Source organism: Anabrus simplex, chromosome X, assembly GCF_040414725.1.
Source record: "Anabrus simplex isolate iqAnaSimp1 chromosome X, ASM4041472v1, whole genome shotgun sequence".
NCBI classification, from domain to species: domain Eukaryota; kingdom Metazoa; phylum Arthropoda; class Insecta; order Orthoptera; family Tettigoniidae; genus Anabrus; species Anabrus simplex.
In genome coordinates, this window is record NC_090279.1 from 12,628,870 (window position 1) to 12,773,048 (window position 144,179).

At 39.0% G+C, this 144,179-nt stretch overlaps 3 protein-coding genes across 3 annotated transcripts; 1 reads left to right on the top strand and 2 right to left on the bottom strand.

Annotated features, from left to right (window-relative positions):
- Positions 1 to 1,562: 1,562 nt before the first annotated feature.
- Positions 1,563 to 77,059, bottom strand: LOC137503222 (uncharacterized). The gene is made up of 5 exons (XM_068230761.1): positions 76,954 to 77,059; positions 75,803 to 75,932; positions 68,071 to 68,166; positions 19,766 to 19,848; positions 1,563 to 1,650 (listed from the first exon to the last, which is right to left on the bottom strand). Exons 2-5 carry the CDS (start codon positions 75,866 to 75,868, stop codon positions 1,563 to 1,565), a joined length of 333 nt encoding a protein of 110 aa, XP_068086862.1. The 5' UTR covers positions 75,869 to 75,932; positions 76,954 to 77,059.
- Positions 77,060 to 81,146: 4,087 nt separating this feature from the next.
- On the bottom strand, positions 81,147 to 82,577 carry LOC137503135 (zinc finger protein ZFP2-like). The gene has a single exon (XM_068230609.1). The coding sequence runs from the start codon at positions 82,524 to 82,526 to the stop codon at positions 81,489 to 81,491; it is 1,038 nt and encodes a 345-aa protein (XP_068086710.1). The 5' UTR covers positions 82,527 to 82,577; the 3' UTR covers positions 81,147 to 81,488.
- Positions 82,578 to 121,998: 39,421 nt separating this feature from the next.
- LOC137503382 (DNA ligase 1-like) lies at positions 121,999 to 124,387 on the top strand. The gene is made up of 3 exons (XM_068230974.1): positions 121,999 to 122,021; positions 122,311 to 122,572; positions 124,086 to 124,387. The coding sequence occupies exons 2-3, from the start codon at positions 122,341 to 122,343 to the stop codon at positions 124,322 to 124,324; spliced, it is 471 nt and encodes a 156-aa protein (XP_068087075.1). The 5' UTR covers positions 121,999 to 122,021; positions 122,311 to 122,340; the 3' UTR covers positions 124,325 to 124,387.
- The last annotated feature ends 19,792 nt before the right edge of the window (positions 124,388 to 144,179 follow it).

The following is a 144,179-nucleotide window of genomic DNA, read 5'->3' on the forward strand; positions in this document are numbered from 1 at the left end:
ATCTCACTGAACGATATAGAGCTTCTATTGCGTCTCCAGAAAATCACCTAGTGAGAAAAAAATTACTTTCTTTGTAACAGATAAGACACTAATTCCACTATAGATTTCACAGTTAGCGACACAGCATCAGCCGTCTCATAAGTCAGGCACTTCAGTTTTCCACGTTTTGAATACAAACGAATTATTTTAACGTACTCGATGAAATCATCATTCAACCTTTGTAAGTATTTTATCTACTGGTCATTAGAAATGCACTCAATCTGGATTGTTTTGCCGAAAGGCATTACAGTAATCATTTCTGAACTAAAAGGGTAGATCGAAGACTTCTAAGCCTTTAACGAGGAAGTAGGGAGCAGGACTAGAGAACTTCATGAAAAGTCGGATTACAAGAAAACACAACAGTTTATTTGCGAGAGCAGGAGATTTTACTATATTTGTGCCGCATACACCTTCAACATTGACCACGCAAACGAACATGTCACTGGTTTGGTCATAGAGGAGCCGTACCTAATCAGCCATTTAATCGGCGATCACTGTTACACTCCTCTCTGTTGGTCTGAAAGTTTTACATTCAGCTCTCTTTCCTTCACTAACTGGGAAATTCCGACAAACACTATCAACATTTTCCATTTAGGCTACCTGTCCAGAGTACTTTGTGACGGAGCCGACACTAGACCAGGGGTCCTGCCATATTCGTGACTGTTTGGGATACTATTCACCATGGCACATAGTACCGCATGATTTGTTCTGACTGCCCGGATTTTGTCTTGCGAAAATTATGAATTTCATTTTAAAAACCGGAAGATTTTCCTTTATATTTGGCTGCTTCCTTTACTTTATTCAGACGATCAATTTCATGGATGTCTTCGAATTGCCTCCGCAGTCTTTCAACTTCATTATGGATACCGGTAGTCATCAGCTGTTATCGCAGTCTTAGAATTCTTGATCGGAGCCTCTAATGTCTGATTTTCTAATCACTGCTGGCATTCTTACTCGTTGGAATATTGACTTGGATTGATACATCGTTGTTCAAATGAATTTCGTACTCGTCATCCAATGCAGTTCCTTCAGTTGAAGAGCTTGTTTTATCACAGATTTCTTCCGAAGAAATATCTTGTCGCTGTCTGGTCTTTCGTCGAGCAATTTTTCTGGTTTGAAGGTAATGGGGATAATTCGAAGACCGACTAGGTACGCTGTCTGGCTTCAATATAGTTTTCTTTTAGTTTTACCTTTTATCTCCATCTCTAAAATTCAGGTTGCAAACACGAAAAGAATCGAATGGAATCCATTGATTACCCTTGGTTGATCTTTGCACTGATATAGCGTTAAGCCAATTTTCCGAAAGTTCTTTACTGGGGGGGGGGGTAAGAGAAATCCTCACACCTGAAGAATTAGGATATCCTGCTTTGATATACAGAGAGGAACACAACAATTAATCATTTTATAACCAGAGACACACACAAATGCTCGATACAAAAGCCCTAGAACACTACATCGTGGGTACGGAGATAAGTTGGGTGCGTTAGCTGGCGCCCCTAGCGGAGGTTCGTGACACTCAGAGCTCACACTGAGAAGCATGTTAACTGGATGGCATAGAGCAAGTAGTATATAGGTTTGAGACGGCGGTGGTTTAACCACTTGAAACATACTCTGGAAGAACAAATTTGATTTGTAACAGTCAGTAGAACTGGTTGAATTTAGGAAAGGATGCATTACCAGTCACAACTACAGATTATGCGACACTTACTGAAAAGAGCACTGGCTGCACTGGGTGCAATGTCCCGCTATGTCTGGCTCAAATAGGATTTTTGAGAGGTGAAGATGCAAAACTCTCATTCTCCAATTTTTTAAGGTATTGAGTTATGCATATCACCATGATCATCTTGTAAAAGCGCATCGAACTGTGATGGTAGTTTGAACCAAAACGCACATTATAAGACTGAAAAATATACTGTAAATGGAGTTTTGAAACATAAGTCACATTATCCAAGAGATGTTTTGCAGCAAAATTCACTCTCTCCATTCCAACCAATCTGAGAGCATGTGGTGCGCCCAGGGCATCTTGGGATTGTCTTCACTTTGTTGATGTTTTGTTCACCTCATTCTTAGCCTCTCAGTTTACACTGCAAGTTTTTAATTAATTAATCTTTTATTATTACGGCTGGGGGCCTGCACGAGGATTGTTCTGACAAGAACTAAAGCGAAGGACGTACTTGTTCGGGGAGAGTACACATACAAGTCAGACCCTGGAGCGTCCAAATCTCTAAACAAGCCAAGGAAACGGCTTTCTAACATGAGTCCTAACGTTATTCCTGCGTCAAACACAACAAAAGAAACCAAGAAGTTTGATGTCAACAACTTGTTAAGGAAACATCACGGGGACCACTGGAGAGATAACGAGGAGTTGCTACTTTTCAAAAACATTATTGATGGGGCTGATGACACTGAAGAAGAGGAACCAGTTTGTGAGCCGATTGAAGAAGTCATTGTCATTAACGTGTAAAACCTGTAGACTACTATAAAGTTTCTAACATTTTAGATATTAAAATTTGTTATTTTCTTAACGCTTTTTGTTTCCTTTTTGCTAACCTAACCTATAACAGCATACCAACCCACGATATTTTCCTTGGTCCGTTTTCAAAGTTAAACCGTTTTGCTTCATAACTAACATTATCCATGAAAGTTTGTTGCAAACTCACAGTTGACCACAGTTTTGTTCAAAACTCACATTGTCTGAATTTTTATTTAAAATTACAAAAGAGCCCTCTTTACACAAAGCTTTGCAGTGTGGGCAAACAGTTCATGTTGAAACAAACTTGTAACAAAAAAAGTACGATACCATGGCCTTCAACATTAAACAGTTTTTCACCTTTTTACGAAAGTTTGGGAAAGTGGAGAATATGAGTTTTGCATCTACACCCCTCATATATGAGGCGGTCCGTTCCAAAACTCGTCTTATCCATCATAAGTGATTTTTCAGGAGATGCGAAAAACCTGTCATTTTTGTAATATAAGTCTCACTTATTGAAATGTATTACGACGCGTTCAAGTCCAATGTCATAGCGTCGTCTTACTGAAGAATTATAAATATAATTAATAGAATGTCCATAAATTACATTTGTATTTTGGATAAGACGAGTTTTGGAGCACCCAAAAAATTCAAAATATATTAGCTCACATAACTTATTTTTAAACAAGAAAAATGAAAGGATTGATAACATAATGTTGTAATAAAACTCACTAGTACACTCATGCACCTTTTTGCTATCAGTATTATGATATTCACAAATAAATTAAACACAGCAGTGTGATTTATCATATTTACATCCTATCCATAGTATTTGGAGAGAATCCTTCCTTTATAGGCTACACTGTACTCACAATAGAAGTAACTTGAACAATAAAACATCACTTTGTTGTTAATCAAACTCTCAAATCTGTTCCCTCCTCTTGAGATCCATCACAAAGAACTTCTGTTTCTTCAACAAGATTGTTTTCGTCTACAGAAATTGTGGTGAACAGATTCTTATAAAAAGAAAGCAACTCATTCCTATCCTAATCCATTCCAAAATGCTTTTCAAGCAAACTTTTTACGTCCTTTACTTTGGCGGGATTCAAGTTTACTCCTGGCAATAATTCAGGTGGCTTTAGCATATCTCGTAGGCGTTTTCCCTTTTTCATTACGGATTTTCCTAAACCGATGTCTGAGTTGTAATGAGGTTCTCCCCATAAGGGTGACATTTCCCAGTGAGTCTTTGCTAATATCAAATCGTTTCACTGAAGAAAATTTAAAGTGCCAAGATGCAGACATTTTCATCATATTTTCAGAAACCACTATCCAATTGGTCACCGAGCAGTCTCTGCCAAACTTGAAGACTTCAGCATGTTTGCTAAAGATGTCTTCATATTCTGCTGGATTACAGATTATAGGGCATTTCCGTATCTCTCTCTCTCTCTCTCTCTCTCGACTTGAGCAAATACCCTGTCAGAGGGCAGAAATGAGTGGCCTGTCATAGAAAAGACCAATTTAACACTTTCTATACTAGGCGGAGCTGTGTGTGCCAAGAAATATGAGCACATTGCAATCATTGTAGATTTGCGGTTCTGTCCTCCGTAGCCATCCGCACGAATTCGTATATTAGTTAAGTTTGACAAATCAGTTTGTGATAATCGATGGTAAACTGCAGATGACGTTTCACTAGACCCCTTGTTGAATTCATGATCCATCCATGTGTATGTAAAAACATTCTCCTTTGTCAACTTGGCATGTGAGATACCCCTCACAATGGTAAAATTATAGGTGTACAATTGGTGACTGTAATAGGCAATTTGATCTGGAACTTTTGGATTCACAAGATTCTTTTGGCAGTCAAATGAAAATATTGCCATGCTGTCCCTTTCTTCTTGGAGCTTTTTGAAAAAAGCTGCAGCCCTTAGTTTGTGTACTCTAAGTTCCAAGATTAAATAATTCTTCAGTGATACGTTCGAACTTTCAAGTTTAATTTTCTCCTTGAGATCTATGCACTTTGAGCAAGCGTCAGTAACTGGTGTTCCGAAACCTATGTTGTAGCAACGCGTAAAAATTTCGCGGAAGAACCACCGCTTCACCCTGAGTTCTTCATGCGATTTCTTGTTATACATTTGGTAAAGCTTAGCGATGCTTAAATATCCTGGTAGATACTGTCTGACCGGTGACTTTCCGCGGCAATAGTGACTTTCACAACACTGCACACTTTCAATGAAACGTTTCACGGAGTGCCTCTTTTCAGTGTACTCTGGTTTGATCCTAGCTCCTCCCCTCTTTTCTGTTGGAAGTTTCCCTGTCGTGAAGTGATTTCTGGCAATCCTCTGAACCCGATCTTTGCTGACATGCAATACATTCAAGAATGTCTTTTGGCAGAACTGAATGTGAAACTGTTCTGTATTAGCAAGTTTTATATACATTCCACAACAAAGGCAATATTTTCGGTCATCTTAATACAATCTATTCACAGCACAAAACTGCATGAAAGACTAACACAGTTCAAGAGCAACTCAAAGAGTGGAAAGACTGGCATAAAACGCGGGTATATTGTAGCGTGTGTCACGTGCTAAAATTATCCATTCCTATTGGTTGATTGTATATGGCGAGTTTTGGAACGACAAGCGCCGTGGATGAGGCGAGTTATGGAACAAAAGCCTAAGTTTGGTGACAGATTTATATGGGAAAAGGCGCGTTTTGGTGCTTAATTTTGTGTTAGAACTATCACAAACATCACCAAGAAGGTAATGCTACCTCTAACTCATTTTTTTAAATGGATAAGATGAGTTTTGGAACGGACCGCCTCATATAAGGGAGAAGGAACCTCTCCGGGTGGAAAAAATACATTTCATCCCTGCCTTCCCAATATACTTCAACATTTCAGGTCCATGTTCATCTATTTCTGCTGCTTTATAACAATGGAGTTTATTAACCATCCTTTCCACTTCCTCAAGCGTAATTTCACCAATATCATTTCCTGCCTGCCCATTAACTTGGTTGTTCGCGAAACCACCAGGAAGATTTCCTTTTACATTGAGAAGATTTTCAAAATATTCCCTCCACCTCTCCAATGATTCCCAGGGATCTATTATGAGTTCACCTGAATTACCCAAAACACTGTTCATTTCTTTTTTTCCTTTACTTCCTAGGAATTTTTATTACTGCCCAGAGAGGTTTCGCTGCTGCTTGGCATAGCCTTTCCAGGTTATTACCGGTAAGACAATCTTCCCAAGATTAATTTTTGGATTCAACAACTATTTGTTTCGCTCTGTTTCATTCATCTACGTACAATTCCTTGTTTGCATCAGTCCTTCTTTGAAGCCATTTCTGATAGGCCTTCTTTTTACGTTTACAAGCTGCTGTCACTTCGACAGTCCACCAAGATGTTCGTTTTTCCCCACCTGTACACGTAGTCGTTCCTAGGAATTCCCTTCCTGTTTCTACTACAGCAGCCCTGTATATCACATATTCTCTTTCTATATCCTGAACCAGCTTACTGTCTACTATTCAAAACTTCTCACTAATCATATCCATGTACTTCTAATTTCCTCGTCCTGGAGATTTTCTACTCTTATTCGTTTACAGACAGATTTCACTTTCCATATCCTAGGCCTAGAGATACTTAGTCCACTACAGATCAGATAGTGGTCTGTACCACCGAAAAATCCCCGAAAACTCACACATTCCTAACAGACTTCCTGAATTTAAAGTCAGTTAAGATATAGTCTACTTTATGGATCTGGTAACCCTAGCCTTCCATATGTAGCGGTGTGAATAGCCTTATGCTTGAAGAATGCATTCGTAACGGCTAAACACAAACTAGCACAGAAGTCCAGAAAACGCTTCCGATTCCCATCAGCTTCCATAAATATTCCACACATTTACCAATCACCCTTTCGTATCCTTCAGTTCTATTCCAAACTCCCGCATTGAAATCGTCCATTAGCACTATTCTATCCTTATTGTTGACCCTGACTACGATGTCACACGATGTTTCATAAAACTTGTCAACTTGATTATCATCTGCACCCTCAAATGGTGAGTACACTGAGATAATTCTCGTCCTTATTCCTCCATCTGACAAATGTACCCACATCGTTCGCTCATTTACGTGCCTGAAAGAAACTGTGCTGCGTACAGTAGTATTTCTCATAAACAGTCCTGCCACATACTCTGCCAGTCCCTTCTTAACACCCAACAAGTACCCTTTATAATCTCCTGTCTCTCCCTCGTTATCACTTCTTACCCGAATATCACTTACCCCTAGTACATCTGGGTGCGTCACCTCTAAGCTGACTCAGCCAGTTCTACTTTATTTTTTACAAAAGCCCCATTAATACTGATAGCTCCCCATCAAATTCCATTTCTTTCGCCAAGTTGTTTCCAAGGATTCCCTTACCTGTCAAATGAGAGTGGGGCTCCATTACTCCCATAGGTCCGAGGATTGCTTAAAACGTTCTGAACTCTGCAAATTCATGAAGCAGGATGCTACCTTACTTACACATAGTCCAAGTGAGGTTCTCTCCTGTAACGGGTTAGGGACCATCGGTGGAGTGTGTAGTTCTAGCCGTCTGAGCACGCGAAGGGCTATTACACAGAACCATTCGCGTTCCGTAGCAACTGCTATCGCGACCCTCAGGACCACTTACTAGGCCTTTCAGCCACTGCTCATGGTTCACGAACTAGAACGTGACTACAGTAACCCACACCAGGGACCATCAGTTATTATTATTATTATTATTATTATTATTATTATTATTATTATTATTATTATTATTATTATTATTATTATTATTAGGTTCGTTACGACCCCTGAGGATCACGAGTGACTTGTTCGGTAAGTTTTCTTTCTTCCCAATACCTCTTCTTTCTCTCGGATTCCGTGATCTGAATCTGTATCATGGTGTCTCTCCATCTGTGACCTTCCACGAGCTTTTTGTATTTGGACCTATCCTGTACTGTCATCAGTAGATATTTTTCCTTTATGCCAATAGTCTCCCAATCTCTCTGACATCCTACATCCACTTATTTCCGTTTAAGCAGGTTGCGTTCCATATCTTCTTCGTCAACCTACTGTCATCCATCCTCATGAGATGTCCAACAAATCCTAACCTTCTCTTTCCTATCACACTCGAGATTGGTTCTATACTCGCATATAGTTCCTGCCTTGATCTGTGTACCCAGATTTCACTTTGCTTTTTGGTGCCCCATATATGTCTCAAGATTCTTCTTTCCTCCTTCTCCAATTGCATGCATGCTCTCTTGCCCAATGTCAGCGTCTCAGTTGCATATAATGCAGCATTCCTGATGGTTATCATGTAGTGTCGCAGATCGACGTTCCTCCATACGTAGTCATGGTTGCATATCGTAGTTTCAGCAGCAGTTGAGCTCTGTCTGTGGTACTTTTGTTGCTTTGTACTTTACCCGTGATGTTCTCACCTAGGTACCGGAAGCTGTCGACTCTCTCTACCACTTGGTCTTTTACATTCCAATCGGTCTTTGCATTCAGTATCTTCGTCCTGTTGTAGGCTATTTTTAGACCAACCTTTGCTGCAGTCTCAGCTAGATTTGCTAGTGCCAACTTCGCGTCTTCTTCCTTCTCATGTAACAACACCATATCATCTGCGAAGGCAAGGCAATCCTCTATGACATTGTTTTTGATCTTATATCCAATCTGTACACCTTCAATTCCCATGGTTCTATTCAACTGTCTCCACTGCTTCACCACTTCATCCAAAATTAGGTTAAATAATATTGGCGACAGACCATCCCCTTGTCAGACTCCCGTCTTAATTTCAAAGCTGTCTGACAACATACTCCGGTATTTAACTCTAGCGGTTGTAGCCTTCAGTGATTCCCCCACCAATGCGTGTGTCGTAGAATCCAATCCTCTGTCGCGTAGGATGTTCAGAAGTGTGTTTCTGTCTATCGAGTCGTAGGCTTTTGCGAAGTCTACAAATGTAACTATTGTGTCCTTTCCTTTCCTGTGTCTGTGTTCGATGATTCTCTTCAGTCCAAAGATCTGTTCTACGCAGTTCCTCCCTTTCCGGAAACCACCCTGGTATTCTCCTATGGTCGATTCAAGCTGTTCTTCCACTCTGTTCAGCAATAATCTCGAGAGTATCTTGTATCCACTGTTTAGCAGTGAGATACCTCTATAGTTATCCAGTATTCTTAAGTCTCCTTTCTTAAGTACCGGTATAATTATGGCTCCTTTCCAGTCGCTAGGTATCTTCTTATTTATCCAGATGTCCATTATTATTCTGTACATGCTTTCTTCCATTGCAGGACCACCCCATTTGATCTCCTCGGCGCATATACCATCATTAAATGCCGCTTTGTTGTTCTTGTGATCCTTGATTGCCTTCACAACTTCTGTTCTGGTGGGTGCTCACCCTTGGTTGATGTATCTGCTGTACTGTAGACCATACTCCTTGTGGGTGCTTCTGTGTTCAGTAGATTTTTGAAATATCTTGCCATTTCCTCGCATACGTCTTTTTCACCTATTTTCAACTCGCCATCTTGTTCTTTCACAAAAGGTTCTCTCGCCTCATAACCCTTTATCCTGCTTTTCATCTCCTTAAAGAAGGATCGCGACTTGTTTTTCTTAAACGCATGATCAGCTTCTTCCGGCCTTTCATTCCACCTTTCCCTTCTGGCATTCGTGATCATCTTGGCAGCCATCATTCTCGCTCTCTCGAATGTTGACAGGTCCTCTTCCTCCTTGGTAGTCTGCCACATTACCCACATCTTCCTCCTGTACTCTACCACCTCTACACATTCTTCTGTCCACCACTCATGCTTCCTTCTCTTGTTATTAGTGGCCAATTGTTTGGATTCTTCTCTAACCTTGTCATTTAAGTTTTCCCATTAACTCTCCACTGTCAGGTTCTTCATGTACTGATCTCGGTTTTTGTTCAGCAGTTCTCTGTCGATCTGGTGTGTGTTTGTGTTTCTCCTAGTTCTGTTTGGTATCCATCTACATTTGATTTCAGTAAGATAGTGATCAGACTCCATTCTGCTGTTTTTCCTGACTTTGGTGTTCATGATCTCTGCATGGTTTTTGTCTCAGATCGCTACGTGGTCTGTCTGCCTTTCACCAATTCTATTGCCCGGACTTACCCAGGTTGTCTTTTTACTCGCCTTGGCTTTATAGTGTGTGGTCATGATTCTCATCTTGTGTCTTTTGCACAAGTTCGCAAGCCTTTCTCCATTCTTATTGGTTCTCTTGTGCGCAGGGTAATCCCCTACTGGGCCTTTGAATCTCCTTTCAGTGCCTAGCTGTGCATTGAAATTATTATTATTATTATTATTATTATTATTATTATTATTATTATTATTATTATTATTATTATTATTAGGGAGCGATAAGGTTCCTAATCCACCTCATCAGCACTTCTATTGCTGCGTCAGCGAGCGAGGTCATTGACCCCTAGTAGTGTACCGAGGCGGGTTCTGACTCCGAGGTCATTGACCCCTAGTACCCTAGCGCCCCCACGCTGCCTCATATGGAGCTGCGTATAGCCGTCATCTTGTGCAATTAGAAAGCCACCATCCGCGCAAGCGTCCCTACGCCGTCTCATAAGAGCCTATGTATAGTAGCCATTTTGTGCAAGTGGCCCTAGGCCATCCCATAAGGAGCTGTGTACAGCCGATATCTTGTGGAATTGGCGTCGGTAAAGACAATTGCCCCAAAACTAAGGATAGCCCCCTTCAAGGTTGCGGATGTGGGGTTAGGCTCGCTCTCTTAAGCGTCGGGAAGGGCAATTAGCCATTAAAGTGAGGTTACGCCCCTGAAAATTGCGAATGTGAGGTCACGCTCGCTCTCTTAAGTAAAATCAGCAAATCGGCCTAGTTCTTTTACTATTCTAGGGGTCAATGACCTCGGAGTCAGTACCCGCCTAGGTACACTACTAGGGGTCAATAACTTCTGGTGCTTACGCAACAAAGAAAGTGCTGACGAGGTGGTGTGGGAACCCTATTGCTCCTCTACTATTATTATTATTATTATTTCGGACATATCGTGGATCACAGAGGTGTAAGAAGGTGCTGGGCTGAATGGATTGACAAGGAATTGAGAAGAGCATAATTTAATGAACTAAATTTTGAAATTTTGTTCCTTCCTTCTTGTTTTTCTTATTTAAAATTTGGTAAATATGAGATGTGAATAAACAATAGCAATATAATAATGAACTCGTTAGCTTCAACAACAACGACTTAAAGTTCAAAATCAGATACAAAAGTAGAGAGAATTTTCAGCATGATAATATACGAGGGATGAGTATTTTAGCTCTGAAACAGGTACACAATAGTATAAGAGCAGGTTTGCTCCATTAACTTCCATAGCCTAAAAGTCTAAGCTCCAAACTCTAATAAAGTCCAGTTTCTAAGAGGCATAAATTTCTTACAGCACACAAGGTTATACAATTGCAACCTTCAAATGAGGTATTTACAGTCACTTCTGCGCAATTATTTTCTTATTATTTTCCGGAAACATGAAGAGGGGCAATGAGTGCCCATACCAAATGACCACAATGTAAGAATGATAACGATCGGCCAGAAAAAATGCAGGGAGGCGAAAAACCAGCACTCCTTCTAGAAAACTCTTCAAACCATAAGTGGGCTCATAGCCCCAAGATACAGAGGCTAAGGCTATTGTGCGCCAGGGCGACTAAATAATTAAATTGTATACAAAAAACTTTAGTCACCCCATACCGAGTTGAATGGTAGGCAACAGAGGGTAATCACTCTTGTCCCCTAACATTACATATATCCCAGTTGGGAATAAAACAGAGCCCTTAGACTGGCGAAAATGTTATATTTAATCCAACAGGTTTAGAAATGTACTTCCCTCAAGCTATCTCCGGGAGCTATCACATGTTAAGAAAATTCTGTCATTACCTTGTATTGCTGGGCCTTCCGAACGCAGATCTGCGACCTCTGCCACTTTAGTATACGCCGCACACAAAAAAGTGGAGCCATGACAATGACAACACGGTCTTAATCCGCCCAGCGTTTTTAGTATCTCGAGCGGAAGTTAGTGAACTCTTTACAGATAGGCATTCGCAAATTCGAATTGTTTGATAGGTACGGGAGATTGAGGGGGGAGGCAGATGTGATGACAACCTTGACACAAGAACAAAAAAAAACTTCAAAACTATGCTAAACCACTTCTGAAAATTAGCATCATTTTAAGAATTAATTGCCGTTAATCTCGCCAGAGAGGATACTTACGCCGATGGTGGAGGCATCTAACAGTTGAAAATCCAAGTGTCTTGCATAACATTATTTCAAGTTCAATTACATAGATGGCCTTATAGAATGCACGCCGTTCGACCGGACGGAGAAAGTGCACACTCGGTACAGACCACCACCCCCGAAGCTCTTACCACGGTATGAACAGCTTTGAAATCTTGAATCTTGCCATGCATAATTTTTTAGAAAACTTATATAAGTTGGAGTATCACTTGATAGAGAGTCCCTTCTTGTATATTTTCTGAAGTAAAGTAGTTCAGATAGTGTTTGCGAAGTAGCAGAAATTCGGGCTGTTGCTCCCAGAGTCTGTAGCAAGAGTGGCTGCTGCTGACGATGACTGGATGGGGAACACTGAGATACCATCCACAAAGTACCAAATATAATTGTTCGGGCCTAGGAAGGAGTGGGCGGTTGGAGTCCAGCTTCCAAGCCTATCCCAAGGTTGATAGTCCCAAAGGCCGCAGTTTAGACAGATTCTCGGCCGGAAAGAGGCGGGCCCATACCCCGCGCCGGCATCACTCGCAGGTTGACACTATGTGATCTCAGGTGAAAGTAGGGCACTGTAACATTGAACTTTGGGGCAAGAGTATGTGACTCACAGACAGTGCAGAGGACGATATATTGGGAAATCGAGCGTATACACAGAAAGTAGGGGAAAAGAGGCGCAAGGAACAAACAAGACAGCATAAGACGAATGACCTGAAAGCTGTTAGACTACATAGAAACATGGCCCGTGACCGAACTAACTGGAGAAAATGAATCACAACACCAGGCAGGATTAATTTTAAAAGAGCAGAATAACAAGAAGCAAGTTGATGAATAATCTGTTATAGAAAAGGGATACAATGGATATTTTGCACATCCTAACATTTAACTTACTATGTTCAAATTTTCTCCCTTAAAGCCTATGTCTAATATCTATTTCAACTAAATAGTGTTCGAATGACAGAGCACCTCTGGATTACGTGTTTAAGGTATTCATAAACGTTTGAAATGGCGTATTTAGACAGAATTTTCACTTTTTCATTTTTGTTTCCTGATGAAAGATTTATTCTTCTACTTTAAGAAAATGTATAGTACTTACATATTTCGTGCATAAATATGCTCAGAAAATTGATATAAAGGGAACAGTGCACCCGTGTCTCGGTCTAAGATGGGCGTGGCTTCGCTTAACGGAGAATTTCATGGTTCCTTTCGATTTAATTCAAGTTTGGCGCTCGTTGTTATACAATAGCTCTCCATAGATGGCTCCAAATGCGTATTCTTTGTATGCAACAGTAATACTATTTGGTATTGAGAGCTTCCATGGTTTCCATAACTGCGTGTTTTTAGTGAAAAATATTGTCATGTAGCCTGTTTGCCTGTGTGCCTTTGGATGTATATTCGTTGTTGAGATAATGTCCAGAAACTGTATTGGATGTAAGAAACATTCAAATGATTATAAGCATTCCCCATTCTATTTAGGTTGGAAAGCTGGATCATGCTGCAGTCTTTGCCAAAAATTACAGTGGGTCTTCGCCTAATATGGAACAGTAAAAATATTTTCTCGCTCGGGTGAGAGTAGAGGTCTGGAGTATGTAGATTTCTATGGGGATGGGGATTCCGAAAGTTACAAGGTAGTGTGTGATTCCAATCCATACAATGGTAAAGAAGTCAATAAACTGGAATGTGTGGGCCACTATAAAAAGCATATAGGAACAGCTCTTAGAAAAATTGTACAACGTAACAAACCATGGGCGGTAGAGGCAAATTAACTGGAACACTGATAGACAAGTGTCAGAATTATTTTGGAATTGCTTTGCTTTCCAACTACAGTTTCATGAAAGATATGACAAATGCTGTATGGGCAACATTGTATCATTTGACTGCCCATAAAGCGCCTCCCCACCACAGATGCCCTATAGGAACAGACAGCTGGTGTTTATACCAACGAGCCACAGCTGGCAATCTACTTGAAAATTATAACCATAAAGCAGGAATACCACTGGAAGTCCTAATGCAATGGTAAGGTAAGGGTTATTCAGCCCGAAGGCAAGTCCGAACCTCCGCAGAGGTGTTCCTGAGCCGGAGTTTACATGCAGAAGGGTGGCCAGTTCCTTTCTGCTCCTCCATTCTCTTACCCCCACCAACAGCGTGTGGCACCCCATCCAACTCCTGACCACGCCCAATGTTGCTTAACTTCGGAGATCTCACGGGATCCGGTGTTTCAACACGGCTACGGCCGTTGGCACATGCAATGGAGCCTGGGTATGAAAGGCTCTGTAATCCAAAAATGTTATTCAAATGTCTTCATGGTTTGACTCAAAATACCAATGTGTCATGCAATGGTACGGTATGGATGAGGTGTAAAAAAATACATATGTGGGGCTATCCACTCTCAAACTGGGTGTCATGGATGCAGTTTTACACTTTAATTGTGGAAACAAGGTTGAAATAGAGGTTTTAGGAAGAATTAAGGTTGTGCCTGATATGTACTCAGCATCAGGAGTGTCACAAGCTGATGAGACATGTGTACGCATAAGTCAGCCTCAGAACACTTCTGAACAAAGACAGCGAAGGAGGTACCTCAGGGGAAGAAGAAAGCTGAAATAGGACAAGAAACTTGAAGGGGAAGGTCGCACCTATGCAGCGAGAGAATTCTAATACTTTCAGGTAAAACAAACAGGTCTAATCATAATACAACCCTTTAAATATACTCAAAACTAAAAACTATGTTTTCTTTTCAGGTTCAAACAACAATGTGTCGAGTTCTAAATCGGATATCTACCTCGAAAAGGTCTCAAATTGATGATAATTAATTTAGGAATATCTTGTACTAGAACTGAGAAAAAATATATCCCCGTTCAAAAACTGAGAACGAAGAAATTAAAAAATTATTTTTGAAATTTCGAATTTTTGAAATAAGGTGTTATAATTCTTTGTGAAATCGTGATAAACTAATACATTTAGTAGGAGGCATCAAGAACACTAACGATGATAGTTCGGCGAAAGAAACATTAAAATAAATGCATTTTGTAGTTGCTAGATAGTCTCAAAAAAGTGAAATTTTGTTAACAAAAAATTCTTGGACAGCCCTTAAATGATAAAGTGGGCAATCCCATAGTATAACAGTCTTCATTTACCTTCCTGTTAACTACTAACACAATTTTAAAATTTTTGTATAAAATTATGGATTTTGTAATGAAGCGAACATGAATACCGGGGACAAACAAGACAGCATAGAACAAATGACCTGAAAGCAGTGAGACTACATAGAAACATGGCCCTTGACCGAACTAACTGGAGACAATGAATCACAACACCAGGCAGGACTAATATTAAAAGAGCAGAATAACAAGAAGCAGGTTGATGAATAATCTGTTATAGAAATGGGATACAATGGATATTTTGCACATCCTAACATTTAACTTACTATGTTCCAATTTTCTCCCTTAAAGCATATGTCTAATATCTATGCCACAAAATAGTGTTTTTGCAATTCATATTTCTGCTGACATCCGTCATAGATAGCAGACGATCAAAATAATTAATTTATTTTCACCCTAATCACATCTATAAATATGAAGACTGTGGAGGAATGACAAAAAGAGGTCGGCTCAGGGCCTTGTGACACTGGACATCTACAAGTGAAAGGACACCGCATCACTACATGTTTAGTTCAAGACTATGTGTCTACACAAACTTAAGTTAGCCTCATCACTAATTATTTATTTCAGGGCGATGTGTTGTTCCAACAATGGAAGGAAATCTCATCAGTAAGTGGTAAGCTCATAAACATGTGCCTTTCCACATGTCAGCAATTAGGAAATTTTATGAACCTTAAAACCTGTTCATATGTAATTCAGTACCAAACTGACAAGGCAAATATCTTACACATTTTAAAAGAACTCATTAAAGTTGCTGCCTGATATTTGTAGACTGCTGAAATGAAAGTCAGGATAACATAGCACATGAGGTGAGATATAAAACAAAGTGGTATGCAGTAGATAAGATCCGGTCAACTGAATCATTCAGAAGCGTATAAAAATCTATGATTTACAATGGCCTAAGCTACATAGACCATGGACTCTGCCTTATATACCAAGGAAAAAGCATACACACAAAATGCTTGTCGCTTTGCTGGTTCGAGACTGCATCTGCACAAGATATGTTTAGGAAGAAGAAAGCTATTTAAACTCCATCCAAAAACAGAAATGGGCATTTTGCATGTGAAAAGTATTCATAAGGAACATTTCTATTGGTGGCCATAATATATGATTGTTCTCTAACAGCCTATTGTGTCCAGTCACACACAAATTACAAAGAAACAGCAGAATTTCCTCCTCGAAGAGTTGTATTTGGGCGATCTTCAGTTGTGTGCATGGTTCTACTTTGACTAATGAAAGCATGTAAGCTGGTACTGGGTAGTTCTGAGGACTGAAATGAATATTTTTTGCTACTGGTTGCAAATGTACAGTAAGAAGAAATTAATGCATCATATAACAGTCAAGAAGACTCTAACCACCCACAAAATCAAATAAACCTTTCAGAATTCATAGTTTCCATCACTAATCTGGTCTGAAGTCAAATAATAGGCTATGACTAGCCATTGCAGGACATGCTGATAAAGGGGCTCAGTTAAGATTACCAATCCGAGATTATACCATCATCTCCCAGGTATTATCAAGGATCGTTGTGCACAGTAATGAACAGAGGTGTGACAGCACAAAATTAATTAGCATATAGTCCAAAGGCACACCTACAGTTCAAACAAACTACTGCATTAAATGTTTGAAAACAGGATGTACACTTGTGCTACTTTTTAACCTCAGTGATAAAAATTACAATTTTGAAATAATATTATATCATTGCATTATTATTTACCTCCTTTTACGAAATAATAAATTCACTTACTTGAAGTATTCTGAATTTTTAGGCAACCTGCACAAATTTATAGTTCACTTGTAGCTGTCCATTTTATTAGTTTATACTAATTGTGTAAATGTGTTTGCAATCAACAAGCTACAAGCAATTGACTGACAATGAGCAATAAAATGAAAAGTGGGAATTCGCGACAATCAGCACGTGTGACCACAACACTGGAACAAACATAAATTAAATGCCACAAATTTCCTTTGCTTACAAAAATGTGGACGTTTTATTTGAAAACTATATCTAAGATGTAGCACAACTGACCTGAACGTTTCATTTCTACTACAACTTATCTGCTTTGGGATCTACAAATGGAGGAATCTTACTTAACACACAAGAGAAGAGAAAAGATCATTAGAAAGGAATCTATCCAAATAAATACTTCAAAATGACATTCTTTGCGTTATCACACTAATGAACTCAGGCATCGTTATATTGATTAATGAACCTAATTATGTTGGTTTAAAATTATTGTACTGTTTACAATGTACATAAAACGTAACAGCTTCGAATTTGTATATTTAGTTTATAATCTACAAAAATGGCTATTTCTGTGTGTCACTTTTGGTACTGTACCAGGCAAAATTAAGGATATGGGCATGAGAATCTTGTGAAGGGGGAACGGTCCTTAGGGAGCAGATACAGAGAGATTTAGATGCAGAGCGGAATAATGGATAGATTTTAAAACTTAATTTATTCACCTGGAGAATTTGATGAATAAGTTCCCTATTATTTGTGACTCGTAGCATTAAACCAAATTAAAATACTGTCTGAGCAAGTTCATTTCGCCTGGTTAATTGAAACAAAATAAATATTTATGAATGTCCATCTTTTAACATGAAACGATTATCTTTCGTTGAAAATCAATAAGTTGTTTCCTAATAAAGTTCATAAAGTTCTTCAAGTATTGGTTCAAATGACGAAAACTGAAAATGAATGTAACACCCTTTCACTTGAAAAATTAATTTCCCTACACCACTTTCAAAATTTTAACACTTCAAAATTTGGCAAATTTTATCTTCATCTAAAGTTCGGTGATATAGTCTATTTTAGAACTGTCACTCAACATTTATAAAATTTAATGTGAAATCCAATGAGCGAAATAGTTCGTTGAATTATGAATGAAACCACTGATTCTACAGTTCAACTTGTAATATAGTCTGTTTAAATCTCAAGTTTGTTTACAGTGGCACTCATATCACCAGAAACATCCAAATATCAAACTGAAAATGTACAGAAATGCGGTTCAACGAACATCATATGAAGTCCTCGACAGCTGGTGTTGTGATGCTATCCCCACGGTACCACATCTGATTCCCGCGTAGTAACCACGTTCCGAATCCAACCTCAAACCGCGTTCCATGTCCCGCGTAGTAACCACGTTTAAATTCTATGAAGTCCCCACGTTCCAACTCCCACGTAGTCGAAATGACAGCAGCTTTATATGACAAAATAGGCACTCGGTCAGGGTTTCAGTTTGTCACTTATAAAATTTATAAACAAGAAAACGTTCAACTGACAAGATTAACTTGTGAGTGTTCTATGCTTGTAAGTCGTACAATTGGCACTGTATTTTACTACGTGAATTTCCTCTAATATTTAATCACTGGTAGATGATTGTTATTGCTCATTAGATTGGATTCACTGTTTATGTTGAAGCACAGTTATAACATATTTACACACGAAAATCAGTCTTATCCACCATAACGAAATACTTAATTCGCGGATATTTACAAGTTCCTATGACGGCAATGTCATACAATGTCAAATACTGTTCACTTGTGATGAAGGTTTAACCGTATTAAAACTTCAACAAGTAATTATTACACACGTACTTAAGGTAACTTTATGACATAGATTAGTTTGACAGATTAAATGTTTAATTATTTCACTTGAAAATCGCCTTAATGTTCATACGCTTATTTCTCATGAATATTTAAAGTCAGTTTCATTTGAATATGAATACAAGTTTAAATCAATTAAATTTGTTCGATTTGCAGTGGAAAGTACTAAGTCTGTAAAGTGATTAAATATCATAAATCTTTGACAACACTTTGAAATTATTAAGTTAGTATCATATCACTAGAAAAGTTTCTAAGTTCCAACACGAGTTATTGTTTTATAAGTCTTGGCGAAAACTTTACCGTAGAGTTCGTACGATGTGATGTTTTAAGTTCGAACCTCGCGAACCCGTTCATGTGAGACAGCATGACTACACAACGGCAGCGATTTGAGAACTGAACTGACTTGACATAGCAAAACCCCGTTCTTTTATACCAATCTGCCGAGCTCAGCTTCCTCCTCTCGTAGAAAATCAAGTTTCTTTATACCTGAATTACTCTTTAAGTCCGTAGAACGACATTAATGAAATTGCACTATGTTTGCCTTTAAATAATGGGCTATACGATGGCGTATCTCATTAATTGATATATCAGTGGGTTCCAAAGTTATAACAATTTCTTGTAGTATGTTCGACAATATCAGGAGGCGTTCACGTGATAGCTGCATCACGCGCTGCGTGACGTATCTTGCTTGCTGTATGCATGCTCGAACCGTTCTGTTGCGCTACATCGCATGCTAGGGTCCCCCCGCTGCGCTGACTTCCATTAAATAAAATTATGTTCCAGGCCACACATGGTTCCTGGCAGAGTACGAACGTACAAAATTACTGAGACTATCTGGAGGTAATAGTTGCAGACGGCATTTCAGATAATAAGAATGTGATGAACAAATGATGCATTGACAGTGAAGGAAAGAACACATTTTACATGGTTGCTTAAAGGTATTGTAAACAAAAACACTTCAAAAATATCTAGCTTTACCAGAGATTATGTTTGTATACATATATATTCAGTATAACTACATCACGGAACAAAAATTTGATCTTAAAATTCCTGAATATTTTAGATAAATATAACCAACAGAATTTTAAGATATTAGCGTTTAAATGAAACTTTGTAAAGAAACGATTAAACTGATGAAAATGGCCAGCTTTTGGACATAAACCAACCACTACTGAACACAACTGTGAATAGGTACAATATATTCCATATTGTATAGGATTCGTAGTGTAAGTACTTTGTTTCTTCTTTGATGTACGGCAACAGCTGATCATCAGTGTGTTCTTCTATGTATATTTTCTCCTTAATATCTTCAGAAGGCTGTAAGTAAGAAATAAGAAAAGTAGAATAATGAAGTAAGGGAATTAAATATATAGGCCTAAACAAGAAACAGCTGAGAAAATAAATTTCACAGTGGCACAAGGAGAGTATAATTAATTTATCTCCCATTTAAAAAAAATATAAGATTGGAAAGGAACAATCAAATCAAAATCACTTCAAATGCAATGGAGGTGTCTACCTTGGTGGCAAATGGTACACAAAAATACCTTACTATCAAGCATTAAATTTTCAATGAACAGACAGGAAGACAATTTCCTAAAATACAGTATTATAAAATTTACACTAAATTTTCTTATATTAAACACACAGCTCATCATTAATAAATTTACATTACTTACAAAATTTAGCTCATGATGATGATTATGCTTGTTTCTAATGGGGCCTAACATCGAGGTCATCGGCCCCTAATGGTACGAAATGAGACGAAATGGTATGACAAATTAAAAGTCCAAAATTCTCCACTGACCAGAATTCAATACGTGAGGACGAAGAATGAATGGATGGACATGAATTTAAAACAATCAGTGGATGCGACGCACAATGCCTTACATTCACAGAAACTGACGTAAAACAATAGGATTACTGATGATGCTTGTTGTTTTAAGGGGCCTAACATCGAAGGTCACCGGCCCAATATGATTACTGACCAAGGGACTGTTGCTATAGCATAACACTGAATGGATGATGCTTGCAGTCTAAAGAGGGTCGAAAATCCAAGTTATCGGCCCCGCATAACGCTACTTACCTCTAGGAAGGTAGAACATGGTATTTGTCATGTTGCGGTACTAATCAAAAGTAGCAGAGACTCGCGATATTCCACATATTATGGTACTACACACAGGTTATGAAATTCGACATGTAATACAGACCTATGGGTTTTCTCACCTTGCGGCGCCATTTACAGGCAACGCAAACCTATGGTGTTCATCACATAAGAGTACTAGCCACAGGGACCTGCACTATCCCGCGGTGTTCCTCATAGAGTGGGTACTAATCACAGACAAGGCAGGACCATGGTAGGTATCATCTCATGGTCCCGCTCATATGGTGTACTAATCACAGGTACTGCAAAAGCCGACCGCACGGTGCTCCTATGATACTAATCACAAACATATGTGATACCTAGTATAGTGGTACTACGCGCAAGTAAAAGCGAACCATGATGTTCTTCGCATGGTGGTAATAATCACAAGTAGTTTCGTGGTTCCTTGGTCGCCCCTTACGACAGGCAGGGAATACCGTGGGTGTATTCTTCGTCTGCGTCCCCCTCCCACAGGGGGGTTGTGTGTTTGGTGCGCGAGAGGTATTTAATTTCCCTCAAGTCCGCCAGCAAGCCGCTTAAGACACCATATCCGCCACCTGGGACGGGCCACGTGGGATTACCACTTCTCCCACTGCTAAGCCAGCGTAGTAGGTTCGTGGAAATTTCACTCATAACATCTTCTGTATTTAAAAACATTATCAACTCATATACAACATGTGGAGTTATTTCAAACAATAATATACAACTGATATTAGAATAAAATTTACATTGCATTTATATATTTTATTTTCTTACACTTTTTGGAACCTAACTTGCATAGCGACCTGCTGCGTCTTAACCCAAGTCCTTTCGGCACTGCTTTTTAGACAACTGATAAGAGATAGCAATGTGAAAAGGGACACATTGTAGGATAGCAGTAGACAACTTAGCGTAGAAAAAGCGGAACATTTGTAAATATGTACATTTAAAATTACCTATGCATTTCTGAATATTCAGCAGAGAATATGCACACATACATACGGGGATGGAGGCACTTCCGTGTATTTGTACATGTAGAATTTTAGGAAAATAAATAAATAATAGTATTAATAATAAATACTATCTCCAAAATATTACCCAATACTATTCCTCGCTTCCTTTTTCCTTTCTGCTGATCCCTATTTCAACAATGACTAGCTATTTTATTTATCCTCTTATTACCGGAGTAATAATGTATATCCTCTTTGTGAATACTTTAGTGCTGGCGGCATGGCCATTGAAATTCGTGTCTTTAATGTGGTTTGCCGCTGCGTTCATTCATCAAGTGATTCATGGTCACTGATACTATGGTTTTCAATATTTATAAACATTAACTTCCACCGGTTTTAAAGTTATTAATGAGCCCATCTGTGGTGTATGGCCAGACAGTGCCTTTTCCAGTATTCTTCTGCATTCTAGTGTCGTCGGTATGAACCATCTCGCCACTCTCCCCCTCCACCGAGCGGGTATGCGCACGTAAACATTGCGACTGTGGCCTGATTTCTGGGTTGTCGCCATTAAGGTTCTGCTGTGATGGAAGGATGGCGTGCTTCTCGCTTGACGGGGTGGATAGACCCAGGGTGAAGTTGGTTTGATAGGGCTTACGCCCTCGTCAACTTTGCAATTTAATTTCCAATTTGGTTATCATTTAATGCACCTCGCCTGGAATTTTTGAGTGCACTCTAAGGGTTACCTTTACCATACGTAAGTAAGGATATTATGCTGAAGCGTACTGACGACTACGGCAAGATACTACACTGTAAGTGTTTTTAACTCATCTTTAACTTGTTCCAACTGGTGAACTGAATATTTCTAAATGCCTCGTTCCCCCATTGTGAGGGAGTCCTGAAACGTGAAATTTCTGAAGCTATTTCGAAGAATATAAGGATTACGGAATTTCATGAGCTTGTACTATCAAAATTTATCCCTTCTTTAGCACTGCAATATTTGTTTCCTCAATATTGTTTTAGGACTCAACTATATCTTAGACTCGAGGTTTTATTGCAAGGTATTTCGAATTTCGGTGCCAGAAGAAGAAATGGTGGCACATATTCTGAAAGGTTTTCCTCCCTCCAACCGATCCTACCTCTTCCTCAGGAACAGCCCGACTAATTTTGTGGAATTAAAGGCTGCTTGTACCTTTGCTGAATATGTCAAGCACGGGGACGCGGCCAGACCCATCTGCCACCTTCCTCCTTTTAGCCCGGCCTCGCCTCAATCTAGGGATAGTGGAAATCTTAAAAATGGTATAATTGTGGATTACGTGACCACCTTCGGAATGCTCGCCCGTCAATAAAGCGTAGTACTTGTCCTTGTTCTTATTTGTGTGGGTCGAGGCAGCATATTAAGAATAATTGCCCAACTTCTTTCAAAAAACGCAAAACAAGACTAAAGGTTAATAGTAATACTTGTGAATCTTGCCCCTGAATTTTCTGTGGATTCAGAGAGAGTTATTTGTCGGCAGGAATGTAATAAAATCTCCGATTTGGTTGAGTCTAAAAGTACCTTCGCGAAGGCAGAGCTGAATAATGAACCGATTGTTGCTTTAAAGGACTCGGGTAACGTTGTCACTTTAATATATGATGATGCTTGTTGTTTTTTATCTTTGCTTAACGTCGCACCGATAGAGATATGTCTTATGGCGACGATGGGCTAGGAAATGTCTAGGAAGTGGAAGTGGCCTTAATTATGGTACAGCTCCAGCATTTGCCTGGTGTGAAAATGGGAAACCACGGAAAACAATCTTCAGGGCTGGCGACAGTGGGGCTCGAACCCACTATCTCCAGATTACTGGATACTGGCCGCACTTAAGCGAAAGCAGCTATCGAGCTCGGTGCTTACCGTCTTTCACCTCCTCACATCGAAGGTCAACGGCCCACATAAATTGATGCCAGTTGGTATGATGAAATAAGGTCCTCTTGTAAACTGCCTCAGTTGCAAAAAGGCAAAATTGCATGTGTCACGGCTAATAAGGATAATATGGAAATTTTTGGATCTCTTGACGTGATATTGCGTATTGGTAATTTTACTTGGAAGGTTCATTGCTTGGTATCTCCGAAGCTAGCTTGTAGTATTATTTTAGGCACTGACTTCTTGTCAAGGACCGGATTCGTTTTAGACCTCCAGGCTAGACAATTCTACTTTAAATTTTCCTCAAATTGTAACGTCGATATTATTGATGCTCCTTTGGGTACCTTCAGAATTTCTTATGTAGGTAGGCCGCTACCAGGGAAGAACAATGAAATCGATCAGTTGGATCTTGATCATTTGGATTATCAACAAGCTAATAAAGTCCGTAACTTGTGCCATCAATTTTCTGAGGTATTTACCAACAAGTTAGGACTGACGGATGTATTGGAGTACGATACTGAACTGTCTGACAACCAACTTGTTAGAACTCCTCCTTACCTCTTTCACCTCCTCGCATGCTAGAACTCTAAAGGATTATCGACCAAATGCTTGCCAATGGTGTCATCAGACCGTCCATTTCTCCTTATGCCTCTCTGGTTTACCTGGTACCTAAACCCTCTGGAGGATACCGTGCCGTTATCGATTACAGAGTCCTTAATCGCACAATCATCCTGCAATCTATTCCTTTGCCAGATTTACATGTTCTTTACCGTGTTAGATCTAAATCAATCCTATTATCAGATTCCGCTCTCTAAAACTTATATTTCCCTGAACCGCCTTCATCACGAGTAGTATAATAAGCGGGTTCTGGCGCCTCCTCCCGCGGGAAATTTGAATTCTGGCGGGAAATTTGAATTTTGGCGGGAAATTTGAATTTTGGCGCGATATTTGAATTTGTAAACAAAGCCACGTGCTTTTTGACAGCTGTCATCGACAACAACGCATCGCTAACCTCACTGCTGCCATCTTGACGGGCCTAAACCTCAGTAGTGCCAACTTAACCTAACTAGCGCGAGGTAAACAAAGCCACGTGTTTTTTGACAGCCACGTGCTTTTTGACAAACAACAACGCATCGCTAACCTCATTACTGCCATCATGACGGACCTAAACCTCAGTAGTGCCAACTTAACCTAACTAGCGCGAGATAAACAAAGCCACGTGTTTTTTGACAGCCACGTGCTTTTTGACAGACAACAACGCATCGCTAACCTCAGTACTGCCATCTTGACGGGCCTAAACCTCAGTAGTGCCAACTTAACCTAACTAGCGCGAGATAAACAAATCCACGTGTATTTTGACAGCTACGTGCTTTTTTGACATCTGTCATCCGCCATCTTTAAACCACAGAGCACTGTGCTGCCCTCTTTATCGTAGTAGATGTAAAATTCGTCACCTGTCATCCGCAGTGCTGCTATCTTGGCGGGCCTAAACCTTAGTGCTACCAACTTAACCTCACTAGCGCGAGATAAACAAATCCACGTGCTTTTTTGACAGCTGTCATCCGCCATCTTTAATCTATAGAGCACAGTGCTGCCCTCTTTAGCTACTTACCATTGAAATGTGGTGGCGGATAATTTGAAAAATGCTATTTGACAGCAGCCATCTTTGAGCACAGTGCTGCCCTCTTTGTGGTGGCGGGAAATTCCACGTGCTCTTGTTTGGAAACAAACTCACGTGCTTTTTTCTGACAGCTGTCATCCGCCATCTTGCATCACAAACCTCAGTGCTGCACTCTTTAGCTAGATGCCTTTGAAATGTGGTGGCGGCAATTTGAAAAATTCTATGTGCTCTTGTTTGGAAACAAAGCCACGTGCTTTTTCACAGCTGTCATCCACCATCTTTAATCAATAGAGCACTGTGCTGCTATCATGCGGGCAATTTCGTCACCTGTCATCCGCCATCTTTTATCCACAGAGCACCGTGCTGCCCTCTTTATGACATGTAGTAGCGGGTAATTTGAAAAGTTCTGTTAGCTATCATCCGCCATCTTTAATCAAGAGAGCACCGTGCTGCCATCTTTAGCTAGATACCTTTGGAATGTGGTGGCGGCAATTTGAAACATTCTATGTGCTCTCGTTTAGTAAACAAAGCCACGTGCTTTTTTGACAGCTGTCATCCACCATCTTTAATCAATAGAGCACTGTGTTGCTATCATGCGGACAATTTCGTCAGCTGTCATCCGCTATCTTTAATCTACAGTGCACCGTGCTGCCCTCTTTATGACATGTAGTAGCGGGTAATTTGAAAAGTTCTGTTAGCTATCATCCGCAATCTTTAATCAAGAGAGCACCGTGCTGCCATCTTTAGCTAGATACCTTCGAAATGTGGTGGCGGCAAATTGAAAAATTCCACGTGCTCTTGTTTAGTAAACAAACTCACGCGCTTTTTTGTCAGCTAGCATCACCCATCTTACATCGCAAACCTCAGTGCTACACTCTTTAGGTACATACCTTTGAAATATGGTGGCGGATAATTTAAAAAGAAAAATTCTACAGCAGCAATCTCTCGGTGCTAATTGCACAAGATGGTGGCTATACATGACTCTTTAAAGGTGCTTATGCCAGATGGCCGCTATACATGGCTCCTTATGAGATGCCCTAGGGATGCTTGCGCAAGATGGCGGTTGCTCTTATGAGGCGGCTTAAGGGTCTTTGCACAAGATGGCTAGAGACGCCCTAAGGATGCTTGCGCAAGATGGCGGACGCAACATGGTGGCTATACACGACTCCTTATGAGACGCCTTAAGGGTGCTCGCGCAAGATGGCTGCTGCTCTTATGAAGAAAGCTAGCTTAGAGGCTAACGCGTCGTGCTAGTTCGATTCATTAAATTTGGGGCTTAAATGCAAAATGTTAAATATCTCGAGAGCGGTGCATCGTAGAGCAAAACGGACAAAAATTTTTCTACCCAGTACCTGAGTTCGCAGTACGAGGAACAAGAAAAACATAGTCTAATGATGAGATCAACGGTTCGGTTCCTACTTAGGCCCTTTTGCATTCGTTCTGTTTTAGCTTGTATTGAAGCAAGTCTTCGTAACATGATCAGGTTTAGCTATGGTAGAGAGTATAACGTGCCGTGCAGGTTCGATTCATTAAATTTAGGGCTTAAATGCAAAATGTTAAATATCTCGAAAACGGTGCATCGTAGAGCAAAACCTGATACTTAGGTTTGCAGTATCAGGAACAAGAAAAAAACATAGTCTAATGATGAGATCGACGGTTCGATCCCTACTTAGGCCCTTTGGCATTTGCAGCTATCTAATTCTACAAGATGGCGGCTATACATAGCTTCTTATGTGACAGCTTAAGAGCGCTTGCACAAGATGGCTGCTGCTCTTATGAGACGCCCTAGGGGTGCTTGCGCAAGGTAGCAGCGACAAGACGGTGACTATACACAGCTCCTTATGATACGGCCTAGAGGTGCTCACACAAGATGGTGGCTGCTCTGATGAAGAAAGCTAGCTTTGCATCGTGCAGGTATCTTTACAGCACTAAACCTCATACCTTTGAAATGTGGTGGCGGGTAATTTGAAAAATTCTACGTGCTTTTTCTTAACAGCAGCTATCTTTAAACAATAGCAGCTATACATAAGCTGTTAAGGCCTCCTCTTATGTCAAGGCATAGCTCTATCGAACAAGTTTAAACCTGCATCGGGATAGCTAGAGTAAGCACGTGCTGCAGTGATGACGTCATTATGCATGTTTAGACTTGCAAATCACTAAAGAAACATAACAAGACTAGAATCGAACACTGCACTCTATGCCGTTAACTTTATCATGTGATCGGAACATTGATTGAAGTGTTTAGAACGCTAAATAAGTAGAACCGAACACTGTACTCGATACAACATGTGTTTAGAACATGTCAGGCGATACCTTTGCTCTAAGAAGATTAGGTTACTGCACATTCCTTGTAGGGCTAATAGGCTAAAGGGCTAATGGGTAAAAGGGCTAATGGGCTAATGGGCTAAAGGACTAAAGGGCTAGGGTGCCTCTCCTCTCTTTATCCGGGCTTGAGACCAGCTCTACAACTAGAGGCGGAGTTAACACTCTAAGGAAGGAAGAATGTTGGGAAATAATCTATACGAATATAGCTACTCGATCGACTATATACTACAGATGGATGACTTAGGTGAGGGTAAGCGCTTACTTAATAATACCTCCACGACGTAATTCATGCTCTATTTCAAAAATATCTTCTTTGTACTGTGTGTAACCAGCATCATGATAGGCTCTTAGCAGTTGTAAACGTTTTACGAGTACGTTGGGGTCTTTACAGTAGCTTATATCTACATAGGGTAACAGAGGCTTGTTGTGAACTTGGAGTCTATATGCAGACAGTTGATGTGTAGGGACTTGTTTTGATGTAATATGTGCTTCAGCAGTAGCGTTTCTAGGTACAAACTTAACTTGTTTCGATAGCGATGAAGCGTTGAAATTTCCTTCTTCTTTACCTTGCATATCTTCTTGAGATGTTTGCACTGCGACAGAACGTGTAGTAGGCTTAGGAAATGAAGTAAAATCATCAAGCTGTAATGGCAATGATTTTTCTTCTTCTTCTTCTACTTTCCCTTTACTACTGTTTTGATCAACATCATTATCCTTATTATCATAATCATGATCTTGCCTCTCTTTATCTTGAAGTTTGTGCTTAGTAACAGAACTCGCAGCAGGTCTAGACAACAAGGGAGAATTAAAAATCTCTCGCAGAGGTGTACATAAATCAGTGTTCCCTTGAATATGGGTGAGCTCTTTGTATTTTGTTCCCGATGAAGCTACATTACACGCGGCTTCATGACGTTGAGCGTTGTATGCGTTCTTGAACTCTCTTCTACAATGTTTGCATTGAAAAATTGTCCTACATGTTATCTCATGACGTCTCCTGTGATAGCTTCTGGAAAATTCTTTTCCACACTCTTCGCAAATATACCTAGAAGTGGGTTTTTCCATGACGGACTTTTATCTTCTACTAACAGATTCTTCTTTAAATCTACTTGACATTTGTTTCTCTCTACTTCGATGATGCGAACAGCTTAGCGATTAACAGTAAACTAACACAAAAGCGTATAAACAAGGTAGCAACTGTAAGGTTTAAGCCCATCAAGATGGCAAGAGTGAGGTTAGCGACGTTCTGTTGTTGGATTTTAAATTCCGCGCTATAACATGCATTAGGTGGCAGCCTTGAGGTTTACCGCCGTAAAGATGGCAGCAGTGAGGTTAGCAACGCTCTATTGTCCTTCAATGTGAGGTTAGGGTCCGTCAAGAAGACAGCTGTCAAAAAAGCACGTTATTATGGGTTCCTATATCCTAATAATATTCTTGACTTGGTGTTGCTGATAGCTCGTTGCTGAAAGATCTTTAAGTCTCAAACTGCAGCTAACTATATTCAGCTTGCCTTGAGTAATTATTTACCGTAACCCATGGATATTGATCTTTTTCTCATATCCAGTTTCTCAGTGTTTCTCTTATTTGTGCGTATAACTATATCTGATCTTATCTCTTCTTTAGACGGGTTATGCATGGAGTGTATACGTAGCATTACAATTGATTAATTGCAAAATATAATTTCTAGATTTTGGTCGTGTATTTAATGGGTTTAAAAATTTATTTATTGGCTCACTGATTAGTGGTTCTACTCCACTGATTTAAAAAATTAATTATAATTTTAATTAACTTGGATTACTGTGTAATGTGTTATTGCTTCGCAACATGTTCTCGCTTGGTCAACGTCTGGTTATTTTGAAATTATGTGTGGATTGCTGTTCTCTTAGTATTTCAATTCTGGAAATGATTTGACATCTCTGGGTAGGTCATCTATATGAAGAGTACTGTCGGTGTGGCTGTGTTCGATAATTTGATGTGTTTCTTGCTGTGTTGTTATCATGCATTGCTGGATCAGCTGTTATGATCTGTAGCGTGTTCTTACTTGACTGATGCCTGGACTTATTGAACTTACCATGTTTATTGGTTTGTTGTATTCTGTCAGTATCTTCTTTCCTAAGCTTAACTTATTTCTGTGTATTGTGAATGTTTGAAGTTGTATGTCTATGCAACGGTAGCTTCTCGTTTTCATTGTTGCTGGTGGTGTCTTTATTATGTGGCATTCCGATAGGGTTGCTGACGTGCACAGAAAACTAATTTGAGGAGATGACTATCTTTAATTTTTAAGTTAATTCTTTTCCTTATATGTTGTGCATAAAATTTCTGCCGACATATTTAATTTTAGCATGATATATTTATGGTTATATATTTCCTAGTACCTGGTCAAGGGCTGTTTAGGTAATTATTGTATTCTATTGTAATCCTGTTCTCCTTTTGCTTTTACTAGTAGTTTTATCCAATGCCATACTGTAGTCTTACGTCAAGTTAATCCAGTTTAAGATTATGTAAAGGATTTACCTGTTGGATCTTGTGTTCTTCTTACATGCTCACCAATTTTGTTCTCCTATATTTGTTCTTTTCTTTTCCTTGCCCTTCTGGGCGGTTTTCATTTGTTAAATTGGTTCATGCCACCCTGGCAATAATAATAAAATGGAAACCAAATGAAGGCGTTTCTTAACTTACGCAAGTCCGATAAACAATACTAAAATGAATGTCTAACATGTGATAATCTGGATTCGGGTTTATAATCGCGCGCATTTAAATCTAAGAAGGTTTATTATTCTACCAGTGAACATTTAGGAAATTGTTCAGTTGTGTGTGTATACCACAAAGTAACGAAACCTCAATTCAAAACACGATTCCTTTGAATTTATATATAACCTTCACGCAATCCCCTTGAACTTTCACAGCATAACCTTAATTTCAATATGTCGCAACTAACTAAATTAAAACAATCGCGTGGTCGAGTAAAAGGCACGTTAACAAGAATAATAAAGTCTATTACAGCTGACATGTCAAAATCAGAGGCGAAGGTTAAAATTAAAAAATGTGAAGAGCTATGGAATTCTTTTGAAGAAGTACAAATGAAAATTGAGGAAACTGAGATCACTGATGAAACAGCTGCATTACAGTTTGAAGAGGAATGTGAGGGAGAGCGAGAGCTATTTGAATCTATTTATTTCCGCGCAGTTACGCAACTGCAAACGATAATAGATGAAGCAGAGGATGTTCAAAATAATTTACTAGCTGAAATGAACACGGCAGTAAACAACGCTGTTCATCAACAGGAAGTTCCACAACATCATAACAGAAGTATACATAAATTACCAGAAATTAAATTACCGGAATTCAACGGCGAATTCACAAAATGGTTGCTTTTTAAGAACAGTTTTGAGTCAACCATTCATAATGATACTCAACTAACAAATATCCAAAAATATCAGTATCTGATCGGTCTTCTGCAGGGCGACGCACGCAAAGTCATTCAAGGTTTTACCAATTCAGAAGAAAACTACACAAGTGCGTGGAACTTGCTTGTAGATACATATGATAATCAAGTGATGATAATCGAGACACACCTAGATGAACTTTTCAAGTTTCCTACAGTTTTTAAAGAGAACAAATCTGAATCACTCAGGCAATTACAATTTCATATTCAAACTCACATGGCTTCATTAAAAGCAATGAAGCAACCGGTACAATATTGGGACACATTGGTTATTCATCTAGCAAAGAAGCAGCTGGATTTCATTGAGCAAAGAGACTGGCAGGAAAGGGTGAAAGGCAACACTCCACACAAGATGCCAACATTGGATGATTTCTTGAAATTATTAACTGAGCGTTCCCAATCATATGTGCCTTTAAATCATAACAAAACCAAGGCATTGAACACGAAGGCAAATCCGAAGGACAAACAACCTAGCAAGAAAGTTGTTATGACGACGTCTCAGGCAAGCTGTAATCTGTGTGGTGGAAGTCACCCCAGTTTTATATGTGAAGAATTAATTAAACGATCAGTTGAAGACAGAAGAAAACTGCTTCGAGAAGAAGGACAGTGTCATAACTGTTTGAAGCCAGGACATATTGCAATAAATTGCAGAGGATCAAAATGCAAGAAATGTGGTCTTCTTCACAACACACTTTTACATGCTGAGGAAGATGACAAACAGAAACAAAATGTTAAAGAAAATCAAGTGCCCATGTCATGTCCAAGGACACGAACCTTCATCAAGTAGCAGCACATAAGTAATACATAGTGATTATTTTGGTAACTCAATCCATTGGCCTTGCTGTCGGAGCAGCCATGTGTTGGGGGTGATATAGAATGACAGTTAAAAACAGAGTTGTGTGAGGTCAAGAGGTCTCACGAGGAAGTCGATACGGACAAATCTAAAAAGTCACGTCCTGTCGTCTGGAGATGGCAAGAAAATGGGGGTAGTTTGAAGGATACCATACTTAAAATTAATGGGCGACCCAATTAAGTGAAACGGGACGCAGTGTCATGTTTATGATGACAAGTATTAGAAATGGGGGAGTTATTTTATGAGCATAGGTTTAAGGGCGAGAAGTCAAGTTCATGTTAATAAATATTGCCACGTGCATAGTGTGGGATTTGAGATACATTGGGGAGGTGGTAGCAGCAATGGTAAGCCAGTAAGGCTTTATCTGAGAGGAGGGGAGACCCTCATATCATATTGCTAGTCCCTTTAAATACGTAGGTAATTGAAGGAACAAGCGTCTTATTGCATTAGTCTTCGCTTTGGGAGCCTTGCCTTCCGCTCACGTTAGAGAACTGCGATCAATTCTCCAAGCGGTCTCGCTACTTAGAATATTTCTTAGTAGATCAGGTTGAACGGTGGTGCTAACACTTGGTATTCACCATTCATACTTTGATTCTCGACTTAAGCCCTAGTTCTTCTGGGTTTTATCGTAGTTGGCAACTTAAAGCTTGAGGAATCTCTGTGAGACTCCACGATATTCTGTTTTTAACATCACTTTAGCATTTCAGTGGTACTCTAATGCTTTACAGTCCACTTGCATTTACTTGGAGTAGCCGTTCTGAGGAAGGCTAGTTCCAGTACGTCACAATACGTGACCGACTTCAATTGTACGTGTATATTCTTTGTACATCATCTGTCAATATACGCACATATATAGGAAATCATATGAGTTTCAACTCTTAACAACCAACTTACCTAACGCCTATAAATTACCATCTTATATCCCTTTCGTTTTAGTACTCTTGTTAGCCATCAGGTGATTCCACTCACCGCTCGGCGTCTCACCTGTTGGCCAGGATACGACAGGAAAAGAAAAACTGGTGTCAGTTTTGTGGGGTTGGTCCTGAGTTCGACGTCCATCCAGGGTTGTTTAACTCTTAACCAGGCGTTGGTGGTTTCCTAAGCGGCTGTCTATCATAGTAGACTGAGGGGCGGTCGGAAGAAAGAAGAAGAAGTCCGGAGGCTGTCTATCCTAGTAGACTGAGGGGCGGTCCGAAGGAGAAAGAAGACGTCCAGCGGCTGTCTATCCTAGTAGACTGAGGGGCGGTCGGCAGGAGGAAGAAAAAGTCCGTAAGCAGACAGAGAGCAGAACCAAGAAGGCGCAAGGGCTGGCCCACGGAGTAGCAGAGGGATTCATAGGAGTCCAAGGAAGGAAGACGCAATCGGCCCGGCGTACCTGCACGTCGTCAGCTCACCATCAGCACGCAGTAGAAGACTAAATATTGTAAGGTAAGCCAAACTCTAAATCAGTATGTCTAATTCTGAAGTGGGAAGTGCCAGTGATAATTCAGATAACAATTATATTAATATCAATCAAGCGTTCAAGTTAATCGGAGATCCTTTTGACGGGAGAAATCGGAGTAGGTTGAAAGAGTTCTGTGCAAATGTAGATTCAGCAATAGAATTTGTTCAACCAGATGAACATCCGCTGTTTTTTAAATATGTTCTTACCAGAATAACGGGTGAAGCTAGAAGCAAGTTATTAGTAAGACAGGATGTTACGAGCTGGCCAAAAGCAAAGGCAGCTTTGTTTGAAAATTATGGAGAGCGTAGGACTATTGATCACTACGCATGTAAAATGTTTAAAGCACAGCAAAATAAAGATGAATCTGTAATAGCTTGGGGTTCGAGAATGGATGCAATGGTAAGCGAACTTAAAGAAGTTGCCACGGCAAGAGTCGAACCGGAGGCAAAAGTTCACAGAGCGAATTTAATAGGAGAGTTAGGGATATCATGTTTTGTACAAGGATTAATTGATAAAAGCATTCAAACGATTGTCCGTAGTAGGAACATTACGGATGATTTCGGTTTAGCAGTTGAGGTAGCGGCCCAAGAAGAGTCGGCCGTACTCTCAAGTAAAGAATAGCACGGTGAATCAGTTAGGAGAGATAAATATTGTAGTAATTGCAATAAGAAAGGACATTCGGCATCCTCATGTTTTCTTAAAATGCGACCAAAAGAAGTTAAGGCAGTAACGTGTTACAATTGTAATAAGGAAGGGCACTATTCACGAGAGTGCAGAGTAATAGTTTGTAAAAGTTGTAAGAGAACAGGGCATGTAGAGAAAAATTGTAAAAGTAGTAAACCGCGGCAATTCACTAATTACAAGGGTAAAGGTTACGAGAACAAGCAAGCGGAAAACTAGAACAGGATCATGACGCAAGGCCGGTTATAGGTCCTAAAAGTGTTTACATAGGCCAAGTACACAATAAGTGTAATAACAATGAAGGGACAGTTCTACTATCTATAAATGATGTACACGGACCTTTTCGATTTTTAATCGATACAGGCTCAGAAATAAGTGTAATAAAGAAACAATGCGTACCGAAGGAAATAAAGATAGATACAAGTGATCGATTAAAATTGCTAGGAGTTAGCAAAGGAACACTATTCACGTGTGGAACCGCGAAGGTAACTTTGGGAACATCTCAATGCAAATTGCATGTAGTAGATGATGAATTTCAGCTGTCACAAGACGGATTGATAGGTAGAGATTTATTGAAAGATTCTGTAATTAATTTCACGGAGGAATTCATAGAAGTAAATGGTGATAAACATAAAATAGAAATTAGAGAAGCTAAAGTAATAACAGTAAGTCCTAAAACGGAAACTATGTATGACATAGGACAAGACGAAATTGCGCACGTAATGAAAGTAGAAAAAAGTGACGCACACAAATGTTCACAATCGAGAACTCGAAGAGTAATCGAACTAATTAGAGCAGATCATATGCTAAAGAGTGATAGAGAAAGGATATTTGAATTATGTCCAGAATTTAATGATAGATTTTATTTAGATAGAAAATTAAACGAGATTACGATCGGTAGCATGTACCCTATACCAGGTACTACGGAATTAAGTAACTCAATAGGGAAAGCGAATTATTTCTCGACAATTGATTTAGCCAGTAGCTATTATCAAGCTGAAGCAGAGAAAAAGATATTGAAAAGATCACGTTTTCGGTATTAGATAGGCATTTGATATAAATTTATGCAAATGACGTTCATGAGATTAATTAGCGTAGTAAATGGAACTAAGTGTTTATGCTAATTATATTACAAGAAACACAATATTTTCAGCATTAGATCGGAATTTTGAAAATAAACGTATGTCAGTGACGTTCATGAGATTAATGACAAATGTATTAGCGGAAGTAAAGTGAATTAAATGTTTACTAAATGAAATTAAATTATATGATTACTTTGAGATTCAGTATAATAATAATAATAATAATTGTACCGGGCGGTACACCTCCACTCCGCTAATTTAAAATGTGCGCCAGTTGAAACTCCTCTACTGGAGGAAGTCTGAACTTTATCTACGCTATTAATTCTCTACTTTCTCAGAAGATGTCACCACGTGGAAAATTTTGAGTTTTTGAACTGTGTCATTTTTGATGTGGTTTTGTTTCGCTTGAAGTAAGAAGTGTGAACTTTCTCTTCTAGAGGACACTACTGAAGATCAACAATAGTGCAACCTAGTGCGGAGTCAAAGAACTATTTTGTTGGAGAAATTTTTATTTCAAATGTTTGTTCTTTGCTAAATTTTTTTCAGTCTTTGGTTAAGTTGGCAATATTAACCCCTTCTTTCCCCTTGTTTTAAATCTAGCCTATCCCGAATTTCTTGAATTAATTTCCCACCAATTATGTGTTTCTTCTTAGTATTGTGTAGGGGGTTTATTGATCTACCAATAAAATCATCGCGGGAGGGTGTTTTCATTCCCATAACGCCTAGAACCTTCTGCGAGAGTATTTAAACTGCTGATTTTAGGGTCTCCGGGCCACTTCTGTTCCATCTTTCAGTGTATAAAGTACATAGCAGGAGGCGGGAAGCGCCTCTTTCCTCGGCAGCAGTCATCAATAAGGTAATGGCCGATTAATAAATTCTTTCTTTGCTAGCTCAGCAGTTTAACTCTCGGGGCGGGTGCGAAGCGTTCCTCCATGTAACCTTTTCCTAAAATGTAACGATCTTTTCTTCTATTCTCTTTTAAGCTGCATATTGGGATAGAGAGTGCTAACCCTCTCGAGCTCCCACTCACATTGTCTTGAGGTGAACTTATTTTCTCAACCTATTCTTCGTTAATGTAAAACAAATTGCTCTTTTCTAAAGTCACCTCGGTAGTATGGGATTAGCCCTTGCATTAGTGGCCTAGAGCCAGATTAGGTTTTTAAAAACAAGTGTATTAGGAGTGCAAGATCGCCTCCTCTCAAATTGTTATTTTAGAGGTCATGTAATTGCCCATTTTTTTAATAGACCTCAGTAGGTTGGGTATTTTACCCCTGTGTCTATGTCCAGTGAGGACAACTTGAAGGTGGAGTTTGGTGTGGCCTGGGAGAGGCTTAAATTTTGAGAGCGAGTGGCTCTTTTGAAAATTGAGTGTTGTATGCCTCGTGGAGGCTTTTCTGTGTAATTTGGAGCAAGGGCTCCTAGGTATGAATGGGGTTTTCTGCCCCTATGTTAAAACTCGTGTTTGGGGTAAAACTGAGCTGATTGCCCAAGCAGTGTAAAATCAGGGCGCGAAGCCCAATTCCTGTAAATATTGTAACTGCCCTTTTTGATTTGCTACTTTGTACCTGCCATGCTTGTTATTTCTTTGTTTTTGAAAAGAAAATATAACCTTGTTAAATTTTAAATTAATTTTGCTTTCGTAGCTGGAGACCTATTCACACCCGCACCTTCTTTCACCTCTACCTACCACGGAAAATTCCTTAACAAGTGGTAGCAGAGCGTGGTTGAATGGGTCTCAATTTAGCCCCTTTTGACGGCTAAACATTTGTTTGTTCCGAACTCTAACTATTTTCCCAGTTGCTGGAATTTTTTGAGTATTTCAAAATTGTTCTGTCACCATGCCCGGCCCTCGCGATGTTCTCCATCTTAACTATTTGCGCAAGGAGGAGTTGATCTATGAATTGACTATTAGAAATGTACAATCTGGAGGCACGGTTGCAGTAGACACAAACAAGCTTAGAGAGTCCCTAGATTTGCCCATTTCCATTCCCAATTTGGGAGAAAAAGAAATTGACGACTCTCTTTCCACGATCACGGAGAATATTACTGGGCTAGCTTCTGTAGTTAGTTTTTTTGATGAAAATGATCCTTCTCCTAATCAAATTAAGCGTGTGCAAGCTAGGCTATATCATTTTTCGAATAGGGTTAACGATCTGTTGTCTCTAAAGTTGAATGACGTTCAGAAGAAGGAAGCTAGTACGCTGCTTGAAAATATGTCTGAATTATCTAGCAAGGTCACTCAATTGTTAACAGGGGAGGTTCCTCCCAAAAGCGATCTACCCACCACAGTGAATGCAGGTAGTGAGGAAGCGCCTCCCAAGGGAGAAGTTAATAGGATAACCGTTGCTGCTCAAACTATCCCTGCCCCATTGGACAACGAATCTGAACGTCGTGCATCATTGAGTAACATCCGTTCTGAATTAACTTCCTTGCCATTGAAACCTTTACCTACTATGTCACCCGGGTTTAGCAGCTTGCCTCATCCATTGGCAATGTTGCTCAGAGGTATCTCTAAGTTTTCCGTTAATACCACCAGTGATGTAATTTCTTTTTTAAGATTTCTAGTTGAATTTCAGGATCATGCCCTTGTGTTTTCTCTTTCTCCATGTCAAATTTTGCAAATTATCTATCCGTATGCTATTGGTATTCTCTCTGTTAAAATCGTAAGAGCCATTGCCGAGCAATCATCTATTGAGGATTTCCATGCCCATTTGCTAGCTAACTTCATCCCGGCTAGGGCCAGGTCCTCCCTTATTCAGAAGTACTATTACCGCGTACAACGCTTGGATGAAAACTTGGCTGATTTCATACAGGACATTAAGTTTTATACTAGCGTGTTTGCTCTTCATTTCCCTGAGGATCAGATTGTACAAGCTATTGTGGAAGGGATTTCACCACCCTACAGGTCATATTTGTGTTTCGCGGCGTGCCCGCAAACTTTCTCTGAACTTGAAGCATTGGCCGTCTCAGCGGAAGGAGTTAGATACGCCGATTCTTTGCGTGTAGCGAAAGAACCCCCGCCTTCCTTTAGTAATACTCGGCCTCCACCTCGCCGACCAGTCAATCCCCGTAAATGTTATGCTTGCGGGTCGCCTGACCATCTGCGCAACAAGTGTCCACTGATCAAGTCAAGTGGGACAAGGAATGGAGCCGGATCATCACAAGGCTGTTTTAAATGTGGGGCTTTCTCACATATCGCCAAGAATTGTCCCAATTCGAATAGCACCCCCTCCTGCTCAACTTCTGGTGCAAATTCCACCTATGCCAATAATAAAAAGTGACTAGTGGCTTCGGCTGAGTCGACTAATCCATCTTCCCGAGACTCAGCCCCGGGTAAACAGGTTGTAAATTCAGGGAACGAGCAATTTTCAAATTCATCTTTTGAAGGTCCCAAAGAGTGTCTTAGGATTGCGGCGGATTCCCCCGCACCGGTCCCCTTTCTCAAAATTGAGTTAAATAACGAGCCTATAACAGCTCTCTTAGATTCAGGTAGTGTTTGTTCTATTATTTCGGCTGATTGGTATTCAAAATTGAAATCTGTTTGTAAGCTTCCTAACTATTGTTTGTCGGCGATCCAATACGTTTGGGCTAATTCCTCTCCATTAGAAATTCTCGGTTCCTTATATGTCAAAATTCGAATTTTTCAATTCACATGGAAAGTTAAATTGTTTGTGGCCAAGCATTTGTCTTGCCCCATTATATTGGGAGCGGACTTTATTTCTCACACTGGTCTTGTGCTCGATCTTCAGAGTAGGTCTTGCACTTTCAAATTTGCCTCTAATTGTAATATCCCTCTATTAAAGTGTAATTCTGCATCATGTTCTTCTATTTCGCCTACCCAGGATGAGATGTTGTTAGACCTTAGACATCTACCTGAGGAGCAGGCTGATAGTATTCGCAAATTGTGTCAGTCATTTCCCGAGGTGTTCTCTGATACTCTTGGTGTTACTGACCTTATTGAATACAAAATTGAGGTCACGGATTCGATTCCTGTCCGTTTTCCACCTTATAGGCTATCTCCACCTAAAATGAAGGCTCTAAAAGAAATCATCGATCAGATGTTGAAGGACGGTATTATTAGGCCCTCTAAGTCAGCGTATTCTTCTCCTATTTTTTTAGTCCCGAAACCCCAAGGAGGCTTCAGGCCTGTCATTGATTACAGGGCTCTCAATCGGAAGGTGGTGTTACAATCTGTGCCCCTTCCCGACCTTCATTCTTGTTTTTCATGGTTTCGTAAGGCCAAGTTCTTTACTATCTTGGACTTGAATCAGGTCTATAATCAAATTCCCCTTGCCGAAGAGTCTAAACATCTTACAGCGTTTGCCACGGACTGGAATTTATACGAATACAACCGCGTGCCTTTCGGGCTCCCCACGGGAGCAGCTGTACTCACTAGGCTACTAGATAGGGTCTTCTCCGACATCAAATTTGAGTACTTATATCACTACTTGGACGAGGTCGTCGTATTTTCAGAGACTTTTGAAGAACATCTAGATCATCTGCGAGAAGTTCTCGATCGCCTTCGTAAGGCTGGGTTAACTGTTAAGTTGTCCAAGGTTGCCTTTGCTAAGCCCTCTATGTCTTTCCTAGGGCATATTGTGTCACCGGATGGTGTAGCAGTCGATCATTCTAGAACACAGGCCATCCGTGATTTTAAACCTCCCAAGGACATTAAAGGTATCGCCAGGTTCATTGGTATGGTGAATTTCTTCAGGAAGTTTATTCCTAACTTCGCTAATAGAGCGGCGCCCTTAAACCTTCTTCGTAGGAAAGGCATCAAATTCGAGTGGGGACCTTCTCAACAAGCCGCTTTTGAAGACCTTAAATTAGCTCTTTGTAATGCCCCTGTACTTGCTATGCCTGATTTCTCGAAGAAATTCATTGTCCAAACCGACGCATCGTCGTCAGCGGTAGCTGCAGTCCTTCTTCAAGAGACTGAACTAGGGAGGCGCCCCATCGCCTATGCGTCTAGGACATTGTCGGCTCAAGAAGCCAAGTATTCCATCTATGAGCTCGAAGGTTTGGCAGTCTTATTTGCCTTAGAGAAGTTCCGTCTCTATCTGGAACATGTCAAATTCGACCTGGAGACAGATAATCAAGCCTTAAGCTGGGTCTTAGGTAGGCCGCGTCGTACTGGTCGTATAGCCCGCTGGGCCATCCGTATTTCTGCCTTCCAGTTTGATGTTAGACATATCACAGGTACCGAAAATGTTGTTGCTGATGGACTCAGCCGTATGTTTTCTAACGACGTCGAGACCCACGAACCGGTCGACAGTTCATCACCTTCCGAGTCCATACTATCTAAGGTTAATGCCATCCTAACAGATGCCCCCATGCTCTTTAGGGATATCGAGAAATACCAACGTGAAGATCCGACGCTGGCTCCGATAATGGAAACCCTTTCTTCTGGGGAACATGTTGTCCCTTATGTTCTGAGGAATGGTGTTCTATGTTGCCCTTCGAGGCATGATAAGATGATGAAAGTTGTTGTTCCAGCGGTTCTTGTACCTATGATCTTCAAGTATTATCATGAGACCCCATTAGGAGGGCATCTTAGTATCTTTAAAACTCGTGAAAAGATTCGTGAAATGTTCATCTGGAAAGGTATGGACGGTGAAATCCGTGAACTAGTAAAGGCTTGTAAATCCTGTTTGCTTAGTAAACCGACCATGTCCACCAAGGTAGGCCTCTTGTCTTCTCAGCAAGCGTCGCGCCCCATGGAACGCCTGTATATTGATTATGTAGGACCATTCCCTCAGTCAAAGGGTAATGCCAACAAGTTCATCCTTGTGTGTGTAGATGGTTTTACCAGATTATCTTGGTTATTTCCGACTAAGCTGGCTACCGCTCAGTCTACCATTACTTGCTTAAATTCTATTTTTGCTTCTTTTGGTCCGTGCCAATATATTGTATCTGATAATGCTAAGGCTTTTACATCTAACTTATTTCGTAAATTCTGTTTTGACTTATCCATCTCTCATGTAACTACTTCTGCTTATTACCCTCAAACATCTCTGGCTGAACGGGTTAATCGTAATCTCAGGTCCGCACTTATTGCCTATCATCATGAAGATCATTCCAGGTGGGACACGTCCCTGCATTGGTTAGCTTTTGCCTTGAATTCGGCGGTTCATGAATCTCATAAGTTCACTCCAGCTTCCTTGATGTTCAAGTTTGTTCCCAACACGCCGCTCTCTAACCTTTGGTCTCTGAGTGACATTCTACCCGAGACAATAGATCCGGATAATATTAAAGATCTTTGGAAGAAGGCTAAAGCCAATCTTAAGGTATCTCATGAAAAGGTTAGGGAAAAGTATGATCGTGGACGGAGACCCACCACTTTGAAGGTAGGTGACCAGGTGATGGTCAAGAATTTTGTTCCCGCGGGCAAGCTTGCCCCCAGATTTCATGGGCCATGCATCATTCTCGATTTTCTTACGCCGGTTACGTTGTTAGTAAGCAATCCAGCCACCGAGAGGATATTTAGGGTTCACCTGTCCCAGGTGAAACCGGTGTAACTTCTGTGTTAACTTGCTTCATATTATTTTGAAAGGATATGAAGGTTATATTTTTTTGAGTTCTACTCTTAAGGCATTCTGCTCCTTCTATTTTATTTTATATGTAAGCATTTCTGTGAAACCTCCCCCGATTTGTTAAACTGCCATCCTGTCCTTGCCACGGCCATTACCACGCTCCCGTCTCCTGCTCCACTACACACAGTGGCTGGCTTAGATGAAATGCCATGGATATCTGCACGCCGCTGGCCCCTCAATCTCTCTACATGCCTGTGCCCTCAAAAGAAACATGATGGTACAACACAATTCTGCCGCCTAACTTTAATGTTTCAGTGCCCCCGCAGCCGCGCGGCGCCGTGCCGCAACTGGGTTTGAGGAAGGGCCCCCTCGGCCCCAGCGAGGACGACATGTGCACGGCGAGCCGGAGCTCTCCTCCCGGCCAAGGCGGATGTGCGGCGCACGACCTGCTACTTGCCCGCAGCCTGTATATGTTCACCGCGGGCGCGGCGTGTTTCAACACCTCTGCTCCCCTCATAGTGCGGGCGAGCGGTATCTCAGGGTACTTGAGGGGTCCGAGCGGCCTCCTTTGGACGCAAGCTGCAACGGCCGGTCTGGCCATCCAACTTCATCAACCTCAACTACATGGACAGTTACGATAAGCAATGACTACACTCGGGAATTCAACAGCAATATTTGGTGGACATTGCAAAATTTTTCATCACTTTTAAGTATTAAAAGTTTATCCTCAGAATTCTACTTCTACAAACTTAAAAACTATTCTTCATCTGCAACAACAAAATTTTGAAACTAAATCAAACCAAATTAAGAAAATCTTATAAATTTTTTTGGCAATTAATCTCCATGTCTACATCAAAACTTGGACCTTGTTTTCAAACAATTTCATGTGTCACCCCGGGAGGAACTTTTTGGGGGGGGGGGGGGGAGGTCTGTACCGGGCGGTACACCTCCACTCCGCTAATTTAAAATGTGCGCCAGTTGAAACTCCTCTACTGGAGGAAGTCTGAACTTTATCTACGCTATTAATTCTCTACTTTCTCAGAAGATGTCACCACGTGGAAAATTTTGAGTTTTTGAACTGTGTCATTTTTGATGTGGTTTTGTTTCGCTTGAAGTAAGAAGTGTGAACTTTCTCTTCTAGAGGACACTACTGAAGATCAACAATAGTGCAACCTAGTGCGGAGTCAAAGAACTATTTTGTTGGAGAAATTTTTATTTCAAATGTTTGTTCTTTGCTAAATTTTTTTCAGTCTTTGGTTAAGTTGGCAATATTAACCCCTTCTTTCCCCTTGTTTTAAATCTAGCCTATCCCGAATTTCTTGAATTAATTTCCCACCAATTATGTGTTTCTTCTTAGTATTGTGTAGGGGGTTTATTGATCTACCAATAAAATCATCGCGGGAGGGTGTTTTCATTCCCATAACGCCTAGAACCTTCTGCGAGAGTATTTAAACTGCTGATTTTAGGGTCTCCGGGCCACTTCTGTTCCATCTTTCAGTGTATAAAGTACATAGCAGGAGGCGGGAAGCGCCTCTTTCCTCGGCAGCAGTCATCAATAAGGTAATGGCCGATTAATAAATTCTTTCTTTGCTAGCTCAGCAGTTTAACTCTCGGGAGGGTGCGAAGCGTTCCTCCATGTAACCTTTTCCTAAAATGTAACGATCTTTTCTTCTATTCTCTTTTAAGCTGCATATTGGGATAGAGAGTGCTAACCCTCTCGAGCTCCCACTCACATTGTCTTGAGGTGAACTTATTTTCTCAACCTATTCTTCGTTAATGTAAAACAAATTGCTCTTTTCTAAAGTCACCTCGGTAGTATGGGATTAGCCCTTGCATTAGTGGCCTAGAGCCAGATTAGGTTTTTAAAAACAAGTGTATTAGGAGTGCAAGATCGCCTCCTCTCAAATTGTTATTTTAGAGGTCATGTAATTGCCCATTTTTTTTAATAGACCTCAGTAGGTTGGGTATTTTACCCCTGTGTCTATGTCCAGTGAGGACAACTTGAAGGTGGAGTTTGGTGTGGCCTGGGAGAGGCTTAAGTTTTGAGAGCGAGTGGCTCTTTTGAAAATTGGGTGTTGTATGCCTCGTGGAGGCTTTTCTGTGTAATTTGGAGCAAGGGCTCCTAGGTATGAATGGGGTTTTCTGCCCCTATGTTAAAACTCGTGTTTGGGGTAAAACTGAGCTGATTGCCCAAGCAGTGTAAAATCAGGGCGCGAAGCCCAATTCCTGTAAATATTGTAACTACCCTTTTTGATTTGCTACTTTGTACCTGCCATGCTTGTTATTTCTTTGTTTTTGAAAAGAAAATATAACCTTGTTAAATTTTAAATTAATTTTGCTTTCGTAGCTGGAGACCTATTCACACCCGCACCTTCTTTCACCTCTACCTACCACGGAAAACTCCGTAACAATAATAATAATAATAATAATAATAATAATAATAATAATAATAATAATAAATGATCGACGTTTTTGAGAAGTTAAGAGAGTTTTTCCTCAACCCACGACCACGAAACAACTTAAGGGATTTTTGGGATTATCGGGATATTACAGACGTTTTATACCAGATTATAGCAAAATTGCTAAACCACTGTATGAACTTTTAAAGAAAGAAGTAGACTATAAATGGGAAACTAAACAAGAGGAAGCATTTCAGACTTTAAAGAATAAGTTGATAACGTATCCGATTTTACAATATCCAGATTTCGAGAAGCCGTTTATTGTAACAACCGATGCAAGCAACGAAGCGTTAGGCGCAGTATTGTCGCAAGGGAAGGTAGGAAGCGATTTGCCAGTAGCATACATATCTAGAGTATTGAATAAGGCAGAAAGAAATTATTCAACAACAGAAAAGTAAATGTTGAGAATTGTATTTGCAGTAAAGTATTTTAGACCGTATGTCTTAGGACGAAAGATCACTGTAGTGACGGATCATAAACCACTTAAATGGGTATTTAATGTGCAAGATCCAACCTCAAGATTGCTAAAATTTAGATTGAAGTTAGCAGAATACGATTTCTATGTTGTTTATAAACAAGGAAAGTTAAATACAAATGCAGACGCACTGAGCAGAATACACAAATTAGATGAGGTTGAACAGGAAGAAGTTTCAGAAATGGAAACAGATGAGAAATTCACAGAGAAATTAACAGAGGATGAAAAGAAAGAGATTATGAAAGAATTTCATGCATCTTTAGTTGGAGGACACCAAGGCATTACACGCACGTATGCTAGGTTAAAAGATTGTATTGAGTGGCCAGGAATGAAGAAAGATGTAGAGCAATACATTCGATCATGTCATTCATGTCAAACTAATAAGTTTACGAAGCCAGATACGAAGGCGAGTATGGTAATCACAGACACACCGCTGATTGTGTTTGAGAAAATAGCGTTAGATGTGGTTGGACCACTTCCACTTACACTCGACGGAAACAAATTTATTTTAACGTGTCAAGATCAGTTATCGAAGTACTTAGTAGCAGTGCCAATGAAAAATCAAGAAGCAGAGACAATTGCAAGGGCATTGATGGACAATGTAGTACGAACATTTGGAATACCAAGTGTAATATTAACTGACCAAGGTAGCAACTTTTTGAGCGAAGTAATGAAGAAATTATGTAGATTATTAAATATTAGGAAGATTCATACTGCCGCATTTAGGCCACAGTCAAACGGAAGTTTAGAGAGGTCTCATGCAGTATTAGCTGAATGTTTGAGACACTATGTATGTGGAACCCAAGACGATTGGGATAAGTTTATTTCAATGGCAACTTTTGTATACAATACAACGAAAAGTACGTCAACTAATTTCACACCATTTGAATTAGTATTTGGAAGAAAGGCGAATATACCAGGGACATTGCAGAGAAAACCAAACGAGAAGAATTATAATGAACACGAAAGCTATGTGGAGGAATTAGCTCGAAGGCTTAGAGAAAGTCACGAGGTAGCACGTAAAACTCTAATAGAAACCAAGTTGAAAAATAAAGTCCAGTATGATACAAGAATAAACGAAGTAACGTTTAAGACAGGAGACCAAGTTCTTTTAAGAAATGATTCAGTAAGACGAGGTCGTAGCAAAAAATTAAGTCCAAACTTTGTTGGCCCGTACACAGTACAGGAAGTTTCAGGAGTGAACTGCGTTTTGAATATGAATAAGCGAGGGAAGCGCGTTACAGTACACAGTAACCGATTAAAGTTATATATTTAAATGAAAAGGAAAATTGTATGTAAATACATTGTGAACAATCAGTAATAAATTATAGGCAACGCAAGGTAACACAAATCTGTTACTTGCAGGTCAATGGCGCTGATAGCAGCGGCGATCGCAGTGATGGCGATATTTACGAAAGGAGGAAAGGCAATTGATTTCCAGCTCCAACCATATGAGTCCACCCCAGTGGTTTATTTCGACAAGCTAGGTGAAGTTCAACTCTATAACACTGAATGGAAGGTAGTAACTTATGTAAATTTAGAAGCGTTAAATGATGCGTATATTGTTGGTAAGAAATACATTCAGAGAACCATGAGATTGTGTTCAGAACTGGAAGTAAATTTAACATATACGTGTGAGAATGAGGTAAAGCTTTTAATTATGCAATTAAATAAAACTCAAAATTTGCGTGAATTAATAAGACAAACAACTAAGACTGAGGAGAAGGAAAATTCAGATCAGAATAGAATGAAGCGAGGAGTTCTTAATTTTGTAGGAAGTATTGCTAAAATTTTATTCGGAACCTTAGATTCGCAAGATGCAGCCTATTATCAAAGTCACATTAAGGATCTTGAATCAGAGAATTTGTCGATGTTAAAAGTCGCGAAAGAACAGATGATTGTAGTAAAAAGTACGTTACAATCAATGAATAGCTCATTGTAGGACGTCGCTAAGAACGAAAAAGAATTAAGCGATAATATAGCAACAATACGGGGATATCTGAAGGATGAGACTGAGCAAATAGAAAGCGCATTTAGGAGAACGGAGATTGAAATCGCGGTCAATAGGCATTTAATTGACACGCAAGGATTCTTAGCGCAATTAAAAGATCATTATGAGATTCTGTTAAATGGAATAATGTTGGCTCAAAAGGGAGTCTTACAACCTCAGATTATAAGTCCTAGTGATATAATAAAGTCGTTTTCAAAGGCACAGAATAATTTCCCACCAGGAATGACATTACCTGTTGAGTTGAGACTGGCTTATGGCTATTTAATAACTAGAATAGCAGACATTGAAGTGTTCATTACTAAAGAAATACTTGGTTACATTGTAAAGGTACCTTTGGTAGATAAGGTAAAATATGATCTTATTAAGGTTATACCATTCCCAACAAGAGTGAATGGTGAGGTAGAAAACTTTGTTTTTATTAATAGTGAAAAGGAATTTATTCTTTTGGACCAGAACAGGCAAAATTATGTAATGTTAACTGAAAATCAAATTAATAATTGTAAGAGGTTGAATGATAAACTTAAGGTATGCAAACAAGAGTTTGCTATCAAACTAGCTCATTCACATGAGGAATGTGTAGTAAAATTGTTGACAGGGGCACAGGTTATGCCACAAGATTGTCAAAAAATGTAATTAGAGTACAAGAAGTAATGTGGTTTCCCTTAAGAGAAAATAAATGGATTTATATCGCTCCACAGGAGGTAAAAATAACAGTAGTATGCCAAGAGTTGCACACAAGTGATGCTAAGTTAACAGGTACAGGAATAATAACAATGGCCTTTGGGCCAAAATCAAAAATTCAATCTTCAAATGTAATTAAAACAAATAGTACCAAAGATCAAGGGTTTGTACCTGATCTATTGTTACAGTATGACTGTTGCGATCATTTAGGAATTAACACTAAATTGAGTCAATTGCAGGATGAAGGAAAGATACCGTTGGTAAATGTGCTTCACCATGCAGAGGAATTAAAATTAGCAAGTCATAAAGTAGGGGCAGTTGAAAAATTAATACTTGAACAGGAGGATGAATTAAAGCAAAATCATAAATTGGATAAGTTGAAATTTCTGTCTTACATAGGTGGAGGAACAATTGCTGTTATTTTTTTCCTGCTGTTGTTGCAAAAGATTTAGACTTGCTCATAAACTGTCAGAGCTAGGAGATGAGTGTTGCGGAAAGGTATGTATCCGCCAAACTATAATTAATGGTCCTAACTTACATTGTTCAGACGAGGACGTTACAGTGCACTTTGATAGACAGGAGTATGTAAGAGGTAAGCGCGTAAATGAGCGCAGGGGTAGAAGTATGACAGATCTTACTACTTCCAGTATAGAGCTTAATGAAAGGTCTCTCATCAGAGAGCCAAGGAGGCAATAAAGAGGGAACATAACCACATTAGTAAAGTAAAAATTTCAATGACCATTGTATAAGTAATGAATCACTAGTAAGACAGTGTTAAGGCTGTAATGTAACAAATGTAACTTTAAAATTGTTAAAGTACGAAAAAAAAGACTTGCCAAGGGGCAGAGTCGAACAGGCAACCTTATGTTAAGGTAAAATTTCATGAGACTGGCCTAAGGAGGCATAGTTCGGGCTTGTCGAGGGAGGCAAGACCCAAGCGTCCATTCCTATGAGTTTGGTACGGGTAATGTCAGTAATAGCTGCACAAGAATTTGTGAGACTGGCCTAAGGAGGCACAGTTCGGGCTTGTCGAGGGAGGCAAGACCCAAGCGTCCATTCCTATGAGTTTGGTACGGGTTATGTGTCAGTAATGACTGCACAAAAAAATTGTGAGACTGGCCTAAGGAGGCACAGTTCGGACGTGTCGAGGGAGGCACGGTCCAAGCGTCCATTCCTATGAGTTTGGTACGGATAATGTGTCAGCAGTGACTGCACAAGTTTGTAAGACTTACTCAAGAAGTATAGTCAGGGGAACCGAGTTGCTATTGCAATCTCGAAGCCGGCCATTCCAAGAGTTTGGTACGGAAGTAAAAACCGACCAGAGAAGGCTGGAAGGTAAAGTTGTATGTACTGTGAAGCATATAAATTGATATGTGTTAATTACTGTGAAATGTGAAATAAAAAAATGTGAAATCTAAATGAGTGATATTAAGTACTGTAAAATGAAAAAAAATGAAGTGTTATATGTACTGTGACATATATAAATTGATATGTATTAATCACTGTAAAATGTGAAATGTAAAATGTAAATGAGTTATATCAGTACTGTGAAATAAAAAAATGAAATGTTATATGTACTGTGAAACATATAAATTGATATGTATTAGATGTTAAATCTAAACTGTGTTATATTAAGTACTACATGTACTGTGGAATATATGAATTGAAATGTATTAATGCAATATGGTTTACCGTGAAAGAATATGTTAATTGTAATGTGAAATGTATTATGAACATTAATTGTATGAAGGGTAAAGAGAATTGTATTAATGTCAAAATGTATTAAGTTGAAGTGTATCTATGAAATGTAATGTAATATTGCTAAAATGTAATGTGCCATGTAAGGTACATGCGGTAATTAAACCTGTATGTACGTGTACTCAGGTGGAAACCAGTTGCATGTGTGGCAACTAGTTTCTTTCCTAAGGGGGGAGGTGTCATGTCCAAGGACACGAACCTTCATCAAGTAGCAGCACATAAGTAATACATAGTGATTATTTTGGTAACTCAATCCATTGGCCTTGCTGTCGGAGCAGCCATGTGTTGGGGGTGATATAGAATGACAGTTAAAAACAGAGTTGTGTGAGGTCAAGAGGTCTCACGAGGAAGTCAATACGGACAAATCTAAAAAGTCACGTCCTGTCGTCTGGAGATGGCAAGAAAATGGGGGTAGTTTGAAGGATACCATACTTAAAATTAATGGGCGACCCAATTAAGTGAAACGGGACGCAGTGTCATGTTTATGATGACAAGTATTAGAAATGGGGGAGTTATTTTATGGGCATAGGTTTAAGGGCGAGAAGTCAAGTTCATGTTAATAAATATTGCCACGTGCATAGTGTGGGATTTGAGAAACATGGGGAGGTGGTAGCACCAATAGTAAGCCAGTAAGGCTTTATCTGAGAGGAGGGGAGACCCTCATATCATATTGCTAGTCCCTTTAAATACGTATGTAATTGAAGGAACAAGCGTCTTATTGCATTAGTCTTCGCTTTGGGAGCCTTGCCTTCCACTCACGTTAGAGAATTGCGATCAATTCTCCAAGCGGTCTCGCTACTTAGAATATTTCTTAGTAGATCAGGTTGAACGGTGGTGCTAACACTTGGTATTCACCATTCATACTTTGATTCTCGACTTAAGCCCTAGTTCTTCTGGGTTTTATCGTAGTTGGCAACTTAAAGCTTGAGGAATCTCTGTGAGACTCCACGATACTCTGTTTTTAACATCGCTTTAGCATTTCAGTGGTACTCTAATGCTTTACAGTCCACTTGCATTTACTTGGAGTAGCCGTTCTGAGGAAGGCTAGTTCCAGTACGTCACAATACGTGACCGACTTCAATTGTACGTGTATATTCTTTGTACATCATCTGTCAATATACGCACATATATAGGAAATCATATGAGTTTCAACTCTTAACAACCAACTTACCTAACGCCTATAAATTACCATCTTATATCCCTTTCGTTTTTAGTACTGTTGTTAGCCATCAGGTGATTCCACTCACCGCTCGGCGTCTCACCTGTCGGCCGGGATACGACACCCATAAACCTGTGTGCCAAATCTCAGCATTCACCTGCTTCAGTCAATGTGAGCTTGGCGAAAGGAATAACATCACAAATACTTTTGTTAACAGCTTTAATGTATGTGAAAGATGTTCACGGAAGAAGAATGACATGCCGAGCCTTATTGGATCCGGGATCTCAGTCGAATCTATTAAAGGAAGGTCTATATAAGAAACTTGGTTTACCGAATGTCAAGACAAACACACAGATCATTGAGTAGATTGTTCCAAAGTGGAAACAAAAAGGATAACGAGAGTACACCTCGCTTCAAGGAATGACGGATTTGAGGTGGAAGCAAAATTTGTAGTTTTGCCAACTATAACGGGACGATTGCCACAGTTGGAGATCAAGAAGGACAAGATTATTATTCCTAAGGATATTCGCTTGGCAGATCCCACATTCAACAAGCCTGGAGACATGGACATGTTAATTGGTGCAGGACTTTATTGAAAAATAGTCATAGGTCCACCCAAGAATGAAGCTGAAGGACAACCAGCTCTGCAAAACACCCGATTAGGCTGGATTATAGGCGGTAAAGTTTTTGAGAACAAACAAGGATCAACAACAACATGCATGAAAATTAGCAATCAACAATTATCAGATCAGATGGAAAAATTTTGGAAACAAGAAGCAATTCCGGAGATTCAACATTACACATCAGAAGAAAGAATATGTGAAAGACAGTTCACGGACACTGCTTCGAGAGATACAACAGGAAGATTCATCTTAAGGCTCCCTATCAAGCCAGATGTCATCCTCGGAGAATCAAGAAAACGCGCACTAAACAGACTAGAATCATTAGTCAAGATGATAAGCAGACACCCCGAACTCAAGACAGCTTATGCAGATTTCATGAATGAATATGAAAAACTAGGACATATGAGCTTGATTGAAAGAAACCAAAATCAAGATGTACCAAATTCATACTTCATACCCCATCAACCAGTGGTACGACCAGATAGTGACACCACAAAGGTCAGAGTGGTATTTGATGCCTCGGCAAAAACATCACTCGGGACATCACTCAATGACAAGCTCATGACAGGACCTAATTTACAGCGAGTTCTTTTTCACAGTGTACTTAGATTTCGCAGCCATAAGTACGTCATGACGGCAGATGTGAAAAAGATGTGTCGGCAAATACTCATCCATCCTGAAGATCGAGCATTCCAGCAGATTTTGTGTAAAGAGGAATCTTCAGCCCCTGTGAGGATTTATCAGTTGAATACAGTAACATACGGAACAGTACCGGCACCTTACCATGCCATGAGATGCCTAACTGAATTGGCTACTCTTCATGAAAATGAATTTCCAGCAGCAGCAAAGGCTATTCACGATGATTTTTATATGGATGACTGCTTAAGTGGAGGAGACATTCTAGAAGACGTGATCTGGCTACGGTGGCAAATACAAAATATACTCAAGAGTGGTGGAATGCATTTGAGGAAATGGAGGTCCAACAGCAAAGAGATCTTGCAGGATTTGGAGAGCAAACGCGACGAAGGGACTTTACTGGTTTTAGTCAAAGGTTAAGCTAGTAAGACTCTTGGACTCCTCTGGGACTCAGCACAAGATTGCCTTCAGTTTCGAGTTGAGCTGGAAAAGCAGTCACCAAGATCCAAAAGAGAAGTCGCCTCCAAAATCGCACAGATTTTTGATCCACTAGGACTCGTGGGTCCAGTACTGATCAAAGGGAAGATGTTGATGCAACACTTATGGGTAGATGGATTTGAATGGGATCAGCCATTGTCTCGAGAGCACCTTCAGATTTGGAATGAGTACTATACGTCATTAGAAAGACTGAACAACATCAGAATTATGAGAAACATAAATCCTGGGAATTGCTCTGGTTCTTTTGATTTGTTTGGATTTAGTGATGCTTTTGAGAAGGCTTTTGGAGCATGCATTTATGCAGTTTGTCAAACGCAAAGTGGTCTCTACATTTCCAATTTACTTTGTGCGAAGATGAAAGTATCTCCTTACAAACCATTTCGTTGCCAAGACTCGAATTGGAGGCAGCCCTTCTTCTTGCACAACTTGTCAGAACAACAGTGAGTGCTTTGAAAGAAAAAATTGGTCAGATGAGATTATGGAGTGACAGTACAATTGTTTTGGGATGGATCAACACTGAGCCAAGGCTGCTAAAGACATTTGTGGCAAACAGGATTGCAAAGATTCAAGAAGCCACTGATGCAACCAACTGGAAGCATGTTCCTTCGACTGAAAATCCAGCTGATCTTCTCTCAAGGGGAATTACTTCAGCAGAACTCGAAGATAAAAAGCTGTGGTGAAGTGGACCTTCTTGGCTTCGCACACGTCAACAACCAGAGAATTCAGAAGAATTTGAAACAGAACTACCAGAGCTGAAGGTCACAGCAGTTATGTTGACAGCAACATCAACCGGCATTCTACTGAATAAATTCTCGTCATTTCCTAAATTATGCCGTATAGTAGCATATTGTCAAAGATTCATTTATAATTGCAAACTCAAACCGCCAGAAAGGAAAAAGGGTTCACTAGAAATACAAGAAACTTGTAAAGCAGAGAAACAGGTAGTCAAATGGACACAATTAGAAGCATTCCCTCAAGTACTACATTGCTTAATTAATAATCAAGACCTCCCAAAGAAGAGTTCTCTAAAGTCACTCAGTCCGTTTCTGGATAGTGATGGATTGATTAGGGTTGGAGGAAGGCTTCGTTTTTCGGAGCTAACATCAGAACAGAGACATCCTGTGCTTCTACCAGCAAATCATCACATCACCAGAATGATCATGGAAGATGAACATCGTCGTCTGAAGCATTGTCCCCCAGAGCAACTGCTACATGCAACTCAACAACGATGTTGGCCTATCAGCGGCAGAAGTGAAGCGAAAAGGATTGTCAAGAGGTGTCTGAAGTGCTTTTGTTACCATCGTACAGTTCCAGAGGTACGCAAGGCAGATTTACCAAAAGAAAGGGTTACGTTAGTTGTTCGACCTTTTGTTACCACAGGAGTGGACTATGCAGGTCCAATATCTGTAAGAGAAGGCCACAGAAGGGGCCTCATTCATACTTGCAAGAGTTACGTAGCTGTATTTACATGCTTCAGTACCAAGGCAGTGCATTTGGAGTTGGTGTCGGAGCTAACGACCGAAGCTTTCTTAGCTGCACTGCAATGATTTACGGCGAGAAGAGGTTTGTGCAAGCAGCTTTTCTGTGATAACGGGAAGAATTTCGTTGGAGCAGCCAACGCACTACAAGATATCCAGTCCTTTTTGGAAAAGGGGTCAACGACCATTACCTCCTCACTCGCTCAGCAGCAGATACAGTGGAGTTTCATTCCTCCCCGGTCACCCCACTTTGGGGGATTGTGGGAAGCAGCTGTAAAGATGATGAAAAGACATTTGATGACTGAAACACAGGGACGCGTGCTAACTTTCGAAGAAACCTACACTATTCTTTGTGATATAGAGGCTGTATTAAATTCACGTCCCCTTACTCCCTTGCCAAATGATCCAAATGATTTAGAAGTCTTAACAGCAGCACATTTTCTTCTAAGTGACTCGATCGTGCAACCTGTGCAAAGGGATTTGTTGAGAGAACCCGATAACCGCTTGTCACGTTGGCAGCACTTGCAGGAAATTCGGCAGCGGTTGTGGCAGAGATGGCAGCGAGAATACCTGCAGGAATTGCAAAAACGCGTCAAGTGGCATGATACCAATCGACGTATTGGTGTTGATTCTTTGGTGCTATTAATTGAGGACAACATCCCTCCTCTAGAGTGGCCCAGAGGTAGGGTAGTTCAAGTTCACCCTGGACGAGATGGTGAGGTGACGGTTGTAACCGTTTGGACGGCTGGTGGAACTTTCACACGAAGCATCAAGAAAATATGCCCTCTTCCCATTGAAGGGGATGACAAGGAGAACTGAATTCAAGATTTCCTGTGATATTTCTAACTTTGTGTTATTTTTCATCCAAGATATAATTTGAATATTATTTTCTTTTAATCATAAAAATATGATGTATACAGTTTTGTATTAACGCATATGTTAAGAATAAGTATTTTTATAATAGGTATAAGATTACAATAGTTAGTTGAAAAAACTCCTTTCAAGGGGGGCAAGATGTTATGAAGAGACTTTTAATTTTTGTAAATGTATTTCATTAATTGAAGTTGGCACTTTCCAAGCCTATTACCGATTGGTCAGATGATTTTGTATTGTTGAAAATGGTTACGCAAGCAACAGTCATGTCCGTCATCAAGTTGTGATATCGCATCATTAAGACATATCAAATGCAATAAAGTATAGAAGGCACCAAGTTCCTTTACTTCAAAATCAAAAACAAACAGTAAGAATACTTGAATTCATCTTGCACATATGAATGTACATAATTATAATAAGCTTGATATCAGTATCGATAGGTACATTTATAGTTGCATTGATATTTTTTTGAAACCATAATTAAGAAACATATTACTTATCTCATGTCGTGAAGAAGTTACAATGAAAATCCAAACCAAAAATTTCAAATGAGAATCCAGTGGATGTCCCAAAGCTAGCCCAAATAATACTAACAGGAAGATATACCACTCCCTCCATGATAAATAAAGAATTATCCCTCTCTTACCCAATGAAACATATTAAAATAATGAAAATGGTTATATGACCGGATGATATTCAGTTAAATGAATACAATATGATGAATTCAATTATGTTTACCATGAATATTACGAGTTCAAGAATGATATTATAATATGAATCCAATTTCTTTTCACTATTGCTGATAATTTAATTCCTATTTTAATTATAAAACATTAGCATGCTAATAAATTAGATCTAGGCTTATTTATGTGTATCTTTTCCCAAAGTAACTTATAATACGTAGAAATAGGATAGTATTAGAGCTATTTAAGGTTAGATATGCTGAGTAATGAACCTCATATCAGGTTTTCACCTACTTGCGGGGGAATTGAATGATTGATTAGAATTATGACTACTCTTCAACGGAACCTACGACTGTTTTGTGTAATTTGAGAGTTTAATGAGATGTTTTACCCTGAAAACCGAATGTATACCTCCGACCATCGTACTTGTACATGCGAGAGACCCCGGCGTACATGATGGTTATCTTAGTTTTGGGTCATTTGCAGCCGAGGCATGATATTATGATCGCCCAACGAGAGTTATATGAGCAGATAAGTGCCGATGACAGGAGAGAAGATGGTAGGAAAGGTATAATACGTAAGTAAGGATATGACGCTGAAGCGAACTCACGACTATGGCAAGATACTACACTGTAAGTGTTTTTCCAACTCATCCTTAACTTGTTCCAACTAGTGAACTGAATATTTCGAAATGTGAAGTGCGTACCGCGACAGAATGTAACTTTGCATCAACTAAACTCTACGTTTTAGCCCTGCGGTGTTTGAACACTTTTCGAGTCAAAAACTTATATATAAACTACTTTTGTTTAGCAGGGACTTGCACCTGCTGTGAATTAATATTAATTCTTATTCTTGGAAATTGTAAATTTAATACTCAATGATTTGTAGCGGCTTTCTAGCCCTAATAAGTAGGGGTTAATGCAATGTTTTGGCAGGGTTATTAACCAAATGAGTTGCTGCAAGGATGTGGAACAAACGTTCGTCTTCCATCTTAATTTTTCTACTTCTGGGTTATATTATTAAATTAATTTGTTTGGTATTTTCGTGATTTTTCGACGTCCTGTTTTTCTTTTGTCTCTTAGTATGTACATGCCTATTGTTGTTTGGTGGCCTAAGATTGGCCATTTTCCTTAACTACCTAGCGTATTTTCGTTCCCATCGGAATATTATGTTGATTGATGGTGATGCTGATTGTTGATGGATGTTGGTGGAAATGAATTGATTTCCCTGTTATGAATTTAGTATTGTGGGTTGGTTAACCTGTTTTTCTTTTAATTAATTTTAGCATTTTTCTCTCGCTGCTGGCATATTTTCCTACCCTGTGTCGCGGACCTTATTATTTTTATTTTGGGGTAAACTAATTCTTGGAAAATTGATCGTAATATTTCACCCTTCCTTGTGGGAATATTCCTTGGAATATACCCCAAATAACGTTTCAGTATCAAGAAAATCACTATTTAAGTACAACTATATAACCATTCTCTAAAAGAGGGAGTGTTTCACTGACATGGACATAATACATTTGAAAAAGCTTTCAAAGTCTTTTAAGACTTATTGGAATCAAAAATGATAACCTCCCTAAAACCAGTAGCTAATTATAATGAAACAGAAGCAAATATTTATTTAAATCAAGAGAACTGGTCAAACAGACAAAGGCCTGCCTTCCAAAAATTAAAATTACCAAGCTTCGACAGAGACATAATGTTGTGAATATACTTCAAGGGCAATTTTTAAATAAGATCACTAGAAAATTAAGGCATAACTGGAATCAAAAGTTTCAAAATATCACCTTGTCTCTGAAAGTTTAGACAAAGAAAACCCTAGTAAAACATTGCCATGATTGAACCAAATATAACCATACTGTAGAACTTAATTCATAACCACTACCACTGCCCTAAGCTGATTGTATTGGAGTATGCGAAGCACATCCTTGAATGTACAAATAAGCTCTGTCCCGCTTGTAGCATTATAATGAAGTTGGACATTATTATCAGAATCTCGACATGTTCATTAAGGCTCGTCTATACCTCATTTAATCCTTCTAATCTGAATGGGTTGCATCGACCCAGATTTAATATTCAATTGCTTGTAACTGACAAAATATGAACTGTATATGCCAAAAAACTTGTGTATTTGTTCATCTCCTTTAGTAGGTATTGACATGATTTAAAAATATTTTTCAGTTGCTGACTACTCTACCAGTTCAAAAAATTACATATATGATGAATGGATCAAATGGACATATCCATTAATATCACTGCTGCCCTACCTGCTGGTCACTACACAAACAATGTTGGACTACCTCCACGACTAGGGAGTGCTGCATTGTTTCTGTGATCAAATATGGCTGGGCATCAGCAGTTAATGAGAAATCTATATGAAATTAGTGAGATTAAACATAAAGAGGAAGCTGATGATGCATTGGCTGATCCTGAATTTGTGTTTTCCAAAAAACTGATGACGATCACGTTTCTCTGGAGGGAGAAGAAAATGACGAGCTCCAAGTATTTGGTTATAAACTACAAGATGAGATTGACTCTGTACAAAAAGAAGTGTACATATCTCGAACGGGACGGAATGGAGAAAACAACCATATTGACAATCAGGTGTAAGGTACGTTCCACATTCAGAAAAACCCCTATTTAACGTTTTTACAGGGACCTGAAATTTTATTGTTAAATGGGGGTTAACATATATTGTGCCATCATATGTTATTTACACAATGACAGCAATAAAAGTAGGAGATATCTACATTATACACTGTACTGTAGTTACAGTTTGTGCTTCATTTTGACAATTTTTTGTTGGTGAATGCAAATCTCTTCATTTTAAGGTTTTTCTTATAAGGTTATGCATGATTTTTCATAAAAGGCAGGAAAGATACCGAACTCACACAAACCCATTAAAATTACTACTGAACAGCAATCAGTTTGTTTAAACATTATTGCGGATGTTTTCCAAGCAGCAGCCGACTCATTAGCATGTATTTTCTAATTCCAATAGACTGAACACCCATATTACATTTCCTTCTTAAGAACTGCAATAGCATCAGTCCAAAGGATTGTTGCAAACATTGCCAGTTTCCTATTTCAAGCGGCATCACCTAACCTAGGTATCAATTGCAAGAAATCAGCTTCATTTCCTGTATCAAATCCTATTTACAAAGAAACAGTAACAGTAAAAATGTTCACCTATTTGATACTTATATTTGCATTAAGCAAATCAATTAATCACACACAGTACATGTTTCATTCCATTTTGAAACATCTTCAGCTGTATCACATTGCTTAGGTAAACACATTAAGTATTTATCTTTTTAAGAACATCTCAAACAGGTACCTTGTTTTTCTTAAAATATACATAAATTTAAAATTTGAAATAAATTAAAATTAATGTGGATGGTTGAATGGGGTGGTGAAATGAGAGGGAAATGGATCTGCTTATGGTTAGCCTATTAAACAAAATCTATTCACTTGAACAGATGTTGTAATAAATGTTTCCAGCACTTTTATCACCAAAATATTCTGCTTGTCTTCTAATAAAAAGTTTTTTTGAAAATATAACTTTCCTTTGTCACTGCTCTGAATATTACAAGGTGTTCTCTTCGTTTGCTCCTTCAAACGTGATTGCTATTTGTTTTAAATTTACAAAAATATCTCTTGAATTCAGTTAGTTCAGGATCGCTGAAGCTGATTGCTGTTTTACTATTAATAAAAGAGCTTCCCCGTAATCTTGTTGCTAAAATCTACTATGTCCTTGGAGGAGCGCAGCTAATGCAGCCTTTGTCCCCATACAACCATCCACATTCATTTTAATTTATTGCAAATTTTAAATTTACGTAGATTTTAAGTAAAACAAGGTACCTGTTTGAGATATTCTTAAAAAGATAAATACTTAGTGTTTTCACCTAAGCAATGTAATACAGCTGAAGATGTTCCAAAATGGAATGAAACATGTACTGTGTATGATTAATTGATTTGCTTAATGCAAATATAAGTATCAAATAGGTGGAAATTTTTACTGTTATTCTTTTTTTGTAGCATAGGTTTACTGCGCACATTTTATAAAAATAAATTTCAAGCTCCGTGTAGAATAATAACAATTTTACTATAAATATACATGGGAACAGCCATTCTGAAATTTAACAAGATGCGCAAGTACATAACCTAACCTCTGAAATTAATTATGCACACCACTGTATCTTGAGAAGTATCACATTATTATTTTATTTCAGAACATAGTAAATTACGCAATCTTTTACTTCAGCTTTTATTTCTAAGAGTTAACAAGTGCTGTCATTGCACTTATTGCAAAAATATGTTATCCCGATGTTTAATACACCAGTCTGTGTTGTGAGAAGACCTCAGACTCACTCAAGATCAATTCACTCATGCGTAGCAATGAATCAACAGAGAAGATGATTGATCACATTCAATATAAACCCTGGAGTAGAGTGTATGAATATTGGTAATGGATGAAAACTAACATGCCTGAATTTGCCTGTGATAATGGATGAAACGGTAAAAGGATTCTCATTGTATTGTAACTAAAGGATATTGCACAGATTAATACAGGAATTTTCATAGATTATAATAACATTGTCATTAAAACGGGGGTTCTGTTCTACTACATCGGCCGCGAACAGATGTCAATCAGAGTCAGACATCTCACTTTAGCTCTAAGTGCCCATGCTCCAAATTCCTCTTCTGCCTTGAATCATCCTTAGCAAGCTTACGACGTCTTTTGCAGTGGTGTTTAATGTCCCATAACCAAAATGAATAGAAAAATAGGAAAATTTTAACATTTTCTTAACGCTAAATGCGAGTTTTGCCCTACAGTATTTTGAATTATGTAAAATTGAATATAAAATTGCATTGCTCTTATGGAATAATTTTCAAGTCCTGAAATTTCTTCCATTAAATGCGGGTTTATGCTAAATCGAGGTCACACAAAACTGGGGTTGCACTGTAATATGAACAATGCTATTGCTTCATTTACATCATGGACCTATATCTATAGGCCTATATGCTCTTCAATATTTCAGTTGTTTATATTAATAATACTTCAGAGAAACGTAAATTTCAATTATGAGTATTCCAGATTGAGTAACATAATGAGAATTGCACCTGGACCCACGAGATATGCTCTTCAGAGGACAGGTGATCCCAGATGTTGGCAATGAAGTTATTCATCATTGATAAAATGCTGGAAACCACTTTATGGGAAAATTTTGAAATGAAGAGGGTTTTTGCAGATAAAGGGAAAGCTAGAGGCCCATTTCTTTGATAGAGTTTGAAGCATTTCTAGATATGTACGATTTACGCAATTTGAAAACAATAGCAGTTTCTGTTTTTTGTTAACTGCTAATAATCACAATCAACAATAACATGCAGTTATCTATATTTGCAGGCTTGATTTTGCTGGAGTCTACAAATCTTTTTTTTTTTTTTTTTGCTAGGGGCTTTATGTCGCACCGACACAGATAGGTCTTATGGCAACGATGGGATAGGAAAGGCCTAGGAGTTGGAAGAAATCGGCCGTGGCCTTAATTAAGGTACAGCCCCAGCATTTGCCTGGTGTGAAAATGGGAAACCACGGAAAACCATCTTCAGGGCTGCCGATAGTGGGATTCGAACCTACTATCTCCCGGATGCAAGCTCACAGCCTCTACGCGCACGGCCAACTCGCCCGGTGGAGTCTACAAATCAGTCGGCAAATCACTTCGAGAAGTATGGAATGAAGCAGACGGTCACGCTATCCTTCGAGCTACAATATCTCTTCAACGGTCCTAAATGATAACCCAGTTTTGAGCTTCGATAATAAGGAAGAGAGACCAGCTCATACAAGTAATGGCAAGTTAACAGCAATAAGAGAAGTTCATGATATATTCGTTTCACAACTAACTAAAGTGTTTGTTCCATATGAAAATAATACTGTGGATGAACAGCTGGCTTCCTTTAGGGAAAATGCCTCTTTAAGCAGTATTTATCTACCAAACCAAGAGGAAAATATGCAACAAAATTATGGCTCCTCTCGGATTTGGACACGGTTTATGTGTGCGCCTCTACAGTTGACAATGCTACACCAGTAAACAGAGAGAGAAGTGAACAATGGAAGGAATGTGGTATTGAGACTTGTCAAAGATATTGAGGGAACAGGGAGAAACGTCACTACAGACAATTTCATCACCGACTTTACCCTGGCTAGGGCTTCTGAAAAAGAACCACAATTTCAACAATGACAATTTCCTACTGGAACATTCCTAGAGACTTAACACTTGCTGATCCCATTTTGCATACTCCTCAAATGGACCTATTCCCAAGAACTCAAATTTTCATACACCATTTAATAATGTATCAGCAAACTCATAAAAACTAACCAGTTCTCCAAAACACAAAATTGAGATGAATCTCTGATGGACAGGTTAGTACAATTACTTATGAAAGATAAAAGGTGAACATCAAGGAGACATATGCACGTGCTGGCCTAGAAAGGTTATACTATGGATTGTACAACAGGGGTAAGATATAAATAATGCACAAGCATTCAGGAAAATACATGGACACTAGTGCATGAACAAGAACTGGCTACTTCGGATGTATTGAAAGGCAAGGCACAACAACTTACAAACAGTACAACACAAAAAAAATCAAAAGGTAGTTCACAACCAAACACAAAGGAAATACTACAAAGATCAGTGAGAGTGTCACTAACATTTACAATTAGTTTCATTAAACAGAACAGACATTTCCTAACCAGCAGCCTTTCTCTTGACAAGACTATTCAAAGAAAACATTAAAGGCTCCCAATTTGAAGTTGCTAAAGATACAAATGAGTGGCACCATGTGCCATCCAAAGAGAAACCCGCTGACTTAGTGTCTCTATAGAAAAAAAATAAGAACAGGTGACTGAATAAAAGATCAGCATTTTCAATTACAAAATCTGGGCATACAGTAAGAATTGAAATGACTAGAAAATATGAGCAAAGCAAGTTCAAGATAACACTATTATGCAGTTCAGGAATGTAAACAAATTTTTAATTCCACGATTTTTTAGAGAATTGACACACAGAAAGTTCATTTTCACATAAATTCCAAAAGCATTCCAAATAAAGGAATTAGACATGCAGCTGCACCTTTATGGATACATAATCAAATATTACCACTCAAGAGTCTTGATGATGATGATGATGGTGATGATGATGATGATGATGATGAAGATGCTTGTTGTTCAAAGGGGCCTAACATCTACGGTCATCGGCTCACTCGAGAATCAAGCGCAGTTTACAATACCTTATGGTCAAGAATAAGTCCCATACCAGTGTGAAAATTTACACCAGCATAACACAAAGATTTTGCCTTCTGTCCAACAGCCAAAGAGTGCATCAAGGTAACAGGTAAAGATGACATGAAGAGGGGAGGTAAAGGAAAAGCAATGACACATGGCACTAGAAACGCCGAAAACATCCATGAAGAGTGTAGAGTGTACAATCTAAAACCGATGATGCCATCCATGTTTGATGCAGGTAATCGGCTGACTGCAGTCCCGTGACTGCAGCAGTGTGCACATGTCAAATGCCAGGAAGAAAGCAGTGGTAAATGACGAATGCGGCAGAGGTGAGTTGACAAGATAAAACCTATGCCTCATCAATCTCTACTCGTATGCAACCTACAAAACAAAATTCACTATTTTGGATAACATAAGAGAACAACACCAATGGAAAAACAGTATGAAGCAAACTTCCAGCAACACATGATGACAGACACGTCAGTTAGATACACTGTGTAACTCCCTGTGAAGAAATGATTTAAAACTTAGTTGATCTAAACAAATGGAAATTAAGCATGTCCTGTCCCTGGAAAAAACGTCTGAAAAATAACAAGTTTTGCCAGGAATATATTAAATTCATGTTTGAATTCAAATCACTTGATAACATGAGAGGAATATGAAAACCTGCAGGAAGAAAAACACTATTAAATTCCACATTACCCTGTCAAAAATCATTCAAGTAAAACAGCAAAAACACTTGTTAATATCAACGCTTCAGTCAAGACTGATAATGGCATTAGTCTCAACTACATACACCATGAAGGGTCATCCACTCAAGAACATCTCTTCTCTATAATCATCTCACTACGGGCTCAACAAATAGCATTTACGTGTGCATGTCAGATTGTTTAGCAATAAAATGTTGCTCTGTGTAAAATGCAAGGCAGCAAAGCTTAAAAAAAAATTGGTTTTTCATAACTCTCTCTTCAAAGTCTGAGATTTGCGGAGCCTTTCTCTTGACAAGACTACTCAAAGAAAACATTAAAGGCTCCCAGTTTGAAGTTGCTAAAGATACAAATGAGTGGCACCATGTGCCGTCCAAAGAGAAACCCGCTGACTTAGTGTCCAGACGACCACAAATGAACACAATTGTCAACAATACAGTTTGTTGGCATAGTTCTGGATGGTTGAATCAAGATCCTTTGAGTAGGAATAAATGAAAACGTGATGTTCGAATTAATCTCCCAGTTCAAAAAATGCCACAAATGCTTTTAGAGTCTTGATGATGACTTATTCATAACAAAAGTTTCAAGATTGAAAAATGTACAGAGAGTAGCTGCATATTGTTTTTGATTTATCTCAGATTGTTTTAAACATGAGTGAAATTCAAGTCCACTGTTCATATCGGAGATGAACCCTCCACTCAAATGTTGCATAAATGTTCTGTAGAAAATATTAAATCATATTGATTATAACCATAATCATAGATCAAGAAGCCATCACCTTGTCGGCAGAAGACTGCACAATACCTTAATTCTAGCGGGGAGGAAATATTAGATCATTCTGTATATATATCATCATCTCACTAATCTAATTATCATTGCGGAACAACTTCGACTACTTCATCATGGCACTCAACCCTTAATCACATCTCTGAGAGGCAAGTTTTGGATCCCATCAGCAAGGGGGGCGGTAAAGAAGCAACATTTATGCACGTCTCAAGGGTCGTAAGTTGAATGCAGATACTTCTGAACAATTAACGTGAAATACACAAAATGTGCGTGTACCCATTTCTTAACACTAGAATAGACTATGCTGGCTCAATTCTCATAAACATTGGCATGAGATGGAACAAGACCAGACTGCCTAGCTACCAAGTCTCTCTACATAGACATGATACCTGATCTCACAACAACTACATTGCTCGCCTCTCTTTGTTCACTTATTTTCACAGAGGTCACCCCCTGAACATTTACAGTGATAATGGCATAAATTTCTTCAGAGCAGCTAAGGAAATCAAGGCCTTTCTGAAAAACAATCCTGAGAAAAACCAGCTCTTCCCTGCAACTGCAGGCATGGGACTGATACAGCATTCCATCCCTCCTGCAGCATTACACTTTGATAGAAAACGAGAAGCAGCTGTCAACAGTCTGATATATCACCTTAGAAGAGTGATGAATTCTTATTACTTAACCAACAAAGAATGGACCACTCTTACAACACATACTCACATCTCCTCACTAAAGTTAAATGACGACCCTTTTGACACTTCTTACCTAACTACATCCAATTTCCTTGTAGGAGAGAAAAATACTACACTCCCTGATCATGATTATACTTCCTCTCTCATTATCCAGATGGCTGTATATTCAGCAGCCAACCCAGAATTCCTGAAAGAGATTGTCAATTAAATATCCCAATAAATAGCCCTTAACAACACAGTCACATGCTATGCAGTGGACGATGGCAGTGATCAAATGTGTATCCTAATTCATGTAACAAATGTTCAGGTGAGTAATGGGGAACATACAAAGCCTATTCACAAACACTGTCCTTTACCACACATGAAACAGAAAGGCAAGATCACTCTTGAAGGCCTCATTTATTCATTGAAAGTTTAAGTAATATTATAAGTCACCATAGACTAGTATCATCACAGACCACATTAGGAAGGATAAGAATGTTTTCTACTTGCCACAAGATGGCTACAATGTGTGTAGTACGTAAGTGAATTCTGACAGTAAGCAAGCAATCACCTGCAACTTATATCTACAAATAATTGTATTATCTAGAAGTCAATAATTAATATAATCAACAAGATTACAATGGTGTTTCATTTGGAACAACTAGTAAAATACCCAGGAACAGTAACAAAAAAGTGCTCCTTATAGCAACTCCGTGTTTGAAAATATTCACTAAGTCAAAAATATTAATAGCAATGATACCACCTCCCAAATGATATACAGTAGAGATCTTTGGATCTATCCCAACTGCTGCGTGATACATAATGCAAGATCTTAAAGAACATGAAGGAAAGGTGAAAATTAGGTAAGTAAACAGTCAATCTGATAAAAAAGTGTATCAATCATATGTATTGAAATGAAGAGTCAACCACTGATATCTGTTCAGCAATTTTCTATTTTCAGTACTGCACCGTTTGGTTAATTAATGTTCCCGCGGTACCTTCCTCAATTGCGCCGCGTTGGAGCATTAATTAAATATACACCTATTTAAACATTGCTCTGGCAACGAAATTCATAATATCGGGTTAAGAGTCATACCTAGACTCTGTATTATATCCTTAACAGATAAAACTCTGATATCATATGTATGAACATGAGCAATAACAACATGGTGCATATTCGTTTCTCAGGGTAAATTACTTTCATTGTATTCCAGATTTTCCAAATAATTCGTAGATTCCGTTGAAGAGTAGTTATACGATCAGCCCGTCATTCAGTCTTCATATATTTTGGGAATTGCCTGATCAATGCCCATTATTCGGCATACATAAATTCAATTGACCTATGTATTATCTTATCACTACGTACTATAAGTTACTTTAGGAATAGAAACGCAATATTACTACAATATCTAGTTTTTCAGTTTATTAGCATGCTAATATATTATAAAATGGAATAATAATTCATTTATCGGCAATAAAGAAAAGGAAATCGTTCGAAATTACAAAGATCATTCTTAAACTCATGTCTTCTGAGATAAACATATTTGAAACATCTTTAAATTACCATTATATTGGTTTACATTTACGTTAACCTTCCATAATATTTCATATTCTCAGTATAAAAGTTGCTTTATGGGGAAAAGTAGGGACCAAAACTTTATGTATCATGGGGGAGTGGAATATATTCCTGTTAGTACTGTTTGGGATTGTCTTTGGGCATCATTTAAGTTTCCATCTTTCTTTTCGGTCTATTTGTCCGAATTTATTTGGATACATGTTTGGTTTCTTGTTTGGATTCTCACTTCTGACTCATCACGTTACGAGCTAAGCATTACGTTGTTTAAATATTGGTTCAAAACACCAATGCAGTAATTAACATTCCTATCATATCCAAAATTTAGCAAATTAAAAACTGTACACCGACACATGTACATAATAAACCAAATATTCTTACTACAGAGTGCCATAGATATAATAGTAAGTCAGTCCAACCTGCGAAAATCGTGCCATTAATTCCTAATCATATGCCAATATCTTTACTTATTCTCAAATATCACTTCGCTGTGCCAATATTTTGTCAAAGAAAACAGTTCATCATTATTAGCGTTGTTGCGCTGAACTTCCAATATACATATATGCGAGACTCCATTTTATTCTTGTATATTTATATTACGAAACGTATAACAAACACGTAACCTATCAATACCTTCGCCTTGAAAGTCACTACGAAACATATTATGTTCGGCTGAAGTCATACACTCAACTTAACATGGCCTGAAACCTTCATTTGCAGTGCTAATCCTCATATAAATACCATATGTAGCACAGGAATTCGAAATTCAACCATCTATCCCTTACTCATGCAACGAACAGTAACATATCTCCTCATTCTAACCATATCTTGCCACAATAACATTCCATTTCCTTCATATATACCTCCATATTTAAAACATTTTCATTAAATCCATTTAAATAACCTCTGTGTTACGGTAGAAATACTTAATAGCCTGAATATTCTTTCACACACTGCAACTCCGCAATAATTCAACATTTTCTTACAAAACAATTATCGTACTGGCCATGACTATAACTTATATTGATCTTAAATATTAGGTTACGTCTCGTATCTCGCATGCATCTTCTACAACCACAACAAGCTTAACGTTTCACGGTCTGCTCGCATAGACTAGCATTACACGTACATATGTGCTCAATCTGACCTTGTTTCCATTAACCTAAAATTATCTCACAAGCACCATGGTTATATTGTAGAAATTGGCACATATCATCGGTTAATAATTGGCATTTACTCTAGTATCCGTTCATTGGCACTAAATCTCTTACTTCTAGCACTCCTGCACACATATGAAATATTTTTCATCAATTAATTTCAAATTCATTACGATGCAACTCATAATACTTATCTCGTAACGGGATTTTGCTGCTGGATTTCTTCTGGTCTAGGACATCTTGGAATAGGCAGCCCTTGCAGTCCAAAGTTTACGTCATCTGCGGCTCCGGCTGAGAATCTTGGCTTGAGCTATTTCATCTTGAGCGATCAATTCCATCTGTTTAAGCTGACTCCATCTGGTCACCAGTTCTCATGAAATGATGAAAGAACAAATACATGGTAGAATACATATATCTCTGGTGATCAGTAGGCTATTCAATACGTAAATTGCTTTGTGATTTTCGTATTGTTCGTAATATTTTTCTTAATTTGGTAATTTCTATAATTTCGGCCTACTTTTTGTTAACTCTAGCTTAAACAGATATTGCTTCCCACTTGGAAACAATAAATTATGCCTTCCTTAGCATTAATTTGCCGCTAATATATTGACTTCGGCAATATTCAACTCGGCTGTAGTCTCTTTTTACTTCTGAATTTAGGTGTTGTAATACTAAATATTCTCCTTAAAATCTTCGTTTCTTTTGCCGATATTCTGCAGTTCAAATCTACAACGACGTCTGTATGTTACTGCTTTAATATTTAACGCTGCGCCAATCCTTCTCTTCTCCTTCAATATGTTGAGCAGATCCTCATCTACTCGTAACTTTTCCTCAAGGTAGTCAAGAATTTGTTCTATTCAATTTTTTTTATAGTCCATCATTATTTAATCTTGAGACTCTTTTCTTTGCTACCGGTCGATATCGATTTATTATATCACTACTCTGTGCCTTTGTATATTGCCTGAAGCTATTGTACGCCATATTTGTCCACTGTTTCCATGACATTTTCGACCGCTAATGTAACGTAATGGTACAGTACCTAACAATGGCTTATCAAATTAAGTACATTACCTCAAGTGAGTTTTCCTGCATTGGCCCTGGCTCTGATAACTCTGATTTGGCTTCTTTGTTCAGTGGTATCATTCCTGATGCATTTTCAATATTTTCCTGTGGAAAATAAGATACATAAGTTATGCACGTAACACACATCTACAAATACTGTCACCAACAAATGAGCGTGATAATTTACTACTTCCAAGTATTACAGTTACTTGCAAAATTTTACTGCTGTTTGAGAGAGATTTCTACCAGCAGAGTATTTCAAAACCAAAGGCTGCACTGAGAATGGTGTTATCATCCTTGTTCAAACCTAATGTCAGAGAAAGCATGAGACTGAGAACCAAATATAAAGTGAGAAGCATTTTCTAGCCATATCAGAAGATATCCTACCAGAGATGGAATTGGGCCCATCTCGCACAAAATTTTGGAAGGAATCTGCCACAGACATAAACACTAAATTATATTAATTGATTTTATGTATCCAATTACGTCTATCAAATCACTGAGGTTGTTTGAATCACATCCAAGTATTAAAACTGTCCTAAATCATTTGCCATACAGTGAGAAATATTAATACTATGCTCTTAACATACATTTTGTTTAGACAGACAGATCAAAATCCCTTGAAACATTTTAATCACTTTCTATAATCTGGTCTTTGCCAAACTCACAGGGGATAAACACTGCATTGAGACAGTTCTGTTCATCCAAGTGTAAAAATAAAAAACGAACATGAAAGAAGCAGGCTTATCACAGTCATAGACCAGGGAAAGATGTGTTGCAGGTCAAACATAAAGCAACTACAAATGAAATGTTTTACTACTACAAGGATGTTATGCAGTGTTCTGTGAAGAACTGTGGGGATGAGAACACCATCAGTGTTGGAGTGTACATCGGCAGTTAGAGAAGCTCTTTCATGATCTACGAAGGTCATCCAATAAATAAGTTTCCTTATTTTTTCTCTGCATACCACATGTTTTAGAATTAAGTTGGTACTGTAGGAACTTCCGCTGGCGTATGGCTGGGGTAAGGTGATCTTCAACTGCACGTGCTTGCTCTCTGTTCACCAGTACGGCGCTACCTGCCATGGAGCTACCACTTGAAAGCGTTTCCACTTGTGAACTCTGTCCTGTTATTCGCTTTTCCACGGCAAAAATGAAATGGCTACCAATATTCATTGCCGTTTGGTATGAGTTTATAGTGAAGGATGCATGCTGGCATTCATGGTTCCTGGAATGGCAGCAAGATGTACATGATGACAGCGCAGCGCCAGGCCCATTACAGCCACTGTTGGTCAGAATGTGGTGGACAAAGATTAATGCGTCTGCACTGATGAGATAATGAATCTACTGCCTCCCGGCACGGTAACTGGCAGTCCTTTATTGCAATGATATTGTTGAATGTCTTGCAGTATTGAAAAGTCTGTGCAAGATGGGTCCCAAGTTTTCTTACTGATGCTCACAAGCAATAACAGAACGAGGTAGCCTGAGCTTTCCTGCAAATGCTTCAAAGAGAGGGAGATCAAATGTTTTCCCGCACTGTTACTGGAGATGAAAGCAGGGTGCATTATTCAACTCTAAAAACAAAACCACAAAGCATGCTATGGAAGAAACTTTGCGATCATGCTCATAAAAAGGGCCAAGACCTCAGACCCTTTTTTACAATTTACTTTACATCGCACCGACACAAATAGGTCTTATGTTGACAATTGGAGAGGAAGAGCCTAGGAGTGGGAAGGAAGCAGCTGTGGCGTTAATTAAGGTACATCCCCAATACTTACCTGGTATGAAAATGGGAAACCACGGAAAACCATCTTCAGGGCTGCCGACAGTGGGGTTCGAAGGCACTATCTCCCAGATGCAAGCTTACAGCTGCGCGGCCTTAATCGCACGGCCAACTTGCCCGGTTAGACCTCAGCTTCTGTAGGCATAGTTTTGGCTACTGCCTTTTGGGACTGTAATGATGTTGTATTGGTTGACTGACTGCCCCAATGCACTGTGGTCACACATGAGAGGTCCTGCACGGTCCTCATGAAGCTCAGAGTTCAAATCCAACGAAAACGTTCTTGTCTTGTCTCAGAAAATATTGCCCATTCAGCTCAAAGGACGCAGGATTTGCTGCAGAACTTCAAAAGGGACCTTTTTCCCCATCCAACTTATTCTGCGGAACTTGCCCCAAGTGATTTCCATTTCTATCCACAACTCAAGTTGCACCTTGGAGGTAAGCGGTTTGCAACTGATGAAGAGGTGGAAGAGCAAGTGCACCGCTGTCTACAGAGATGGGAACCGACCCGGTATGATGAAGGTATCAAGAAACTGCTGCCAAGATAACAAAATGTTTGGACTGAAATAGTGACTATGTGGAAAAGTAGTGTATGAGTTGTAGAATGAAAATTAAATATTTCTCAAAGGTAAATAAAACCAAGCACAATGGGGCAACAGCCCCCGTAGGGCCATGGCTTACGAAGTGACTACTGCTCAGCCCAAAGGCCTACAGATTACGAGGTGTCATGTGGTGAGCACGAACAATCCTCTCCGTCATTATTCTAGACTTCCTAGACCAGGGCCACCATCTCACTGTCAGATAGCTCCTCAATTTTAATCACATAGGCTGAGTAGACCTCCAACCAGCACACAGATGCAGGTGAAAATCCCTGACCTGGCCAGGAACTGAACCCGGGGCCTCTGGGTAAGAGGCAGGCATGCTACCCCCACACTGCAGGGCCAGCACAAGTGTAAATAGCCTGCTTGTATTTTTTGTGAAATAGGGAAACCTATTTATCGGATGGCCCTCGTACTACGAGACCTTTCAATTTTTCACTTGGATTCATGAAACATTTTGACACTGCAGGGGTGCAGGAGGGACTGTGATCAAAAGCTTACATTCTATTAAAAGTTAGTTTACTAGTAAAAGCGAATTAAAGTATAAAATTCCAGAATATACTCACTTATCCCATTTAATACAGAAGAAATCGAACAGTAGCTGAACTAAGGAAAGGAAGATAAAAGGACGCATAAAATGGAGAGTTTGTTAAAGATGAAGCCATACTTTCCATTGTAGACTTAGTTAAATGTAACAAAAAACTTTCTAGTTTGTCAAACATACAATTTTAACATAAATTATTACACTATAAACATACCCGTAAAAAACACTCTATTATACAAAGAATGACATGTTTCATTCTACAAGAACATCCTCAGACTCTATGAAATCACACAAAATATGCATATATGTACAGCATTGTTTACGTTGCATAAACTTGTCAATGATAGAGAGTTCAGTGATAATATGAGCCAGTACTGACAAATAAGAAATTTACAAGTATTAATATATCGAGAAAACTCCTGAACTTATCTACACTGCCAATGCCAACTTTGTTGTCACCAAATACTATTTCAGGACTGTGGTCATGGAGAGGTAAATGGAAAGTTTTGAGTATAGCACAAACCTTACGGAGAGAGGAAGGGAGGCATGAGAGGGGAGTGCCGAACATTGTGGATCCCTCCTACTGGATGTTAAAATCTAGTACACTGTACCATGGAGAGGAGAGGGGGAAGTAGGATGGAACGAATGAAGCACTGTGGAATACTCTTTCCACACTGGAGAGGGGAGAGAAGGTTATTAACCTACTTCATGTTATAATGTACTTTTATGTAAGATGGATGAATGCAACTGAATGATTTTAGATGAATAATGTATGGAATTGAAATAGAGAATATCTATAGGATATTGTTGTGATAAATGCCAATTTAATGAGTAAGTATGGTCCAGATATTATGTGAGTGGAGCGATGTGCGGGGAAGTTTTTAAGTGTGTATGGTCATTTAAGTTGGTTACGTTAGCACTTTTTGCGATGTAGATCTCGATTGCTTCCCTCATATTCGAAAATTTGATTTTATTTTCAATGTGTAAAATTTTTAGATCTGTGTTGATGTCTGTGAAATAGTGCGAACTGTCGTATAAGTGCTCCCCAAAGGCTGAATGCTGATTATATCTGATCGTTTATTGTGTTCTTTGCATCTTGTGTGGAAATTTTGTTTTGTCTGACCTATATTGGTGGCATTGCAGTTAAGTTCTTGGCACTTGAGTTCATAGACTCGTGACTTTGAGAAAGGGTCTTTTTTGTTTAGGTGCACTTGTTGATGTGTCTCTGCAGTGTGTTGTTCATCCTAAAGGTTAATTAAAACCCTGTTTCCTAAAGATATAACCTACTTTTTATGTGTTATTATTAATGTAGTTGAGAACCAGGTGTGGTGGTTTTCCAGGGACTTTTCTTTTGTTTGTTTAATATTTTATCTACTGTGCCTGGAGGGTGGTTGTCTTCTTTTATGATTTGTTTAACAATTCGTGCCTCTTCATTGAACTCCATTGTGCTCATTGGTATGGAAACAGCTCTGTGTGTCATTGTATTCAATACAGCTATTTTTAGTGTGTATGCATGGTTAGACTCGTCAATAGCATGCAACACCTGAGTGGGCTTTCTGTACACTTTGTAAGACAGGTTTCCATTATTCCTGCTGATTGTGGTGTTATTTTCTTATTAGATTCTTGCTCCATTGTGAAGCTGGTGGAATTTTGTAAATAATTTAGTGTGTTTAATAACTGGTGTGCATTAGTGAAGTCATTATCATATGCACATGATGTCGCCTACATAACTGCTCCAGTATAATATTCCTTTTGAATGCTGATACGTTCAGAAGATGTTTTCAAAGTTATTCAAAAATGTTTGCTATTATACCTTATAATGGTGAGCCCATGGCTAACCCTTCTTTGTGGCAATAAATCTTGTCAGTGAATGCAAAGCAATTTTGGTGTAGCATTGTTCTAATAAGGCTAATTATTTCTTTGGTTTCCTGCAGTGAAGTATTTTCTTTATGAAGATTTTCGATAATTTTAATGGATTCATCTATTGTTACGTTGGTGTACATGTTAGTGATGTCAAAGGGTATCTTTAACCCTTTACCACCCACATTTTTGCTCCGCTTATCCCCAGGTTTCAACCTATTAATTAGGAAACATTCAAGCAGAGCACACCGTTTCATTTTCAATAATATTAGAAAATATGCCATCATTTACAACATTTAACATACCATCATGTCCATTTCTCTATTTATTGAGTCATAATTTTTTCGGTTCAAACCCCCACCCGTGCTGGAGATACTCAACACTGAGGTTTGTCATATTCGCATGTTGTCTAAATCCCCCTAAGCCAATAAAGATGAGATTCTGGAAGTGTAATGGTGACCTTGTATATCAACTTTCATTTCCTCTAGCAAGTGTCTTCCCATTCTGTTTCTATTTTACTGAAATGCGCCTGTTTGATTGCTGCATTAATATGTACGCAGTCGGTAATGTCACTGAATAGATTGTCTCCGCCTAACAATGTAAAAATATAACCTATTTCTCATAATACTCTTTTGAAATTATTGATAGGTTCAACATAATCCATATAATCATTGAGTAATGAAACAAAATGTTTGTGTTACCTGAATTGCAGCCGCATCATCATCAGGTCCGATATCTAGATATCCGTTTTCACTTATATCACAGTTATCAGTAAAATTATCTTTGTTGATATGTTATTTACTCACTAAAAATTTACCTCCACCCCTGCTCAACAATTTTGTGTCATTTCTTATGCCGTTATTCAGCTCAGTCTCAATATCCGCAGTATTCAATCTCGTCATGTTTACGAACTAAACAGCTGACCAGCACTCGCGGAAGTTAAAGTCCGTTGCCTAGACAACTTCAAGACAAATTCTCACTCTTCTTTTATTTCCTAAGCCTTGTATATTGTACTGCATGTTCATCAAAGCCTAATAAACAATTCACTACCAAAAAATACAAAACTATTGCATAGATTGCACACGTATGCAGATAATGCAGCTGGGTGTTTTCGGGCAATACGGACCGTAAAGCAAAGTGAACAGTCGGGCGCTTTCGGGCGGGAAGGGGTTGATTAGTTCTAGGCTGGTTTTAATTTATCTGTCTTCTTTAAGTGAGATTTTCTCTTTTAGGATTTTTTTCAGTTGTTAGCTTAAATTGTAAATTGGCACATCATAATTTACTATTGGTCTAATGGGACATGAGCTTTTGTGTATTTTGGGGATGGCTCTTACTGTGGGGAGTTTGGGATTTTTTGATAGTGAGGCTTTCCTTTTCTTGTTCTTTGAGAATAAAGTCTGTTTGCTGGATAGCTTGTTTTATTTTGTTTTGAAATTTATTTGTAGGGTCACATTGTAGTTCTTGAATTCCGTTGTTGTTGATGACAGCTATTGTTTTTTATCTATATACCCAAGAATAGAACATAACAAGAAGTGTCAAGAGTATAGATCTTGAATAGCAGTGCACTCGCATCTCAGATATGTTCAGACACCGTTCTCTTCTGTAGTGTCTATAATTTAGAACTCAACCAGCAAACATTTATTCATAGAACAGTGTGCATAAGCAGCAGAATTTCACCTTTAAGCAACTCCTGGACAATATCACATCTATAAATTAGCAGTTCACAGTGTTGGGAGTAGATTTTTGCTGCCGAGTCACAATTATTCATTGAATATCCTTCTTCCAACTCTCAAGGTTTTCAAAGACTCTGAGATGCAAGAATGATGTGCAGGAATTCACTTTTATGCCAGTATAACTACAGACATGTGCTGGGATATTCAGCTTCATCAAATACCTCTAGAATGGACCCAAATTACACTCCCCAACATGAAAGTAGAATGTTATCACATCACCATGTAAGCTATCAGATGAAGAGAGACTGAACTGTAAGCCACACATTCAGAAGATTACAATGGACTGTGTTTACAGTAGCAACAGACAGAGCAAAGAAAGATGATGACAATAAGTCACTTCTTCTCCAAAATTATTTCACAGCTTCTCCGCCAAGGCAGAGTTTTACTATGAGATCACCCAACATTAGTAACATTGTAAAGAAGTTTAAATGATGCAAATCTTACCTGGAATTTCTTTTGGAGGAAAAATATGTTCACTATGAGATTCAAAGTCCTACTGGCCATAACCGAATTAAATCCAGCACCCACAATTGTCCTTCAGTTCAGCAGCTACTAGCACTAAAATTGGATAATGTATGATAGGAGATGATGTCAATCCCACGATACCATTACCAAACCATGGAGAATAAAAACAAAACCATACAACCTACAGAAATGCATTTCAATAAACGCCAGAGGTAATCAATAAACAATAAACAGTCATTTGATGGGTACTTAACTCATGAATTGTCCTGATGCCTCGATCTTGAAACGCTGCCTGTCACAACTTCGTTGGTAGCTGGACCTAACCAAGGTTACCTCACTATCAAGTCCACAATTTTAATTCAGCTTTTTGCCACTATCAAACATAGCATGCACTGCCATGTCCCTAGTAAATGCTAGAGGCCAATTGTCCACTTGGCGACCATAATCTGGGGCCATGTGCCAGCAGAACCCCTTTCCTTGCCCCATGAACAAAGTTTCTGTCACTAGTTGGACCTATAGATGTATATAAATACTGTTGTTTGTACTTCCTAAGAGTTGGCTGCCTTGCGTAGCAGATTATCACATACTCCCAGACAAAGAAACAAAAGAGAGACATACTTTTCCTAGATGCCCATGTAGCAAATGGCGACTGCTGGGGTTAATATTGGGGAAGCACATAGTAAATTATGCCCCTGCCAAACTTATTCAGCTACTAAGGGTTAAATTCTGACCTCTATAAAGTTATTTGCCATGAGACTCACAAGTGATGCATTTGTTGTTCTTTCAAGCCAGGCTGGTTCCTCTTTGATTTTTACTTGCAGGTCCATTTCACACTGCAACTGAAGTAGTTAGAAGGTACTGGGGTTCTTGATTACTTCGCATGATTTTACACTAAAACATGGGCCAGAGAAATACATTACCTTACTGCTGTCATTGCTACTTAGGTTATCTGTCAACAGACTAAGCATTATGCTTGAAATTTTACATGCCGTCAATATTATGAACATACCAAAAAGACTCAAAATTTTACATGACTGTTAATATTGTGATCATACCTATTGGACCTCAAGTTTTCTATGACTGATACTATGCAGAAGAATCTCTACAACAACACTGATAACCATAACAAGAATTCTACATATGATATCCTAAACGGAAACTTCTCAAAATTTCGAAACCTACTGCCATATGTCGCAGCCTACAGTGTAAAGAACAACTCAACATTCACAGCGTAACTATTAAATTGCAAACACAGGTAAATAACACAGCAAAACAATAATTAAAATTATGCACTATATATTGTAATTTCTTTCTGAAACTAATATCCGCGATTCTTCACCTGCGTAGCCCTTCAGAAATATTCTTCACTCCAAAAAATTTTGATAGGTAAGGTAAGTTACGTTATATGGCTACAACACGCGAGGAACATATTTGCCGGCACTTGTGACACAAAGGCCAGGAGTTTTCAAAACGAATGCCAGTTATATGCGTATACAGTTTTAATGCTTAAGTAGAAATAAAATTTAAGAAAATTAAAAATATTAAATGTTAAAAATATGTAGAATGCTGAAACTGAGAAAGATTAGTATTAACTTCTTACTCTTCCCAATTGAGATGTATAATTTTCGCAAAAATAAATTATAGAACTTGAACCTTACCGACAATAGAGATTGTGGACACAGTGTAAATGATAGAAATCACCATTTCTCAATGAAGAAAATCTGTAGCACAATAAATTAACGGAATAGGCTGTACAAATGGCTAATACGCGTCTTATGTTACACATACCTCACACCTAGAAACAAAACCTGATATTTTAATTCAGTGTAATCACTTAAAACAAACACTTAAAGAACGGATTTGATTTGTATCAGTCAGTAGAACGGGCTGAATTTAGGAAAGGATGAATTACCAGTGACAACTCCAGAGTACTCGACACTTCTTGAAAACAGCACTGGGTGCAATGTCCCGTTATATTTCTAACTATCAACTATCAATAGAGTCCTGCTCCAGTGGGCTTTACACGTGGTCAAAGAGAATGAGAAAGAGATGACTCTCAACGTTATTTTTCACTTCTGAACGCAACGGCTGCGCAAAGATCGCCAGGAATTGCACACCAGCGCCTCTAGTGTAAACAGGGCTGAACTAAAATTACCGGGCGGGTGATTTAAATCGTTTAGCGCGCGGAGGGTCCCCAGGTTCTCGTCCCCCCTCCACTCTTAAATATTATATTAAATATATTTTTTCTTTTTTATTTCTCTTATATTTTTCTTTCATTTCCTTTTCTTTCTTTCCTTCTTTCTGTTACCTTTTCTGAAATACTGCATTCTGAACAACAATACACCTGGAGGTTGGCCTGTGCTTTATTATTATTATTAATAATTTTTTTTGCTGGAGAAAAGAAGCTTACCACTTGTGCTGCTTATTAAAATTATTTCAATTATGGAGCTATATTTTATTTTTACTAATTCACAAAGCCTTGAAGGATCAGAGTGACTGGCCTTGCCTGTGCTGCTTTTCCTTGTTTCTGCTGAGGAAAAAGGAAGCTAACTCACAAAGGGAGGAAGGAAGTGACCTGAAGGTGAGTGGGATTAGCAATACTTATCTCAGATTAAGACCTATGACAGAAATAGACACTAACATCCCCTCGTACATCAGTCCTCTTTAACACTACTTAAGCCAACTGTAACAGTCAATAGTATCAAGATATGCCACTTATGCAGGAAATAAAATATAAATACAATGTAAGAAAGAAAACCATGCACAGGAACCAAAATAATGAAAGGAAACTCATATGCTAAGGAGGGAGTTTGTAGGATTCAAAGGTAAATTGAAATGAAACATGATCTTTTGATTTATGGAGCTATATTCTACCTACTATCCACAGTGTGACAGGTATAAAATTGTGTCGAAATTTGAACAAAAGTTTTAGTGATCATAGTATATCATAATCTCATGACATTATATTCAGCAGTGTTAATCATCAATTAATATTCATCAGCCAGAAAACTATTCAATACAACACAAATACAAGATCATTCATTTAGGAAAGAAAGACTGGAACTGACAAGGTACAACATAATACTTTTCTCTCTTATTGCAGTTTAATGTTGCACTGACATTGCAAAAGTTTTCAGCAACACCATTTGTATTTTCCCAAGGAACTTACTATACGATACATCTTTCAGTCTGTCAAAAGAGGCACCTAGGGCCACAAACTGAAAAATATTGAGATTTGTACTTCTTTTGCATCTACTAGAGGATGGCAAATCTCTGGCAGAGTAGTGTTTGAAGAAACCAAGACATGATAGCACATACTCTGTTCCTACATACTGCACCAAAACACAACATATCATTCAATCAGTCATCTGCATTTAGATGATAAACCATGTCAAGCTACAAAATTGTATGCATCCCTTGTATTCATTAACCTACACTATTTACAATAAAAAATGTTCTATTTTATGTGACAGTAGGATATATCAAAAATTTTCTGCTACATGGAAAAGGATGGAATCATGAATATATCTGAGGGTTTAAAAGACAAGAGAGAGCTTACAGATTCTGTGATTGTTCCCTCTTACAACATGCAGGAGGTACAAATAATGCTTCCTTTCAGTCCATCCGCAGGAGAGGATTTCTAATAAATTTACAGAAATATGTAGCAACAGGATCTACATACAATAATATGGCAGCTGATCCAGCACAAAACATTCCCATGCCAAGTCACAACATAGCTCCACCTATTAAGAGCTAAGTCCAAGGAATTGCTTGCTAATTTACTACAGTATTATGAACAATATGCTGCTACTTCCACAACATTACGGTGTGCAAGGGACTTTGCTGTGACCTAGACGAAATGCAAGTTGAAGACAGTGGAAACTCACTTCAGACAGTGCCATTTGTACCTACTGTATATCAAAGGCAGAAATCTATGGCTATGGTTCCACCGTGTTTCTACACCTCTGCATTTAGGACACAGAAACGGGCTGTTCCCCTACCACTGGCTGTCCTGAGAATGGTTTTTCCTTTTGCCTGCAGTAAGGCGAATGATGGGACAGTTCCTAGTATATGTCATGGCCACCAAACATCTTGCCCTCACCACCAATCTCCTTGCATAAGATGATGATGCTTGTTGATTAAAAGGGCCTAAAATCTACTTCATTGTTTTAAGAGTAAGTACAACTAGGCAACCATCCCCTATATATATTAGTAATCGGAGAGAAGAAATGGAAGGGGGCTGACACTAGGAAAATTGATGGTATCAGCTAAGGAGGACCAGGGCCATGTTTGGGAAACTAAGACTCCCTAGGCCTCCATACATAATACAATCGGAGGCAGAAAAGAACAGGTCATGATTGAGGTAGATCAGATAGGATAGATGAAAGTGGGGAGCCTGGCACAAGTAAGCGGAAGCAGTGCCAAAATTCAATTAAGGGCTCCGTGGTCGCCTACCCAAGCTCCCAAGTGCAGAGCCCACATGAGACCCCTTTTAGTCGTCTCTTACAGCAGGCAGAGGATGCTGTGGCAGTTATTCTACTGCCCATACCCACAGGGGGACAACTATGATAAGGCTAGTTGCTTTACGTTGCACCGACACAGATAGGTCTAATGGCGATGATGGGACAGGAAAGGTCTAGGAATGGGAAGGAAGCAGCCATGGCCTTAATTAAGCTACAGCCCCAGCATTTGCCTGGTGTGAAAATGGGAAACCACAGAAAACCATTTTCAGGGCTGCCGATAGTGGGGTTCGAACCTACTATCTCCCGAATACTGGATACTGGCCGCACTTATGTTTCAAATTATCCGAAATTCATTCGCCTTGGTGTGGAATGTTTTCATGTTATGGCCTCAGGAGATTAGTAAAACAAGAACAGTAAAGATGCTTACCTCAAATATCTTGTACTTTTCCTTCAAACACGCAAACGAAGATAATAGATATGCGCATACAAATCAAAGTAAAGCAAAATGTCACAAACGTCAAAAACGTGGTCGTCCCACGTGGTCCAAGTTGTCAAACTCAAATCGACCAATAGCAATCGGGAGATGTTTCTACCAATAGGAGCTGCCGTATTCGTCACGTGGGCTTAGGGTGAGTGACGTGATGTACAAGAGCGCGCCCACGCGGGTGGAGGACGAAAGTATTCAGTCTGAGCCGGGCCCTCGGAAGGGTAGGACCTATGCCGCTGTCAAACCCTTGCACGTGGTAGTGGTGGGGGTAAGGTTCGGCAGTTCGGTTCACTGCCGTCTCAATCCTACATATATAGATTGAGACGGCGGTGGTTCGGTTATTGATGATGGGGAGGAAGGGGCGTTAGCGTTGAAGGAGGGATTGGATATGGGTGGGGTATAGTAGCCATTACTGAATTAAAACAGCCCATTTGCTAGCTTTAATCTGAAAATGCAACAACCCGACAACATTATCGAAATCATTTTGCAGTTGCTCACAATCTTGTAACTTATTTATTACTCTGCACAGAATAACATCATCTGCGAAAAGCCTTATCTCTGATTCCACTTCTTTACACATATCATTGATATATATAAGGAAACATACAGGTCCAATAACACTGCCATGAGGAATTCCCCTCTTAATTTTTACAGGGCAGGATAAAGCTTCACCTACTCTAATTATCTGAGTTCTATTTTCCAAAAACAGAGCCACCCATTCGGTCACTCTTTTATCTAGTCCAATTGTACTCACTTTTGCCAGTAGTCCCCCATGATCTACCCTATCAAATGCCTTAGACAGGTCAGTCGCGATACAGAACAATTCACCTCCTGAATCCAGGATATCTGTTATATCTTGCTGGAATCCTACAAGTTGTGCTTCAGTCGAATGAACTTGGCAACAGTATGGCTTCTCTTCTGTTTGTGTCCGCATATGAACAGTTTGATCAGACTGCCTTTCTTTGTGAATGATTTGCCACAGACATTGCAGCAGTTTGGCTTCTCGCCTGTATAGGTCCACATATGATCTGTCAGATCGCCTTTACTTGTGAATGACTTGCCACAGACATTGTAGCTGTAAGGCTTCTCGCTTGTATGGGTCCGCATATGTTCGGTTAATTTACCTCTCTTTATGAATGATTTGCCACAGACTTTGTAGCTGTAAGGCTTCTCGCTTGTATGGGTCCGCATATGTTCGGTTAATTTACCTCTCTTTATGAATGATTTGCCATAGACATTGCAGCTGTATGGCTTCTTGCCTGTATGGGTCCGCATATATCCGGTTAAAATGCCTTTCTGTATGAATGATTTGCCACAGACATTGCAACTGTATTGCTTCTCGCTTATATGGTTCCGCATATGACCGGTTAGAAAGCCTTTCTGTATGAATGATTTGCTACAGACTTTGCACCTGCATGGCATCTCGCCTGTATGGGTCCGCACATGATCAGTCAGACTGCCTTTCCTTGTGAATAATTTACCACAGATATTGCAGCTCTAAGGCTTCTCGCCTGTATGAGTCCGCATATGACCGGTTAGTAAGCCTTTCCTTGTGAATGATTTCCCACAGACATTGCAGCTGTAAGACTTCTCGCCTGTATGGGTCGGCATATGTTCGGTTAATTTACCTCTCTTTATGAATGATTTGCTACAGACATTGCAGCTGTATGGCTTCTTGCCTGTATGGGTCCGCATATGAACGGTCAGACTGCCTTTGGCTGTTAATGATTTGCCACAGACATTGCAGCTGTAAGGCTTCTCGCCTGTATGGGTCCGCATATGATTGGTCAGACTGTCTTTCTTTGCGAATGATTTGTCACAGACATTGCACCTGTTTGGCTTCTCGCCTGTATGGCTAAGCATATGATCGGTCAGAGTACCTTTCCATGCGAATGATTTGCCACAGACATTGCAAATGTATGGTTTATCCCCTGTATGGGTCCGCATATGATCGGTTAGAATGCCTTTGTGTATGAATGATTTGCTACAGACATTGCAGGTGTAAGGCTTCTCGCCTGTATGGATCCGCATATGATCTGTCAGATTGCCTTTCTTTGCGAATGATTTGTCACACACATTGCACCTGTTTGGCTTCTCGCCTGTATGGCTAAGTATATGATCGGTTAGACTACCTTTCCATGTGAATGATTTGCTACAGACATTGCAGCTGTACGGCTTCTCGCCTGTATGGGTCCGCATGTGATCGGTCAGATTGCCTTTCTTTGCGAATGATTTATCACAGATATTGCAACTGTTTTGCTTCTCGCCTGTATGGCTAAGCATATGATCGGTCAGACTAAATTTCCATGTGAATGATTTGCCACAGACACTGCAGCTGAATGGCTTCTCCCCTGTATGGGTCAGCATATGTTCGGTTAGTTTACCTCTCTTTATGAATGATTTGCCACAGAGATTGCAGCTGTATGGTTTCTCGCCTGTATGGGTTCGCATATGAACGATCAGACTGCCTTTGCTTGCAAGTGATTTGTCACAGACATTGCACCTGAATGGCTTCTCGCCTGTATGGGTCCGCATATGACCTGTTAGAATGCCTTTCCGTATGAATGATTTGTTACAGATATTGCATTTGTATTGCTTCTCGCCTGTATGGGTGTGCATATGATCGGTTAGACTGCTTTTCTGTATGAATGACTTGCTACAGACATTGCACCTGTATGGCTTCTCTCCTGTTTTAGTCAGCTTGTGATAAGATAAACTTCTTTTTTTGACAAATGATTTGCAACATACAGTGCAAAAGGGTGGCTTGTTGCCTGAGTGAATACCCATATGACCTGCTAGTTTTTTCCAGCTGAAGGATTTTCCACAGACGTTGCAGCTGTATCGGTTCTCGGTCGTGTGAGACCGCATAACGTCCGGCCTTTTCCTCAAATTTTTATGAGATACTGAGCATTCGTTTATAATCCCACCTTTATGCAATCGCGTGTCCCCAGTCAGCATTTTCCTCTTTGTCAAGCAATTATCAGAAAATCCGCACACTTGGAGCGGGTGGATCCTGAGTTGTTTCGACAAGCTGCTTCGGCTACATAACACCTTTCCGCAGTGATCGCACTTGAAGGGTCGATCTTCCTTGTGTCTCTTCAGATGTCGCAATAGGTCCAACATACTAGCCAGGACTTCACTGCACACACCACACCTAAAACTAGATGATCCGCCGTCCGGAGGTTGATGATCTCTATGGTTCACCTCGGGTCTCGATCTACAGTGACAAATTAAAACCATGTGAGCAATAGTTCAACAGCCAAATCCACTACAACTCTCACACAGGGCATTTGCTACTGGACATTCCAATCACTGATATCCAGTGCAGGGAGCTCGTTACTCATAAACATTACATTCCTGAGAGTAAACATCATCTGAGGTTAAATTTTAAAAGCTCTCACTTGTTACGAGAATATGTTGCGGCTTTTCTTAATCACGATATCACGCGCAAGAATCTTGTCACGGTTTAGAAATGTACGAGTTAATTTTGAACAAAGCATGAGAAGAAGCACCTGACTGACAATGAACACTAAAATGAATCAGAAATTGTGACCACATCACTGGAATGAACATAAATTCAATAGAACATTTTTTATGCTTACAACAATGCACAAGTTTTATTTGAAAACTATGATACCGAAGATGTAGCATAACTGACCTCAAAGTTTCATTTCTACAACACATTATCTGCTTTGGCGTCCACAAATGGAGGAATCTGACTTAACACACAAGAGAACAGAAATGATCAGAAAAAAGGAATCTAAGCATATAATTTCAAAATAACATTCTTCGAGTCATCACATTATGAACTCAGCCATCATTATATTGATTATTGAAACTGATTATGTTAGTTTTAAATATTTATTGTGTACAATATACATAAAACTTAACAATTTCAAATTTGTAGATTTAATTTTTAATCTACAAATATCGCTTTTTCTGTGTGTCACAATTGTCATGAACGTATAAATATATTACTCAGAATATCTGGAAGCAATAGCTTCAGATAGAATTTCAGATGATACGAATGTGATGAACAAATGATGCAGAGAAAGTGAAAGAAAGAACACTTTTTCATGGTTGCTTAAAGGTATTGTAAACAAATACACTTCAAAAATATCTAGCTTTACCAGAGATTCTTTTTGTAGATATACACTGACTGACAGAGCAAATGCAACACCAAGAAGGAGTGGTTCGAAAGGGATGAAAGTTGGGGATAAAACAGAGACGGCACGGACGAATAATTGATGTTTATTTCAAACCGATATGCAGGTTACACAATGCGCACGGCATCGACTCAGTAGGATGTAGGACCACCGCGAGCGGCGATGCACGCAGAAACACGTCGAGGTACTGAGTCAATAAGAGTGCGGATGGTGTCCTGAGGGATGGTTCTCCATTCTCTGTCAACCATTTGCCACAGTTGGTCGTCCGTACGAGGCTGGGGCAGAGTTTGCAAACGGCGTCCAATGAGATCCCACACGTGTTCGATTTGTGAGAGATCCGGAGAGTACGCTGGCCACGGAAGCATCTGTACACCTCGTAGAGCCTGTTGGGAGATGCGAGCAGTGTGTGGGCGGGCATTATCCTGCTGAAACAGAGCATTGGGCAGCCCCTGAAGGTACGGGAGTGCCACCGGCCGCAGCACATGCTGCACGTAGCGGTGGGCATTTAACGTGCCTTGAATACGCACTAGAGGTGACGTGGAATCATACGCAATAGCGCCCCAAACCATGATGCCGCGTTGTCTAGCGGTAGGGCGCTCCACAGTTACTGCAGGATTTGACCTTTCTCCACGCCGACGCCACACTCGTCTGCGGTGACTATCACTGACAGAACAGAAGCGTGACTCATCGGAGAACACGACGTTCCGCCATTCCCTCATCCAAGTCGCTCTAGCCCGGCACCATGCCAGGCGTGCACGTCTATGCTGTGGAGTCAATGGTAGTCTTCTGAGCGGACGCCGGGAGTGCAGGCCTCCTTCAACCAATCGACGGGAAATTGTTCTGGTCGATATTGGAACAGCCAGGGTGTCTTGCACATGCTGAAGAATGGCGGTTGACGTGGCGTGCGGGGCTGCCACCGCTTGGCGGCGGATGCGCCGATCCTCGCGTGCTGACGTCACTCGGGCTGCGCCTAGACCCTTCGCACGTGCCACATGTCCCTGCGCCAACCATCTTCGCCACAGGCGCTGCACCGTGGACACATCCCTATGGGTATCGGCTGCGATTTGACGAAGCGAGCAACCTGCCCTTCTCAGCCCGATCGCCATACCCCTCGTAAAGTCGTCTGTCTGCTGGAAATGTCTCCCTTGACGGCGGCCTGGCATTCTTAGCTATACACGTGTCCTGTGGCACACGACAACACGTTCTACAATGACTGTCGGCTGAGAAATCACGGTACGAAGCGGGCCATTCGCCAACGCCGTGTCCCATTTATCGTTCGCTACGTGCGCAGCACAGCGGCGCATTTCACATCATGAGCATACCTCAGTGACGTCAGTCTACCCTGCAATTGGCATAAAGTTCTGACCACTCCTTCTTGGTGTTGCATTTGCTCTGTCAGTCAGTGTATATTGAATAAAACTACGAGTACATGATGGAACATTAAAAATGATCTTAAAGTTCCTGAATATTTTAGATAATTTTAACCAATAGAATTTTCACATATTAGTGTTTAAATGTAACCTTGTAGAGACAGGATTGAATTGATGAAAATGGCCACTTTTGGAGATAAACCAACAGCTACTGAACACAACTGTGAATAGGTACAACATATTCCATATTGTATAGGACTTGTATTATACGTACTTTGTTTCTTCTTTGATGTATGGCAACAGCTGATCATCAGTTTGTTCCTCTATCAATATTTCCTCCTTAGTATCTTCGGAAGGCTGTCAGTAAGAAATAAGAAAAGTAGAATAAAGAAGTAAGGAAATAAAAATATATAGGCCTAAAATAGAAACAGCTGAGAAAATAAATTTCATAGTGACCCAAGAAGACTATAATTAATTTATCTCCCATTTAAAAAATATATAACGGAAAGGAACAATCAAATGAAAATCCCATTAAATGCAAGAGAGGTGTCTACCTTGGTGGAAAATGGTACACAAAAATGCATTATCATCAAGCACTAAATTTTAAAAGAACAGAGAAGAAGACAATTTCCTAAAAACAGTATTATACAATTTTTGCTATTTTTTTCTATTAAGCACACAGCACCTCCTTAATAAATGTAAAGAATTTACAAACTCTTACTCATAATATTTTCTGTTTTACAAACATAATCAACACACATACCACTTGTGCAACTACTTCAAATAATACTGTACAAATTCTATTAGGTAAAAATTTACATTGCATTTACTTATTTATTTTATTTTTCACCCTTTTTGGAACCTAACTTGCACAATGACCTGCTGTGTTTTAACCTGAGTCCCTTTTGCCACTGCTTTTCAAACAATTGATGAGATATAAGAACATGAAAAGGAACACACTGTTGGACAGCAGTAGACACAGTAGCATAGAAAGGGGGCAACATTGCAAATTTGTAAATTTAAAATCACCTACGTATTTGTGAATATTCAGCAGAGCATATGTACACATATGTGTATGTGAACATGTACAATTTTAGGAAAATAAATAATTGTAAGCAGTATCTCCAAATCATTGCCAAATACCATTCCTTGCTTCTGTTTCTCTTTCTGTTGATCCCTAATTCCACAATGACTAGCCATTTTCTTCATCCTCTTATATTCATATTCCCCTGCTCCCAACTTCCAACATATGACTTGACTTGTCACCTCTTTGTTCATTTCCATGTTCCTATATACTTTCTTCCCAAAAACACTTCACTGTAATATCAAATAATCCCACAGTACACCCACCACTTTCCCAACAAGTGGACAATGCTTAAATCATAAGCACAGAAATATCCATCATCCCCTCTGTACATCACATTAAGACCAAAAGCATAAATCAGTTAATGTCCCAATCAATGAATCAATCAATCAATGAATCAATCAAACCACAGCAATTAGCGCTGTTGGTTGTTTAAATAGAAAAAAGATTGTGGAAATATATGAAACAAATTATTTCAATCACTAAATCATCTTCCTATAAGTGAACATTTGCCAAAATTTGTCCTCTTGAATTCAAACTTATCTTCATGTTGCGACATTTCCTAGACTTAAAGAACATTATTTAAATGTATTCATCAACTAATGTCATTCCAAGCCATCTAGCCAATGACATCTCAGAATATAGTGCTTAATCAAAAACTTGCCTCCTTTCTCCAAGTCTCCCCAGCTGAAATTTTGCAACATCTCTGTAACACAACTCTTTTGTTAGAAATCACCCACAAGAAATGGAGCTATTTCTGTGGATCATTTCCAGTTCTCTACTCAAGTAATACTGGTGATGGTCTCACACTCTCGTTGTGGCTTTGCTGGAGATTTATATGCCCTCTCCTTTACAACCCCTAAAAAACCTCATAATCATATTAAGAGATCTGTAAATTTTATTTTCAATATGTTTAAATGATTACCATAATGAAGCTATATCCTTATTATGAATAGCTAGGTACTTACAGAGATCCCCATGAAGAAATTTCACCCATCAATACAATAATAAAACCGGAGAGGACTCTTTCTATTTGTGAAACAAAGAAACTGACTTTTCACCACGTTTACAAGTATAGCATTGCCCGATGTCCATCTTACAATATTGTCAAGGTATTTTTCAGTTACTCATAATCCTGAAACTTATTTATTACAAAGAGCCTCATCACTTATTTCAGTTCATTATTCATATTGTTTATATATATCAGAGAATAAAGATCTCATAATACTACCCTGTGAGACCCAATCCCATAATTGTTACAGGATCAAATAAAGCTTCACCTACTCTTATGCTCTGAGTTCTATTTTGTAGAAATACACCAGACGAGGCCAAATTTTAATGGTAAAAGGTATATTTCCACCTTTATATAAACTATCGACCTTTATAGCCTAATCCTTGAACTTGTTTGGAGGCTAAGTTTCCACTTGGGATATCCTGGTCCACACTATTGTATTTTTTCGTACAGTGGCTACAGTGAGAACCACAATGTAATTTCATTATTCACATGGTTTTGTGTCATTTTTGTTAGTGAGCATGTTCTGTTGTTTGTCTTTATTATCTACATATTGTTGCTGTTTGGAAGTAAATAATGTGACCTATTGTTAAGACTGTGCATTCTGTAAATTACATGTATTATTGATACTATTCAGCAGTTCAGTTGTATTTCTTAAGAGTGGTTCTAGAGAACTGTCAAATTTTGAGGTTATGGGAAGACGAAGAGACCTTTCGCCAAGAAAGGCACTGTCAGAGAGCTACTTCTTAAGAAACGTCATTCACAACAAGAAATAGATTCTAGATTGCAAATACCACAGCAATCTGTAAGTAGAATTTTATAATGTGAAGATAACGGGAAGTCAAAATGTTATGATGATGATGATGATGATTGTTGTTTTAACGGGCCTAACAACGAAGGTCATCGGCCCAAGACAAAATGTCAACAACGTGTTGGAAACTGTGGGCAAAAGAAGAAACCAACCCCAAGGAGGAAGCAAAACTGATTAATTTGTCAGTAAACAACCGCAAGGTTACTAGTTTGGATTTACGTAAGAAGTTAGAAGAGTATGGGTCATTTGTATTAGCCAGGACTCTGAGGCGAGAGCTGTTTAATGCTGGAATGAAAGCAAGATGACCTCAAGGCAAAGCGAAGTTTACACCTGCTATGGCTGCAAAGAGGTTCCAGTGTGCCAAGACTCTCCAGAATTGGTCATCTGATGAATGGAAACAGGCAAGTCCATGACAATTACTGTAATTCCTAAATTATCATTCATTATTCTATTATAACGCAATCTAAGTGATGTAACCGTACAGCACAGTAAATGTATGAAATTCTTCTTTTAAACCTTACAGCTTATTGCATTTAATGCTAGGCTTATTTGTTTTATTTATTTCAGGTTTGCTTTAGTGACTAATTGGTATTTCCTGTTGAAGAAGAGACAAGTCAATATGTCAAAAGATAAGCAGAAGCATTGAACCATGCTTATCGCATGTTCCACGATTTGACATTTAATTATGTAAATAGCTTCCTTCAGTTTTGTGTGTCAGTCTAATGACGTCCAGTAGGGAGCAGCACACGCTATGTTTTTATCTGTGAGGTCGTTCGTTTTGCTGAGCGATAATTTTTACTCTGTGGAGTTCTTTTGCTGTTCTATGTGGGGCAGATACTAACAATGGCTGCCGCTATGTTCGGTGTGGCATTTTTATGCCTCAAATATTCATTCAATGTGTTCAAGCCTGGACCTTTCACGCTAACTGCTATTCGATTTTACCATTGATAATCACAGGTACGTGATAGTTGGTTTATATTTAAATTTGGTGACGTTTTATTCCCGTATGTTACGGTCGATGGCGTACATCTTTCCGCTCCGTCATACGATGTGCTTGGATGAATGTATTTGTGGTCTTGTCGTTATAATTGAAAAAGGGTCTCTGTGGTTATGATTTGGTGCACTGCGTGCTTTAATACTGCGTGATCCTCGTGATGTGCCCCTTGTCTCGACCGCAGGAGACACCAATCCTGGTTGTACGAGGCGCAACAAGCCAGTGATGTGAATAAAGTAATGTCCAATTCTGACCTTATGTGTAATTGCACGCCGCACGCAAACATTTGAGTAATTGAGACCCACTGATAATGACCGTGGAGTCACAATTTATGGTTTGTATTTGACCACGAAATCTGAACGGCCGTTCGTGTTTTATTTTCCCGATACCCTCATTGTGTGTGCGTGAATGTGGTATGCATGTGAGTTCGAATGTGTGGGAGAGGAAAGGTTGATATGCCGGTTGACCTGTTGTATTTGTCTTTCAAATTCTGCGCCTTGTTTGGTTTTCAGCGCAGACCTATATTTATTTATCATTCATGGCTGATGCTCAGCTTGAGTACCCGCCATGTTGGTTTCATATTTGCGCATGGGCGTACCTATTGTATTCTTTGGGTCTTGTCTTGGCTTTGATTGGTCCATGGAGGCTGTGCTCAGTCTCATCTGTCGTTATTCTTATCTGCCTTTTGTTCTCCGGCACGGCTTATTGTTATGCGAACTTTTCGCATTGTTAGTTGCCTAATGAATACATGATGCAGTGCCTTGGATATTTGAATCTCGGTAAAACGGGCGACCTGGTTGAATAGTTTATGATGGAAGGAAGCTGCTGGTATTGTAATAGCGATGTGTCGAGGAGCAGTGAGCATTTTAAATTACGTATCATTTTTTTTGAAGAGTATTAGTGAGTTTTCACGCCATGTTTCAACTATGTGAGAAAGAACAAGGTACGTCCATCAGTAATACGATGAATTTCCCTATTTTTTTGTGTGATTTTCTTTTCTTGCTTTAATTTTTCTCTCATATTTATTTAATAAATCCCCTGGTTTAAACCATTTCTTCTTTTATTTCTAATAGATGTAGTCTTGCCCTTGTTACCTGATTACAAGGGGGGGTTTTCAGCTCAGGGTTATGTATGTGCCTTGCCCGGTCGACACGATCCGGGCCTCAAATATTGTTCCCCATGAATATTTCACTAAGTTATTGCTTGGATCGCTGATTTATGTAGTGATAGATGGGGAGGGTGTGGCTCAGTAAATGGTAGCAGTAGCGTGCTCGACTGGGATACCTCCTCTGAAAGGAAATCGGACGAGGTAGAGCTGGAAACCCATTCGAAGTCAGTTCTGGTCGCTTTAATTTAATCTCATGATTCAGTTAGTCTCTGACCCTAATTTTAAGTGTGATCTATAATTTATGTCCATTGTTGAATTCAAATCCATTGTTGTTATATTGTGTATGTGTCTCGTGTTCAAACCTTTGAAACTTGGGTTGCGATATGGATAATCAGAAGGCTGTAGAAATAAATAATCGTAACGATAGTATTACTAGCGACATGCCTAACCCGGAAAGCGAAATGGAGCAAGGGACGAATGAAGTCCATGTTTCGTCCGCGGGAAGCAACCGCTGTAATTCATGCCCTGACGATAACAATGCCATTACCTTTCGTAATCGTATTCCTGACGAAAATCGTAAGCGATTAACTTCCCCATCTCCTAGGCCCAGTTCCGACCGGCATGCTGAAGTGAACCCCGTGTTTGAAATTGTGAGAAAATGGAGGTTAAATTTCTCTGGTGAAGGGAAAACCTCCAGTGTAATTGAATTTTTGGAGCGAGTTGAGGACATAGCTGAGTGTAGCTCGTTACCTCTCGATTTGTTTGTGCCCGTCATCCCGGGAATGCTGGAAGGGCCTGCTCTAAAATGGTATAGGCTTATTAAAGGGAGTATCATAACGTGGAGTGAATTCGCCAGCCGCATAAAGGAGCGATTCGGGGTATCTGATATGGACTACTGTCTGAAGCAGGAAATCTTCCGTAGAACGCAAGGAGTAGGTGAAAGCATCGACGACTATGCCACTGGGATTTTGACGTTATTTAACCGCATGAATGTTAAGGTGCCCGAAGACGAGATTTTCGACCAATTCTATAGAAATCTTGCCCCCGACTACAAGCTACACATTAAACGGTCTCTAGTTCAGAGCGTCGACGACATCATCAACCTGGGTCGCGAATTCGAGGGGGTAGTTAGCCAAAACAAACAATACCGTCCGCCTCCCATCCCATCCGAGTGCTCTTTTCCTGACGTCGCTTGTCGTACGCCCATCAAATCTGTTAGTTTTGGTACCTCCCCTCCTCCGTCTCGTCTCGTCCGTAGCCCCGAACGCAGGCCCAGCCCTCAAACTCCGCCCCCGCTTTATGTCAATGCAACCCAACCATCCAACACAGCTCCTGTAAAGGGTGGTAGAGTCAAGTCATGTTGGAATTGTGGTAAATTAGGCCACGTCTCAAAGAACTGTTGGTCCAGGCCTCCTGCAAAGTGTTCTCAGTGTGGTCTTGTTGGTGTCACAGCGCGCGTATGTCCTCGTTGTAACCCTCAGCAGGGAAACTAGAGGCGCGCCGGCGTGATGGCCCGCCGTTGGCGCCTAAGGTCGGTCTCAATAAAAGGATCTGGGGCCTTCCGTCATCTACCCCATGGGCCAAAGTTTATATTGGGTCTCGTGTATTGTATGGCTTGTTGGATACCGGCTCGTGTATTTCTCTTGTAGACAAATCCCTAGTGCTTTCTATGAAATTAGAGTATCTTCCTGAAAGTGAGAACCCGAGAAAGTACGTGTCTGTCGATGGTCGTGAGGTGTGTCCCGTTGGTAGAACCAAGTGCCATATCAAGATACATGGTTTGTCGTGGGATTGGACGTTTCATGTTGTGCCCAACCTGTCCGCGCCGATCATACTAGGCACCGATTTTATGTTGGCTACCGGCTTGTCCCTCGATTTCATTAATCGATCCTTTGCCTTTCGCTTTAAATCTGATGTCAGTTACCCCTCTGAGACACCATTTCAGCGTCCCACTGTGTCCGCTCTGACGGAACCTCCTCTTATCAATGCCTCATGTGAGCTCAGCGAAAACCAAAATCTCATGTTGAACTGCCTGTTAGAGGAGTTTTCCGACGTCTTGACCGATAAGCTTGGGTGTGCTAAGAATTTTTCATACTGCATCGAACTCAAAGATGACACTCCTGTGAGGTCCCCTCCGTTCAGTTGTTCGCCCCCGAAGTTGTCCGCTATGAGGGAATATGTCAACGACCTGCTAGACAAGAAGGTCATCAGTCACTCCAAGTCCCCTTTTAGTAGTCCCGCCTTCCTAATCCCTAAAAAGGACGGCAAGCTGAGATTCGTGATAGACTACAGAAAGGTCAACAAGAACATTGTCTTCGACAGCTTCCCGTTACCCACCATCGAAAGTGCCTTCCAGCATTTTCATGGCGCCAAGTACTTCACTGTATTTGACTTCAATTCCGCATATTATCAGATCCCCTTGGACCTTAAAAGTCGCCCCTGTACTGCCTTCGCCACTCCGTTTGGATTGTTCGAATTCAATAAAGTCCCGATGGGCATTTCTGTGGGAGGACAAGCGCTTAGCCGCGTGATGGACTCAATTTTCGGTGACCTCAAATTTTCCTGTGTATTTAATTTTTTGGACGATCTTCTAATCTTTTCGCCCAGCTTTGACGAGCACCTGGCCCATCTTCGCGAAGTTCTCAGTCGGTTGCGCAAGCACGGCTTCACGATCAACCCAAAGAAGGTCTCTCTTTGTACCAAACGGCTAAATTTTCTAGGCCACGTTGTATCTGACTCTGGAATCGCTGTAAACCCTGATCGGGTTAAGTGCATCAAAGATTTTCCCCCGCCCAAAAACGTTCGCGGTGTGCGAAGATTTCTTGGTATGGTAGGATTTTACAGCCGGTTCATCAAAAATTTCTCTCAGATTTCGGCCCCTTTAAACCTGCTGAAAAGAAAAGGTTGTCGCTTTGTCTGGAGCCATGATCAAACCCAGGCCTTCGAACAATTGAAACAGGCACTCTGTGAAGCCCCTGTATTGCATAGTCCGGATTTTTCCCGCGATTTCACCTTGCAATGCGACTCCAGCGAGCTCGCTGTGTCCGCGGTGCTCAATCAAGCCGATGAGCAGGGTAAGCTAGTCCCCGTCGCGTACTTCAGTAAACTACTACATGGAGCTGAAATGAGGTATTCCATTTACGAAAAAGAATGCCTAGCAGTAGTTTTGGGTGTCGAAAAGTTTCGCTCGTATCTTGAGCACCGCCATTTTTACATCCACACGGACAATCAAGCTCTCTCGTGGATGAGCGCTAATGTGAAAAGACTTGGTCGAACCGCCAGATGGATTCTCCGATTATCTGCGTACAAATTTACTGTCGTACATGTCCGTGGAAAGGACAATGTTGTAGCCGACTGCTTGTCGCGCATGTTCGAGGGAGTGAAGGAGAGTGCGGTCGAACCTGAGGAAGACCGTGTCCCAACCGAAGAAGATAACACCATTAGTATTTTGCAAAATTTCCCATGGTCCTTCACGGATATCTCCGAACACCAGAAGGACGACTCCGAGTGTCGCGAGTTGTTGAAACGAATCGCGGATGGCTCTCTTGAAGACGAGTCGTATAGTGTTAAGAGAGGATTGTTGTCCCGTCGATGTCGGAAAAATGGTAGTGACAGAATTTACGTACCCTTGAAATTGAGGCCCATGCTACTTCAGTTTTATCACGACTCCTATCTGGGCGCTCATTTAGGTCAATATAAAACTTTAAATCGAATCTCTCGCGACTACTTCTGGCCTAACTTGAAAAGAGATGTTTTGGAGTATGTAAGAAGTTGCGATGTTTGCCAGAGGGCTAAACCCGCGCAGTCTTCTCTCGTTGGACCCCATTCTGCCGACATAGCAACATGCGCCGGAGAAAGGTTATTCATTGACTATTTTGGCCCCCTCACCAAGTCCAAGAGTGGCAACGTTGGGATCTTGTCCGTCGTTGATGCATTTTCAAAATTTGTTTGGCTATTTCCCGTGCGCAAGATAAATTCGAACAACGTTGTGCATTTCTTATCCCGGCACATTTTTGGAATTTACGGACCCCCTAAGACGATAGTGACCGACAATGCGTCCACCTTTAACTGTCGTAAGCTCCGACACTTATGCTTTGGGTGGGGAATAAAGCATGTGTTTTTAAGCCCTCACTATCCCAAACCCTCGCACGTTGAAAGGTTCCATCGAAATCTCAAAGCTTGCTTGACGGCATTTCACAACGCTGACCAGCGCAGCTGGGACTGTAATCTTGATTTCTTTGTTTTAGCATTCAACAGCAGTGTACATGAGTCGCACCGGCAAGCCCCGGCTGCTCTATTTCTAGGCAGGGATCTTGTCGACCCACTGCAGTTGAAGTGGAATATCGGGTATCTGTCCAAACCGTCCAGGACGATGGACGTAGAGGCCAAATGGAAGGAAGCAGTGACACAGTTAACCAGGGCTCGAGACCGTGTGGCTGAGAGGTACAATCGGAACAGAAAGAGAGTAAAGCTTGAAGTTGGAGACTTGGTCGTAGTGAAAGTTTTTCCATTGAGCTCAACGGCAAATCAAGTCACGGCCAAATTATGTTATAAATGGTCTCAGCCTAAAAAGGTAACCAGATTCCTGGGACCTGTGACAGTAGAACTGGAAGACGTAGTAAGTAAGAGGGTGAGCAAAGCTCACGTCTCGATGGTAAAGGCTTACCATCAAAGAAGCCAGTAAACCTCGTATATTTCCATATCTTACGTATCTGTAGTGGTGTATATTAACCCTGTCCTTAATGAATTCCCAGTTTTCTAACATGCCTTTTCTTTCAGGTAAAAATCGTGTTTCATGAATGAGAACGGAAATGAAAGAAAGGAAAGAAAGGAAATAGAAAAAAAAGGGAAGTGGTTCGAATTGCTGGAGTTGAACTGAATTCACATCCAGATCCACGAGTGCATGGAAATATTATACCCAACCGCCTTGACTTTTGAATGCCTAGATTTCAACCTGAGTGCGCGAATGAAACAGTGTAATAATGGACTGATGTAAATCAGCGTTGCACGTGACAAGCTAATACAGACCTCCCATGAGGCAGACTTTCTCATTTAAAATGTATAATGTGGTGACTGTTCTTGTAAATTTCATGTGTTCGTAAATAATTGTAGATATAAGTAGTTCATAAGTACCTAGGTTAAGTGGGCGCGCGCTCGTAGTTTTAAGTTATGGACCTCTTTTAAAATGCGTCCACTCGTCTGATCAACGAGTTTCGGAGCATTTTAAAAGGCGGTGCCGCTGGATATTTGAACCATGCTTATCGCATGTTCCACGATTTGACATTTAATTATGTAAATAGCTTCCTTCAGTTTTGTGTGTCAGTCTAATGACGTCCAGTAGGGAGCAGCACACGCTATGTTTTTATCTGTGAGGTCGTTCGTTTTGCTGAGCGATAATTTTTACTCTGTGGAGTTCTTTTGCTGTTCTATGTGGGGCAGATACTAACAATGGCTGCCGCTATGTTCGGTGTGGCATTTTTATGCCTCAAATATTCATTCAATGTGTTCAAGCCTGGACCTTTCACGCTAACTGCTATTCGATTTTACCATTGATAATCACAGGTACGTGATAGTTGGTTTATATTTAAATTTGGTGACGTTTTATTCCCGTATGTTACGGTCGATGGCGTACATCTTTCCGCTCCGTCATACGATGTGCTTGGATGAATGTATTTGTGGTCTTGTCGTTATAATTGAAAAAGGGTCTCTGTGGTTATGATTTGGTGCACTGCGTGCTTTAATACTGCGTGATCCTCGTGATGTGCCCCTTGTCTCGACCGCAGGAGACACCAATCCTGGTTGTACGAGGCGCAACAAGCCAGTGATGTGAATAAAGTAATGTCCAATTCTGACCTTATGTGTAATTGCACGCCGCACGCAAACATTTGAGTAATTGAGACCCACTGATAATGACCGTGGAGTCACAATTTATGGTTTGTATTTGACCACGAAATCTGAACGGCCGTTCGTGTTTTATTTTCCCGATACCCTCATTGTGTGTGCGTGAATGTGGTATGCATGTGAGTTCGAATGTGTGGGAGAGGAAAGGTTGATATGCCGGTTGACCTGTTGTATTTGTCTTTCAAATTCTGCGCCTTGTTTGGTTTTCAGCGCAGACCTATATTTATTTATCATTCATGGCTGATGCTCAGCTTGAGTACCCGCCATGTTGGTTTCATATTTGCGCATGGGCGTACCTATTGTATTCTTTGGGTCTTGTCTTGGCTTTGATTGGTCCATGGAGGCTGTGCTCAGTCTCATCTGTCGTTATTCTTATCTGCCTTTTGTTCTCCGGCACGGCTTATTGTTATGCGAACTTTTCGCATTGTTAGTTGCCTAATGAATACATGATGCAGTGCCTTGGATATTTGAATCTCGGTAAAACGGGCGACCTGGTTGAATAGTTTATGATGGAAGGAAGCTGCTGGTATTGTAATAGCGATGTGTCGAGGAGCAGTGAGCATTTTAAATTACGTATCATTTTTTTTGAAGAGTATTAGTGAGTTTTCACGCCATGTTTCAACTATGTGAGAAAGAACAAGGTACGTCCATCAGTAATACGATGAATTTCCCTATTTTTTTGTGTGATTTTCTTTTCTTGCTTTAATTTTTCTCTCATATTTATTTAATAAATCCCCTGGTTTAAACCATTTCTTCTTTTATTTCTAATAGATGTAGTCTTGCCCTTGTTACCTGATTACAAGGGGGGGTTTTCAGCTCAGGGTTATGTATGTGCCTTGCCCGGTCGACACGATCCGGGCCTCAAATATTGTTCCCCATGAATATTTCACTAAGTTATTGCTTGGATCGCTGATTTATGTAGTGATAGATGGGGAGGGTGTGGCTCAGCATTCCATCCAGATTGAGTGAGGCATCCAACTTCAGTGATGGTCTGGAGTGTGTTTTCTTGGTATGGCCGTGGGCGATTATGTATTGTAGAAGGAACTATCAGACGTGAACAGTATAGTATTAAGAAACCTTTGGTAGCTCAGGTGCCACAAAGCCTAGAAACAGTCCAGACATGAACCCCATAGAATATCCTTAGCCGATAGCAAATAAAAGTCCAAAGAAAAATAACGACAAAAATTGGCTTGATTGAGAAGCTCGGTCAGATGTGGTGTCATGATGACGATTTAAAGAGTCAGTGTAAAATACTGTTTGAGGGTATGCCCAGTCTAATCAAGTCGCTCATGAAAGCTAAGGGGGTGCATACCAAGTACTAATGTCATGAACTTAAAAATTGGTACAATCTCAAGTGTTCAATTCTCAAATTTTTAATGTTTAATAATTTGGCCATATCTTTATAGTCACCCATTTAGCCATTGTTTTATCTATCCCAAACACACTAATTTTTTGTCAGTAGTTTCCCGAGATCTACCCTAAGAAAATCCTTAGATATGTCAATCGTGATACATTTGACTTCCTGAATCTAATATATCTGCTATATCCTGCTGGAATCCACAAGATGAGCTTCAGAGGAATAATATTTCCTAAACCTGAACTACCTTCTATCGATCCAGTTGGTAATTTCTTAAATGTGTATAACATAATCAGAAAGAATGCATTCCAAGAGCTTGCATGCAACACAAGTCAAGACGACTATTGTGTAATTACTAGCTTTAAGTTTAGCACATTTTCTCTATACACAGAGTGCTACTACACTAAGTATTCATTCATCTGGTATAGCTGTTTTATACATACTCTAATCAATATCTCAAAGAACTGACTTTCGTATATGCCCAGAAATTTTACCCATCCCAGCAGCATTTCTAGTTTAAAATTTTTGTATATTACCTTCAATGTTCCTTATAGTGGATATGTAAAGTAATTTCAAAGGATTAATGAAATTGTCAACTGCGTCAGGTACTGCAAAAGGGCATGATCATACCATTGGTGACATATCCTATGCATCACGAGTGACGGCTGCGATGCCCATTGACTAATGAAGTATACACATTCCCATGTTGTGTAATTGCTACTTCATACCTTTCTTAATCTGTCAACATTCAACACCGTACACAGCAACAAGCCGTAGTAACACAGCTGAAAGTAATTCCAGTATCAAGGAAGACAATGTACACTGCCGACTGGTGCTCTCAGTGCTTTTCAATTAGCATTCTGGCAGTGAAAATTGCATGAGTTGTTCCAGCACCCTTAATGAAGATGCATTGGATAGCAATAATGTCGGCGATTTCACCCAGTCAATAATGAATGCTACTCTAAAAGATCTTCTCATGTACAATGGGTGCAATTTGGATGGTAATTTGCACATTCTGCTGAATCGTCATTTTGCTCGAAAATAGGCACAAGGATGTTTACAGTCCAATGACTGGGAACAGAGCCAGAGTCAACTCTGGCACTGAATAAGCTTGTCAGCCAGTTGATAATGAGTTCTTTAAACTGCCTCATCTTCCAGAAGTTTGCTGGATGGTCATCCGGTCCTGGCGCTTTTTGGTCCTTCACACTCCTAATGGCACCCTCCACTTCCTTTGATGTGATGCATAAGATGGGACTTACCATCAGGAATAGGGTGATGTGGTAATTCAATGCAGGAAATATCTACAAATGTTGTTGCCAATGATTGAGGATTTCTTGTTTGTCCTCTAATCACTGGTCATCTTTGTCTCTAATGCAGACAGTGTGCTCAATACTTGTGTCAATTTTCATCAGATGGAAAACAGTTCTCTTCTTCTTCCCTTGAGCTCAGTGGTGTACAGAGTTTATCAGGACTACACCGACAAAAATTCAAGGATGCTCTTCGTATTATGTTAAGAATAATGGTTCAATCAGACTGGCGGGAAAAATTATATTTTTGAGAAAATGAGGTTAAATTGTTACTTCCTGGTGCGCGATTGAAAATGAAGAGCTGCTGCCGCCTTTCGGGGAAGACAGGGTTAGGGAGGTGTTGTGGAGTGTATGAGCAGACAGAGATAATGCTTCCTCATACAACTTTGAAAGGATTATCTCTAACAGGCAATATCCACAGTCCATTTATCTAATAGCCGTAACTGCACACACAGTTAAAGAACACACTGTATTTAAGACACACATGGTAGTCAAGGAAAGCATCAGATTGTTTCTCCTCTCGTCTGTTTATCGCAGTAATATTCTATATTAATTAACATGCTCGAAGATTGTGTATTCCTTCCCTCATAATATCGTAAACTCAATGAAATACTGAATGAAGGAATCAACACGCCGAATGATTTGATTACAGTGTATATTCAATAAGGCCCCTTCCTACTTTGGTGTATAGTTCACTATGGCGTAGTAGTGAGTGACTATGGACTATGTTCAGGATGTGTAGTGTGTGGCGAACGGTTTGGAAAGCTGACTGTATTCTTGTTACAAGATGTCTTCTCTTTCTACAGGGTTCATAGTAGTCAATTCGTGTAGAACAAACTGTACAGTGCCTACCGGAGTGTGGAAGCGACTATGCGAAAAGAGCGAGAAACTTGTGCATTCACATCAAGAATTACCTATTTCTCCAAATTTCACTTCCCCTGCCTTCTCTTTTCTGACGCACAGCGGCTGACTCTCTGACATAGCAAATAGAGCAAGTTCATCAATCTGAACTGCATGACCGGAAGTAACAAGGTCACTTTAATTTCCTCAAAAGGAAACATTTCCCCGAGAATCTGACTGCACCATCATTCCCAACATTCCACGAAGAGCATCCCTGATTTCTCTGTCAGTATAGTTCTGATACACCTTGTACACAGGTCATTACAGTGAGTGCGTCTAGACTGAGATGTATATACAGTATGCCTTCTTCTTATCCTACAACTCTTCTTGGACTGCAATCATCCATAGGAATGTTAGATATTCAATACAAGAGGAAATAGGTTATATCGTACCCAAGTTTACTTTGACGGTTGCAGAGAAAGATCTGCAGAATGTGTCTACATGTTGTCAAATGCAGTAAGATCAACAAGAGGAAAATTTATGTTGTTGCTAGGGTCTCCTTCTAGTCTTTAAGCTTCCACCACATAATGTTCTCAGGGGCATAGAGGTCCTTAAATCCGCTATGCCTACCTTATGCAGAGGTGGAATACAGTCAGATGATATGACATTCACATCCTTTCTTCGTCGTAGATCACGGTGCTGAACAACGATAAGGTCAATTTGCTTGCTTCAGTCACCACAAGTGAAACCTCAAATATGAGCTCCATCATCATATCAGGTACCAAAAGTATTATCACCATGGCAGCTATAAAAATTCTTAGTGACCATCATGCGCATTAAGGTCATCACAGAGAAGTGGAAACTCATCTTCAGGATACGTTGCAACATGACCTCGTAGTTCCTGCCAATGCACTTCCTTATCCAGGTCATCACAGCCAGATTGTGACATAGAAAATACAAGTTCGAGAGGATGCAACGTCAAATGTAATTCACGTAAGGCTTTCGGAATAGCACTGAACCTCAGCAACTCAATCTTGCATGCTTGCGCACACAATGAAATCAACACCATTCCTGCTGGATGTAGCCTGGCAGATAAGTTCACAGACATCTTTGATGTCATGAGATTCCTGGCCTTTCCAAAGCGAGCAACTTAAAATCTAATTACATAGCTACACTTCAATTCTAAACTGGACTTACATTATCCAAATTGCAACAGGTTAACAGGAACAATAGAATGAAAAGATTAAGTAATAATAAAGCAAGAATGATATTTACTAATAAAATAATTTTTCTACAATAATTATAAGCTACATTTAGATGTATCCTAACTACAATAGTTTAACTGAAGCAACAAATATTCCTAAAGTATGAATTTATGGAACTTATGAGAATGTAAATATTCACTGACTATGTACATAAAATTTAGTTTCCTTGATTCATCAAAGAGACAAAAGGTGAATAGTTTGAATGTAATTATCAGTCAAAGAACAGTGGCCAGTTATAATCATAAATTTAAACCATATTAATGAAAGTCAATTGAACATAACCTACAGCATATTGTTTATTTGATGGTTTCTACCTTTTCTCTTTCACATCGACATAAATAGGTCATATGGCGATGATGAGCTAAAAATGGCTAGGAATGAGAAGGAAGCAATTGTGGCCTTAATTAAGGTACATTCGCACCATTTGTTTGCTGTGAAAATGTGAAACATGCACTTCAGGGCTGTGGACAGTGGGTTCGAACCCAGCATCTTATAAATGCAGGCCATAATAATGGCCAGTTATTCAGTACAACAAGGAAGCAATTGCTTGAATTCCTTCTCTTCCAATACTTACTGTGAGAGTATATTATTATGTAATTTCAAACAATACGTTAAAAAGTAAGTTTTTATTTTAGAAATTCAGCTTTCACAGTTCCTCAGATGTACATGCACATTTGGACATAAGTTTTCATGGGGTTACTTTGGAAAAGTAAAGAGTAAAGTAGATTCCCAAAATTCTATGCAGAGCATGCCTTCCTCCCTTGAAGACAAGATCGGCTGCCTACGTATGCTCTTCGGATCTAGGATCGAGGTGGCCCTTACTTCGTCGCAGCTTCTCTGTATGCCCTTCACCAAGAATTCCTTAAAGAGACTTATCAAGCTTATCGGCATTGTAATTATGTTAGACAATGCTTCCAAATTTATGCTTATATTCTTGCAACACATTCCAAAGTAACCCCATGAAAGAACCTTACTCAGAAGAACAGCCAAAGACATGATTCTTGAGGTGATCAAGCTAATGCAAGTCGAACCTAACAGCACTTCAGTTAGAGTAAAACAATTCACTTCAACTAACATTTCTTGACAATGTGAACATTTGATACCACACGATACAACAAGCAACGTCTCTCACTGAGGGACGAAGAAAAAGAGATAACAATCAAGAAAAAGTTTTATCACAATAGTTCTATGAATTTTGAGTGTCCCACATCAACACAGATCTATCCATATTAAGAAACAAAGTACACATATATGTGCAGCCTACTATAGCATGATACACAGAGCATTCAATATACCGTTAACAAAAGAAGATCTAAACAAAGAATTACAATTAATTCATGACATAGCTAAAAACAATGGATTCAAGAAAGAAATGTTTAACAAAATCATTCACAAAATAAAATCCCAACCCAAAACCAAACTAACAAAAGTAAACGAACTCAAGAAAGATTATGCACTATTCACTTTCAATAATGCACACATATACCCCATAACTAACACTTTAAAAAAACATAACCTAAGAATAGCATTCAGAACTACACACAATAGTACCAACTTCATACACAATGTCAGGACAATCAACAGCAACAACAAATACAACCACTCAGGGGTATACCGTATCAAATGTAATAACTGCGAGACCAGCTATATCTGACGTACCGGTAGAAACTTCCTAACCCGATATAACGAACACATAAACGCAGTGAAACACAATCAGTTTTCCTCAATAGGACAACATGTCGCAGACTATAAACACAGTTTTACAAACATCGATAACGATATGCAAATCCTAAACATAAAACCCAAAGGCCCCCTGCTCAACATAACAGAAGAATTTTACATCACTCTAGATCAGTACACCAATCCAAATTACAACATAAATGAAATCACAGAAAAAACTAACATCAATACAGTTATCCCCGCCCTAAAAAACCCTTACCTTAAGTTAATCGATAAACAGAACGCAACACGCAACAGAAAAACACCAAACAACACACCCAGCTCCATCCCTACCCCCACAACAACAACTCTCCCTACCCCTCCTTCCCTTCCCCTCACAGCAGCTAGTATAAGCCCAAGAAGAACACGAAATAGTACATTACAAGCTCGCATGTCAAACACAACTCAGCTACACCAACAACAGTAAGTACATATTCCAATTCACACACATAACCCTTAGACATTCCTCCAACACAATATCACTTATAACTCAATCTTATCTTCCACAGATAAACATAACATCATTGCACAGCTACAAATGGGAAAGGAGCTACTACTTTGAAACCAATGTCATCCAAATTTACAGACGCCAAAAGACAACATGAATTGATTCTAATAAAAGGGCAACACACACAGCAGAGCTGAACATATTTTACTTGAATTTCATCCATACATTTGGCACCTTTTTTTAAAAGTGAAAGTGTTTTATCTCACATACGCACAGGAAGACAAAACTTTTACCCATGCAATTTTACAAACTCCAAGAATAGCAGCTTAAGTGTACAACTGTGAATAAGACTTAAATACGGAAGTTAGTCGATTTATTGACCACCAAACAAGAACGAATATTCATATGCATTTTTTATATATTGTTTTTATCTTGTACATATATATAAGTTAGTTTAGGTAAAGACGTGTTTTATACACTAGTTTTAAGACCTTCAACATTTTAGACATACAGTTACAATATTGCACAGAATGACATATACGCCAGTTCACGCTAAGACGTACCCCATTTGTATGTGACTAAATGTACATCATCATCATCATATGGCATTCCTTTAACACCACAATCTTAATCAAAGCTTCATTATATAAATATGTATGTATGGTTCAGCTGAAGATGACCTTGAATATGAGGTCGAAACTGGTCCTGTAGTTTAATATATACAATAAATATGTATTGATTGGTGGAAATCCTCTCCTATTTTAATTGACATTTAAATAGGCATGGTTGGAACACATATCAATGTGACGCTTCAGTTACACACACACAGAGAGAGTGTTTGTGTGTGAGTGTGTGTGTTTGTGAGAGAGAGAGAGAGAGAGAGAGAGAGAGAGAGAGAGAGAGAGAGAGAGAGAGAGAGAGAGAGAGGAAGCTTACTGTTACGAGAAGCCTGCAAGACAAGGAACAAGGGGAATCATCATGCTGCTTGCAAGAGGAATCTTTACTTTCATCATGGTGGACCTTGCAAGGGATATTCCTTCCGGAATGTCTAACTTAAAGGGGAGATCCCACCAAACCCTAAAGGGTGGTAAAGGGACCAATCGTGAGACGTTGCCAGCCAGGAATAAATCAACTTCAATCATAAAATTTTAAGTAACTTTTTAAAATATTAATTTCATTTCCAGAGGGTCTTCATTCTTGAAATAATATTTTCTATTACTTTCTGCTGTTGCAGATTCTTATCGCTTCTGATATACTTATTGATGTTGGTAAATTTTGTGAATGATTGAAATACACTCATGTCATTAAAATCCAGAACACCTTGAAAGACTAGAGATAGGAAGTCTATATTCATAGGATATGTGCATTAGTATGTTCTGAAGAAAGGTCCACATCGATATCTCTGCGCAACACCGACTGGTAAATTGTGCTTGCTGTGTTTTTAGTCTTAAGGTCTATAAAATGTGCTTAAATGTAGCTGCGTATGCTTTTATAATATACTTTATATTAGGCTTATACCTTGTCAAATTAAGTAATATGGACCTTAAGACTAAAAACAACGCAATATGACAAAGTCATTCTAGGAACTTGTTTTACTCGTAAAACTTGAATGTTAATGATATAATTCAAGGTCATATGTACATAGCAAAGTTTTATCATATGTTGTGATCCTTTTAATGTGTTCAAAAAGTGGTATCTTTTAAATATATAATAGTTTTCTAAACTTAGACATAAAAAACAGTATTATTCACTCAGAAACATATTACCTCATGTCAGTCAAATATGAAATGTTTATGGGCAAGGTACAACTATTTAAAAAAATGTATTCTAATGTGAATGTATATGACAGCTGAGGATGACTTGTGAAGAGTCGAAACAGGTCCTGTCATGAAGAAGAAAATTTTAATAAATTAGTATTGATCAGGTGGATCTCTTTCTTTCTATGACAGTTAATCTATATGAGTTGAGAAACTAAACTCTTGGCACTAAGGTGACATAAGTGAAGTGTGCTTTTATGTCTATTTAGGGCTGACTGGACAATGTGACTTGTAACTTCAAGGAGGGAGAGATTAGGGTGAATGGACTAGCAGGTAGACAGGTGATGGGATAGGTGGGGAATGGGAAGTGTGGCAAAGGAAAATATTGCTATGGTCAGAGAGATTATGGCTGTTTGTGGTATGCACTGCCAATTGCTAAAATGAAACTAAAACACAGCATGTGACTACACCCTATTAATGGTCAGCAATTAACATACTTTAGGTAATTAAATTGTCAGTAATAATAATAGTGATAATGTGCAACAGCAGATTAGGCATACAGAATACTCAAGTAGGAGCTTTTTCTACGTAGTGTTGACGTTAGAACTATGTATACGTAATATGGAGGCCTGACTTAAAAGAGAACGAGTTAGGTAAATTTCATTAAAGAGTATGTAGATCGACAGGGGGTAGGATAAGAAGACAGATTAAGTGAATAGATATTTACACAGATAGATAAATACAGTAAATGGATAGATAGATAGACAAATTTACTTGAAAAAATAAAAAAGCTAGCTCCTCAGCTGTGACTTACGGTAAACGATGGGTTTGGACTCACATAGTCAAGTTATCAAATAGCACTGCAAGAGAAGCTTATGCCATAGGAAGTTCCTTTAACTGACACACTTTTAATTTCATCCCGTCAGCCTTCTTGATTATGATGTCTCCTGAGTCAGTCCAATGTTTTTAAAACCAAAACACTGGATTGCTGTCGTCATGACGGACATTCTGGTAGCTGTAAGATCTTCACAGATTGTTGTGGATGAGCCTTTCAGTTTCCTTTTCCTAGTGAAGACATTCTGCCATGAGTGATAAGGCACAAATTTGAATAGGATAGGTCTTGTTTTCCATGGTGATCAAGGAGCTAGTCTGTGACACCTCTCAATATCATTAAGTGTAACATATGCACCTACTGCTTTGCATACGCTGAGCACTGGTTCATCTCAGTTTTCGTTCAAACATTTGGGGATGCCGAAAATCTTACATTATTCCTCCTGTTGTATTGCTCCAATGAATAACATTTGGAGTCCATATCCTCCTTCATTTTGTGGACTTCCACCTCCTTTTTATCAAGATTTTCAGTTTACTCTGAAAATGCTTCGACATTAAATATTAAACCGTTTTCGAGTTCTCTTATAACCATTTCTGTTATGCAGGTCAAAATGGCCTGCACAATTTTTTTAAGGAAGCTGTCCGAGTTAATAAAGTTGTCCAGCGTGCACTTCATGAGGTGGTCTACGTTGGCATCGATGGTAGTGGCTGGGCCTTTAAGTCTGTTGTTTTGGCGGCCCATTTTGTTTACAATGCAAATTTGGAAGAAAAAGAACAATACCGAAAAAAGTGTTGGTACGATTCATAAATACAAACGTAACACTACCACAAGTTTTTTCACTTCCACTGCTGTATAACACCTCCAAATCACTTGATTACTGAGGAGCCTCACTCACCCACGTCCGTGACGAACCATTTCATCAGATAGGTTAGAAACTCAACATGGTGCGGCCCGAATGGTGTCACGATGCATTACTCATTTACACAAGGTTTACCTACATCAGCACATATAATAATTGTAATAATAATAATAATAATAATAATAATAATAATAATAATAATAATAATAATAATAATAATAATAATAATAATAATCTCAATAGCAATGAGCACTTGAATGAGTATTAAGTTCAAGTGATTTTTACACTTACCTCCATTCAGTCAGTGTTTTTTGTCTCTTTTTACATTTTACGAGGTAGTGACTATCGCACACGTCATTACATAGTAAACGAACAGAGTCATCTGTTGTCTATGTGCATATTTCGCTGTGGAAGCCATATATTTAAGCTATTAGAAAGCTGAAAACGCAATATAGGCCTCTCCATTCAGCAACAACACAGAATATACAATAGTAAGCAAATCAAAACATTGAAAATTGGATCAACCGATCAGAGCGCTATAGGCTACCCATATAGCTACTGAAGTTATTGGTTACTTCACATTCAATATCACACTTGGTTTTGTTTGAATGTTTATTCAGTTTCCTTTACAATTTATTCCTGGCATAAAAGACATAATCCTACCCAAGATTAGTGTTATAAAAATTAAAAAATGTGCTTCTACTAAGGGATGAATAAGGTATGTCCATTTTATCTGGCCGAAGAACGAATTTCCAGATATTTTCTGAATTCCCTGACTTTTCCTGGTTTTCCAGCTATTAATCGAATTCTCTGACATTCCCTGATTTGCGGTTTTCCATGCAGGTGGACACCCTGTTAAACCCTTATTTGGGCCGATGACCTTCGATGTTAGGCCCCTTAAAATAACAAGCAGCATCAAACCCATATTTGTATGGGGAGGCCACTCACTTTTTATTTTCGTTGAAGTGAAGAAATGTTCATGACCGTGTGTTGCTGTGTATGTTTTTACTAGTTGATGTGGTAACCTCCTTTTGTCGAATTAGTCAAGTGGAGACACTCATGCTTGAAGTTGGCTACAGCTTCAATGTTGAAACCGACAACTGAGGGATGTGTAATGAAGAATCAGTAATGAGAGGAGGGTAGAACGATATTTAAGATCAGAGAAAAAAGGGTTAAATTTTGTGAAAACACTGTGTATACATTTACCTACACCATCAACCTTTCTGGTATGAACTAGTTGCCTTTGTAGCGTCAGAACAAATGACACTTGCACTTCTCGTATTGTATCTGTGTGGTATTGACGGAAGGGGGTGTGGCGAAGGAGAGGAGATGGGCAGAACATTGAGCTTATGCGCTGTTGGCTGTAGGCTGAACATTTACAGCGATAATGGCACAAACTTCTTCAGAGTAGCTAAATAAATCAAGACAACCTTCAGAAAACCAACTCTTCACACAACTGCAGGCATGGGACTAAGTTTCCTCCTTTTTATAACACACAGTCCTCTATGTAACACTTTGACTAGAGTAATCAGGATCGTGATTTTAATCCCTTAGGCATGAGATCACGGCTGATGATGCACATGCAATGGGCGAAACATGTCCCCTTAAATTAGTATGACAAGATGAAATTCTTAATTTTAAGAACCCAATGTGTATTGAATACGAGGCTTTCAATAAACTTTTGTAACCTCGTTGAATTAATGTACATTTCAATATGGACCAGTCATGAGATTTGTAACATATAATTATCTGAGATTGTTGTAAACAACCAACAGAGTGAAATTAAAGTCCACTGTTTGTATTGGAGTTGAACCCTTCACACAAATATTATATTAATGTTGTGCAGGAAACTAACAACTCATATAAAGACTATTAATCCAATCATAGATCAAGAAGGCCATCTTCTTGTCAGTGGATGACTGCACAATACTCCAATACTAGCGGACTGGAAATATTCGAAATTCTGTATCACCTCACAAATATAATTATGATGGCAGAACACCTTGGACTACTTCACCCTGGCACTCAACACACTGAGAGATAACTTTAGGATCTCTTCAGAAAGGGGAACATAAAGAAGCCACACTCATACACATCTCAGGTGTTACATCATGTCATACTAATTTATGTTTCGCCCATTGCATACGCATCATCAGCCGTGATCTCACGCCTGGGGGAATAAAAATCAGGATCCTGATTACTCTATGCAAAGTGTTACATAGAGGAATAATTAATGAGAAATACCAAAATGGTGCCTTTAACCCCGACATACCCCTTCCTTAAAACTAGAACAGACTATGCTGGCCCAAATCTAAAAAAAAAATTGTGTGAAATCAAACAAGACCAGACTGCTAGCTAATAAGGCTCTCTACTTAGACATGATACCCGATGTCACCACAACAACATTTCTCTCCGCACTTTATCAACTTAGTTCTCATAGAGGTCAACCCCTAAACATTTACAGCAATAATGGCACAAACTTCAATGGAGCAGCTACAGAAATCAAGGCCTTCCTGCGAAATAACCCTCAGAAAACCAACTCTACGCACAACTGCAGGCATGGGACTGATGTGGCATTTCATTCCTCCTGCAACACCACACTTTGGTGGAATCTAGGAAGCAGCTGTCATGAGTCTGATTTAACGCCCCAGACAAGTGATGGATTCTTATTGCTTCACCAACAAAGAATGTACCATTCTTGAAACACATACATCCACTCACCAAAGCTAAATGATGAACCTTTTGACACTTCTTACCTAACTACAACCAATTTCCTTATAGGAGAACCAATTACTACACTCTCTGGTCATGATTATACTTCCTCTCTCATCACAACCTTGCCCACATGGCTATATTTTCAGCAGCTAACCCAGATCTCCTGGATGAGATGGTGAAATGAATATCTCAATAAATGGGCAATGAAATACCCCATAGCAACATAGTGATAGTAAAAGAAGATGACACGCATGCTATGAAGTGGTCGATGACAATGATCAAATGTGCATCCTGGTAATGATGAATTATTCATGTAACGAATGTTCAGGTGAGTAATGGTGAACTTACAAGGTCTATTCACAAACACTATCCCTTACGAAGTATGAAACACAAGGGCAAGATAACTCTTCAATGGCTTATTTATTCATTGCATGTTTAAGTAATATTGTTCCGAGATTATCTGTGGAACGCAGAGAGTTGAAAGAAGGTGTCAGCATCTACGATATCAAAGATTAATTTAAACTTTAAAACAAAGGTTATATTTCTTTTCAGATCTCAAATTAAACAAAATTCTTCACAAGGTCAAGGAACAAAATATCAGGTACAAAACAGCAAACAAGAATAGAAATCCAAGTGTTGTAAATTATAAGTTTTGAGCTTCCAGCTCCAATTTACAAGTTTACAACGTCACAAATGTTGCGTTTAGTTAGATAACGAGAGATATCTCCCAAGACACAGTTCCAGAGCACCTTGCACCAAACGTTACACATACGGCCTTCCAAAGGCCCGACTGAAAATTGCACCAATATCAGACAAGAGTTTACATGCTCTTTAAATTCAACCCAGGATGCTGTGCTCCCAATTCCTTACAGCCTACTCAAGGAAACATTACACAAAACTATACAATTTCTGGCATCTCTAGGCACAACCTACAATTCCTTTACACAGCAGTATCTAGTACCCATACTACTGGGCCTTCATGGAAGAGAACAACAGGTTATATTACTGGTCCAAACTCAAAATGTATGCAGTCGTAAACTTGCACTCCTTGAAAACCAACTTTTGAAACCCTACTTGCGCTTGTGGCCCAATGATGCAGAGGCTAATTCTACACAACTGAGGTGACTCGAAAGAGAAGTTAATGAGTGATTTACAGAAGAAAAAGGTTACAAAATCGTAGTCACCTCAAGATAAACTGAAGGGGAATTCGAGAGGGTAACACACTCTCTATCCCCAATTTACAGTTTAAGTCTGTATGAAATTTTACATTAGCAGAATGAAAGCTTACATTTTTGAAAACAGATGGTTATATAGTTAAACATTAGAAGCTTCCCCTCCTGTGAGTTTAAGGAGATAGCTACAGATATAGAAAACTGGTGGCCATTACCTGGGCTGACGTTCTGCCTGCCTAAGAATTAGGCCTCCTGTCTTAACACACACTCAGAAATTTGACGAGAATAAGACAAGGTAACTAGAAAAAGTCGCGGCTTTTATACCCAACGGGAGAGTTCAAAAAGGCTCTGGGCAAAATCTGACCACACCCTCTCATTTTATTTGATACTCAAAAAGTTACAAGAAGCTTATGATTGGCTGAAAAATAAATACAGAAAATTTGTGATTGGCCAGACTTCAAAGCTGGTGAGATGAGAAGGAAGTGTTGCAAAACATTGAAGTATCAAAATAAATGAAAGTAAATTTAGTTGAGAAAACTTATAAACCCAAAACTTCTTTAAATCAGTAATTATTCCACCTTGCACCAGAGTGCATGACCGTAGCTTTGTGTGGGGACATCTATGGAGAAAAATTCAAACTTGTTGATGTACACCAAAACAAAACAAAGAAATCCAGTCAGTTTAGGAAACGTTAAAATAACATACTCAGTTATTCAGTAGTGACATCTTCTGATCAATGTCCCAACTTTATGCATTAGTGGTTTCAAGTTTTGTTCGATAGATAGTGTTCCCTTAGGGGTTTCTTTTCAATGTGCGGGGTTGAGGTGCACCTCCCGGTACAAATATTATAAGTCACATTGGACTAGTACCATCACAGACCACATTAGGGAGAAAAAGAATATTTTTCACTTGCCAAGAGATGACTACAATGTGTATAGTATACAAGCGAACAATCACAGTAAACAAGCATATCACCTGCAACTTGTATCAATAAATTACTTTATTATTTAGAAAACAATAATTAATATAATCAATAAGATAACGACTAGTAAAATATTCTGTAACAGTAACAAAAGAATGTACCTTTCAGCTACTTTGTGTTCAAAACTAATTAACAAATTCAAAAGTATTAGTAGGAATTATACCAGCTACCAAATGACAGAGTAGAGTTCTTTGGAATAATCCTAACTGCTATACAATTCATAACGCAAGATCGTGGAACAACTTGAAGGAAAAGTGAAAACTAGATATGTAAACAGTCAATCTCATAAAAAAGTATATTATCGGTAGGACTATCAATCATGTGCACTAAAAAGATGGATCAAACCCTGGTATCTGTTGAGCTATTTTCTATCCATTTCCATTATCTGACGATGGATTATCCAATTATATATATTACCTCAAGAGAGTCTTCCTGCGATGACTCTGGCTCGGTTAACTCTGATTTAACTTCTTCTTTCAGAGCTATCACTTCTGATACGTGTTCAAAATTTTCCTGTGGAAAATAAGAAATATTAGGTATGCTCATAACACACATCTACAAATACAGTCACCAACAAATGAGCATCTAAATTCATTAATTTCCAATATTACAGTTACTTTCAGAATTTCACTAATGTTTAAGGAAGATTTCTACCAGCAGAGGATTGTTATAACCAAAGGCTGTACTGAGAATGGTGTTACTATTCTTGCTCACTCCTTATGTCAGAGAAAGGAAGAGACTGAGAACAAAATATAAAATGCCAAACGTTTTCTAGCCATACAAGAAGATATAATACCAGAGATGGAATGGGGGCTATCTCACACAGAATTTGGAAGGACGCAGCCATAGGCATAAACACTAAATTGTATGAACTGTTTTCATATGATCAATCATATCAATCAAATGATAAAAGTTGTCTGAACCAATTAGAAGCGTTACATTTCTAAATGATTTTTTGTTCTCAGCATAGAGTTTGTTTATAGACAGATTAAAATTACTTGAAATAATGGAATCACATTCTCTACTATGGTTTTGATGAGATCACAGGGGCTACATAAAACATTAATACAGTTCTGTTTGAAACAGCAAATTTCAATGCCTCCAAGTGTAAAATAAAAAACATTAACATGAAAGAAGCAGACTTATCACAGTCATATAACAGTGAAAGATGTGATGTAACCCAAAGTCAAAGCAGCTAGAAATGAAATATTGCACTACTATAAGCATGTTATCTAGTGTTCTGTGAGGAGCTGAGGGGATGAGGACACCGTCAGTGGAGAATCAACAGTGTTGGAGTTAATATCTGCAGTTTCAGAAGATCTTTTATGATCTACTACGGGACATTTAAATTTCACTCGTAGATTCATAAAACCTTGTCAGCATTACAGGGGGGACTGTGATTAATAGCTTATGTTCTAATGTAAATTAAGTAACTAATAAAAGTGAATTAAAGTAACAAGTTCTAGAATATGCCAACTTAACACATTCAATACAGAAGAGAAGAGTAGCTGAACTAAGGAATGGATGAAAAGGATGCACAAAAACGACAGGGAAATAATGACAAAGAGGAAAGAAAAAAATCTGTTTAATGTGCCTTAAGTCCTTAAAGTGTCAGAGCCCACTAAGAAGGGGCAGATAAAAGAAATCATTCTCAGAAATCATACATTCTAGAGCCCTTAGACATGGTTCTCTATATAACATAGAATCTGACCTGTATTTGAGGAATAAAATGAACATTTTTTTTGTTAGGGGCTTTATGTCGCACCAACACAGATAGGTCTTATGGCGACGATAGGATAGGAAAAGCCTAGGAGTAGGAACGAAGCAGCCGTGGCCTTAATTAAGGTACAGCCCCAGCATTTGCCTGGTGTGAAAATGGGAAACCACGATAAAATGAACTTATCACTATTCTGTCTTTCTAGAAGAATTTAACATCTGACCAAAATACTTATTTTGAGAGAACGTACATTCAGATTTTGAGCTATTTCATCCCTCGTATGTCATAGGCAAATCTGCTCGTTCCTTAAAACACATAATAATATCTTCCAGCACTTTGTGGATGTGAGGGTAACGCAGAATAATCACACCTGTGTTGACATTTCGTTTAGCAGACTGGTGTATCCAGACTCAAAAACACTAATGAAAGATTTGTGATTTAACTTTTTCTACACTAATTATGGTAGGAGTAATAATTTTTAACATGTGGTGCTAATACTAGTGCAGTAGTTTAGGAGGATATTAGTTTTTTAAGGTACAATTGGCCAACCATCCTCTATTTTAATCAGAGGGGAAAAATAAAAAAGTGCAACCCCTAAACCAAAGTAATTTCAATACTGACAGTAAAAAGTACAGACTAATCCAAGCCCAACCTCAAGTTCCTAAGAGTTGGCAGCTTTGTGTAGTGCGTTGTGGTGTATTCAAAGACAAATAAGCAAAACAGACTTGTACTACGCATAGATGCTCATTCAGCAATTGGTGACTGCCGGTGTTAATACTGAGGAAGCACACAGAAAATTATGCCCCTGCCAAACTTATTCAGCTATTAAGGGTTAATTTCTGACCTCTATAAAGTTATCTGGAATGAGACTTACAAGTGATGCAGTTGTTTTTCCTTCAAGCCAGGCTGGTTCCTCTTTGATTTTTCCTTCCAGGTCCATTTTGCACTGTAAACTGAAGTAGTTAGAAGGTAATGGTATGGTTGATTACTTCCACTGACCATACACTGAAACATAAGCCAGAAAAATATATTACCTTATTGATGTCATTGATACTTATGGTGCTTGTCAACAAACTAAGCAACAATTGTGTCATTTTATATGAACATCAATATTATGATCATACCAAAAAAGCCAAAATTTTACATGACAGTTGATATTATGATCATACCTATAGGACCTCAAGTTTTCTATGACTGATACTTCAATCAAAGCTAAGGACCTGCAGTTTTATATGATTTCTAAAACAGTGATCACTTCCATAGGAAATATAATTTAACTTATCTGTGGATTTCAATATCGTAGTCAAAGGACCCCTGGTATTACATGACCGAGCTTGATAGCTGCACTATAAAGATAATTTAAAAGTCACCACCTTATCAATACAAGATATATTTACTTCAAAATTGGTAAATTAGGTCAAGACTGGTTTTGACCCCTAAGGGATCATCTTCAGTTGACACATATATAAAAAAGATATTTAAAAAAACATCACATGTAAAATATTAATCTTTCAGTTAATTCAATGTTGGTGGGTATATCTTGGTTTTGAAAGTATATGTGTGAGATTTATAGGCTCACTATGTCTAAATTATTGCATATATAGGTCCTATACTTCTTTACATACAGTGTCAAAATTATTACATTCAATATAATTTATCTATTTGATGAAAACACTAGCAAATTGCTTTCTAAAATGGTAAAGTGTGTACATTTTTAGTTTAAAAGTACATGTTGTTCTTACATGTTGTCATGTTACAATTTATATTACAAAGTATAAAATAAAATTATTCTTGCATTTGTGCACATTGATAATAGTGAGACTATTGTAGGGTCTTCAAAAATATACCGTTGTTTGAGGTGTCACTGTATATCTGCTTTTTTGAAATATCAATAGCCTGATTACATTCTTATATATAAGTTATGAAATTTCACTTTTTATAGTTCGGTCTAATGGAAGAAACATAGAATAACCTTGTTAATGTAGATTCTTCATGACTAAAATGGTATATAGTACCTTATTAAAATAGATCCTTAATACTAAAATACAAGTATGTGGTACCTTCTGTGCTTGTTTTATATATTAAAATAGGGTTTACATTTATTCACATTAGTTCTATGGTTTGTTACCATTTGTAAATTTATGGTCTAATATGAAGGCCAGTTGGAAATATTTGAAGTTAGTCTGATGGGAATGGTTCAATCCCTTGTTTACATTGTTTATTTTTGCCGCTTGTTAGGTACAAGCATGGGATAATCTTGTTAAAATGAACTCTTCATAACTAAAATATTGGTATATGGTAGCTTATTAAAATAAATTTTTGCATTAAAAGTGCTAATTTGTAGTGCTATATGTGCACATTTTTCAAACGTAAGAAAGGGTTAACATAGGTTAACAACAGTACTATGGGTTGTTACCGTTTGTGAGATTGTAATCTGAAATAACTGGTCAGTTAGAATGTATGAAATGTTTACATAAATAGGACCGGATACATATTTATACTATATTGCTTTGCCTCTTTTTACAAGTGAATTACGTAGTGTAGTATAGTATTTGTTGCAATTTTGTAAGCTGCTGCTGTTGTTGGAGTTATCTTGAGATTCTGTATGTGGTTAAGAAAACATTTTTCTTCTTTTCGCGTGTCGTTACCAGTTAAATGGGTGACTATCGTGAAATGGAGTACGTTTGAAATGTCGTGCGTCTTGATAGAGTTGCACGTTTGTTGTGGCGTGGAGGCTTCTATGTGTTGTGAAATAATGCATGTTAAATGTTGAGACCCAGGCAGCCACACAGAATACACGGTCTCAACATTTAACATACATTATTTTACAACACATAGAAGCCTCCACGCCACAACAAACGTGCAACTCTATCAAGACGCACGACATTTCAAACGTACTCCATTTCACGATAGTCAGCCATTTAACTGGTAATGACACGTGAAAAGAAGAAAAATGTTTTCTTAACCACATACAGAATCTCAAGATAACTCCAACAACAGCAGCAGCTTACAAAATTGCAACAAATACTATACTACACTACGTAATTCACTTGTAAAAAGAGGCAAAGCAATATAGTATAAATATGTATCCGGTCCTATTTATGTAAACATTTCATACATTCTAACTGACCAGTTATTTCAGATTACAATCTCACAAACGGTAACAACCCATAGTACTGTTGTTAACCTATGTTAACCCTTTCTTACGTTTGAAAAATGTGCACATATAGCACTACACATTAGCACTTTTAATGCAAAAATTTATTTTAATAAGCTATCATATACCAATATTTTAGTTATGAAGAGTTCATTTTAACAAGATTATCCCATGCTTGTACCTAACAAGCGGCAAAAATAAACAATGTAAACAAGGGATTGAACCATTCCCATCAGACTAACTTCAAATATTTCCAACTGGCCTTCATATTAGACCATAAATTTACAAATGGTAACAAACCATAGAACTAATGTGAATAAATGTAAACCCTATTTTAATATATAAAACAAGCACAGAAGGTACCACATACTTGTATTTTAGTATTAAGGATCTATTTTAATAAGGTACTATATACCATTTTAGTCATGAAGAATCTACATTAACAAGGTTATTCTATGTTTCTTCCCTTAGACCGAACTATAAAAAGGGAAATTTCATAACTTATATATAAGAATGTAATCAGGCTATTGATATTTCAAAAAGCAGATATACAGTGACACCTCAAACAATGGTATATTTTTGAAGACCCTACAATAGTCTCACTATTATCAATGTGCACAAATGCAAGAATAATTTTATTTTATACTTTGTAATATAAATTGTAACATGACAACATGTAAAAAACAACATGTACTTTTAAACTAAAAATGTACACACTTTACCATTTTAGAAAGCAATTTGCTAGTGTTTTCATCAAATAGATAAATTATATTGAATGTAATAATTTTGACACTGTATGTAAAGAAGTATAGGACCTATATATGCAATAATTTAGACATAGTGAGCCTATAAATCTCACACATATACTTTCAAAACCAAGATATACCCACCAACATTGAATTAACTGAAAGATTAATATTTTACATGTGATGTTTTTTTAAATATCTTTTTTATATATGTGTCAACTGAAGATGATCCCTTAGGGGTCAAAACCAGTCTTGACCTAATTTACCAATTTTGAAGTAAATATATCTTGTATTGATAAGGTGGTGACTTTTAAATTATCTTTATAGTGTGATACCAATCAATACAGAAATGAAGCTTATAGATTATAACTTGCTAGCTGCCGTCGCTTAAGTGCGAACAGTATCCAGTACTCGCGAGATAGTGGGTTCGAACCCCACTGTCGGCAGTCCTGAAGATGGTTTTCCGTGGGTTCCCATTTTCACACCAGGCAAATGCTGCGGCTGTACCTTTATTAAGGCCATGGCCGCTTCCTTCCCACTCCCAGCCCTTTTCTGTGCCATCGTCGCCATAAGACATATCTGTGTCGGTGCAACGTAAAGCCAATAGAAAAAAAAAGTATTACATGACACCTTATATCATATTAATAGCTATCTAACATACAGTTTTATATGCAACCGAAACTGCAACAAGATGACCTTTCTTGAAAATTCAGTGACTGTATGGTTTGCATCTCACTCTGATCACCGGGGTCCATATACTGGAATCTTCCTACCATTTTTATCCTTTGCAATCGGCTTCAAAACTAACTGAACAAGTTCACAGTTCTTTGAGATGTGTTCTATCAAAATTTTCCTTCCCAGGATCAAATTCTCTCAAACCATTCTACTCTCATTAAACTTATTCACTATCTCTTTATTTGAGACATGTTCTATCAAAATGATCTTCAAGAACTTCTGATAACACGGCATTTAAAGGCTTCAAACTCTGTTTTTCTTGGCACCACTTATTATCTGTGTTTCACTTACATATGGTGCCATACTCCATATTCAGTGTAAACATAATTTTAAAAGTTTTTAATCTGTTCAACCTAAAGAACGTGACGGAGAACAGATGGGAATTTAGGCTGGATTCAGTGATGATATTTATCGATATTGAGAAGGCATATGTTAGTGTACCATGGCAAGTGGTCTCGGATGCATTGATAAAAAAGAAGGCAGGGAGAGGTGAAGAACATATTATAAAAGCCATGAACGAAAAATGAGTAAGTAGTATGAATACTAAGATAGGACAAACAAACTGGTTCAAAGTAGAAACAGAACTTCAAAATGGATGTGTTTTATCCCCTCCAATCTTAATTACAATCATTTATGAAATCCATAAGAGTATACAACAAAAAAATGGGAACCAAGGAGGCAAAGGCCTCACTCTTTACAGATAAGACAGTAATATGTGGAGAAGATGAAATGGAAGGACAAGAACAAGATAATGTAGGGAATCAGGAAATGGAGGAATATGGAACGAAAATCAGTGTGGAAAAGAGTACGATAGTAGTGGTGACGAGAGGTAATAGAGAAGGAATTGGGAATATTGAAGTAAATGGAAGACCATTAGAAGTTGTGGGAAGCTTCAAGTATTCAGGGAGAATAATTGAAGAAGATGGGAAAATAAATTAAGAAACTGGATAGAGACTTGAACAAGCCAATGAGTTTTACCAATGTGTGAGATGTATAGTCTGTAACTAGGATATCCAACGGAACGCAAGAAAATTTTGCACCCAATGTATTACACACTATGGACGACAAAAATACATGATGAACGCAGAATGCAAGAGGCCAAGATGAAATTCTTTAGAGAAATAATAGGGAGGGCATAAAGGGATAAAGTCAGAAACATAGAAATGAGGGAGTGAATTGGATTCCCTGAACTGAAAGGCAAGATAGAGACACATAAGCTGAAATGGTATGGACAAATGATGAGAATGGAAGAGGATAGAGTTCCACAGTAAGTATTTACAGAGAAAGTCATAGGAGAATGACATCAGAGAATGCCCAGAAAGGGCTGAATGGATACGGTAAGGAGAGTACAGAGTAAAATTAGGAAAAATATTCGAGGAAGGAAAGGAGTGGTGGAGAGAGAAAAACTGAGGAGGTTCTTGATTCACATTTCTACCCAGAAGACTGGAAATGGAAAATGAAGAAAATTCTGTTGAAATGAAGACAAAAGTTTATACAATACTGCTATCAGCTCATTTCATCGAACAATGCTAGCAAACTTTACTTAAGTGCCTTTTCTTTATTTTTCTATGCATGTCATGTCTAATGACACAACCAAGTGGTGTTTAACAGAGAGCCCCTTGTAGGGAGTTCCATGTCAAACGAGTGGTTTAAATGTTAAGCAGTTTTTATTATTTCGCAGGTGGTACGAAAATTGTCTATGTTGAATACACACAATATTAAACAGAAGGAAGGATCCACCTTTCAATACTCCGTTTTAAGTTGAACCAAATAGAGGTTACAACTTGTTCGTTTGGGACCGGTTTCAACACATTTGAAGTGTCATCATCAGCCAATTGGCAAAGCAGTGCAAAAATTAAGTCATAAATGTCTAAAAACAATTAACAAAGTGATCACAACTTAACAACGGAGTATTGAAAGGTGGATCCTTCCTTCTGTTTAATATTGTGTGTTTCTCTATTCAATACGGGAAAATCATGAAATGTTTAACTTTATATGTTGAATACCTCCAGTAGTGTCCCAGAGAATTCATTTCACCCAATTGCAGTGTTCATTAGTCACTTTGTGATATTTTACTGTATATGTAAACATACTGCACAAACAATGAATACTACAATTTCTCCTACAAGTAATACAAGCTTCGTTCCCGTGGCTAATTTTGTCGATTCTTACAAACTGCCAGGGAACAGATTTCTATGTAGGCTATACAGAAAACTATGCTCAATTGTATTTTGTATATTTTACTACAGGGGACAATACTGAAATATGCCGTGTTTACTTGTTCTGAATACCGTTTACAGTTTCCACAGCCAGAATTTATTCCTGAAGATTGTTCTTCCATTCCTGCCAGCAGTTTATTGTTGCACTAACAACTCCAAGGTAAAGGGTTAAGATTAGGTATGCAGTGGCATTAATTAAGGTTAATTAATGATAAAATGGGGAAAGCACGGAAACGTTTTTCAGGGCTGCAGATACTAGTATTCGACCCCATGCAATCTCACCACCACTCACTCCTGAAAATCATTTACACAGCAATAAATCAGAGAGACAGCCTACTGTAACCTAAATCATCACAAAAAAATACCAGAAATAGCTGCTGCGGGGTATTGATGTGACACAGAAGAATCTCCATAACAACACTGATAAAACAAGATACAGATATCCTAAATGGAAACCTCTCAAGAATTTGAACCCTACTTCCATATGTCGCATCATACAGAGTAATGAACAACTCAACATTCACAGCCTCACTATAAAATTGCACACAGAGGTAAATAACACAGCAAAACAATACCGGTAATTAAAATTACACACTAAATATTGCAATTTTTGTCTAACTACCATCCGCATTTCTTCATCTGTGTTGCTCTTCAGAAAAAAAATCCTCATCCCACCAAATTTAGATACATGATAGATTGCTACTACACACAACTTGCAGGCACTTGCAACGCAAAGGCTGGGAGTTTTCTAAAGCAAGCTAGTTATATGCGTATTCATTTTTAATGCTTAATTAAACATAAAATTTAAGAAAATTAATAACTTTAAATATTAAAAATATGTAGAATGCTGAAACTGAGAAGGATTAATATTAACTTCTAATATTCTCACTTAAGATCTATGCATTTAGCGAATGTACATTATTGAACTTGAACATTACCGACAATATGTTAGAGGTTGTGGACGCAGTGTAAAAAGACATAAATCACAATTCCATCAATGAAGAAAATCCGTAGCTTCCTTAGCGGAATAAGCTGTAGAATTGGCCTTATACAACAACATACCAGCCACTTAGAAACAAAACACGATATTTGAATGTTGTTTAATCACTTAAAACAAACTCTTAAAGAACAAATTTGATTTGTAACAGTCAGTAGAACAGGCTGAATTTAGGAAAGGATGTATTACTTGAGACAACTACAGAGTGTGAGACACTTCTTCCGCTACTTGAAATGTGAATGGGCTTGTTCACTGATCTCTATACCTGGATGGTTGGTAGCTTGGGTAGCAGTAAGCCGAATAAGGTTATCCTGAACTAGTACCAATAGGTAGCGCGCGTGTACTACTCGGACTACGCCATTCCACCTTCATTTGTTTCAGGGCTTGGTTAGAATATCGCTGTCATTTAATTGACTCATAAGTATTATTGTGGTATCCTGAGATTCAATTAAAATCATGGGTATGTCACCCGCTTAGGTCCTACCCTTCCGAGGGCTCGGCTCAGACTGAATACTTTCGCCCTCCACTCTTGTGAGTGCGCTGTTGTACGTCACGTCACTCACCCATAGCCCACGTGGCGAATACGGCAGCTCCTATTGGTAGAAACATCTTCCGATTGCTATTGGTCGAGTTTGACACCTTGGACCACGTGGGACGACCACGTTTTTGACGTTTGTGACATTTTGCTTCACTTTGATTTGGATGCGTATATCTATTATCTTCGTGTGCGTGTTTGAAGAAAAAGTACAAGATATTTGAGGTAAGCATCCTTAAGTAAGTTAATAAGTTGATGATTGATAGTTGCTTCTGTTCCCAAAAATGTATTTTTATTATTTTTGACTGTCACCTTTTTATTACCTTTTTGCATGGTGGTTGATATGATAGTTACATAAGCCTACTTGAAACAGACACTTTAAAATTCAGTTGATGTAATGTTATATTATGTCTGATAAGCCACTATCGTTTTGATAGTATTGATATTAGCAGTAAAAATATAAGCTGATTACAGTGTCCTTAATTATTTTCTTCTATTTCTTTTCATGTCTCAGACCGTGCACGAAAAGTGTCAGATCTGTGGAATGTACACAGATAGCGAAGAAGGCCGGCAACAGGGAATCTTATTTCATCATTTCCCTGTTGCTAGACCTAACATTTGCAGAGAGTGGTTGGACGTTGTGGGGGTCGAACGGTTGCGGCAGCTTCCCCCAAAGCAGCTGAGGAACCGCACTTTGTGTTCGAGGCACGTTCGTCACTCCAGCTATCCAGGACCCCTATCAAAGATGCTGTATAAAGATGCTGTCCCGGAAAGAAGTAAGTAGTTGTTATTATTATTATTGTTCACAGTACCGGTACTGTGACCTATCACATTTTCCTGCGATTCATTTCAAATTGCTCTCCAGAGGTAATGATCATAAATTCATCAGTGCCAGATGAGGGGGAACCTCGCTTCTCATAATGAAATTGACTATAATGCCTGTCATACCTGAGCTTGCCTTACCTGTAAGTTGAAATGTGTACATTTCTTTGAGGCAGAGTGTAGCTGAAATACCTAACATTTATTATTCACAAAATAGTGCACACATTTGCAAATGTTATTCCTTGTTATAATCCATCAATGGCTTTACGTTGCCTGTATTGTGAAGGCGAGGTATTTAAATGAGCTCGCTATCCTAACTGCCTCTTTATCCGAAAACGATTTGTACCGTTTTGTCCAGGTTAATTTTAAGTTTGTTGTCTTCAAAATAGTTTTCAAGGCTGACCATAGTTGCTTGAAGATAATCTTTGTTGTTAGAACCTATATCTAGGTCATCAGCATATAAGTAGAATTTGGTTGCGTTAAGAATTATTTCTGTAACGTCTGCTGCGGCGATATTGAATAGAAGCGGACTGATAGATCACCCTGTAATACTCCACCCCACTGTTTAATAGTATCTGAAGTTGTTTTGCCATCATGAATTCCTACTTTATTTTGTGACAAGACATTGTTTAGTATTTACCTGCTTGTTACCATCATGTTTCCCGGATCTGTGTACATAATCTGTTGCACTAGAATCCATACAATGGCGCCTTTCACAAAAACTAAGTCAGTGGTACTGTACTGTTTAGGGCTATATATATCTTTTCCATTGAGTTGTTGATTACTTTGTATCCTTCATCATTTATTAATTATAGTATAATCATTGTCCTTTGATATGGTTTATTAACTCTACAACTTAGGTCACCTCCCAGAACTACAGGCTCTTTATTTTTCACTATTTTGATGGCTTTCATTATGTGCTGAACTGCAGTGTCCACTCTTCATTTAGAGGATGGTTTGAGGTCAGGAGTTCTGGTCAGTGATCTACGTTGACTTGGTGTCTGCACAGGTGACCCTGGGGGTGCTTGGAGTGACCGGGTTGGCTAAGCAGAGGTGAACCAGGCCCGTGAGGGGAGGGGATGGGGAATTTCTAACATTTGAATGTACCATTTTGAATTTATTTCCAACATCCTCTCAGCATGTAGGGGATCTTTTCTGGACTCAGTGAATATAAAATGTGCAAGTACAATTAGGTTTTCTTCCTTAAGTTCAACTGAACATGAATGGAGCAAAAACAGTTGTATGACATCTCTCAATACAGTTACTGTTAATGTATTCATGTGCTTAATATTTAGGTGGACAATATCATATGCTCAATGTAATTTTATTGCTGTTTTGCCTACTGTAAGAACCATAATACATGTTTATGAAATGACATTATGAGATTTGAAAATCAATACCCTGCATTCACCGTAGTAGAGGAGGAAAAAATGGTACCATTCTTATTGTTTTTTCTTGTGCATGTAGGTGTGCCTGAACACGAGTCTGGTCCTCGGCCAAGGCCTTCAGCTGCTATGACTGCTGCTCCCACCACCTGCACTCCTACTGCCTCTGCTACTGCTACTACTACTACTACTACTACTACTACTACTACTACTATCACCGGTGCTGTTGCTGCCACCACCATCTCTACGCCTGCTGCTACTACGAATAAACTTTTAATGAGTCATCGCTCGTCTGTGCTGACAGTGATATATAACCCTTAGAAAGAAATCTTCCCTTCCTGAGTGGATGTCGTTCATTGTAAAGAGTTGTTATTATGAAGAACTATTGAGGTAATTTCTTCTTCTCTTCAGCCTGTGGACTGTAATTGTTGTTTCACTAATTGGTATTTATTTGCTCAGTGTTCTCCCTAGGACCTTTCTAATGGGTGCACCACCCTGCCGGTTTTAGAGACCGCTTGACTAAACCTAGATATATGCTAATTACATAATATTATTAATAGGTACTCATTTGAGTCATTGGGTGCTCCAAATTCACCTATAAATACTGTAAATCTGCCAATTTAAATGATAAATCATTACCATAATTGCATCAGTTACATCGGAGATCAAATGTTTAGCTTGACCACTATGTAGTCACGAGCAGGGGTCTGGATTAGCGTGGAATCGCATGCGAGCCCTCTATTCCGTATGACATCACAAACCTGTATGGCAGTCCACATGTCCACAGCAACCGAGTGGGAGGCCTAAGTCAAGTGTTACATGATTTGGAGGGAGCAATAGAACACTAGACGTTCAACGTACTCTGTTATAACTTGTTCATGATAATAACATTCAAATAGTTCAATTGTGCAGTTAATATTTACCTGTCTGCTATTACTGTTAACGCCCTGAGGGGAACGAATTGAAATTTATATTCATATTGAAGTTTTACGTAGTATTCCCCGCCCGGCTACTCATTCTTGCCACCCGCCTGACAAACATTTCTGGGGAGAACACTGGTGCTAATGTTATTATTGTTAATTTTACATTCAAATTAAGCAATTTCAGTTTATGAATGCTAATGATTGTTTAGCAATATATTTAATTTTGTATTACAAAAAACCCAACAAGTAGGCTGTGGAGTGTGGTCATGTATCTATGAAATTGCGCTTGGGCAGTGGTGGGTTTGAACCCCACTGTCAGCTATCTGGAAGATGGTTTCCCTTCTTTGCAATAGGCAGGCAGATACTAAGGCCATACCGTAATTAAGGCCACAGTTGCATCCTTCTGAGGCCCATTCCATCGTTGCCATGAATCGGTGTATGAGCCTCATAGGCAAAAAAATGAGATCATTATGAAGCCCAGAACATCATTATAATTGTTCATAAAGGTGGAAAAATGTTAAGTTCATGTTCAGTGTTGTAATTCAAAATATGCCATACATCTGCAGGTTTCAGACCCCCATTTGTCTTAATTGCATTCATAATGACTTTTATAAATTCCTGCCCTACAGTTGTTATATAATCAAACACTTTATTTAAACTTCATGGGACATGTATTATTATCAATAATATTAGTATTACTATTAATATTATTATAGGGAGATTAAGTACAGCATGAAACATATCTGCTAAATGGGAAGTGAAAAACTGTAATGTGGAGTTATTTTCAAGAGCAATGAACCTTTCAAACATGTGGTTTACTGAACTCATAGTCTGTTCCTGTATATGAGATCATCATTTGTATGATAATATTCAAATACTGAAGTGGAAGTGTCGTGTGATATTGTGTGAATGATTTGTGTAAAGAAGTCATAGTTTTGGTTAAGCATCCATTTCTACCAAAGGAGGTTTCACTGAAAATCTTGTATTTTGGAGAACATTTCTCATCAGAACACAGGAAATATATTATGCTCTCTCCTCTCTTATTTGCAGTTTGTATGCACATCCTCCTATACAAAAGTATGTACGCCTACTGGTATGTATGCAATGTCCAAGTAACTAAATTAATATTTGTGAATTTTGAGATGTTGGTAACCCATTCACTTGATGTGATGGTAACAGTTCTACAAACTTTCCTTATCATACTACTGGGCAAGTTGGCCGTGCGGTTAGGAGCGCACAGCTGTGAGGTCGCATCCAGGAGATAGTGGGTTCGAACCCCACTGTCGGCAGCCCTGAAAATGGTTTTCTGTGGTTTCCAATTTTCACACCAGGCAAATGCTGGGGCTGTACCTTAATTAAGGCCACAGCTGCTTCCTTCCCATTCCTAGGCCTTTCCTGTCCCATCGTCGCCATAAGACCTATCTGTGTCAGTGCAACGTAAAGAAACTAGCCTTATCATAATTGTCCCCCTGTGGGTAGGGGGTGGGCAACCACGCAGCCCTTAATTGAATTTTGGCATTGTTTCCGCTTACTTGTGCCAGGCTCCCCACTTGGTTGGCCGGGTGGAGTGCATGCTGTCAGACCACAGATCAGCCTACTCTGCAACCACCAACATAGATGTCCGCCTTCGATATACAGTAGGTACTAATGGCACTGTCTGAAGTGAGTTTCCACTGTCTTCAACAGGCATTTCGTCTAGATCACAGCAAAGGCCCTTGCACACCATAATGTTGTGGAAGTAGCAGCATATTGTTCATAATACTGTACTAAATTAGCATACAATTCCTTGGACATAGCTCTTAATAGGCGGAGCTATGTTGTGACTTGGCATGGTAATGTTTTGTGCTGGATCAGCTGCCATATTATTGTACGTAGATCCTGATGCTACATATTACTGTCCATTTATTGGAACTCCTCTCCTGCGGATGGACTGAAAGGAAGCATTATTTGTACCACCTGCATGTTGTAAGAGGGAACAATCACAGAATCTGTAAGCGCTCTCTTGTCTTTTAAACCCACAAACATATTCATGATTCCATCTTTTTCCATGTAGCAGAAAAATTTAGATATATCCTACTGTCACATAAAATAGAACATTTTTAAGTATTGTAAATAGTGCAGATCAATGAATACACGGGATGCATACAATTTTGTAGCTTGACATCGTTTATCATCTAAATGCAGATGACTGATTGAATGATATGTTGTGTTTTGGTGCAGTATGTAGGAACAGAGTATGTGCTATCATGTCTTGGTTTCTTCAAACACTACTCTGCCAGAGATTTGCCATCCTCTAGTAGATGCAAAAGAAATACAAATCTCAATATTTCTTAGTGTGTGGCCCTAGGTGCCTCTTTTGACAGACTGAAAGATGTATCATATAGTAAGTTCTTGGGAAAATACAAATGGTGTTCCTGAAAACTTTTGCAATGTCAGTGCAACGTTAGACTGCAATAAGAGAGAAAAGTATTATGTTGTAACTTGTCAGTTCCAGTCTTTCTTTCCTAAATGAATGATTTTGTATTTGTGTTGTATTGCATAGTTTTCTGGCTGATGAATATTAATTGATGATTAACACTGCTGAATGTAATGTCATGAGATTAGATTATTTTGTGCAAATTTCTACACAATTTTATACCTGTAACACTGTGGATAGTAGGTAGAATATAGCTCCATAAACCAAAAGATCATGTTTCATTTCAATTTATCTTTGAATCCTACAAACTCCCTCCTTATCATATGAGTTTCCTATCATCATTGTGGTTCCTGTGTATGGTTTTCTTTCTTACATTGTATTTATATTTTATTTCCTGCATAAGTGGCATATCTTGATACTATTGTCTGTTACAGTTGGCTTAAGTAGTGTTAAAGAGGACTGATGTACGAGGGGATGTTAGTGCCTATTTCTATCATAGGTCTTAATCTGAGATAGGGATTGCCAATCCCACTCACCTTCTGGTCTCTTCCTTCCTCCCTTTGTGAGTTAGCTTCCATTTTCCTCAGCAGAAACAAACAAAAGCAGCACAGGCAAGGCCAGTCACTCCCATCCTTCATGGCTTTGTGAATTAGTAAAAGTAAAATATAACTCCATAAATCAAATAATTATAATAAGCAGCACAAGCTGGTAAGCTTCTTTTCTCCAGCAAAAAATTATTAATAACAATAATAATAATAATAAAGCACAGGCCAACCTCCAGGTGTATTGTTGTTCAGAATGCAGTATTTCAGAAAAAGGTAACAAAGAAGGAAAGAAAGAAAAGGAAATGAAAGAAAAAATATGAGGGGAAAAAAAGAACAAAAATATATTTAAGATAATATTTAAGAGGGGCGGGGGGCGGCGAGAACCTGGGGACCCTCCGCGCGCTAAACGATTTAAATCGTCCGCCCGGTAATTTTAGTTCAGCCCTGTGCTCACTAGAGGCGCTATTGTGCAATTCCTGGCGATCTTTGCGCAGCCGTTGCGTACAGAAGTGAAAAATAACGTTGAGAGTCATCTCTTACTCCTTCTCTTTGATTAAAATGCCGGATTACTGTTGTGTGCCATTGTGCAAAAACCGAGGCATGCCATTTTCGTTCCATCAGTTTCTGAAGGATGTGAAACTTTGAAAACAGTGGATACATTCTATCAGAAGGAAGAATCTTAAACTGAGCCAGATTACGAAGAATGATAGAGTCTGTTCAGCACATTTTAGGAGCGATGATTATAGAACGACGTTGTTTGTTTTTTTTTTTTTGCTAGGGGCTTTACGTCGCACCGACACAGATAGGTCTTATGGCGACGATGGGATAGGAAAGGCCTAGGAGTTGGAAGGAAGCGGCCGTGGCCTTAATTAAGGTACAGCCCCAGCATTTGCCTGGTGTGAAAATGGGAAACCACGGAAAACCATCTTCAGGGCTGCCGATAGTGGGATTCGAACCTACTATCTCCCGGATGCAAGCTCACAGCCACGCGCCTCTACGCGCACGGCCAACTCGCCCGGTGAACAACGTTGTTAGGTACGTAGAGAAGTATATAAATGATTACTAGTACGCCTATAGTCTATTTAAAATTAAATGTGGTAAAGTGTGTGTAGAGGTACAGCAGAGAGGTACATGCCACTTGCAATTATATTATCGTTCGAATGACTATGAATATTTTGATTTTGTAGGTGAAAGGTCGCGGTTGAAAGTACATGCAGTACCATCTGTATTTCCCTGGACTCCTGACACCGGCTCAGATGTAAAGATAAGAGAGGTTAGGGCACATAACAGAGGAAAGAAGGAGGATGATCTGATGACAAGGCAAGACACAGCTGTGCTTCTGGACACCAATGACTTACCTATAGCAGCATTTGAAGAGTGTCAGTTATCTAGTGTTAATGAAAATATGAACCTTCCATTATCAAGCGGTACTGGTAACTTATTTAGGGATGTTGCATGCCAAACCAAAGACAGTGAGGGTGTACTTGATACTGAAAGACTTCTAACAATATCTGGTGCAGTGCAACTCTTCACAGGTTTTGAGAACAGAGATCATTTTTATTTAGTGTTTCAAGCCCTGGGAAGGGGTAGATTTAGTCTGCAGGTATTTCCAATTTCACCAGAATACTGTTTCTTTTTAACAATGATGAAATTGAGAATGGCCAAAACAGATAAGGAACTTGCTTATGATTTTGGTTTAAATGTAACAACAGTAGGGCTAATTTTTTCTGTATGGATAAATTTTATGTATTGCCAGTTCAAAGAATTAAATATTTGGGTTGATCAGAAGACTGTGAGGGAAAACTCCCCTGTGGAATTTAAGAAGCAATATCCTAACACAAGAGTAATTTTAGACTGTACTGAAATTCCAATAATGAAGCCTAAGAGTTCTAGTGCCCAACAGGAAACATTTTCTACGTACAAAAACTGTAACACTGTGAAGGTACTGATTGAAATAAATCCATCAGGATTTGTGTGTTTTATATCAGATGTGTAGGGTGGATCAGTTTCAGACAGGCAGTTGTTCATAAAATCTAATATTATTGACTTGTTGGAAGAAGGTGACTCAGGAATGGTTGACCGAGGATTTCAAATTCAAGACCTACTTTGCTCAAAGGGAGTAAGTGTAAATATACCACCCTTCTAGAAAGGGAAAAGGCAGTTCTCCACCATGGAAAATACCATGACAAGGAGAATTGCTTCCAAAAGAATACACATTGAAAGGGCTATAGGCTTAGGGAAAACATACAAAATTCTACAAAGCAAGCTTCACATAAGCAAAGTTCCTCTGTCAGGTAGGATTATTTTTGTATGTTACATGTTGTGCAATTTCAGGAGATCAATCATGTGACAGGTAGTATGTATTTATTTACAATAAAATGAAGCCTACTAAAGCAAAATATGGTAGGTAGACTATATTACGTTACAAGTGAGCAATTGCTGGAAGCATGATATAATTGTTCATTTAGTGGTCATTTATACCAAAGGCTCATGGACCTAGTTCTCCATTAAAGCTGGAATAAAGTACTCATAGTAAAATTTCTCAAGCTGTGGTAGCATTTCTTGAATAAACTCCTCATTCCTCTCAATGTTTATGATTACCATATCAACAGCTGTGTAGACAGCAAAACTACAGAACTGTCTATCAGTGATAAACAACTGTCCTTGCACTTGAAAATAATAGTTGTGTGACTGCTTTAAATGTATGCCATCTTTGTCCTCAATTAAATAAGGTGCAATACTGGCAGATACTTTGTCATATTCATGGCTTGGCACACCTTTCAGTTCCAGCACTCTGTCATTCCCAATGAGTCCATCACAACTTGCTGCTAGATAGTTTTTGGTGCGATGAATAATCAACCCACATTTGGATACACTATGATCTGTAATTTCTTCATACCTCCTCCTTGCCAGACATTCCTTATCCAAACCCCACTTCATAAATTTATTTTGGTATTGACTACCTGCAATTATTGTATGGGCCAAAGTTTTGGCATCTTTAGTGTGGCATATTCTACCAAAATAACTTGCAGTTAGCCTGTACTTCCTTTCCTTGTACCACAGTGCACATCTGGATTGCCCTCTTGTTTCCCTTTCTATATCTTTTATGGCATCCTCAGAGACAGACACTAACTCAGATAAATAATTTGAGTTTGTGTCTGTTCCATAAAAATGATCATGTGCAACAGACAAGATGTTAACATTTGATTTGGGAAGTGATGACAAATAAGACAGTTTCATTCCTGAATTTTCAATTAAATGTCTCACATATGATTCATAACCTTCCTCGTTTCTGAGTGAGGCTGGTCTTGGATCAAAACATAACCGTGAACCTGTTGCTATGGGCAGATTTGACACTTTAACGGGACTTCCATGTACTTTCCTTTTTCGTGCAGGCTGGTGAAATGTTTGTAAAACGTCAGTTGGTGTTTCTGAACATTTTATCAAACCAGTTTTGCTGAAGTATTCAAGGGCATAACAAAGGGCAGCAGTATGCTTACAACAGGCTTTGGGTCCAATACCTGCTACACACTCACAACTTGCTGCTAGAATGCCAGAACCACAGCGATCTAGTATCAACTTAACAGTGTACTCTTTGTTTTTGGTGAATTGTGATCTCACAGAAGACAGTACAAATACCCTATCACTCTCAAACACACACTTAATGATTTTAATGAACTTTTCATTAAATAAATTATATCCGGCATCACATAACGACTTGTAATTCTTCACTGGAGCTCCATCGATCTCGGATTTTCTGAAAACGAAGTAGTCCATCAAGTGAATATGTGATAATTTCACATAAGGCAGAAAGGAGACTGATAAATCTTTAAAGTTCATGTCACTTGAAAATATAGGCCTACTGGTAACCCTATTTTCTGTTGGTGTCTCCGTTGTCCGATGTATTCCCATTTTCATATAAGCCCGCAATCTAAATAGAACAAACATTCATAAATAATTATAGTGCCAGTGTGTACGGTACTAATTATATCCCTGTATTTATTATTTAAAATACTTTCGCACAGACAGCGTCTAAAACATCTCTATCGTACCTTTGACAAAGCTCTTGTTTATTACCACCAACTCTCCCTCCTCGCTTCCTCAACTCTTCTTTTAAAGTGTTCATATTCATTTTATCTATGTTCGGATAAATATTAAATACGGCACTATTCGCATCATCCATATTCTCATTCATAACTTTACTAGGCATAACCTAGGCCTAATCTCATTCTAGTCCGAGTAGTACACTCATGCCATCTAGCGGCAAAAGTTTGCATAGGATAACCCTATATGAGTGGAAAGATATCTGCAGTGTTTTGCTGCAATAACTATGAAGTGCAGAAGGATTCGCGGTCTTTCTTCCGTTTCCCTCGTGACAAGAAAATGTGAGTAGATATTGTGTTTGCATATATATTCCTCCAGTTACAAAGAGATTTTTATAGTACTTCCTAAACTTCTGACCTGCGCGACCCATTTGAATTGGCTAAAAAGTATAATAAGCTTATTTTATTGTATAGTGTAGCAGTTAACCTTCAACACCGATGTGTTGTTGTTGGTGTAATCTGTGGGTTTGATTTAATTCAGGAAAATACATACACATATATGTCTGGTTAGTTGTGTTCCAAGTTACCCCCTTTGGAATGCCGTAATGCGTTGTCAAGAACTGAAGAAAATATGGGTGATTTAAGAAATGTACATATTTTGTTGAAACAATATGATGATGCAAATTTGCTTTACCATAATGAAATGGCATTGTGCCAAGTATTGCTTATAGGGAAAATTTGAATGTTTTTGAGGCTAAATTTATAGATTTTCTTTCTGTTAGTAAGCTTCAAGTTAAAAAGAAAATTGTCTAGCTCTTAAATGTAAATTCATTGAATCATGTGTGTAAGGAGTGTGCCGATATGTTTGTTGACAAGCGTTTTAATGTGATCATACTATGCTCTTAAATGAGAAAAATAGACAAATCTAGCCGTGAAAGTTCAGGCAGGAATGCTAAAGCTAAAAAGTAATGCATAAATGAAAGATCGAGCCCTTTCATAGAAGTCCACTTCACATCTTGATTATATGTCTAATTTCAGTATTTAAATAATAACCTATTAAATAATTCTTCATTCATTTATCCAGAAATGCTTTAGCAACTTTGAAGTTAATATCTTAGTAACACTTTCTTTCAGAACATATTTTATTTGTCCATTTCCGTATATACATTTACAATGATATTTGAATTTAGCGCGAATTTTCAGGTCACGCAACTAGGAGCGCCACTTGCGACTTGTCTTCCATTTAAACAAGGCTAAATCCGGAAACGTCGGGTATTGCCTCTGCTGTATTTGACTACATTTTGATTCAGTCCCACTTACTATATTACCATCCTGGGGGAATAATAATAACAATAAGTTAATTTATTAATTTGACCACCTAATCAATACAATAAGTCTTGTCTTTGTTGATATACATTGATATGTAATCCTGGGAGAACACATAACAAAAATACTTAAACCTATCTACGTGCTCTAGCTTTGTATCACCAATCTGACATTCAATTCTGTTGACTTTCTTACCTACTGACATCAATTTAAACTTGGATATGCTAATGGTTATTCCATACTCATTGCACCTATTGAAGTTCCAAGACATTAGACTGCAGGCTTTCGGCACAATCTGCCATTAAGACGAAGTCGTCAGCAAAGGCCAGACTGCTTACTACATTTCCACTTAACAGAATCACTCCCTGCCAAACTATACCTTTCATCAGATGATCCACGTAAACGACGAAGAGCAAGGGTGAAAGATTACAGCCTTGTCTAATCCCTGTAAGTATCCTGAACCAAGAACTCATTCTACCATCAATTCTCACTGCAGCCCAATTGTCATCATGAATGCCTTTTATTGATTTTAATCATTTACCCCAGTATGGTGAACATCATTTCCCTCGGTACCCTCTCATATGCTTTCTCTAGATCTACGAAACATAAACACAACTATCTATTCATATCGTAACATTTTAAATTTATCTGGTGCGTACTGAACATCGGATCTTGACAGCCCCTCCGTGCTCTGTAACCACACTGTTTTTCATCCAACTTCCTCTCAACCACTGATCGCACCCTCCCTTCCAAGATGCCAGTGAATACTTTGCTTGCCATGCTAATGAATGAGATACCTCAATAGTCGTTGGAATCCTTCCTGTTCCCTTGCTTACAGATAGGTACAATTACTACTTTTGTTCAATCTGAGGGTACCTTATCAACACGCCATTGTAATCTTACTATATTATATGAAGCCATTTCATCCCTGCCTTCCCACTATACTTCACCATTTCGGGTCTAATTTCATCTATTCCTGCTGCTTTATTTCAATGGACTTTATTTACCATACTTTCAACTTCCTCCAGCGTAATTTCACCAACATCACTTTCTGCCTGCCCATTAGCTTGGTTGTGCGCGACACCACCAGGAAGATTTCCTTTAACGGTGCGAAGATTTTCAAAATATTCCCTCCACATCTCCAGTGATACCCTGGGATCTATTATGAGTTCACCTGAATTACCCTAAACACTGCTCATTTCCTTTTTCCTTTATTTACTAAGATTCCTTTTTACTGTCCATAAAGGTTTTGCTGCTGTTTAACATAGCCTTTCCAGGTTATTACCAAAATCTTCCCGTGGTTTCTTTTTGGATTCAACAACTATTTGCTTCGCTGTTTCATTCATCTACGTAAAATTCCCTGTCCGCCTAGGCCCTTGTTTAGATCCATTTCGGATAAGCCCCCTTTTTACGTTTATAAGCTCCTGCCACTTCATCATTCCACCAAGATGTTCGCTTTTCCCCATCTTTACACATACCGTAGCCGTTCCCAGGCATTCCCTTGCTGTTTCTACTACAGCATCCCTGTATGCCACCTATTCTCTTTCTATATCCTGAACCTGCTTTCTGTCCACTTTTCAAAACTTCTCACTAATCATATCCATGTACCTCTGTCTAATTTCCTCGTCCTGGAGATTCTCTACTCTTATTCGTTTTCAGACATATTTCACTTTCCCTCTCCTAGTCGTAGAGATACAAATCACATAGTGGTCTGGATCACCGAAAAATCCCCAAAGAACTCATATACTCCTAACAGACTTCCTGAATATAAAGTCGGTTAAGCTATAGTTTATTTTATGGACCTGGTACCCCTAGCCCCCCATGTGAATAGCCTTAAGCTTGAAGAATGTATTCGTAACTCCGAAACACAAACTATCACAGAAGTCCAACAAACGCTTCCCATTCCCCTTAGCGTGCATGTGTACCCCACATTTACCAATCACCCTTTCGAATACTTCACTTCTATTTCCAACTCTCGCAATGATATCGCCCATTAGCACCCTCCTCATCCTTGCTGTTGACCCTGACTACGGTGTCACTCGATGCTTCATAAAACTTGTCGACTTCATCCTCATCTGCACCCTCACATGGTGAATATATTGAGACAATTGTCGTCGTAATTCCTCCAACTGCCATATATACCCACAGCGTTCGCTCATTTACGTGCCTAAAAGAAACTATGCTGCGTACAGTAGTTTTCCACATAAACAGTCCTTCCACTTACTCTGCCCTTCCCTTTTTAATACCCATCAAGTACCTTTTATCATCTCCTGTCTCTTCCCCGTTATCTCTTCTTACCCGAATATCTCTTACGTACCCCGAGTACATCCGGATTCGTCCCGTTTGCTGAACCAGCCAGTTTTACTTTCTTTCTTCCAGTAGCCCCAATAATACTGGTAGTTCCGCATCGAATTCCATTTCGTTCGACAAGTTGTTTCAAAGGAGTCCTTCGCCAGTCAAATGAGAGTGGGACTCCATTACTCCCATAGGTCCGAGGTTTGCTTAAAACGTTCTGAAATCGGTAAATTCATGAAACAGGATGCTATCTGTTGTGTGGGTCCTCCGCATCGTATGTTTTGCGCCTACAATCTCCGCAACCCGCCGGAGCACCGAAGTTTCTAGCAGCTACGAGGTGTCTTCACTGCGCCTGGCACGCTCACCGATGACGTCAGCCAGCGATATATAAGTAGCTTCGTTCCGAGCCTCTCCAGGACTACACAATGTTCGACGACCAGTACACACCGCAAGTCAGGCACGGAGGCATTCCTCTTTTAAAACGTGTTTTGAACAGGTGAACAAATTGCTGGCCGTGAGGTTTCACCTCTGAACATTGCCTCATTATTCTGATCCCCGTAGCCAGGTCGAGCCCCGACTTCAGCATTCTGCTACTCCCCCTAGTTCTTACCAGTACTCCGACGTCCATCTTAGCATTCTACAATTCGAGAAAATTTATGCAAGTTCCTTGCAAGTCTAAACCTAGTATTCTGCCTCTCTCTACAAGTTACGCTTGTAATTTCATGGAAGCTAGTTTTCGACTATCAGGACATTTCTTAGTGCAAACGGACTATCTCCTGAAGATAGAACTAAGTGTATATAGAACTCTCTCATTGTATAATTGTACATATGCAACAGACATTCAATCGAAGATTTAATTTCAACATTAACTGCGTGCATTCAAAAATTTTCAAGAAGAATTTAGTTATGTTTCTTGTATATATTGTATCAAATCATTGAAACAATAAACTTTATGTTGTGTCATTGTATACCAAGCTCCTTGTATACAACACAATCCTACTTACACATAGTCACAGTGATGATCTCTTCTTTAAGGGGTTAGGGAAAACCGGTGGAATTTTAGTCCTAGCCTCCTGATCACAAGTGGGCCATTGCACAGATTATGTCCGAGAACCCAATCCCGTTCCATAGAAATTTGTTTCCCGACCCTCAGGACCACTTACTAGGCCACTCAATCGTTGCCCATGGTTCACGAACTAGAACGTGACTACAGTAACCCACACCATGAACCATCAATTATTATTATTATTATTATTATTATTATTATTATTATTATTATTATTATTATTATTATTATTATTATTATTATTCCGGAAATATCGTGGATCACAGAGGTGTAAGAAGGTGCTGGGCTGAACCGATGGACAAGGATTTGACAAGAGCATAATTTAATGTACTAAATATTAAAATTTTATTCCTTCCTCCTTGTTTCTCTTATTTAAAATTTGGTAAACAGAAGATCTGAATAAACAATAACAATATAATAATTAACTCGTTAGCTCCAACAACAACGACAGAAAGTCCGAAATCAGGTACAAAAGTAGAGAGAATTTTCAGCATGATATTATACGAGGGATGAGTATTATTAGCTCTGAAACAGGTACACTATTGTATAAGAGCAGGTTTGCTCCATTAACTTCTATAGCCTAAGAGTCTAAGCTCCAAACTCTAATACAGTCCAGTTCCTCAGAGCCATAAATTTCTTATAGCGCACAAGGTTATACAATAGCAATCTTCAAATGAGGTATTTACAGTCACTTCTTGTCAATTACTTTCATATTATTTTCCGGAAACATAAAGAGGGGAAATGAGTGCCCGTATTAAATGCCCATAATGTAAAAAGGAAAAGTTTGATAATCATCGGCTAAAAACAAATGCAGGTATGAGAAAATCCTGCCCTCCTTCTAGAAAACTCTTAAAACATTAAGTGGGCTCATGGCTCCAAGGTACAGAGGCTAAGGCTACTCCGCGCTAGATCGACTAAATGATAAACATTAAATACCAAAAACGGTTGATAATTTTAGAGACTAAGAAACTTTACTCATCCCGTACCGAGGGGAATGGTAGTCAACAGAGGGTAATCCACTTGTACCCTTACATTACATATTTCCCATTAGGGAATAAAACAGAGCCCTTGGACTGGAGAAAATTTTACATTTAAACCACCAGGTTTAGGAATGTACACGAAATAAAAGAGCTTTGAAGCATTCCCCTCAAGCTATCTCCGGGAGCTATCACATGTTAAGAAAATTCTGCCATTACCTTGAGTTGCTGGGCCTTCCGAACGCCGATCTGCGACCTCTGCCACTTTAGTAAACGTCGCACACAATAAACTAGAGTCATAACAATGAAAATACGGCCTTAACGCTCCCAGCTCTTATAGTATCTCGAGGGGAAGTTCTAGAACTCTTTACAGATAGGTTGGATGATTGTACACACCACAAATATTATTTGGATAGAGAAAATATTCAAAAAATTTCAAATTTTTTGGTAGATACAGGCTATTGAGGGGGAGGCAGATGTGTTGATAACCTTGACAAAGAACAAAATAATCTTCAAAACAAAGATAAGCCACCTCTAAAGATTAGCTTTCTCTTAAGAATTAATGTGTCACAAAATACGAAAGTGGCCACCTTACAATGATGGCGCGTGCTGTGTGTGTTGTGTAGGAGAGCTCTGTGTTACCAGCCTGAATTAGCAAGATAATTAGCAGACAGGTCCGGCGAGTGTGTGTCAGTAATTACACCAGACAACTGACGTCTAGTTCTAGTAAAAACATGTCCGTAAAAAGTGTAAATAAGCGTGTGTCGGACTTTGAAACAAAGTTTGTTAAACGGATGGATGAGTTCCAAGCTCGCTTGGAACAGTTGACATCAGCCAGTGCCAGCAGGGCTGCCAACACTAACGACCGCGCCGATTAAAATCTGTCTTCCCTCTGTTCCGAGTTCAAAGACTTTCGCCAGTACATCTCGGCGGAAATTTCTTGTGTAAAGGAGGAGTTACTAGTTGTTCAACAGCGTCTTGACCAGCACGAAGCCAGGGCTGACGAAGCCGAACAATACAGTAGACGGAACTGTCTACTCATACACGGGGTGAAAGAAGAACCGGCTGAGAATGTCTATGCCAAAGTGATAGAGACAGTAAAATCTTACCTACAAGTGGAATTATCGATGGATGATATCGATCGCTGTCATAGATTGGGACCTCTACGCAGATCAGCTGCGGAAGTTGTGACCTCGGGAAACAGGCCGATTATAGTCAAATTCGTCCGGTTTCATGTTCGCGATCGTGTCCGGCGCGCTAAGAAGCTCTTCAAAGGCACCAAACTATTGGTTACGGAGTCATTGACTGCTTCTAGAAAAGATCTGTTAAATCGAGCCCGAGACCAGCTCGGAGTGCGTAACGTTTGGACCCAGGAAGGAAGAATCGTAGTCCTAGGAAAAAACAAAAACAAATTCACTGTGACCACTATAGCGGAACTAAATGCTGTTATTTCAGGGCTAGGTGATTAGTAGAGTACATGGCTCATGGATTTACGTTTTAATTATAAGTGGTTTTATTATAAGTTTAGTGTGAGTGAATGTTTAAATGATTCAAGTGGCTTACGTAGGCAAGAGGAAACCATGGTAAGTTGCCCTCTGTTTATTTTTGATTATGGCTAACACAGGTAATAACGTAGCTTTCTCCCTGGGTAGGGTAAACAACCTTCACCTTGATACTGAACCCTCCCACCCTTTTCTTTCCCTGACCCCCTCTCACCCCGCCCGCAGTCACCTGGAGAGAGAATTCTCGTCCTTTCCCCGCTCATTACTGTGTGCCCATGTCAATGCTCAGTCTATAATTGCCCATCACACTGAACTGAAAGCTATTTTTGAAGGAAGCATGGTAAATGTTGTAGCAATTAGTGAGAGTTGGATGAAGGACTCGGTCCCTCTCAACTCGGTAAATATAGAAGGATTTAATGCAGTTTTTCACAATAGACCGAACCGCCGTGGAGGAGGAGTAGCTCTATACTACAAAAACAATTTAACGGGGAAGATTATGCAAACTTCGACATTATCTACTGACACCTTAACTGAATATATGTTTGTAGAACTATCTGTTGATAAGACTAAAGTACTGATTGGAGTTGTTTACAAACCACCAAAAGTAGGAAACTTCACCGATTTTGAAGAAAAGTTACTAAGACTCATACCTACCTACGAACATGTACTCATATTTGGCGACTTTAACACAAACCTGTTAATAGACTCCGTTGAAGCAAATCGTTTACTGAACATATTTACCTCTTGTAACATGTCAGTGTTGCCACTTAACCCCACTCACCACGTGCACACGGCTAACGGATCCTCACACACTCTAATAGATTTACTTATCACAAACAATCCTCAGAAAATACTGAAACACGGACAAACTTCTGTACCTGGTATATCATACCACGATCTCATATATTTAGCTTATTCTTTGAAAGTTCCCAAAACAAAGCCGAAGTGGATAACCTATAGAGACATGAAAAAGTTAAATCCTCAACAATTGATACAAAATGCTAATCTCTGCCCGTGGGACGAAATACTGCACTTGACTGACAATGACGAAAAAGTAAAGAGGTTTAACACATTATTGTTGGGATTGTATAACAAACACGTACCTAAACGTACTGCTAGGGTGACTCGCAAAGCTGCTCCATGGTTATCTAATGACATTAAGTCTGTAATGGCTGAACGAGATGCACTACACAGATGTTACAAGCAGACATTATCAACTGAAGATTTTGAAAAGTACCGTGTGCTTAGAAATAAAGTTAAACAAATAATCAGAAACAAAAAATATGCGTACTTCGAACAATTAGCCAGTAACTTGAACACAAAAAGTACCTGGAAACAACTCAGATCCGTAGGTATTGGGAGGCAAACTACAAACTCCAATACGCATGACATAAATCCAGATGAATTAAATGCCCACTTTACTAGAGAAATAGCTAATACCCACCCTCATATTATACAAACAACAATAAATTCTCTCCAGTCTACTCCGTTGCCACAACGACCTTTGTTCGAATTTCGTAAAGTAAATGAAAACGATGTAAGAAGAAAACTAACATCAATCAAATCGCGAGCAATCGGAGTGGACGACATCCCGATATCCTTCGTCGTTACCTTGATAGATGTAGTACTGCCAATTTTAACCCACATATGTAACTCATGTCTTTCGGAAGGCTACTTCCCAACTGTTTGGAAGGATGCCTTAATTTTCCCAGTACCAAAAAAATCTCTAGCAAATTCTCCATCTGACTATCGACCTGTCTGTATACTTTCTTCACTTTCGAAAGTCTTAGAAAAACTCATGCATGAACAACTGCTCCAATATTTGATGCACCATTCGTTACTTGATCACCTGCAATCTGGATTTAAAAAAGGACATAGTACATCTACTGCTCTTCTAAAAATTACGGATGACGTAAGAAAAGCTATGGACGAACGTAAAGTGACCGTGCTCATTCTCCTAGACTTCAGCAGTGCTTTTGACACTATCAGTACGGACATATTAATAGCAAAATTGCATTCCTTCCATCTTAGCCACGCTGCTCTCAAATTGTTCGCTTCCTACCTCCATAACCGACGACAGTGTGTTGTCATGAATGATAAGAGAACGGAGTGGAAGTACAAAGTTAATGGTGTGCCACAAGGTTCTATACTCGGCCCCCTGTTATTTATTTTATATTTGAATGACATCTCTTCTAAGTTGGGAAACTGCAACTACCATCTCTATGCCGACGACCTTCAAATTTACTGCCACACAAAAGTGAATGACATAAATGCAGCTATTGAAAATATGAACCGAAACTTAGAGCAGATCAGCTGTTATGCAGCTGAGAATTCTCTCTCCATCAACCCAACGAAAACACAAGCTAGCATACTAGGGCAGAGAAAACTGCTTGCCCATCTACACAGTCTACAAATTCCAGTCATTCAACTAAATGGCGTTGCTATCCCACTCTGCAAATCAGTAAAAAGCCTTGGAGTCACTATAAATGAAACTTTAAACTGGGATGAGCATGTCACTAACGTATGCAGGAAAGTTCACTCATCACTTCATCCCCTTAAGATTCACCAGACCGTATTACCTCTCAACTTAAAAATAAAACTGGTTCAAACATTGATACTTCCAATTTTTAAGTATTGTGATGTTGTGTTGCTGGATGCTACCAGTGAACAAAATAGGAAATTGCAAAGAGCTTTAAACTCCTGCATTAGATTTATCTTTTCATTGAATTTTGCCTCGCATGTATCCCCTTTTTATGCACGACTTTCTTGGTTAAAAGTAGAGCAGCAGAGGAATCACCATGTATCAACCCTTATCTATCGTCTCTTGACTGAAAATATACCTGAATATCTCTCCAGTAATTTCCGTTTTCTATCCTCCTTTCATGACCGTGACACGCGATCTGGGTCAACAATTGCAATACCTCCACATCATACATCTGCCTTCAGTAATTCTTTCCTTGTGTCGGGCGCTAGAATATGGAATGCTTTACCCCCTGAAATTAGAAATTGTTCCTCATTAATTACCTTCAAAAGACAGTCTAAAGATTTTCTCTTGAATACGTAGGCTATATCATGTAGTTATGTGTGAATGTGTGAGTGAATGTCTGGAGTAAATAGTTCTCAAAAGTTTACATAAATTACTGTTATTTTTCATGAATTCCACCTAGAGTAGTTAATATTGAATTTATTTATTATTTTTCTAATTTTAGACTTAGGATGTAATCTTTTAGTATTAGACTATAGTAAGTTATATTAATATTATATACACTGCGTTAAGTTAGAATGTAAAGTTTGGATTCAGTATTAAGCCGCATAATGTGGTTAAGTGTAAGAGAGGGCCAAGAGCCCTAACTTCGCCACAAATAAAGACATCAATAAATAAATAAATAAATAAATAAATAAATTAATTAATTAATTAATTAATCCCACCAGAGGGGGCACTTAGGCTGATTGTAGAGACATCTAACAGTTAAATATCCAAGTGTCTTCCATATCATCATTTCTAGTTCAATTTCATAGATGGCCTTATAGAAGACTCGCATTTCCACCGAAAGGTGAATGTGCACCCTCTGTTCAGACCGCCAGCCCCTAAGCTCTTACCACGGCATGAGCAGCCTTGACATCTTGAATCTTGCTATGTATCATTTTTTGAGAAAACGTATACAAGTTGGAGTATCACTTGATCGAGTTTCCTTTCTTGTCTATTTGTTGAATGAAAGTAGTTCAGATAGTGTTTGCGAAGTAATAGAAGTTCGGGCTGTTGCGCCCAGAGTCGATGGCAAGAGCGGCTGCCGCTGACGATGACTGGATGGGGTCGCCCGGACTCCCAAGGTACCTTGAGATACCATCGTCCCGTATACTGTGGGGAACAAACATGGCGATGGTCACAAAGTACCAAATATCATTGTTCGGAATCCAGCTTCCAAGCCTATCCCAAGCATTATAGTTCCATATGAGGCAGTTTAGAGGTTGTCTCGGCCGGAACGAGGCGGGCCATACCCCACGCCGGCATCTTTCGCAGGTTGACACGATGTGGCCTCAGGTGAAAGTTGGGCACTGTAACACTGAACTTTGGGGCAACAGTAACTGACTCACAGACAGTGTTACATGTGGTGCAGGTAAATGGCGACTTTGGAGGAGGAGTACACGAAGTTTCTGACACACGTTTGGAGGCAGGATCCTTCAGGCAGAATGGTAATAAAATAAATGAAGGGGAGGTTTTCAAAAAGTATCTTAAGAAAATAAAGTTAACCTAGGATATAACTTAAATACATAAAATATATCACAACCCACAGGGACAGAAGGCCTCTTTATTCTAACTAGCTTATATAAAAAACTAAGAAGATCCTAAGGAAAGAAATATAATTAAATCAGCAACATCATCACTTGGCGGCATATAATGAAAAGCAAAGGCTTTCACACAGGTTTTACTTGAGACAGATGGACCCCTAAAATCCTTTCGATACTCGGGCTACTCACCAAAGGGTGACAGGAGTAAGGACATCAAGTATTATGCAAGTTCCATAAAATCTGTAGGCAGGCTTGCCCGCGGAAACAAAATATTTAACTATAACCAATCTCCAATTTCTAAATTGGTGGTTCCTTTTTCCACGGGCATACCCAAATTTTACTTTCTTATGAGAGGCCTTAAGGTTATTTCTAGCTTTTCTCCATAAATCCCGGATGTTCTCTGGGTCTGTGTTATCTGGCAATAGCTCATTGATCGACTACAAATTTGACAAAGGAATATTTGGGACAAACTGAAACGAATGAGGAAGTGGAGGAAACTTGTGAGACACATGAAGGGCCCAGTTAAAGGCTAATGATATCCAGTGTAAGGAAGTGTCCGAACGAGAATAATCTTCGTGGTGGAAATCAATACGGACAGTTCGGGGTAAGAGATGGCTGTGGGTGGTACGCAGACGTCGTGACATGTGAATAGACAGATCGAAACAGAACTTACGAAATGGAACGCATTAGCGACATCAGAAACAATATATTGACAGGGTCCAAAAGATGGAAAAATAGTGTTGAAACAAGAAACAGTGGACCGATCAGTGTCATTCCTAGTCGGGAACAGCTA

Excerpts from the sequence above, each read along its gene's own strand:
- LOC137503382 (XM_068230974.1), top strand. The coding sequence starts at position 122,341 with ATGTACACAGATAGCGAAGAAGGCCGGCAACAGGGAATCTTATTTCAT. Across the intron at positions 122,573-124,085 it reads AGATGCTGTCCCGGAAAGAA|GTGTGCCTGAACACGAGTCT; the intron begins GTAAGTAGTTGT and ends TTGTGCATGTAG.
- LOC137503135 (XM_068230609.1), bottom strand. The coding sequence starts at position 82,526 with ATGCGGACCCATACAGGCGAGAAGCCATTCAGGTGCAATGTCTGTGAC.
- LOC137503222 (XM_068230761.1), bottom strand. The coding sequence starts at position 75,868 with ATGGACCTGCAAGTAAAAATCAAAGAGGAACCAGCCTGGCTTGAAAGA. Across the intron at positions 68,167-75,802 it reads GAACAACAAATGCATCACTT|GAAAATATTGAAAATGCATC; the intron begins GTGAGTCTCATG and ends TATTTTCCACAG. Across the intron at positions 1,651-19,765 it reads TACATCAAAGAAGAAACAAA|AGTATGTTTCAAGTGGTTAA; the intron begins GTACTTACACTA and ends TTGTTCTTCCAG.